The sequence below is a fragment of the Typopeltis vanoorti genome, chromosome 17 (assembly GCF_054136105.1).
Source record: "Typopeltis vanoorti isolate ZY-2024b chromosome 17, IOZ_Tvanoo_1.0, whole genome shotgun sequence".
NCBI lineage: Eukaryota > Metazoa > Arthropoda > Arachnida > Uropygi > Thelyphonidae > Typopeltis > Typopeltis vanoorti.
In genome coordinates this window covers 95,565,248-95,687,143 of record NC_143565.1, presented here as the reverse complement: position 1 = coordinate 95,687,143, position 121,896 = coordinate 95,565,248, and the positions used below count along the sequence as shown (strand labels likewise).

Here is a 121,896-nt window from a genome sequence, read left to right as displayed (position 1 = left end):
CCTCAGTTCAACAGTGCAGATTATTCCAAGGAGCTGATATTGATTGGACCACAGCTTAGGGATTGCGAATATAAGACTAAAACTGAAACAGAAGTAAAAAGAAAAGTTCCAGAAAAGTAGTGACATGTCAAAACTAAATGTGGACAGGCTAAGAACAGCATATCAGAACCTATTGGAAACTAAGCTTAAGACCCCAAAGTGAAAAACAAAATATAACTACAAGAGCAGAACGACTGACTACAGTGCTAAAAAAGCAGTAGATGAAGTAATTCTTGAAAGAGAAAAGATCAACAAGAAATGGATTACTCAGGAAACCCTAAAATTGGTACAAGAGAAAAGAGAACTGAAATTTAAAAGCGATAATTCGGAGGCAGCAGATGAGTTATACCGTCAAAAATGCAATGAAGTAAGGAAATCAGCAAGATCTGATAAAGCCAAATGGTTGGAGGACCAGTTCAAAGACATTGAACAGTATTATGGAGAACACAAAACTAGAGAGGTCTACAAACTTATAAGATATGTCAATTGGAAGTGGCAAACAAGGTCAGTAGCAGTCAAAGATGGAAATGGCAAAGTATTGATGGACAAGACAGAAATCATACACAGATGGACAAGATATTGCAGCGAACTATATAAAAATCAACTAAATGATACTGCAACAGAAGTAATCAAAGAACTAAAAGCAATCTCTCCACCAGCAAAGATCTTTGAAAATGACTTCTTGAAAGAGGAGGTGAATAAGGCTATAAAACATCGCAAGAATAACAAGAGTCCTGGAAATGACAACATAATAGGCGAGATGCTAAAATATGGAGGAGAATCAGTTTCAAAAGAAATACCTAAGCCATGTAATGAAATATGGAGATCAGGATATGCCCCCAAAGAGTGGAAAAAAATCGATCTTGGTTGTTCTTCATAAGAAAGGCAGTGCTTTAGAATGCACCAATTACATAACTATTGCATTAATGAGCAAAGTATATATCATGAAAATGATATATATACTTTGAATGAGCAATATCGTTTTCAAATTTCAAATATACATGAAAACGAGCAAAGTAAATAATCTTGGCAAAGTGCTGATGAAAATACCAACAGAATACCTGAAGGGGGCATATTTTCTGGATGAGCAAGCCGGATTTCGACAAGATCGAAGTACAGTGCAACAAATACTCGCACTAAGACTAATATCAGAGAAAGCTCGAAGAAAGAACCAAAAGATATATTGCTATTTCGTGGACTTCTAAAAGGCATTTGATAATATTGACCAAAATATAACATGGGCTGTCTTGGAATCCTATGGTATGGACAATAAATTGATCCACCTGCTGAAAGATATAAACAGCCAAGCACAAGCAAAATTCAGAATAGCAGGTGAGACTGGAGATTGGTTTGCCATTAGTCAAGGCACAAGACAAGGGAACCCAATATCACCAATCATCTTCATCACACATTTGGGAAGAATACTAGATACGATTAAAGAACGTGGAGGCATTTCAATAAATCTCATGAGAATAAACTGCCTCTGCTTTGCAGATGACATCGTCCTGATTGAAGAAGATGCAGCAAGACTGGAACAGACATAGCAAACACTATATGCAGAAAGAAAAGATATGGACTAAATGTCAATTTTGAAAAAACCAAAACAATGATATTTGGACAACAGGAGTTACTGAACAAAGTTACTATAGTAGGACTTCAACTGGAAAATGTAGAACACTCCAAATATCTTGGATGCCACATAACGCATGACCTGGACCCCAAAATAGAGATAAAAATTAGAATTGCCAGAGCAACAACTATTTTAAAAGCCTTGGACAAAATATGGAACAGCTAAGCTATAAAGATGCAAACTAAAGTGAGCATTGCAGAAACCTGTATCTTCAGCAGCATGCTCTATGGATGCCAGGCCTGGGTACTCCTGAAAGAATCTGGAAGGAGGATATTGGCATTTGAGAGGAAGTGCTATAGAAAGATCTTGAGAATGAGCTGGATACAGAAAGTGAACAATGAGGAAATCTACAGACGAATACAACCAAAGAAAACCTAATCCAGAAAATAATCAAAAGGAAACTACGTCTATTTGGCCATATATGTAGAATGAATGATGGGAGAAAATTAAAAACGTTGCTGTTTGGAATGATTGAAGGAAAGAACAAAAGAGGAAGACCAACAGAGAATGGGTCGTTGAAATCGTCAAATGGTGCAGAAACTCTATGCACAAATTGAGTCATCTTACACAAAACAGAATGCAATGGAAGAATCATATCAAGATGGCAGCAGACACCTACGGGCATTGGACCCATGGTAGTTGATGATGATGATATCTATTAGTGAAAAGAAGTCAAAGAAAAAATTTGCCAAATATATGCTGTTGCTAATGCGTCATATACACTCAATACCAAATAAATAAATACCAGATAAATATTTTTCGTTGCTTATTTCGTTGGTTAAAATAAAATTAAATTCGCCAGTAGAATTTCAAGTTGAACTGGAATTTGCAGCGATTTATCCTCCTCTGTCCCATGTAGGATCGTTTCTGATAATATAATGCTGGCGACACCTCCAGAAGGACGAGCATTATGGAAACAATTCACTCAGCCTACATGAACTTTTATGTATTTTATTTTAGCCACGTCTGTAGTTAATTGATCATTAGAACAGGCAAATGCGTCTTTTCTCCCGCAACGTTTCCTGCAACTAAACTCCGCTTCTCAGAAAAATCGACCTTAAAGAAATTATACTGATTGAGACAACAATACGACTGTTCTGGTGTGCGATCACGAGATGATATCAACTGTTTGCTGTTTGCAATGCCATATTGCTATAAATTCACGGATAGGCCAGGGATTCCCATTCGGTGATTGCTAAGTGTGAATACAGTTACAAAGGGAATTAGAAAAATTTGGTAAAAAAATAAATTTAGCGAGTTACCACAGATGAGTGTCTATTATAGCTTTTATTGCAGCCTAAAAGCATATCTTCTTTAGTTGGAGGAAATACCAATTAAATCTCCACTTATTAGATGTCTTTTCTCGCCTGGTTAAATATCTCTGCTTATCCTTTTTGGAATTCTGAATTTTGAAAATGTTTCTTCTTTGGAGTAGAGCCACCCCTCTCAATCTATTCTGTCATTTCTTCCTTTTTCCTTGCAGCGCTGGTGATGGTCTTGCTAAAAACTCCCAGGACACTGTAATTATTGAACTAGGGATCTAGTATCCTCCATCTGAGTATACCGCAGTACACAGTTTTTGGTAGGATGGCCATCCATCCCAATGGAAAGGGATGTGTTGAAAGTTGCTTATTTACTCATGGTAAAGGACACCTTTACCACGAGTTGCCCCAGTCCTGAAGATATTTAAGGCGCAAACTTTGTTTGCTTACACTTGGATAAAGGATTAAACCCAGTATATAATTTCTTGATATCTTTAGTTGATAGTATAACCAAGTGGAAAAACTTTCAACAACTAACTATCTATAATCTAGAGTATTATAATAATAAAGTGAGATACCTATTGGCAACTCGTATATACAAATATGACTTCTGCATTACTTCAACCTTGGTATCACCTCACCTCTGAATCTAGCTCCACTGATGAGACCTCAATAAAGGTTGAAACTGGTCTGGGTAGTGAACCATATATAATGAATGGCATTAAAGATGTTTACAAGATAATGCAAAGCACATCTTGTGCTTTGCATTATTTACGACGAGTTGCCCCAGTCCTCAAGATACTTCAGGTGAAACGTTGTTTGCTTACACTTGGATAAAGGATCAGCTAAAATCAGCTAACGCCTTTTTATTCCCGTATATACGGGAGTAGGCGAGGCCATTTAGCCCTATCTAACTTTTGGAGACTGAGTGGGCAGTTCAATCTCCACTGGTACCCAATCAGAGACAGATGGCCCAAGGCTATCACTAATTAAGCGGTACGCAGTGAAGAGAGACGGCTCAAATGTGCCGCCATCTCGTGGTCTCTAACCCTAACACAATATATTTAATGTCTGAAATAATGTGGGTTCTACGGTCGATTTTCTTGAGTTTACAGGACGAAAAACCCGAGTTTCCGGGAGGAAAAACCTGCTTGCCCGTGCCAGAGATCGACTAACTCGGGAACCGGTCGAAAAAAGGCTTAGAAAAATTTCCTCTAGTCGCCGACTAGACTCGAAACCAAGACTTCCTTCGTGCGGCCTAGCGCGATGGTGTGCAAACGCCACATCCACTGAGCTACACAGGCTCTGGATAAAGGATTAAACCAAATATATAATTTCTTGGTATCTTTAGGAAAGAGGACTATTGGAGGAATCTCGATAAGCTGGCGAATTATCATGCTGGCGTTTATTCTACCATGCCTTGCGTGAAGGAAGAACTAGTTAGTGGCATGCAGCAGCAACCGTCCAAAGTCACACTTAGAAGGGTGTCTGAGTTCTCCTTTGGTGAATGAAAGAAACTGATGTAAATACTAGCAATTGAACTGCGAATATATATATATATAAAAAAAAATATCCAATAAAAATAACAAAATATATGAATAATATAAGTAAAAATATTTAATAATACAAAAAATATCCTGTGGAAGTGGAGTTTGCAGAAATAGAGATAGGCCGCCCGAACTAATGACAAGTTATTCAATCTCTGGCTAACAGAGAAACGGGTTTTGTTTTTCAATTCGCAGCTGTTTTTTCGTCCCTCAAACTGAAGAAAATCTACCGTTTCTAGTGGTCGTTAACCCTACCTCAGTATATTATTGTGTGAAAGGGTTAGGGACCACTAGATAGCTGTGGCACTTCTGTACCATTTCTTCAACAGATATGTTTGGAAGTGGTTATACACAACCATCCTTAGCCAATCAGATATAGCCGATGTTGGTGTTTGGCTTCCAGTCAGGCTTAAAAATAAGACAAAACTAAAATTCCCTTGGAGCCTGTGTAGCTCAGCGGATGTGGCGTTTGCATACCGCCGCGCTTGGCCGCACGAAGGAAGACTTGGTTTCGAGTCTAGTCGGCGACTAGAGGAAATTTTTCTAAGCCTTTTTTCGACGGGTTTCCGATCGAAAAAAGTCGATCTCTGGCACGGGCAAGCAGGTTTTTCCTCCCGGAAACTCGGGTTTTTCGTCCTGTAAACTCAAGAAAATCGACCGTAGAACCCACATTATTTCAGACATTAAATATATTGTGTTAGGGTTAGGGACCACGAGATGGCGGCACATTTGAGCCGTCTCTCTTCACTGCGTACCGCTTAATTAGTGATAGCCTTGGGCCATCTGTCTCTGATTGGGTACCAGTGGAGATTGAACTGCCCACTCAGTCTCCAAAAGTTAGATAGGGCTAAATGGCCTCGCCTACTCCCGTATATGGGAATAAAAGGCGTTAGCTGATTTTTTTTTTTTATTTTAAATTCCCTTCTCAAGCCCTAAGAAAACGAATGATGTTTGTAAATTTTACAAATAAAATATAATCTAACACCTTTTTATTCCCTTATAGGGAGTAGGCAAGGCCTTTTAACCCTATCTAGTTTTTTTTGGAGACTGAGTGGGCAGTTTAATCTCCACCGGTGGCCAATCAGAAATAGCTGGCACGTGACTATCACTAATTATAAGCCGCCACCGACGAAGATCCCGGCAATCAAGTGCTGCCACCTCTTGGTACCTACCCTAACAGAATATCTTACTGTCTGAATGGATTCTAAGGTCGATTTTCCTGAGTTCACAGGATGAAAAACCCGAGTTTCTAGGAGAAAAAAACCTCTTTCGCATGGCAGAGATTGACTAACTCGGGAACTGATCGAAGATAGGCTTAGAAAAAGTTCCTCCATTCGGCGACTAGACTTGAGCTGAAGTCTATCTTCAGGTGGCCTACTGCTGAAGATGCAATAGTCACCTCCACTGAGCTACACAGTACTCTGAATTTTACAATAAATCCTAAAATAATTAAAATATATAAAAATTCGAAATATTATCAAACTTTCTTCCAATATTAAATATTTCCATATCTATTTCACGAACATTTGAGGCAACAATTCCGGACATCAAAATGGGATGTACTTTTCATCATGTAATCCCAAGTGGTTTCTTTCATGACTCAGCTCACTTTAACTATATCTCGCATGACACATTCCACAAAAGGAGAAGAATAAGTACTTTAATCGAATGTTATATTCCTTTCCAAAAGCGATCTAACCTATAATTCCTACTTTTTTTTTGGTGTAGACCAGCTCTAATATTTCTTCATCTCAGTTTGTAGGCTTCACTATATCTCGCATGACACATTCCACAAAAGGAGAAGAATAAGTACTTTAATCGAATATTATATTCCTTTCCAAAAGCGATCTAACCTATAATCCCTACTTTTTTGGTGTAGACCAGCTCTAATATTTCTTCATCTCAGTTTGTAGGCTTCATTTACTATCTTTATCGCTAACCTAACTCGGATAACTATGCTTCCCACTTTTTTTTATTACTTTGGATACTTAAAAAATACTTTATTAACAGTTCGTTCATCTTCAAGGTTATCTCATCTTATGCCAGAATGTATTACTATTGAGCTTAATTGGATACAACTCTGGAATTTTTTTTGCTTCTTTCTATGGCCAGATTACTGTTTTCCCTCTCCGATATCAAACATCGCCACTAACGTAATTACTAAATTACTTGTCAATAGAAGATGAGCTTTCATTTTCCTACTCTACAGCAAGCCTCAAACCCTTATGCAAGTCTCGTTTCTCGAAGAAATGTGCCTCAACGAATCATGATAAAAATGAAGCATATCTCCTGTGGATTTATTCAAAATTTTCTGCTTCTCTTACTGCTCACAAGGAAACACGAAATAAACATAAAATATTATCAACGATTGGGTGTAACTTCTCCAACACCTTGTTCCCACTTCTCTGACATCGTGATGGTACCATCGAACCTGATCCAAAGATAAAGCAGATCTCTTGGTCTCAGTATTTTCCCTCAAGTTTTGTATAAACGACATGGGAAATTTTATTTTCGCACTACCACAAGCTGTCCATTTCTTACTTCTAGTTATTTGCTAGAAGGATGTCATCAAAATTCTGATTAAATTTTATAAGAATAAAACTTCTAGTCTATATGATATTCCTTCAGTTGTGATGAAACTTGAACGTAGAATTAACACCCATCTTTTATTGCCTCTCTAAGCTACCATATTCATATGGAATCTACCCAAGAGCATGGAAGCCTGAATCCAGCCAATAGCTAAAAAAAGAGACAAATGATGCCTATCAAATAATAGTTCCAGTGCTCATTACACTCAAAAGTTATGTATAAGGATATCAGCAACCAGTGTTTCATTATCTGGAGACCCATCTACTAACTAGCAATTGCTATTATGGATTCTGCCATTATTATTCTTCCGTAGACCCTCCTCTCTAACCTTACCCACCTTTGGACATACGCAATAGAAAGATTTATAAAAACCCATGTGGTTAGACTCCATATTTCAAAGGCATCAGATCGTGTCCAGAACTGAGGCCACCTGAACAATTTATCATTTGGTCTCCATCCTGCACTTTTCATTTCCAGCATCGTCACTGGTCGTTCATTTGGTGTGGTGTTAGATTGCTTCTTCTCATAAGAATTATTTATCAATGCTAGTGTAAAGTAGGCGTGTGTACTCTTACCCGAGAGGTTACATTAATAACCTCTCTCTCTCTCTCTCTCTCTCTCTGACTTGAAATCCTATTCGTGCTTTTGAACATGATAGTACTCTTTATTCTTTATTGAAATGTTGAAGCCGTTGTTCTCTCATAACGAGTGGCCTAAGCACTGATCTCCTCGCCATTTTTAAATATGGTATGATAACTTGGTGAATTTGTAGGCTATAGAAATTCAGGGCTGTCTTATTACCTGCAAGGAAGCTTCTATTTCACTGTAACTTACTTTTGATAATTTTTCCAATATCATTTCTTAATCAGCTCTGTCTTCTCGGACTACATCCAAATGAAGGTTATCTTGGCACAAAATTATTACATCGAAAGCTTCCTCTTCGTCTAACAAAACTTGATTTTTTTCGTTCAAAATTATTCATCTCTTCTTCTGAACTCCTAATACGTTAAGTCTCACATCCTACCAACCTAGTAATATCGTTCAGACATTTGGTGTAGTGCACCTAATCCTCCCGAGAAATTCGTGAATACGAAAGAGTGATCTGTTTAATAGATAACCCCTCTCTGTTAGATTCCCTGCAGTCACTTTCCCATAGGCACTATGTTTCTTCATTACGCTATTTCTATAGATACCATCAAGGGCATTACTGCAATGAACTGGCCACTACGATGCCTTCAATTTCTTTTAATGTAAAAACTGGAGCAGCCGCTGACCAACACCCGTACACTCTCCAGCTCCAAACATACCGAATGAATTTATTTCTTCCTTCATTCAATTTCATATCTGTTCTTTGGGACAATCTCTGTCATCCTGTTTTTCCCAATGAGTACAACCTACAAAACTGTTTACGAACATATTGATAGATTGCTTCATTCTCCTAAATCACTTATCCATTCATGCCACTGTTGTGTTATAAGCCGCGTGACCTTTCATGTATAGGCTTATTTAAAAAAAATGGTATCCTTAGCTAGATTTATAACACTAGATATGAAAGTTACATTTATTATTTCTATAAATGATATGCTCTTTTGATAATATTTTCATGTACTGTAGATAACATAATTTCTTAAAATTTAGGATAAACTCCATAAAATAATTCAAGTGTTAGGAACCATACAATGACGACGCTTTAAAATAAATAGTGGTTTTTCTTTGGATCAGTACACAATGGTATGGCATACTGGCACCTTTATTAACAGTCATGTGTGACATACAGATGCAATACTTTTAGAAATTTGTAATATTCAGTAATTTTTACACTTTTACCTAGTATGCAAATAAACGGTTATTTAATGAAAGTTATTATATTTTCACTATGCCTTTTTTAAGATATTTACTATTTAAAGCTTTTTTTATATTTGCTTACATAAATCCTTCCTCTGCCTTAAACAAAAAACAAATGCAGTTGATAATCTGTGAAGGACATAGCATCAAAGGCCAAAATAGGCATGTTATCTTGAATATGAAATTTACTTCTGAGACTGAGGAAATTAACTCAAACGCTAATGGGAGGTCCTTTCTGGATAGTATATCTGTGAAGAATATCCCGACAAGAATACTAAACATTTGTTCTTATAATGTCAGAACTTTGAAAGAAGAAAAAATAGAAATATGTAAAGCACTGATTAAAATGAATTGCGATATTGTTGATTTTCTGAAACAAGAATAGAAGAAATGATCACTGAAACAAGCAATAATATTTTACATACTGCTGGGCGGATCATGGTCAAGGACAAATTGTAATTATGGTCCATAAAACATGAAAATAATAACATTCTTGAATGTAAACCAGTCTCCCACCGAATTACAACATTTGATTGAAAATCAATAAGCGGTGTGATATAAGTATAATACAGATACATGCACTCACCTGCAGTCATTCAGATGAAGAAATAAACAATTTCTATGAGGATCTCTCCAACACTCAGAGGTAATACATATCATTGGAAAAATTGTAATCTATCTTTCTCAATGACTTTGACAGGCCTTTAAGGCCCACAACCTTCCAAGTGCTTGGATTTCGTAACCGAAATACGAGGATAGAATTGTCACCCCCCCTATGCCTCGAGGTATTCCTGGCTGTATCCTGTGTGTTCAGGGGCCAGATTGCCTGCCTGCGGGATGAAAAAACCCCAGATAAACTGGTGGAAAAACCCTGCTGTCCACATCAGAGCGGTTAACTTGGCTATGGCTGAGGAAGATCCTAAAGCTCCTCACGTCGTCGACGGGAATCGAACCTAGGACACTCCTTCCCCAGGCATATAGTTTCTAAGCGCAAAGCCACTAGGCTAACCGTGTGGACTGGAAAAATTTTAATGAGCGACTTTAATTGTAAACTAGGCAAGAAACAGCAAGGTGAAAGTGCTTTATATGTGTAAGGGTACGGGCGAAGCTAATGAGAGAGGACAAAGACTTGTTGAATTTGAAGATAGCTAAGGATTGTATATAGCAAATTCTTTTTTAAAAAAGTGAACTAAATATAAATGGACCTGAAAGTCACCAAATGTTGACATTCTTAATGAAATTGATTATATTATGGTGAACAACATGGAAATTCTGGAATATCTGTTGTCAACCAGTTTAATTATGGTAGTGATCATAGGCTAGATAGACAAAGAATAAAGATAAATATCAAGAGGGAGCGATTGCAATTGTTAAATAAAAAAAGAACGGAGCAGAAGTCATAAAGAAAAATTTGAAGACCTAATTCAAAGAACGGTGAAGGGAAAAAGCATTGGTGAATAAGTCTTATCCGAAAGAAAGGTGGAAACGGCTTCAACAGTAGCAGAAGTTACTTAAAGTTTAAAGATGCCATTACCAGCAAATAGACCATCTAGAGAAAATTTTGCTTTACCTACTTGATCTAATAAAAAAAAAAAAAAGAAAGAATTAAGGAAAGGAGACACAGTCGTTGCAAACACAATATAGAATTTGTTAATATTCGAAAATTAGTTAGAAAAGAAATCAAAAACAACAACAGAAAACATAATTTAAGAACAATTCACAATATAATAGAAAACAAAATATCTCTGAAAATAATCAATGGATTGCAAGGAATAAAAAAAAAAATGGATTCGAAAAGTGAAAACTAAGCAAGGAATAGTACAATGTAATAGAGAAAAATAATGAAAATATATAGTTTTACAGGGACCTATACACAGGCGAGGAAATAGTTACAAATCCTCTACTGCAGGTCTGTCCAAAACATTGCCCGCGGGTAGGATGCGGCCCGCGATGCGATTTTACGATGCCCCCTGTGGGTTTTGATTTTTACGAGCGAAAAAACCAAATAACAATTTGAATCGAATTCGTATTATATATTTTAATTCTATCACTAATCGATAATCTCGATATTGGTAAGTTTATATGGTGTTTTTGCATCACTATATATCACGTGTTTTTCAAATATTAAATGTGTCAAAGAAGCATTCTTACACTGTTTTGTTCAAACGCCATGCTCCCTGGCGTTAACGGGGAACGTGAGCGCGCAATTAGTGTTGTTCGTTTGTTCAGCTATCGAGGATTTAACTGCTGCTCACCAAATTACTGTACTAGATACGCATTGTGATGCGGCCCTCGGATAAACTTTTTTTTTTTTTAATCCGGCCCTCGGATTGCCTAAGGTTGGACAGCTCTGCTCTACTATAATTAGATGAGGGCTGATGTTGATACAGATCTACATATTTTGATTGAAGAATTATGAAATACCCTCATGTCAGCAACGAATAATAAAAGACGTGGATAACTCATATCAGCAGAACACAAAATCATGAGGTTCATAGATATATATTGTCATATTGGATATGTTTAATGATATTTTTTCTACAGAAAAAAAAGATTATTTACTGAATGAACTGGCATAAATCCTTGATTATTTCATTACATAAAAAGGGCAACAGAGATTATATCAATAACTATAGGTAAATCAGTTATTATATGGTAATTGTACAAAATGTTTATATCCATTATGTAAAAGAGGATTACAAGATTTTTTGATGATCCACAAACATATGCCGGCAAATGTTGGTCAATTGGTAGAGCCTCTGCTACTAATGGCTCAGTTAAGTAAGTTTGAGCGCGGTTACTAGTTGGAAGGGGTACCAATCGCTCGATGCTGTTGGCACACTCTCCCTCGATGAGTCTTTGGACTCCCTAGAGGTGTCAAATAATAATAATAATATGAACTAGCAGGATTCCGAGCAAGGTTCTTTACAATATATTACATCCACACTATTAACCAAGTAATAGAAAAAAATTGATATTTTTTATGTGGTTCCTACAGATGAAAGATTATTTGTCAACCTATAATACATTTTTAATGTGGGTGGGCAAAGAATTTTTATCAGTTTTATATATTTTTTGCGTTAAAATATTTTTACGCTGTCCAGAAACTCTGCTCTAGAGATTAAACATGGAACATTTTCAAACTATTTCAGGTATCCGATAAGCAGGTCAGCCGAAACGGGTGACACAAAATTGACCGAAATGAAATATAATGTTTCCTGCATATTTAATGTTTGTAGATTTTGAAAAATACTTTGATTCTCTATGTCACTCAGAAATAATAAACAGCTTATAACAACAAATCATACAAGATTATTATAAATTGTGTATTAAGACTTATACACAAGATCCTATATCATCCAAATTATTTTTTGTTATATTACAAGAAATCTTTGAGAATATCTCATGGGAAAACCGGAGTTAGCATTAATGGAAAAAAATCTCAGTCACATACATTTTGCAGATGGCATTGTTCTTTTAGCAAAAAATAAAGAAGTAGCTCAGAAATGCTAAATAACCTTGACATAGAAAGCAGGAAAAAAGGTTTAAAGATTAATATAACTCAAACCAAACGGATGATGAATTCATATCGAATTGAAATGAGCAGATAATCATATTGAAATTGTGGAAGCTATATTAACCTTTGTCACTTAGTTAGCTTTAAGGAAAAACAAGATAAAGAAATAAGTAGAACAATCACACAAGGAAACAAAGCATTTTAGTTGTGTAATCGTTATTTGTTAGGTGATTTACCTGTATGTCTATTAAGAAAGCTCTTCAATATATGCAATATTCCAGTGTTTACTTATGGAGGTGATTCATGGAAAATGAGTAAAAAAACAGGAAGACAGGTTGTTTGTGGTCAAAGCATCTTGGAGAGAAGAAAGCCCTATATAACAAAAATGGATAGAATAAGAAATGTTAGAATTAGAGAGATGACAAGAGTAAAAGATGTCATGAAGTGTTGTTAAAGCATGTAAATGGAGATGAGCTGGCCATATTGCGACATGAAAGGCATACAAAATTTGGCACTAATTGGATACCAAGAGAAGTAAAGAGAGGAAAAAAAATCGCAAAAGATTTTGGTTATTGGCTAATGACCACAAATTTTGGCGATTTTTTCGTTGACCACAATCTTTGGCGCTTTTAAAGTTAAACGGGATGTTTTTATTATTATTAGTATGGCACCTCCAGGGAGTCCAAAGACTCATTGAGGGGGGGGGCACCCACTCCACAACTCTCTGTCTCCACCACTCAACCACCAACTTCAACTAACCGGAACTACAGCAACGCCATCTACCACCGACCACCAGTACTAGTATTTCCACAGACAATCACAAACATCCATGCCCACAGCGGGATTCGAACTTTTTGGCTGGAGAGCGGATACGCTAACCACTCGGCCAATCAGGCCGGCAGTGAACAGAAAGAAACTAAAAGAAGAAGCAGATATTTGCTATATAAAACCTTTTAAATATTTGCTATATAACATAATTATTAAAAAAAACATCGTATACATTTTGCTTATTTTTATATACTTTTACTATGTGTTATGTTCTTATTTCAAAATCGTTATCATTATATGATATAAAAATCAGTAAATAATTTTAGCTTACTTTTTACATTTTTTTAATTTTCAATAGAGTTAAAACGGTCTAACTTACTCCCTATAGGGGAATGAAAGGCGTTACTGATTATTTTTTTTTCCCATGCTGGCAAGAAATGAGTATCGGCACCTATTGTTTTACAAATAATAATAATAATAATAATAATAATAATAATAATAATAATAATAATAATAATAATAATAAAATCAGCTAACGCCTTTTTATTCCCGTATACGGGGAGTAGGCGAGGCCGTTTAGCCTTATCTAACTTTTGGAGACTGAGTGGGCAGTTCAATCTCTACTGGTACCAATCAGAGATAGATGGCCCAAGGCTATCACTAATTAAGCGGTACACAGTGAAGAGAGAGGGCTCAAATGTGCCGCCATCTCGTGGTCCCTAACCCTAACACAATATATTTAATGTCTGAAATAATGTGGGTTCTACGGTCGATTTTCTTGAGTTTACAGGACGAAAAACCCGAGTTTCCGGGAGGAAAAACCTGCTTGCCCGTGCCAGAGATCGTCTAACTCAGGAACCGGTCGAAAACAGGCTTAGAAAAATTCCTCTAGTCGCCGAACTAGACTCGAAACCAAGTCTTCCTTCGTGCGGCCAAGCGCCGTAATAATAATAATAATAATAATAATAATATAGTCTTGTGGCAGTTAACTTTATTGGATGCTGTGGAGATTGACTCTTCCTCAGTCCTCAAAATTTAAATAGGGCTAAAATCGTCACCTACTCCCTATGGGGAATAGAAGTCGTTAACGGCTTTTGTCTAAATATGTAAGTTAGAATTTTTAAGAAGCTCTTACTGAAGCTTATGTTGTATACCACAAGGTGGCCTTGCAGTTTGATTCACTACAATTTGATTATACTGTATATAATTGTGGTATATTGCTTTGTGTTAGCAGTTGTTATATTGTTCGAATCAAAACGTTTGTGTTTTAAATTAGGATAACTTAAATTATAGAGGCTGCATCATTAACGTCTTCAGTCTTTTGTCACGGATGGCTAAAACTGAAAAAAAAAAAAATACAGCCATGTGTACTGAATAAAAGGTACAAATGGTTATTTAAACAATATCTTATACAATTAAATATATCCGTTGCATATAGCTATAATTTGATAAGATTTAACTATCAATAGAAAAATTTTTTTCGTATAGGTACTATATGCGACTCCTTCCGCTTTTTTTTTTTTTTTTGAATATTCTGTACACAGTCATGCGTATTTCAAGTTTTAGGCGTCATCACCTAACTCCTCTCGCTTATTGCCATGGGAACGATGCGGTCCATCTCTACACTCAGAATAGTAACCGCCTGGGTTTCAGATAATGCAGCCTTCACAGTCTCAGAAACACCTGCAGTGGGTACTTTGTGAGACTGTTAGACGCTTCTCCTCTCTAGAATACGTAGTGATGCGCTGATTTCTAATCGAACACTTTGCGTGTATATCAGGAATAATTAAACATATATTTCTAATCCAGTTCTACCGTAATGCCGGTAACGAATATAATCCCATCTGCTAGTATGTACTGAGTTTATTAGGCTTGCACCAGGAGTTTCGAATTGGATTTGTTAAACGAAGCACATGGTTTTAGTGGTACCTCGACCTAGTATTTTGTTTATTTGCGGCTCTCGAGCAGGAATATTAAAGTGAATGTCCGATTTTCATGATACTCATCTAAATTGGTGAGTTCTTATTGTATTATATTTGATTAATACTGTAAGTATGACAGAAATCACATCATTGCAATCAATAGCTAGTCAACCATGGACATCACGCATTCCCCAAACACATTACCTGTAGCAAAAGGAAATAAATAGCAAAAATCGATATAGAAGCTATTTTTAATGTACATAACTCATGCACTGAAATATTTAGTATTAATATGGCTGAAATCTTTGAAAAACATTGTTATCAATTTAAAATATCAGATTATATCAGTTTACTGTTTCGATGAAAATGAATCTTAAGAAGAAATGAAATGTGATGTATATCTATTTTGCCTCAGCTTTGAAGTAATCGAAAATACTATTAATAGTAGTGTTAAGTGGTCGTTGGTAATACGTGTTTGTATTACGCTTTTTTTTTTAAGTGACCGTAGATGGTTAATTAATTTTTTTTATTGCTACTATTATAAATTTTAATACTGAATGTAGTCACACTTCTACAGAACAATACCTACTGTATCATTAAATTCCATGAAGAATTGCAATGTTCAGCTTTACATATATACATATCGCAGAAAATCTGACATAGTGATTATAGCTGTTAGCCGATTACTGTAGCCATTTTACATGTTTTTGAATGGTCATTTGATCTAGTCTGTAGATCAGCTATTATGGATTAAAGTGGCATGTGAGAGAGAGATTGAAATTTTGTTTATGCCTTCTGCTGGCAACTGGAATTAATAAAGGCCAATTTGTTACAATATTGTTAGAATGTGTTCTTCACATACATATTATCTGCATATATCTGCTGTTTCCTATGTTTGCAGCGATAGGAAGAGAGAGATATAGTGAGGATGATATTCTAATGATTTGAACATCCTGGTTGAATTTTTTAAATGAATATCCTGATATTGTGGGCTAGAAAATATGGTTTCAGCATGTGTGTGAGTATAAAGTTTGGTCATAACTTCAGGGTTCTCATATAAATGAAATTTGAGTGTAGGTGGATAAATTTCATTTGGGAGTGCTGATGGATAGTGGATTACAATATGGGTAGGTGCATTATTTCTTCCGCATTATTAGTGGGATGCTCTACATTTTGATATCTTTTCTGTAGTTAAACTTCCTCTCTCTAATTGACATTTCAAATGTATAAAGATTTGATTTGATACACCTGAATATTATTCAAATGTACAATAACCTGTAGTAGGATGAGAGTTACTGCAAAAGGAAGCTAATGTGAAGGCCACTCTTTGACAAGGTTGTTAACGTTGGAGGGTTTGTTTATAATAATCTGTTATATAATACTGCTACATGAATAGTGGTATTATATAACAGATACTTTATTATTGATGAATTTCTCTCACATTTAACAGCTATGGAAGAGGATATTTCTTTATGTAATACCAGTGTGTGAATAGTGATTAATGATTTGAATATCCTAGTTGTAGTTATTTCAGTATAGTACACCTGAATCAAACCAGCCTTTATACATCTGCCACACAAAAGTCTGCAATATTATAAACAGCTCTCATTATTTTAGTACTGCTTAGTTTTGAGGTGATAAGATGATGAATAGTAGTATTATAAAACAGATACTTTAATATTGATGAATTTCTCTTGTATTTAACTGCTGTATAAGAGGACATTTTTTTTCTTTTTTCACTGTTTGCTGAAAACCAAGCAAGTTGTAAGTTGAATGTTGTTATTTTTTTCTTTTGAATTTTAGCTGTTTGGTAAATGTTTTAAATTTAGCAAAAGAAGAAAATAAACGTAGTTTCATAGTAAACAAAGTAAATGTTAATATCAAGTAGGTTTGCTTCTCTTATATTGATTATACCTTTTTGGTTGTTGAATTGAATTAACTTTACCATTCTTGATTAGTACAGAAATAATCATATGCATATAAAAATACCAAAGAAATTTTCATTATTACTATTTTTATATTCCTGGACCTCCATGGAGTCATTAGACATTGGGGGAGGTTCTGTTCTACTCACAACACTACTTGCCATACTTCACACCAAATTCTTGCAATGTCACTGCACTCATTGTTTACTCTAGTGTTACATTCCACTTATGTACTTCTGTCCATGAAGAGAATCTAATTTTTACTCTTTTATAGCACCCTTATACAACTTCCAAGGATGACTCACTGTTCTCCATCACTCACTGCCTTGCACAAAAGTTCCCCATATCCATTTGTGTGGAGACTGGAAAAAGTGTTGCTGAATGAAGTGAAAGTGGATGTGCAGAATCAGGGAAACTAGAGCTATTGGGGGGGTGGAAGCTGTTGAGTGGATATGCAGACATCAGTGAGATAGTTGTGTAAGAATATGTATAATACACCTGAGCTAGTAGGAAGGAAAACAAACCAGAATGAGATAGTTAGTATAAGACATCGAGATAGGGATAGGACTAATGGGCTTCTGTACTTTATGTATACTAATGCCAGAAGTATTAGGAACAAGGAGGAATTTTTGGCTTTGATTGGCTCTTCCTGGCCACAGGTTATTGTCATTAGTGAGACATGGCTGATAGAAGATGATATAGTTATTGGGATAGAATGTGAAGGGTATAGTATGTTCAGGAGGGACAGAGAGAAAGAATGGGAGGGAGGAGTGTTATTGGTGATAGCTGATGAACTGCAGCCAAAGAACATAGTGGTTAGCATATCTGCTCTCCAGCCAAAAGGCCACAGGTTCGAATCCTGCCATGGGCATGGATGTTTATGATTGTCTGTGGAAAAACTAGTGGTGGTAGTGGTGGCGGTCAGCGATAGATGGAATTGGTGTAGTTGCGGTCAGTTGGTAGATTGAGTGGTGGAGACAGAGTTGTAGAGCAGGAGCCCTCCCTCGATGAGTCTTTGAACTCCCTGGAGGTGTCAAATAATAATAATAAAAATAATTAAAAAAAAAAAAAACGTTCAGCTGCAGGATAGTGAAAATAGCACACGTGAGTCTATTTGGCGTGAGATTGAGGCCAGTAGAACAAAATATACAGTTGGGTGCTGCTATAGACCAGGCGATGGAATAAACGATGGAGATAGCATGCATAGGCAAATAGACTCAATGAGTGGAGGATAGGTAATTATTATGGGGGATTTCAACTATGATAACATTGATTGGAAGGAGGAGAGGACACATGGGGGGGGATAGATTTTATGCAGTTACTAAGGGATAACTACCTGCGACAGCATGGAATATACTAGGGGTTCAAGAATGCTTGACCTAGTAATTGCATCTGAGAATTTGGATGTAATGAATATGACCACATTGCCACCAATTGGTGAGAGTGATCATAAAGTCTTGACCTGGGAGGTGGCTAAATGTGTGGAATTTTCAATTAAGACAGGGTATGTGTGGAATTATCAGGCTGGTAAGTATGACAAGCTTAGGAGATTGCTTGGTTCAGTGCCATGGCATGTAAAAGTGCAAGGGCTGGATATTATCTGTATTAATCCATTATGAAAGAAAGTGGCATTAAACCTGACATCAAAAGTGGAGATGTGTATCTCATCTTTTTACTTTAGGCTGATGATGTTACTGTTATTATTAACATAAAATTTCTGTGAAGGGAAAAGACTAATTTCAGGAGGTTGACACACTCATGCAAAGAGATCATCTAACTGTTCCTTAAATTCATTCACAGTTTTTTCTGCACTCACCATTCTTTCAGGCAATGCATTCCACTCACATCCTCTTCTAAATGAATCCAGTACAAATGACTAAATTGAATAACTGAGTTAAGAGCCTCATAACCATGTGGCCAAATGCAGAACACATCATTTACATAGCAAAGCCAAATGATAGGTCTATGTTTGATAGAGGTTAAGGCTTTTCTTCCCCCACTGAACTACTTCATGGAGACCTTTTTAAGGAAAAGTCTTAACATCTGCTCTCCACATAGACCTATAGTTTGGCTTCACTATGTAAATGATGTGTTCTCCATTTGGCTGCATGTTCTAAGGCTCTTAACACCTTCCTAACGTATCTTAATAACTAGCACTACACCATCGGATCCAGTTCACCTCGGAAAAACAAAAACAAAACAGGTCTCCCCTTCGAGACACCCTGATTACATCCCAACCTCATGCATTCTTGGCATTGCCAGTTTACAAAAAATCCACACACACACACAGGCAAATATGTTATATATATTCACCCCCCCCCCCCAACAGTATGGAATTATTAAAATCACGTACAGTGCCCTCACTACTGAACTTGAACACATTCACAACACCTTCTTAGCCATTGGCTACAATCCTCATCAAGTAATTCTGGTGTTAAAGTTTATACATTGATTCTTATGCATTGTGTTATTTCAGGAAATCGACAAAGTTTTAATATTATTACTATGGCCAAACAGGCAGGACAGCTAACATCCGTATATCAGAGCACTAGGACCACATATATTTCTACCACTATGGCCTAGGAGACCATGCCTTAGATATCCACCACAGTTTCTGTAAGAAAAAAAGCCACTTGACTCCACTGAAGCAAATTTAAATCTGAGCGGATGCTGCAGCTCTTACCAACTAAACCCAACCTAAACAAATGTGGTTGTATCAAGTTGCCTCTCATATGGGAAAACCCTCATCAGCAGACAATCAACCCAATGGACAAGAACATTCAACTAAAAACATTCAACTTTGTCCATGCAGGAATTCGATTTCAGTCATTTTGAAATGTAAGATGTGCTATTGATTATATAGATAAATTGTGGATATTTAAGGTACAAATGATGGAAGGAGGGGTGTGTGTGCAAAGTGTGAGCTGAATGAAGACTAGACGAGTGCGAATATATTGATAACTGAAAGTGTTAGTAGCGAGAATGCTGCAAGGAGAATTAGTCTCGTCTGATAGAAATGGACGGTGTAAATGAGCAGCAAGAACTGTTAAAAAGTTTTTAAAAAGAGAACAAGTATGGTAAGAAAGACGAAAGTGATGTGAATGTGGTGGGAAGTTAAAAAATAAAGTGCAGTTCAAGATAAGGTGACGAGCAGCGTTGACTGCAAACAAGTGTGTGATACAAGGTTCGAAAATTTGAAAGAATGAATGACATTGAAAATGTGACGCAAGATTCAAAAGTTGAGTTGGTTAAGATGAAGCAAGAGCTGAAATCGATGCTGAATGAAGTTAAGAGAATTCAAGGTATGTATGGAAGAGTGGAAATGATGAAAACAAATAATGTTGGTATAAAAGAGGTAAAGAAAGACTTGCGAGTGGCGTATGGTGATTCAGTTATTAAAGGTGTGCCAGGATGAGAGTATGCATAAAGTATGTTTTACTGGAGGTAGAATGAGTAGAGTGATTAAGACATTAGATATGAGAAGTAAACGAGCAAAAGAGTTGGTAATTCTATAGGTACAGATGACTTGATTGCAAACAAAGAACACATCAGATTGGATATCAAGAGGTTGTTGAGACGGATAAAAGAGAATAGTGTGATAGGAAAGTTAGTGAGCTTGTTGCCCAGGTATGACAGTGGTGAGATGAGGCAGAGAGCAAGGACTATGAATGATATGTTAGCAGAAATGTGTGAGGAGAAAGGAGTGCAGCTTGTTAATGTGTAGAATGAGTTTGAAGGATGAAGTGAACTGTATAGGAGCAATAGACTACATTTAAGTGTTTTTGGTGTGAGTCACTTAGAGAGACTGCTGCTGGAAGGTAGAGAAGTGAGTGCAGAGAATTAATCTGATCAAGTGGTAAGTGATGTGGAAGAACGGGAAAGTAAGACAGGAGAGATTGAAGAGGTGATTGTGAATGAAGAAATGAGGAGCATGAGTATAGACAATGAGAGAACAGGTGTGCAAGACACAGGGGAACAGAGAGGCTCAGGATAGTCAGAGGAACACAATGTGAGAAAAGGTGATGCTCCAAGAAGAAGTGAATGCATGTGTAGACAAAAAGGGAAGGGGATGACCTGGAATCAAGAGTAAATGAACTTGAATAAAGAGAAAATGAACTTGCTCAAGTTAAGCATGAAGAAGTTACATCAAGAAAGTGGTGTCAGTGGAACTAGCTATAAATCCAGGAATAAGTTACTGTGTTTGTATACAAATGCTAGAAGTATAAGAAGGCAAATGAAATGGTTACATTAATCGAGTCTGTTCACCCAAAAATTGCTGGAATAAGTGAGACATGGGTTGATGAGGACAACATCCTGACAGCAATAGAGATATTAGGGTATGATGTGTTTTGTGAAGCTAGAAAGGGTAAAAAGGGAGGGGGAGTGCTATTAATAATAGAGAAAGAGTTAAGTCCATTCAAAGTATAGATGCAAGAGGGAAATAGTGCTAGTGGTTTTAAGGCAGTATGGTGTGAGACAGAGATGAACAGAATGAAATACTTAGTTGGATGTTGTTATAGACCTGGTAATGTAGGTGGTAGTGACTATGAAATGTATAATCAAATTAGTCAAGCAAATAAGAAAAGGGTGATTATTATGGGTGATTTTAACTATGAGAGTATAGACTGGGATGATGAGATAGCAACTATAAGTAAAGAAAATGAGTTTTTGAGGGACAACTACTTCACACAGTATGTAACAGAGGGCACACAAGGATTGAGGGTCTTGGATTTGATCATCTCATCGGAGGATGTAATTATAAACGAGGTGTAAAATCGCCCTCCAGTTGGTGAGAGTTCCCATGAAGTAATTACCTGGATGGTTGCGTGTGAGGACCTCTTTGCTAAAAGGGTATATATGGAACCATAAGACTGGTGATTATGAAGAGCTCAGGAGGCAGCTTGCAGATGTAGCATGGAATGAGGAGTTAGCTAGAAAAGAGATCACTGCATCTTAGACAATATTCAAGAACTATCTAGTAGAAGCAATGTTTAAATGTATTCCAAGGGTCAGAAGATTAAATGAGATAAGCATGAAATGGATGAATAAAGAGATTAAGCATGCAATACAGAGAAAAAAGGCATTATGGAGACAGCATAAGAGAATTCTTGTAGATTAACTTATGCGTTGGTAATACATAACTGTCAGATTTTAGGGAAAGACATATACTAGAATTTCCTTAAAATCTGACAGTTAAGCAAGTGGTAATAACCACTTCCATGAGGCAAGGAGGGTGACATGGTTGGTAAGGATAGCAAAAGTGAAGTATCTAGTATAGTATGGAGAAACTGGTATAAGGACAACTACTGCGGAGGATATAGTGGAGATACTTAATGAGCAGTTCATAAAGGTCTTTCATTCTTGTGAATGTGACATCATTGAGAGATTGAGAGCAGTTGATGATGGGGAGGAGAGACTAACTGTAAGTGAAAGAATGTGTCAGGGAGTTGACATCTACCTTGACATATTTTTTTAATATGAGTCTTGCACTAGGTCAAGTTCCCAAGTAGTGGAAGGAGGGCAAGATCGTGCTGCTTCATAAGGGAAGTGATAGAACTCAGGCATCAAATTATAGGCCTATCTGTTTATTAGGTGTTGTGCTTAAGTTGTTAGAGAAGCTGGTGAGAACTAGGATCCAGAATTGGGTTGATAACAATGGCATTATCTATGATTTACAACATGTTTTTGCTGAAAGGGGGGGCGGGAGTCATGTTTTAGTAATCAACTTACTTATTACAATAAGGTGACGGCTTCCTTGAACAGAGGAGAGGGATACACAGTAGTATACTTAGATTTTGCAAAGGCTTTTGATAGATTACCACATGATAAGTTGATAGTCAAACTAGAGTGGATGGGGTTGGATATTAGATTAGTGCATTGGATCGGAGACTGGATATTTGATAGGTATCAGCAGGTTGTGTATGGGGGGGGCAATATCCAGGAAGAGGAAAGTCACTAGTGGTGCTTCAGGGATCTGTTTTAGGGCCATTGTTGTTTAACTTGTGTGTTAATGGTATTGGCAAAGATTTGGATGGGGATATTCAGTTGTTTGCAGGTGATGCAAAGTTGGGACGAACTATGAAGAGTAGAGAAGATGCTGTGGCCTTACAAGAAGACTGGAATAAATTTAGTGAATTGGCATGGAATTGGGAATGCAAGTTCAATGTTGCAAAATGTAAGGTTTTAAAATTTGGGAAACAAAGATGGGATATAGAGTTTATGCTTAGTAGGAATATATTGTTGTAGGTGGAGGAAATAAGAGATCTGGGGGTGATAGTGGATAAGGATCTGAAATTTAGGGGACACAGCCAAAATTGCAAAGACAACATAAAGGCTTGTGGGAATGATGTGGAGGACACTGACATCTAGAAGTAGGGAGATTCTTGTTCCATTGTATAAGGCTTTGATTAGGCCACACATGGACTATTGTGCCCAGATTTGGTCACCTGGTTTTCAAAATGACAAAGAGATGTTGGAAAGGGTCCAGAGGTGACTTACTAAGATAGTTTTTGATCTCTGGAATGGGGAATATGAGGAAAGGTTGAGAAGATGCAGTTTACAGAGTCTAGTGGATATGAGGAAGAGAGTGATATGATAGCAACCTACAAATTAATAAGGGGTTTGTTATAGGATCAGTGTTTGAAAAGGTTTTACAGCAAATGGTGTGAAATCATGGTAGAACCATAGGTCATCCCTGGAAGCTGTATAAGGAGGGTGTGAGTAGGGGAGTGAGAAGCAGGTTTTTTGTATGCAGAGTTGTGAATGATTGGAATGCCTTGCCTGAGAGTGTGGTGTCTGCAGAGAATTTGAGTGTGTTTAAGGTGTGGTATGATGAGCTGCATGTATGACAAAGGGACCTCCTAGATCAGTCATTGACTGCATGGGGTCTTGGGATAATAATAATGCCAATAGGTGAAGTAATTATAGGACTTTAGGTCATGTTCCAATTTTGTTACTGAAATGTTCCTTCATGCACTGGTTTTATAACAGTGTATTAATCTCTGAAGATGCCATAGCTTTGGCAAAATATAGGAAGTAATAATTAAAATAATTTAGTTATTATCTAATCTACATTGTCGATTTCCTGAAACAACACAATGGAATCCTTATCGAATCCAAAATATATTAAAACCCCAATCACACTCTTTCTTCCCCCCCCCTCCAGAATAGAGACTACATCTATTACCATCCCATATATCGGAGGTACTTCAGAAAAAGTAGCAAAAATCCTCAAAAGATACATCCTTCTAATCATTTATAGACCATATAAAATTTGCATCCCTTATCAGCTCTCCCAAAGACTAGCCACAGTCCCTTAACCTGCCAGGTCCCATGCAGTTGTAAACTGTCTTTACTATGGCCAACAGGCAGGACAGCAAATGTAAGAATTGCTGAACACAAGCTACATCCACCTCCACCACTACAGCCACTCAGAACTTGCTGATCATGCCTTGAACATCCACCATAAGTGATGGATGTTCAAGGATAAAGGCTACCTTTTTCAATCATATTTATTACACAGGAGAAAATTTAAATATGAAAGTTTTTTTATTTTTTAAGAATCTGCCTCAGCCTTAAGGCATCACCCAAACCTAAACAAATTTGATTATATGAAGCTATCTGAAATCTAGGAAGCACTCATCCTTAGAACTTCAGCCAAAACACCCTTTCAGCCCACTAGAGGCACTGTTTAGGACTTCAGACTTGCCTTTAATGTGCTTTAGTCATTTTTGCTTATATACTGCCTGCATACACATATCATTTTATTCATTGTTCCCTGATGATGACAGTTTGACTCAGTCAAAATATTGGAAATATTCATTAAAAGTTATTCTAATTATTGTATAGTACAATTGTAACTTGCTTAAATAATATCATTATTGAAAATGCAAGTTGCTAATTTACTCCTATTTTTACTCCCTCCAGTTCTTCCATACTTTCAAAAATTTCTTAAAGATTTCTTATCTGTAGAGATTGAACAGAAGAGAAGAAAACACAAAACTCTGTTTAATACCTTTTTTTTTTTTTTTTTTTTCATTTGGAAAGTTGCTGGCAGTTCACTTGATTTTCATGTTTGCAGTTTGGTTCTAATGTGCATAGGGCATTTGCTGTTTTTGGTTTTATTCTTTCAAATATAATGTGAGTCAGATGTTGCTATAGGCCTTGGAATGTGGAGGGTAGTTGGTGATGAAGAAATGTACAAACAAGTTGTTTAACCTGGTTAGTGAACAAGGGAAGGATGATCAATGTGGATGATTTTAATTATGTTAATATTGATTGGCATTTGGGAATGAGGAAAATTTATTTCTGGAGAAACAGCCATCTTAGGCAGTACGTAAAGGAAAACATGCAAAATCAAGAGTCTTAGATCTGATCCTTTCATCAGAGTATGTGATTGTGAGTAGTGTGTTTGCATTTCCCTCCAATTGGTGAGAATGGTCATTAAGTGATTACCCGGGTGGTGGTGGTAAACCACATGAAGACTTCTGTGGACAAAGGGATATGTGAAACTACAAGGCTGGTGATCATGAGAAGCTTAGGCGACAACTTGGAGCTATAGCATGGAATGAGGAGTTAAGTGGGAATGCGATAAATGCTGCTTGTGTACTCACAAGAGATATTCATTATCCATCTGTCTGTGTATTCAGAAGGTCAACAGGCTGAATAAAGTAGATAAATGAAGAGATTAAGCATTAATCTGAAAGAAGAAGGCACTGTGGAAGGCACAAGATGAATAATTGTAATATTCAGTTACACAGAGAGTATAAAGAGCATGTCAAGAAGGTGACTCAGTCGGTAAGGCCAGGAAAAGTGTAGTTTGAGCAGAAATTAACAAATCAGACCAAGAAAAATCCTGTAGAGTTTTTTTTTATATGTAGCAAATAAAATGAGTATAGTAAAATGATTTTAATTCATTAGATTGTTTCATTGTCAGTGTGAAATCATAAGAAGCTCTGGCATAGAGGGAGTAGAAGATGTCTTACTGGTGAATGAACAAGAGATATATGTGGAGCTTGATGTCAGTAAGGCAATATGATTTGACATATAATTGCATGTCTTAAGAATATGTTCCAGGGAGATCAGCCTTGGCATACCTGGTTAACAAGTCTTGAAACAGCACAAGCCTCCAAAGAAGTGGAAGGAAGGAAAAATTATTCCATTTCATAAAAGGGTGATACGGCCAAGGGGCTACAAATTATAGGCCAATCTATATATCTGGAGGTTTTTTAATATCACTTCTACACACAAGAGGCCACAAGGCCTGTAGCAAATAAATGCTGTGTGTGTGGACAGGACTGGGGTCAAGAGTAAAGTAATCTGTTGATATTCTTTTTGTGAACAGCTAGTCCTAAGGACTAGCTGTTCACAAAAGTTTCCATTACAAAAAGACATTCAGCAAGGTGATATTATATGAGGGTGGTGTGAAAAGTTCTTAGCTTCGACCATAGATGCTAACACTATCGGTAAGATTTTTATTTTTCTAAGTTGGTACATCTGTCATAAGCATCCATGTGAAATTGCAAGTCATTCTATCAAGTAGTTTGTTTTATGCATCTGTCTGAAGCAAAAGTGTTGTCTATATCCCTTGAAATGGATAAAATTGAGTATTTTGCAGTTATAAAATTCTTTGTAAAAGAAAGTTTAACACCAAAAGAAATTCATTCAAAATTCATAAAACTTTATGGTTACTCTTCTCCTTAATTTTCGACAATTAAGAAATGGGCTGCCAAGTTTAACATGGCTATACCAGCCTTGAAGACGATCCATGTGATGGACATCCAAAAAGTGTAACAATACTAGAAATCATTGATCAAGTGCATGATATGGTATTGGATGACCGGCGTGTCAAAGTGCGTGAAATTGCTGAGACTATAGGCATTTGAAAAGAATGTGTAGGATATGCTAGTCGACAATTTTCTGAGTCATTAGCAGCCTCTGCTACTAATGGCTCAGAAAAAAGTTAAGCAGATTTGAGCATGGTTAGTAGTTGGAAAGGGTTCAATCGTTCGCTGCTGTTGGCACACTTTCCCTCGATGAGTCTTTGGACTCCCTGGAGGTGTCACATAATAATAATAATATATTTTGCATGAAGAATTGCAAATAAAAAAAGCTTTGTGCAAGATGGGTGTCGTGCTTGCTCACAGCAGATCAAAAACGTACTCGCATGAAAATCTCTGAACAGTGCTTGGAGCATTTTAACAAGAATAAAACTGATTTTGTGCATCCATTTATTACTATGGATGAGACTTGGATTCACCATTACACACCGGAATCCAAACAGCAGTCAAAACAATGGACAGAAGCTGGTTGTTCATCACCAAAGAAGACAAAGTCAGTTCCATCAGCAGGAAAGGTCATGGCATTGGTATTTTGGGATGCTAAAGGCATTTTGTATATTAATTATCTTGAAAAGGGTAAAACAGTAACCGGGGAATATTATTCCGATCTTTTAACCAGACTAGACGGAAAAATTTGTGAGAAAAGACCCGGTTTGCAGAAGAAAAAATCATCTTTCATGAGGACAATGTATCTGCCCACAAAGGTATTTAGGCAATTGGAAAATTAAGGGATCTGCACTATGAATTGTTGGAACGTCAACCCTATTCCCCAGATTTGGCTCCCTCTGACTTCTATCTCTTCCCAAAACTAAAACTCTTCCTCGCTGGTCAGTGTTTTACTTCGAATCAAGAGGTGATTGCAGCTATAGAGGGATATTTTGCAGATCTTACTGAGAACTATTACATGGAGGGGATAATGGCACTGGAGCATCACTGGAAAAAAATGTATTAGATTTAAGGGAGATTATGTTGAAAAATAAAAATAATTTTGAAATTATAAATTCATTTTTTCATTCTTAGGCCTAGAACTTTTCAGATCACCCTCGTATCTCCAAAACTGTTTACAGCTGCATTAGAAGAACTCTTTAGAAGCCTTGATTGGGAAACAAAAAGGAATAAACATAAATGAAGAACAGCTGCATCATCCGAAATTTGCATATGATGTTGTCCTAATAGCAGATAATCTTAAAGATCTGGAAGAAAGGCTAAATCAGCTAAATGAAGCCTCCAGAGTAATTGGATTAAAAATATAGAAAAAACAAAAATAATGATGAATAAATACATAAATCAAAGAACTGTCAAAGTTGAAAACCATGAAATAGAACAAGTTACCTCATATGTATATTTGGGCCGATTGTTATCCTTTGAGAATTGCCAAAGAAAAGAGATTGAATGAAGAATTCACCTTGAATTGGATGGCTTATGTGAAAATGAGAGACATATTCAGAAGTGACATCCCTATGAGTCTAAAAAGGAATGCTTTCAACCAGTGCATACTTCCTGTCCTAACATATGGGGTAGAAACATGGACTTTAACAGAAGCCCTAAACAAAAAGCTGAAAACAACATAACATCACATGGAGAGAAATATGCTAAAAATAACATTAAGAGATAGGAAGACAAATACCTGGATAAGATCTCAAACAGGTGTCACGGATATTGTAAAATATATTAAACAGGCTAAGTGGAGATGGGCTGGCCATATTGCTAGATGCAATGACAGGAGATGGACTAGAAAAACAGCAGAGTGGAGACCAATGGATGGAATAAAACAAAGAGGAAGACTGAGAAGAAGGTGGAGAGATGAACTGGAACAAGTTGCAAGGGTGAGATGGATGGGAGGGGCAGAAAACCGAGTGGTCTGGAAAACTATGGGGGAGACCTTCATCCAGCAGTGGATAGAACCAAAAGGTTGAAGTCCTTGGGAAATATTTCATGGGGAAGACTGTTCCAGAGAACTGTGGTAGATAGAATAAAATGCAAATAGAAGTAACAGATTCAGTTAGTGTGCAGTTTAACTGTAAAAAGGATGTTGGACAATTTCTGCTTATGTCCCTATAAGCTTAACAGGAATAAAGGTGCATAATAGTTCATAGTTCTGCCGAACAGTGACCATGGAAATATTTGTAGATGAGACACAATGTCGAAACTGACCATCTGTGAGATACAGTAGCCGAAGATGATCTAGCAAGAGAGGGGTTATCAATCAACCAAACTGCTCTCTTCTGGATTGCATCAAGAATTTTCAGAGAAGTCATATTTTCTGTGAAAATATGATAGCAGTATTCCAGAGTTTGACAGAATTGAGATTTGTATGGAGTAAACAACTGCTAAGAGAAGTAATGTAGTAATGTCTTGAGTGAAAAGGTATACCAAGTTTTTTGGAATCTGGAGATGCTATACCCAGTGTGTCCATTAAGTAGTGAGACAATAATTATTATATCAAAACAAAGAACTATATTTGGAATTGTCAATTAAATAGATTCAAAATAATCCCCCTCCAACTCCACACAACGTTTACATCTGTCATACAGGTGTTCGAAGGCACGTTGGAAATCTTGAACAGGAACCTCCTTTAGTCTCTGGGTCACACCGTGTTGGATGTCCTCAATGTCGCACTCCCCTTTCAAGGTACACTTCATCTTTGGAAAGAGGAAAACATTTGTGGGAGCCAAATCTGGTGAATACGGGAGATGTTTGATCACACAGATTGACTTCAAAACTACAAACTGCTTCACAGGCAGTATACAGTGTGTAGGCACATTGTTGTTGTGGAACATCTGACTGTCTCCTTACTGATGCCAAGCTGTACAGCGAGTAGCCTAATGGTTATTCACCTATTATGGGCAACAGTTTCTTTCCCTAGCTTTCACCACATTTTCATTTGTCAGTACAGAAACTGACATCCACAGCATAGTTTATCATCCAGGCATTCCTTCTCCTCTTTAAACATTGAAAACTACAGAACACCTGTGCACAGCTCAGACAGTAATCGCTGTAAACTTTTTTTTAGGTCTTGGTACACTTCTGTAGCAGTTTTTCCTAATTTAAAGTAAAATTTTATCACAGCTCTTTGCTCCATGACACAACTTCTGACACTCTTACTTCAATGGGTACCACATGAAAACTGCTGCATCACCTAACTCAAAAGTTGCACCTGTAATTACAACACACTCTAGTGGTCAAAGGGCTGTCCTGTAAAATATTAATCTCATTACTTAACAGGCACGCTGTGTAGAAGTAATGTGATTATGCCAGATAAGACTAGGAGTAAGAGAGATCTGGTTTTGACTGTTAGATGGAGCATTATTGAAAGTAAGAGGAGAAAAATTAATTTTGTGTGTGTGTGTGTGAGAGAGAGAGAGAGAAAAAAAGCTAAAACTTTATTTTGGAAGTATTGAAGGCGACTAGTTTGTTGTTGTTGTTGCCTCATTTCTGGATAGCATGAATATCAGTGTTTGGAGTACTTATCCTAGATACTCTTGAAGCTTGATCTGTTTAAGCATTGCAAGGTTTATTTGTATGAATAAGAGGAGTGGAGAGTGCTATAATCATTAAAACCATGAATAGACTTTGAGGTCAGTGAGAGCAGATCATTTATATATATAAAGAAGATGGCTGGTGTAATAGCAGAGCATTGGATTGCCAGTAATCTCTCTAGTCATGCACTATGTGCAACAGTGAAATTCTTCTTTCTTCAGATTATCATGTTACTGCTGGTGTTCCTCAAACTTCTGCTACAAAGGGAGAAGAGCAGACCATACAATGGCAATTTGCTGAGAAGTCATTGATGGCAGACTATCAAATGCCTTGGAAATGTCAAATGCATCAGCATGGGTTTCTTCAAACTTTCCATGGTGCCTGTCCAGGGGTGGGTGATGTACGCCAGGAGATCTTCGTATCTTGTTTGGCAAAATCCATATTGATAGTGTCTGATTAGTTGACATTTCTTCACATGTCAAAGAAGTTAACTGTCGATGATCTTCTCCATTACTTTGGACAAAATTGAGCGAGAGCAATAGGTCAATAGTTAGACAGTAGATACTTATCACATTTTTTTGGAATAGGCCATATGTTCACTTGCTTATCTACTGTAGGGAAGATGCCAGCTGAGTATAATATGGTTTATAGGTGATAAACTTCTATATAGTTTATAGATGATAAAGTTCAGGAGCATATCTCTTGAACAGTTGGGATTCCACCAGACCTAGAAGCTTTTTGGTATCTAGGTTGTTTATATTCTTCTGATTTCTTTCTGGTGGAAGGCTGCAGGAGATATGTGGTGCAGTGTTCTAGATGAAAAAAGGAGGTAATTTGTCTTTATTATCTGTATTGGATGAGACGAATGATGGCAGGAGTCTGCCTTATCTTTAGGTGATGATGCAGTGCAGCCATTTGGATGAGAAAGAGGTGGAAGCACAGATGGATGAAAGTTGCACCCAGTGGCTTTAGTGAGGGATCAGAAGGCTCAACCACCATTGGTGCAGGTGGCAAGTTTTCAACATTTAGCCCTATCAAAGTCAGACTTAGCTTTTTTTCAATGATGGTTTTTCAGTGTAGGCTGTGAATGAAGCTGGAGATTTTGTCTCAAACCACTCTTCGCCAACTGTTTTCTTTAGTTAGACTGCTATGGTACACTTTTTGGAAGACTATGGCTGGATTGTTGTACTGCCAAACTACATGAAGTTGTGAATGGCTGAGAGGAGGAAGTTCCACTATAGATGTCACTCGGATGAGATAGTGATCCAAATTACCAAGAGGAGCAATCACCTGAATAATGTACCTAGAAGGAGAAATGGTTAAGAAAAGATTTTTTTTAGAGTGTTGGGTGTGTGGAGATGAATGATTTCTTAAATCATTACTTAAAGCAGATATCTTTGCTTCTATTCCATCTTGCTCAGCGGAAATTAACAAAGGAGACACAATTGTGGAGATACAATTAAACTCACCAAGGAAAGATAACTTTGCTGTTAGGGAATTTGGATTGTATGAAATCCAACTTCACAGTAAGAAGTTAGAGGTCAGAATGATTTTCAGAACTGGGGGCAATGGGGGAGAGAGAGAGAGTAGATGAATAAGACATGAAGCAGGAAAATCTTAAGCCACACTCCTCCATGTGGAGCACCTGTTCGTGGTGGAGGGGACCTCCCAGTGATGGTACTGGCCCTTTTCATTCTTCCTCTTTTTCTTTGCTTTTCTTCCCGTATTCTTTGCTCTACTTCTCCTGAGTCTTTTTCGCTATCCTTTTTCCAGACCACCATCACTGGGATCCAACGCCCTGCTGCCGTGTTTGCTATGCGGTGCGACCCGTGGACATCCGGAAAGGGGGATCCTGGTAACCTGGCACTACTTTGGCTCCTGCTTCGGCAAGACAGGTGGTCCTGGATAGCCCAGCAAGGATCAATCGGTTAAGTGGGCTTGCCTGCCAGGGTCAACGGTGTTGCAGTAAGTCTCTCACCCCATGATCTGGGGTCAGGATCCTGGACCTGCTGCAGTGCCGTTATAGCATCCAGGGTAGCCTTGGCATTCCACTCCTGAGCGCAGTCTTTGCTTGCTGGGTAGTGGGCATCCATGTATGGCTCTGTGGTGGGTGGGGAGCGCTGGCACCGAATCAAAAATTCCTTAAATATGAATTCTTTATCCTCAAATGTTTTAGGGACCCTAACAAAGTTCCAACCAAGTACTGATAATATAGACACAGCATATATGGAAACAGAAGTAAGAAACAAAAGATATTGGATACTAACATTAATGTATCAACCTTTTTAATCATTCATGCAACAGGTGAAAAACCAATTGGGAAAATGTCACCCTTCTTTATCCAAAAAGGTTTAGAAGGACTGACAGGACCTCCCAAAACTGTCAAGAAATTGCATTCTGGTGATATCCTTGTGGAAACAATGTGCAAACAACATTCCGAGAAACTACTGAGAGCAACGACAATGGATGGAATACAAATTGCATTAACACCTCACAGAACACTCAATTCCAGTAGAGGAGTGATATCAGAATGGGATCTCCTTGATGTTCCTGATGAGGAGATATTTTCAGAGCTTAAAGATCAAGGAGTGACGGGTGTGAGGTGAATCCTGATACGCAGGGATGGTCACTTGGTCTCAACCAAGAACATCATCCTTACTTTTGATACACCTAGGCCTCCAACATCTGTAAAAGCAGGGTATCTCAGCTGTCCTGTTAGAATGTACATCCCTAACCTGCTGAGATGCTTTAAATGTCAAAGATATGGACATGCCCGAACTGCCTGTTGTGGTTCTACTACCTGTGCCCAATGTGGTAGTAAAGAACATGATAATAAATCTTGCTGTGAAAAAAAAGCTAAATGTTCTGACATACTCTCGTCCAAGTCAGAAATGGAAAGATGAAAAAGAGATACAAAAAATTAAAACAAAACAGAACAAAACATAACATATCAGGATGCAAAAAGAAAGCTAGCCACCATTACACCTGTTCTACGATCCTCTTATGCTGAAAAAGTAACAATTAAAAAAGTGCCAACAGCAACTCAAACATGTATGTCTATTCCACCATTTGATAATTTCACCATACCTGAACTTTACAATCGCAAGTGCTTCTCTGTTGAGCGTATTAATCACAAGACCTATAGCCTTACTCTAGAGACAACTTCAAAATGGTCCCATCCGATGAAAACTCATCTGTCAAAAAATTATGGTGGAGACTTCACTCAAAGATAAACCACCATACACTCGCACAGAAAAAATGGATACCTCGATACCCACTGAAAGCAAACTAAGCATACCAACTGACCCTAACACATTTGATATTTTGAACACTCTACCAGAGGAAGAGATGGACACTGGCCGTCCATACTTCCCTAAAACAGTGGATAAATATAAATCTGATAAAAGTAAGCCCTCAACCTCTCGAAAACCAGACAAGTCAATAAAATCAAAACAATAGGAAAATGTTTACTGTTGTGGGATCCACCAGAATTGACAATATCAAGATGTTGTTGCAGAAACACAAACCTTTCTGTTTCTGTCTACAGGAAACTTATTTAAGACCCAATGAGGACCTGTACCTTTAGGAATTTCACTATTATACGCAAGGATAGAACTGGAGATGGTCCTGCTCATGGAGGAGTAGCTATCCTAGTGGACAGTCATACTCCTTTCCATCAGGTCCAACTTAATACTTCTCTGGAAGCGGTAGTCATTCGCTTCTCTGTGGGATTTCTTATTACAGTATGTTCAATTTATTGCCACCAAATGCTGAATTAAATGAAATTGATCTTGATAACCTTATCTCGCAACTGCCTGAACCCATACTTTCGATGGGTGACTTTAACGGTCACAATACTCTATGGGATGGTGCCAACACTAATAGACGAGGTCGAATCATTGAAAAAATTCTTGATAATAATAACCTTTCCCTTCTAAATAATAAACTCAGTACTTTCTTCCATATGCCTACCTGCTCATATTCTGCAATTGATCTTACAATATGTTTCCCTTCCATTCTTCCACTGCTCATGTGGGACGTTGAAGAGAACATATATCTAAGTGATCACTTTCTGTTCTTTCTACAATGTCTTCACAGGAACCATGTTCACCCACACGGATACCTATATGGAAAATGGACCAGGCTGACTGGAACACTTTCTATCATCTTGCAAAATTTAATGCTGATGCCATCAGTCAAACACCTATCAATGAAGCTGTAAAATATATAACAGAATGGATTGTCCAGTCAGCAACAACCTCCATCCCAAAAACATCATCTCGATTTCCAGTCTATCCAAAGCCTTGGTGGAACCCAGAATGTCAGGCAGCCAAAAAAGATCAACACAGAACATGGAGCATATTACATAGATACCCCCACAACATCACATTTATTAACCTTCAAGCGTGCTCGAGCCAAAGCATGTTAGACGTCAGGGTCAAAAACAATCATGGATCCAATTTACTACATCAATTAATTAAATGACCAGTCCAAAAATTGTATGGGATAAAATCCCGAAAATGAAAGGCAGATATAGTACACATTGTTTGTCCACCTTAGACTATAATGGAAGTGTTCTTGCTGATCCGAAAGCTATTGCAGATACTTTGGGAAGACCTTTTGCTAAAATCTCAGCAACAGCTTCATATTCTCCGGAATTTTTAATACTGAAAGAGCAGCAAGAGAAACAAAGGCTTAATTTTTCTACCAACATTCTTCAGCCATTTGTTAAGGAGGAACTAAAAAGAGCTCTCCTACAATCTCACCCTAGTGCAGTAGGACCTGATGACATCCATTATGAAATGATAAAACATCTACCATCATCTTCTATGGATCTTCTTCTCTTATTATACAGTAGAATACTTGCAGAGGAAGAGTTTCCAAATTTTTGGCATAAGTCGATTGTCATTGCTATTCCAAAACCAGGAAAAGATCCAACACAAGCAAATAATTAACGACCCATTGCTCTGACCAGCTGTCTTTGTAAGATACTAGAGAAAATGGTTAATGCCAGACTTCTCTGGTATTTAGAAAGCAACAGTCTTCTTTCCAATACACAATGTGGTTTCCATAGACATCGATCAACTTTAGACCATTTAGTTCGGTTAGAAACTTGTATAAGAGGTGCATTTCTGAAGCGAGAACATTTTTTGACATTGGAAAAGCTTATGACACAACCTGGAGATATGGCATATTAAAAGCCCTCTATAACCTAAGTTTCAAAGGACACCTCCCTATATTTATTAAAAACTTTCTGTCCAGGCAAACTTACTTACTACTTATTGTAATAAGTAGTAAGTAGATTACTAAAACATGACCTCCCTTTAGCAAATCCATGCTGTCCATCAAAGATAATACCATTGTTATCACCCCAACTCTGGATCCTAGTTCTTACAAACTTCTCCAACAACTTAACCACAACACCTGACACAGAGATAGGCCTATAGTTTGATGCTTGAGTTCGATCACCTCCTTTATGAAGTGATCGAACTTGACCAAGTGCAAGACTTGTATTAAAAAAATATGTCAAGGCAGGTGTCAACTCTCTGGCACATTCCTTCAGAATACGCAGTGATATATTATCAAGTCCCATAGCCTTATTTACATCTAGTTTACTGAACTCCCCAAACACCTCTTGCTCACTTACAGTCAGTCTCTCCTCCCCATCATCAACTGCTCTCAATCTCTCCATGAAGTCACATTCACAAGATTGAAAGATCTTTATGAACTGCTCATTAAGTATCTCCACCACACATTCTGCAACAGCTGTCTTTATACCATTTCCTCCAATCAATGTCATCCTTCCATAATCATTCTTTCTTTTGCTGGCTACATATCGAAAGAACTCCCTAGGATTCTTTTTGGCTTCATTAGCTAACTGCTGTTCATACCTCTCTTTAGCTACTCTCACCAACCAAGTCACCCTCCTTGCCTGGTCTTTGTAGACCTCATGAAATTGGTTACTTCCACTTCTCTTATGCTGCCTCCACAATGTCCTTTTTCTCTGTATCGCATGCTTAATCTCTTTATTCATCCATCTCACACCTACCTTATTTAATCTTCTCACCCTTGGAATACATTTAGTATTAATATTAATAATTAATAATATTAGTATTAACTTATATTGTTAACTATTTTTACACTACTGTAATAACCTCTGACCTTGTGTGTTGCTGTGCCCTCTGGCAATTCTGTTTACTTAGAGATGCTGTTTTGTGAAACTAGATTCTTGTACAGACATATTGTTTACAATTTTCTGTAAATGCTAATGTTGTAACCTTTAGTATGGCACAGTATGACCTTTGTAGTTTTTGTGCCAAATAAACTATAAACCAACCAATCAATCTTAAGCCACAAAAGGTCAAAGGGGTGATTCAAGAGTATCCTCTGGCAAGGAATATTGGATCTCGCAAGAGTATAGGTACTATTCTTGTGACAGTGGGAATCATAAAGGAGTAGTTGGGACAGTTAAGATAGGCTGTGGTTGTTTGACAGAGATTTGGGATTCAGTCAAAAACAGAAGATTAGATTTGAATGTCTACAAAAATATGGGAAGTAAATGTCGAATACATTTTTTTTTGTAAGTTTTTATTTATTTTTTTGTTTTTCAATTTTTTTGGGAGAAGGTTTTTTTTTGTTTAATTTAATAACAGTAACACTACATTTATTTAGATTTACTTTCATACGTATGAGAAAAGTGAAGACAAAAAGAGCAGGGGGAAACATACAGCGAGAGGAGATACTATTAATCATGTCACCCATTCAGAGAGCATCCAGACTCCATGATATCAAGTGGCCTTAACAGTGCCCCTTGAAGTACAGTTTCATCAATGTGGTACACAGCTGGTAATCTTTTTCCAAAATTCATAACCTTATACTTTGCTACATTAAACTGAAATCCATTCTCCTTTTCTCAGACTGCCAGTCTATCCAAATCATTCTGCAAAATTTTAACATCATCTGTGTTAACTATTGCTCTACCTAGTTTTGCATCATTGGCAAGCAACTGAATAGCTCCTCTCAGATCCTTGACTATATTGTTAATGTATAAAGGTGGTCTGAAAAATTCTCAGCCTAACAATGAAAAAACAAATTTATAATTTCAAAATTATTTTTATTTTTCAACATAATCTCCCTTAAGACTAATACATTTATTTCAGCGATGCTCCAGTGCCATTATCCCCTCCATGTAGTGGTTCTCAGTAAAATCTGCAAAATACCCCTCTACAGCTGCAATCACCTCTTGATTCGAAGTAAAACACTGACCACCGAGGAAGAGTTTTAGTTTTGGTAAGAGATAGAAGTCAGAGAGAGCCAAATCTGGGGAATATGGTGGATGTTCCAACAATTCATAGTGCAGATCCCTTAATTTTCCAATTGTCTAAACACCTTTGTAGGCAGATGCATTGTCCTGATGAAAGATGATTTTTTTCTTCTGCTAACCAAGTCTTTTCTCGCAAATTTTTTTGTCTAGTCTGGTTAAAAGATCAGAATAATATTCCCTGGTTATTGTTTTACCCTTTTCAAGATAATTAATAAACAAAATTGGTGTTTTGGGATGCTTTTAGTATCCCAAAACACCAATACCATGATCTTTCCTACTGATGGAACTTTTGTCTTCTTTGGCACTGAACAACCAGCTTCCGTCCACTGTTTTGACTGCTGTTTAGATTCTGGTGTGTAATGGTGAATCCAAGTCTCATCCATAGTAATAAATCGATGCACAAAATCAGTTTTATTGTTGTTAAAATGCTCCAAGCACTATTGAGAGATTTTCATCTAGTGTGTTTTTGATCTGCTGTGAGCATGGCAACCATCTTGCGCAAAGCTTTTTCATTTGTAATTTTTCATGCAAAATATATCTTGCATGTTCTTTTGATGCCTATAGTCTCAGCAATTTCATACACTTTGACTTGCCGGTCATCCAATTCCATATGCACTTGATCAATGATTTCTGGTGTTGTTACACTTTTTGGACGTCCTTCATGTGGATCATCAGGCTGGTACGGCCATGTTTAAACTCGGCAGCTTATTTCTTAATTGTTGAAAACTAAGGAGAAGAGCGCCCATAAACTTTTATGAACTTTGAATGAATTTCTTTTGGTGTTAAACCTTCTTTTACAAAGAATTTTATAACCGCACGATACTCAATTTTATCCATTTCAAGGGATACAGACAACACTTCTGCTTCAGACAGCTGTATAAAACAAACTGCTTGATAGAATTGCAATTTCACATGGATGCTTATGACAGATGTACCAACGTAGAAAAAATAAAATCTTGCCGATAGTGTTGCCGTCTATGGTCGAGGCCCAGAACTTTTCAGATCACCCTCGTATACAAATTAAAGAGTAGTGTTCCTAGTAGAGAGTCCTGGGCCACTCCACTAGTCATCCTCATTCACCTTGATTGCACTCAACCATACACCACCCTTTGATGTGTGTGTGCCTGTTTATCTGCTCTATTCTTACCAGTCTTCCCATAACTTTTGTTTAACTACTTTTATACAGTCATCCCTCGACTTACGTCCGTGATCCCTTAATGGGATAAATAAAACTTTCGATTATACTTTCGAAAGATGCCAGCAAGTGTAAAGTAAAAAGATTTCTATTTAGCAACAATGCAACATGCGCAGTGAGAACAGCACATTCAGTGGCAAGTTCAGTCTGCATTCGGTATGTGTCTTCAACAGTTCCTCTGTTGATTTTGTGTTTGAGAAATAGGTTATTTGTGTGTTTGTTGTTAAATATTTCATGATATTTTGAGCAACATGGCTGCCTACACACCTATTAAAAAAACCTAGTAAAGAATCACAGAAAAAGAGGCGAGCAATTGATCTTGAAATGAAGTTGCAAGTTATAAAGCAACATGAAGCTAGTAATCCTGTCAATGTGATCCACATGATTTTGGATGGTTTCATTCTACAGTGATGGCCATTTTGAAAAAATAAGGATAAAATCATAGGCTGTGAAAGGATCTGCTTTCATTAAATCGACGATAGTGACGACTCAACAACAAGGTCCTATCATTGATATGGAAAAGCTACTTATATCATGGATAGAGGACCTGAACCAAAAGTGCATTCCCCCCTTAGCACTATGTCCATAACCACTAAGGCTCTAAGTCTCTTCAAAATGTTGAAGGAGAAAGCAGGGCCTTATTACGACTACAAATTCAAAGCTTCTTCTGGTTGATTCATGAGATTCAAGCAGAGTTTTGTGCTGCATAATGTGAAAATGTGTGGTGAATCTGCAAGTGCTGATGAGAAGCCTGCCAAGGAGGTTGTGGAGAAATTGGATAAAATTATTACGGGGGAAAATTATTTGCCACAGCAAATAAGGATGAGACTCCTTGTTTTGGAAAAAAAAAAAATGTCCAAGCAGACATTCATCCACTAAAAGCTAAAATCTATGCGTGGTTTCAAAGCTCTTAAAGACCGTATTACGATTCTGTTAGGGAATAATGTGGCTGTATATAAACTGAAACCATTTGCGATATGGCACAGTGAGAATCTATGAGCCTTCAAAAACATTAGGAGCTGCAGCCTGGTCCTCAACATAGGGAAGATAATGAAGATGTGATTGTGGAGGAAGATTCGGATGATTATTCTCCTGTTTTATAGTGGCAGTAACACACAGCACAGTTTTATAAGGTTTAAAAATTAAAATGACAGTATACTTATTACGGTTAAGTCTCTAATCCCTATATCTGTTGATTTAATGTATCGACTTACGTCCTGCCGGATGGAACGGAACTCCGACGTAAGTCAAGGGATGACTGTACTTTTCTAAGGTTTAATTCTTGCTTTCATTTTTTTAGCCATTAATGTTTGTATATTTTGTCTCATTTTGTCTCAACCAAAGATGAGTAACTCTGAAAGTTACTCATCTTTGGTTGTTTTTTTAAAACTTTTGTACATACTTTTCTTAGGCCTGCAGTATTAATTTTTATCCTGCTAAAATGTATAATATCACTCACTATCTAAAATCCATATATTTTGTATCTTGAGACTAGTGTGAAAATATCACTAATAACAATTATGTAGGCAAGATGGTTTTTATTTCTTGTGTTCTCTTCATTGAGAGAACACATCTTTATTACATACACAGACATGGTATATGTCCGTGTATGTAATAGCTGGTCCTTATATCAGAAATCCCAGATCAGTGTGTCTGGGACTCTACTACTTTTGTGTTTAGGTCTCCAACAAGCACCAGCTTGTTCTTTTCTGTGTCTCTTCATTCCAATCTTTACTACTGTAATTAAACTCGTCCATAATGATCACCATTGTCATATTAGCCACATCAATTTGACAATACATTTCTGTTTCACTGCTCTCCAGATTAGTGGGTCTATAGCAACACCAAACTATATATTTCACCTTGTCCACCTCTACCTCATGCCGTACTGCTTCAAAACTACTGTTGATCATCTCTACCTCAGATGGACATAACTCCTCTGTTACCATTAACTTCACTTCTCATCCTTCTCTACTTTCTCTTCATAAAAGACATTGTATCCCCTCATCTGTATTCCTGTCAGGATGTCATCTTCATCCAACCACATCACTTATTTCAACAATTTTTGGATGAAATAAACTTGATCAATGCAACAATTTACCTCTCCTTATTTCAGATACCCTCTGGAATAAAAACGTAATATGTGGTTCTGCAAAAGTTCCACCTGCACTGCTTCTTGGATGTGACTTTTCCACATTCCTTTCTGTCACTACCAAACCTCAACCCTGCCCATACCCAAAATGTCTCCACATCCCTTGTCATCTCAATCCTTTTTTGTTTGCTAACACACTCACTTCCGCATCCAGCATTCACACTTTTTATACAGTGTCTTCCTGTCCACTCTGACCCCCCCCTCCTCCATTTTCCTTCACAAGCTCTTCTACAATGACCTCTTACTTCCTCAGATCTTCTATTTGCTGCAGTTATTACTCACAATTCCATCAACAGTCTTTCCAGCTGGCTCACAACACCATAACCATTTGAATGTAGCCCATCTCTTGCTTATAAAATTCCTTCTATCCCTCTCATTCATTCCACACATTCAAATGGTTATGGTGTGAGCCAGCTGGAAAGACTGTTGATGGAAGTGTGAGTTTTCACACAGTTCTGCTAGTATACTATTTATGATCTTCATTCACCATCTCAACTCATCACTATCATCACTCATCACTATACCTGGTCATCATGGTGGAGGTTTAATGAAATATTTACAGCACCAGGAATGGATTAAAACTAATTTTAATGCTTCCCAATATTTCATTTCAGTCACTAAGACAACATCAGGGATTAAAAATAACTCTTGTAACACACAGACACACACACACACACACAAAGACAACACAATACTAAATGAAACACGTAGATGACTCTAAAGTCTTATATATGGGCTTTTAGGCAGTCTAGGATGTAAAGTGGGATCTCTGACAATCATTGTTTGCCAAATTTTGGGAAGTTTTATGCATCTGTATTTATTTAAATTCAGTTGATTTCTGAGTGCTGCAGATTCTAAAAACAGTCTTTCCTTTTTGAATTTACTATGATGGAGCATGGTGATTTTCTTCCAGGAGATCCTGTAGGTTGTATCCAATACATGGTCTGCAATGCCAGATTGACCATAGTCGTGATTGCAGATGTATGATTTATGTTCTTTTAAACAGATGATTGCTGATCTACCTGTCTGTCTGAAGTAAGCCAGCTTGTAGGAACAATATACTCCAGGCACCGAGAGAGGAGGGAATCGATCTTTGGCAGAACGGATAAGAATAGCAAGTTTCTGGTGAGGCTTAAAAGCTGTGTAGAGGTTTTTTTTATTTTTTTTAAATTTTTTTTTTTATTTTTTATTTTTAAGACCTGGCTATTTTTTCTGATGTGCCACAGATATAGGAGATGGTTATGGCATTTCTGAAATCCTTCTGCAGGGATGGCCGAGGAATAGGGGAAGAACTGATTATGTTTGTAATTCTGTAATCACTGTAGCCATTGGATAGGAAGGAGTTGTGTATATGGTTGAGTTCAATTGAAAGAGAGATTTCACTAGAACAAAGATTATAGGTTCCATATGTAAGAGTTTTAATGATGCCATATTGTTGAGAGGGGTGGTGGGAAAGTTTTTGAATGTATCTGCATGTATGAATGAGTTTTCTATATAGCAAAACCCACTGTAGTGGGTCTTACTTTAGCAAACCCATGCTATCCATCAAAGAGAGTGTTGTTGTTGTCAACCCAATTCTGAATCCTGGTCCTCAGTAGCCTCTCTAACACTTTACCACAACTCCAGACAAACAGATTGGCCTATAATTTGAAGCCTTAGTCTTATTGACCCCCTCTCCTCATTATGAAGCAGGACAATTTTGCCCTCATTCCACTACACTTGGAACAAATCTATGACTTATGTTAAAGCTGTTATTAACTCCTTGGAACATTTCCTCAAGATGTAATATACTATCAAGTCTCTGCTGCCTCATTGACATGAAGTTTGCTCAGTTTCTCATCTACCTTCTGCTCGCACACCATCAATGACTCCACTTCCTTTGCCACCTCTCAAGTTCTGCATGATTTTACTTTCATGAGGATGAGATATCTTTATGAATTACTCATTTAATATCTCTACCATATCCTCCTCAGTGATTATCACTCTACTATTTTTTACAACCAGTATCATCCTTCCATAATCATTCTTTCTTCTACTGGTCACATATCAAAAAACTTTCAGATTTCTCTTGGTCTCATTAGCCAACTGCTTTTCATACTGCACTTAGACTACCTTTACCAAGTGAATTACTTTTCTTGCTTGTCCTTTGTACTCCTTATGCAACTGACTAATTACTATTCATCTTGTGTATAATGCCTTCTAAATTGCATGCTACACCCCTTTATTCATCCATTTCACACTTACCTTATTTAACCTCCTGACATTGGGAATGCTTTCAGACATTGCCTTTGCCAGACAGTTCCTGAATGGGTTCCAAGCAGCACTTGCCTTTCCATCCAATTCTCCATTCCATGATATAGCTGCAGTCTGTCTCCTGAGTTTGTCATAATCAACAGCCTTAGATTTCCACATACATCCCTTTGCCTTATGGAAATCATCATATGGCTGGCCACCAGCCAATCACAGTCAATGACTTCACAGTCACTTTCACCAACTGGAGGGAGGTTTAACATCTCATTTACAATAATGCCCTCTGATGAGTTAATGAAATCCAAGACTTGATCCCTCTTTGTTGTGTACTGTGTAAAGTAGTTGTTCCTCAAAAACTCAAGAAACGCATTCTCTTTGCCTGCAGATGCCATCTTTTCATTATAATCTATATTACCATAATGAAATCGCTGGAGGCCGCTGATGTGTAGAAGTAGGGAGATTCTTGTTCCGTTGTATAAGGCTTTGATTAGGCCACATGGACTGTTGTGCCCAGATTTGGTCACCTGGTTTTCAGAAGGATGAAGAGATGTTGGAAAGGGTCCAAAGACAATTGACTAAGGTAGTTTCTGACCTCTAGAATGCCAAGTATGAGGAAAGATTGAGAAGATGTAATTTGCAGAGGCTGGTGGACAGGAGGAAGAGGGGAGATGTGATAGAGACCTACAAGTTGGTAACGGGTTGTTATAGGATCAATGCTGGAGAAGTTCTACAGAAAATAGTGGGAGATCGGGGGAGAACCAGAGGTCGTCGCTGGAAACTGTATAAAGAGGGTGTGAGTAGGGGAGTGAGAGGCAGGTTTTTTTCTTGCTGAGTTGTAAATGATTGGAATGCCTTGCCTGAGAGTGTGGTGTTTCAAGGAGTTTGAATGTGTTCAAGGCATGGTATGATGAGCTGTGTGTGTGTGTGATAATAGGACCTCCCAGATGAGTCTTTGACTCCATGAGATCTTGGGGTAATAATAATAATGATTACCCTTTTCTTATTAGCCAGACCAATTTGCATATATATTTCCTTCTCACGCCCTCCACATTACCAGGTTTATAGCATCACCTAACTAGATGTTTCATTCTGTTTACTACCACCTTACACCATACTTCTTCAAAATCAATGCCACTATTTGATCCTTTCATCTCCACCTTAGATGGGGATAATGCCTCTGCTACCATGTTTCACTTATTCCAATATTTTTTGGGTGAATATACTCTATTAATGCGCTACAGTTTCATTTTCCTTTATTTCGAATACATCTGGCATTTGTAAACCTTGACTTATTTCGGGTTCTATAAAAGTCTCACCAACCCTACTTCTCAGATATGACTCCTCCATACCTCTTGGCTATTCTTCTCTATCATCACTGATCTTACACCTCCCCTTAAACTTGTTTGTTTTCCCATACCTCTGGTCATTCCAATCCTTTCTTATACTCGCATATCCACTCCTGTATCCATTATCCACATCCCACACAGTAGCTCCCTGTTTTCTCCTACCCTCCAATTTCTCTGTTTGTCTTGTGTTCCTTCACTCTTTCTTTTCACTTATGCCACTCACCTCTTCATTAACAAGCTCCATTATCCTGCTTTCCTGCTCTTTTACATCACCTCTGTCTTTCTCAGGTCTTCCATTCACTTCAGTCATTCTCTCTCTTACTCTCTTAGCAACAGTTTCTCTAGTTGACTCATATTAAATCCATTTAAATGTAGGCCATCTCTACAGCTCCATCTATTCTCCAGTATTTTCGTCTACACATTCACAAAATGAATTCCTTTTTCCTCGCACAACTCCCTCCTCTAGCATCCCATTCATAATCTTTGCTTGCAGTCTCAACTCATCACGATCGTATCTGGGAAACACTCTGACTACCTTTCTCAACCACATTGTTATCTTTTATTATCCTTAGCAACCTCCTAATATCTGCTCATTACATTCTTTTGTTGCTATCCATATCATCTGTGCCTACTATCATTACCAAGTCTTTTGCTGGCTTCTTTTTCATATCCAGTGCCTCTATATCACTCCCTCTATCCACTGAAAAGCAAATCTTATGTACCTTCTCAGTAACCACATCTCTAATGATCGAAATCCCCATACATTGCTAGTCTCGAATCATTAGACATCTCTTTCACATTGCCATCTTTTATTCCATACATATGTTATTCTTCTCAATTTCACTCTGCAATTCCTTCATCTCTTTCCTCATTTTCACCAACTCTGCTTTAACATCCTGAATTACTTTCTCACTGCTTTTGGCTATTTCTACCTGGTTGGTTGCATGTTTGTCCTTGCTACTATTACACTTGCTATCTTATAGTAGTCTATTTGCCAACTTTCATGTACATCACCTTACCACTACTTTCAGCCATCTCTCATTTACACTCTCTTTCACGTTTCTTCCACTATCATTTAATCGTGTAACTCCATTCACTACTACACTTACAGCATTCAGCATTACCTTCTGTTACTTAATTTTCCCACTTCTGACAAGTCTGACATTTCTGGCTCATAAAACATTTACTTTAAGTTGATGAAAGAAAGTGTTGCACTAATGAGAAAAATTTGAAGCATGTGTCGGATTGAGTGTGCAGGAATGTTGTCACAGTGATGTTTCTGCTCTTGATGTTCATTTTTCCGGCAGTTTCTGATAATGCATGAAGATGCTACAGAATTTCAGAAAACTAATGATGGTTAATGTTTTAGCATTTTGAAATGTACTTTTGTAATGACAAGTTTTCTTCAGACACCTCCATGTTTGAAGAATGTCAATTTGGTGTTTGTGTACTGCACTCTTGGATGAATTTTTTGATCAGCACTAAAAATAATTCCCATTCTGTTGACTGATGTTAATTAATTCACTCCATACTGAAAGTGTCTTATGTTTCATTTGCTCTCTGTCTTACTGATTTGTAACAAAATGTGCTATGCTCACATGCTACTTCTGATCTCAGACATTGTAAGGAGATGTGAAGTTATAGCACTTAATTTTGTTGGAACATATATCCTAGTTTCGAATCCGCCATTTTGTTGTAACGTACTCTTATTAATAAAATCTATTAATTGCCAATTGATCACTAATACAAATATAGAGAAATTTATATTTATACTGCACCACCCTATATTTAGATTAGTCTATATAAAATAGTAGAATCAATTTTCAATTAAATTAGCAGTCTCCTTACTCATTCAGGCCGAATTCAATATATATTCAATTCAATAGTTCCATTTTTCATTTGAGGCTCCCGCTAGATTCGAATTATTTATGAACGGTGCAATAAAAAAGAATCAGGCAAACACAGTATTGAAATTAATAAAACAAAACATTTAATATAAGGTTATATGATAAATACATGAATTCCAGTTCTAAAATGAGACATTACAATTAAGTTAGTACATCGGGTCAAATCATTCATATTAATTCAGTCTTCAAAATCTTCACATACAAGTTTGACAATTTTCTCAATTACAAGATTCCTTACTCAGATTAATACAACAGAATTTCTTGTTTAATTAGTTTGCTCATATTTCTCAGTTATACTCCACACTTAACTCTCAGCTGGCACTTATCATATTATTAAACACGGCAGATATTATTTCAAGGCAAATTATTTTTTTAACTTCTAACTTCGGCGATATGCCACAGCAAATGTTAGAATGAGCAAAATGGAACTATCACTCAAGTCTTCATACACAGAAACAAATAAAATATGACTGTCCTTACCAGAATTAATCTTCAGCACGTCAGATTTAATGTGAGTACATCTTCAAATTATATTTATTACACCTATGGAACACATTTAAAAAGAATTCTTCAAGGTCATAACTAGACTATTATTTGTCGCGCTTCACAATTCTCGACAGCAACTATAGGGCAGATTGATATCCTTGTTTACTACTTCACAACAAATTAAGCTCCGTACAATTCTTCCTAAAAGCAATATAGAAATAAGTAGTAATTCTAAGCTAAATGGATCTATTCTGAATCCTTCATTAACCTTCCAGTCCTTTAATTATCCAAATACGGCACCAAATCCCTATTAATGCCACTGCTGACTTTACTTTCAGCTATCTATAAGTTTTCACTTCGTCTTAGCACACTTTTAAATACTACTCTCTTGAATTCCTGCCCTTCAGTCCTTTTTATTTACTTTCACCCCCTTGCTTATATCCTTCCTTCTTCCCGCTTCAAAACCTTCTCCCTCTTTATATTACCACTCATATATTTTTCTTCTCTCCTCATTATCGAAGCTCACGGTCTACCCACGCGCGTTCCATTTTATTTCTCTCTCCATGGCAACGAACAAAACGTAAACATTCGCGTTAATGTTACATAAGGCTATACTTTTACATTGAGTAATGAAAAACATTAATAAAATATTACAATTACTTAATTTTCTCTTTCATTTCATTTACAATTAACAATAATAAAATATATGTTACAGTATATATATATAAGGGACATTAAATTATATACATATAATTTCTCATAATATTATTGAAGGAATAAAGTAAATAAGATAAATGATATTTATCACTGGGTCCTTCCAATAGTAAAATATACATTAAAATTATTTGATCAAATAATAGCTGATGAAATTCAGGAATAATACATGAAAAATAATTCTTAAGCAAGGGATTAACAAATAATTTTTAAACAAGTCATGCTTAATATATGATAGGTTATGTTAAATGTGAATGAAGAACAAAATATACATAAAAATTTCATTCACGGTTTAACAATTTCAATGGTGAGTGCACTTCACTGACATAATACAGTGACATAGTGTAAAAATATTTATGTAGCTCCAAAAAGTCTAAATATTTTTACATAAATTTTACCAAGGTCAAGTCCAGTAAGAATTGTAACTTGTACATAGATGTTTGTTTAAATGTAAATAATCCCAATGGGAACTGTATCTGCTCTCTGCCAAATAAGGGAATATTCTAGAAGGTGTAGTATTAAGGAAATACCTTGCCACTGGTAAACAGTATATTTTTAGCTCTTTGTAAAGATGTCAAATTTTGTATGTATTCTACATGGAAACGCTCAAGGTCAGTGCTAGGTGGACTGGCAAAAGCTTCAAACGAATGTCCACTGCCAGAACGAATAGGATTTAGGGAGTGTTGGAGAAAAAAACAAAGGAAGGGTCAGTCTGAGAAAAGGATCAAGAGGGATTTCACCGAAATGTTTTGGGGTCACATATCTCCGTGCAAGGATTTGCAAGTGACCGAATAAAAGGCGTTGGCGAAAAGATCACAACATCGGTTCCAGAAATTTTCATCAGTGATCCAGAGGTCATCGGTCAGTTGTCAAGAAGTCGTCGGCAGTTATCTGTCAGATGTATGTCATCGGGAACTTGACTTCAGGAGAAATGATGCCAGTGATCTAAAAGAAAGATGACGAGGAGCCGATCCGCCAGGCAAAGCAGATATTTGATGACGAATTGACGAGTCTTTACCGGGATCTGTCAATCAGAGGGAAGAAATTGCTCCGTTAGTCCAATGCGCATGCAAGCATTCCACAAGCCGATAATCTTCGTCCGAAGTGCGGCGAGTACAGCGTCCCAGAAGTGTCAGTAAATCTTTCGCGGCATAAAGAAGTTCAAAGCCAAGTGCACAGTGGGTAGCAGCTATAAAGTGAGTTGACCCGTTTGTTCAATTTTCTTGAGCTTTTAAGAGAACTTTTATTAGTGGCCTGTAAAGCAGATGCTAATCTAAATAGGCATATTTAACAGTTGAAGATTATAAAATAATTAATTGTCAGGAATTTGTAGTTGAAATTAGTCATATTGTAACTGTTTGCTGAATTGGTGAAACTTACCTATAGAATATTCCCAACATAGAAAGGAAGGAGCAATTGTGTGTAAAAGATATTGTCTATGTGTTCGATGAATAAGAGTTAACAATTAAGTAATAAGTACCATTGCTTAGTATAAATGATTTATGTTATATTAAGAAAATTTGTTAAATATGTGATATGATTTGTGTGATTAAAATGCAGGAACTTAACTAATTTATTTATGCAGATTTGAATTAAGATGTTTATTTTCTATTACTGCAAATGCAGTGTAAACTTGTCTTATGTGAATTAAATTTTGTTGTTCAAATATTAAATAAGTGTCACCTGATTCTTAATTATTTGATGCACTGTTCCAAAAAAATATTAGAGCCTATTAGCAGGAACCCAGGAGAAAGGATAGTAAAGGAAAGATAGTAGACCACGACTGCAGATACTAATTAAATTAGGGATATTCTGAGGGTAAATGGAAAACTACTGGACACATTTTTACACTTCTTGTTAATAGAAAACGAACATCAGTGGCGCAGCTTTTAAGCAAATAAATTTTCTGGTGTTCGAAGAATAAGAAGGCAAGTGCGGAAGGCAGTTTAGCGTAAGGAGATATTAAAGATATACCAAAGAGTGATAAGGAAGAATAGTTAGAAGTACATAACAAAAGTAGCATTAAAAATAAATATATACAGAGATAATAAGACATAAAGAGAAATTAAAGAGATATATATATAATAAAGTATATAAAATAGAATAATACCCCCCCCCATTTATAATGCCGCAATTCCGACAGGATTAAACCCAACATATATATTACAATGGCGCAGTTCTGACAGGATTAAACCCTCTCAATGATATTACAATGGCACAGCTGGTAGGATAAAATCCACCACAGTAATTAAATTAGATACAAGTGGATTGGAACAGTTTCAAAAAATTAAAATCAGGCAGTTAATAATTATAATTATAGAGAGTATTTATAAAGTGTAAAAGAAAATCTTTTAGCCATGAATGTGAATAATACCGATTCAGGAGTTACCAGTACTGAAAGAATGGGGGATAGAGAATTCTTCAGAACGGTGAATCCTCACCTTTTAATCCCTCAGTTCTCTGGTGAAAACAACGACAATGTCTTATCTTTCTTTAGGTTCGTAGAAGAACTAAGGAACGTTGGAAACTGGTCGGATTTTCAACTTCTTGTCATATTAAGAAACAAACTGATTGGCAAGGCGAAAAACCTTTTGTACTCCTCTCCTATACTGAGAGACTGAGAGACACTTTTGAGTACAATCAGTTCAAAAATACCTTGATATCCCAGTTTTCCAAGACTAGAAGCATGGGTCCGAAACCTGTGGAGGCTGCAAAAGTGCAAGCAGGAAAATAAAGAGACTATCACAGACTTTTACAATAGACTGCTCACCTTAGCAAATAACTTGAATGTGCCAGATGAGGAAAAGAGCCATTTAGATTGGGCAGTCTTTAACCAGTTCAGACTAGGAGTGAGAGAGGAATATAAAGAAACAGCATATAAGAGGAAGATAAGTAAATTAGAAGACTGCTATCAGGCAATAAAGGATGGGGAAGAAAGATTAGGTGATTTACATCCAGCATCTAGAGCCAGTCAAATATGCAACATTACAGAGGTGTCTGAACACAAGAATGAGACTAAAAAAGAGAAAAATGATAATCATAAAGAAAAGGGAATGAATAAACAGAAGGTAGAAAAAGGGGGAGATAGGATCAAAGAAATAAACAATGTAGACCACAACAGACTGACAGCCTCTGATCCTGTCGACAGGGTTGAACTACAAGCATTTATTAAAAATGAGGTAGAAAAGCTACAGCAGCCACTGATGGAGAAGCTTAATTCAATTCTTGATCGATTAGGGGAGCTCAAAACGAAACCCTCATTGGGGAACTTAGGCTCTGAGCAAACACGCAGTGAAAAAGAAATAGGAGAGAACCACCCCAGTGCTACAGGTGCAACAAATTTGGGCACATTGCCAGAAACTGCTTTTATAACAGAGGGAACTATGATAGAAATAGAAGATTTGAGGCCAATATGGTAATTACTCACCATCATCCTACACGGAGGATTAAGAGATGGCCAAGAAACATAAATAGTCAGCAGGAAAATTCGATGATGGTAATAAGGGGGAAAATAAGAGGGGTAAAATGCAGAGTTTTGCTGGACACTGGTTCACAAGTTTCAGTGATAACCAGATCTCTATTCAGGAAGTTACAATCCCGAGTATCCGATGGCATCACTAAACTTAAACCACCTGTCATATTAAAGGGAATAACAGACCCCACTGTCTATGCTTCAAGCATAGACAGTGGGGTCTGTTAAAATTACATTAATTTTACAAGCACATTAAAAGTAAACATGTCGATGCCAGACTTCAAAATGAATGTTTCACCAGAGTTATTGATTCTCCTGGAATCCTCTCATACTACTGCAAAGGTAGTACTTGGGATTGACTTCCTAAAGAAACACAAGTTCACATGTGATTTCTCAAAAGGGGAGATCTCTATATCGGGATCCAATCAGGGTGCCCGGATGAGGGATAGTCAAAGACGTTGCGCTAGCAAAATTAATGATGAGGTCAACACAAAAAACGACCATTCCCAGCAAGAAAAAGGGGGGGGGGAGCGCTAAAAAATAAAAATTGATCAAATAGATAATGTAAATTATTTGTCTGAAACCCCAGCTATGAGAGATACTGAACAGGTCAAGGGGGTGAGATATTTCACATCGCGAGTATCAAGGTGGCAGCAGATAAAAAGGAAGATACAAAGGCCACAGTGAAAAATATAATAAGAAATGTAACAGAAATAAACATTACCGAGATATGCAAAAGCCGAAGCCACTGCCCTGACAGTAGTAAATCTGGAAGAAGAAGAAGAACACGGTATCAGGAAAGAAAAAGATACCTGAAGGAAAACATTAAGTCACAGCACCAGTCGCGAAAAGAGGAGCCCACAGAACAGGCTGATGGCGTTCCCTGCTGTAAGATAACTGACGAATCTGAGTGTAGTTCAATCCAGAGAATTTATGACTCACGACACAGAAACACAGTATAAAAATTTTTCATCCATTTTCATGGTTTAAACTTTTTCATGAAGGGGTGGGCCTTTGTAAAAATATTTATGTAGCTCCAAAAAGTCTAAATATTTTTACATAAATTTTACCAAGGTCAAGCCCAGTAAGAATTGTAACTTGTACATAGATGTTTGTTTAAATGTAAATAATCCCAATGGGAACTGTATCTGCTCTCTGCCAAATAAGGGAATATTCTAGAAGGTACTATTAAGGAAATACCTTGCCACTGGTAAACAGTATATTTTTAGCTCTTTGTAAAGATGTCAAATTTTGTGTGTGTTCTACATGGAAACGCTCAAGGTCAGTGCTAGGTGGACCGACAAAAGCTTCAAACGAATGTCCGCTGCCAGAACGAATAGGATTTAGGAAGTGTTGGAGAAAAACAAAGGAAGGGTCAGTCTGAGAAAAGAATCAAGGAATTTCACCAAAATGTTCGGGGGGGGGGGGGGGGTCACTTATCTCCATGCAAGGATTTGCAAGTGACCGAATAAAAGGCGTTGGCGAAAAGATCGCAACATCGGTTCCAGAAATTTTCATCAGTGATCCAGAGGTCATCGGTCAGTCGTCAAGAAGTTGTCGGCAGTTATCCGTCAGATGTACGTCATCAGGAACGCGACTTCAGGAGAAATGATGCCAGTGATCTAAAAGAAAGATGACGAGGAGCCGATCCGCCAGGCAAAGCAGATATTTGATGACAAATTGATGAGTCTTTGCCGGGATCTGTCAACCAGAGGGAAGAAATTGATCCGTTAGTCCAATGCGCATGCAAGCATTCCACAAGCCGATAATCTTCGTCCGAAGTGCAGCAAGTACAGCATCCCAGAAGTGTCAGTAAATCTTTCGCGGCATAAAGAAGTTCAAAGCCAAGTGCACAGTGGGTAGCAGCTATAAAGTGAGTTGACCCGTTTGTTCAATTTTCTTGAGCTTTTAAGAGAATATTAGTGGACTGTAAAGCAGAGGCTAATCTAAATAGGCATATTTAACAGTTGAAGATTATAAAATAATTAATTGTCAGGAATTTGTAGTTGAAATAAGTCATATTGTAACTGTTTGCTGAATTGGTGAAACTTACCTATAGATTATTCCCAGCATATAAAGGAAGGAGCAATTGTGTATAAAAGATATTGTCTATGTGTTCAATGAATAAGAGTTAACAATTAAGTAATAAGTACCATTGCTCAGTATAAATGATTTATGTTATATTAAGAAAATTTGTTAAATATGTGATATGATTTGTGTGAGTAAAATGCAGGAACTTAACTAATTTATTTATGCAGATTTGAATTAAGATGTTTTTTTTTCTATTACTGCAAATGCAGTGTAAACTTGTCTTATGTGAATTAAATTTTGTTGTTTAAATATTAAATAAGTGTCACCTGATTCTTAATTATTTGATGCACTGTTCCGAAAAAATATTAGAGCCTATTAGCGGGAACCCAGGAGAAAGGATAGTAAAGGAAAGATAGTAGATCATGACTGCAGATACTAATTAAATTAGGGATATTCTGAGGGTAAATGGAAAACTACTGGACACATTTTTACACTTCTTGTTAATAGAAAACGAACATCAGTGGCGCAGCTTTTAAGCAAATAAATTTTCTGGTATTAGTAGAATAAGAAGGCAAGTGCGGAAGGCAGTTTAGCGTAAGGAGATATTAAAGATATACCAAAGAGTGATAAGGAAGAATAATTAGAAGTACATAACAAATGTAGCATTAAAAATAAATATATACAGAGATAATAAGACATTAAGAGAAATTAAAGAGATATATATATATAATAAAGTATATAAGATAGAATAATAACCCCCCCCCCTCCTGTTTACAATGGCGCAATTCCGACAGGATTAAACCCAACATATATATATTACAGTGCCGTAGTTCTGACAGGATTGAACCCTCTCAATGATATTACAATGGCACAGCCGGTAGGATAAAATCCACCACAGTAATTAAATTAGATACAAGTCGATTGGAACAGTTTCAAAAAATTAAAATCAGGCAATTAATAAAGAATAAGAAGGCACGTACGGAAGGCAGTTTAGCGTAAGGAGATATTAAAGATATACCAAAGAGTGATAAGGAAGAATAGTTAGAAGTACATAACAAAAGTAGCATTAAACATAATTCAGAGATACAAAGAGATAAGATAGAGATAAGAATAATAAAGTATATTAATAAGTAAAATAATCTCCCCCCCCCTTTACAATAGCAGTAATTTTTCGAGCTGTCACTCCTTTGTACATCACTGTGAACTTTGTATGACATACATGGCTAAGCTTTAGGATAATGATACTATTATTTTGAAATTAATTTTCTTCCAGTAAACTAGTTGTTTTCATCAAACTCAACTGGTTCATTGCAGGTGCTGTTGAACAGTAAATAGATATTGTATTGGATAGCTTATAATATACCATTTAAAAATGTCCATGGAAGTTGATCCAGCAGCAAACAATTTTGACGACTTCCTTCAAACTGGAAGGACTGGCCGCCGAAATGCTGTTCCAGATATTAGAGATAAAAATGCATCTGTTAGCACAGCATCACTTCCTGAAAGTATGGAAAAACTTTCCTGCTCAGGTAATTCTTTATAAGTCTATTGTTTTTTGGATGTTAAAACATTATTAGCTGAGAAATGTTTTAATGGTATAGTCCAGAGGTTCTTCCTAAACATTGGTTCATGACACCCTAGGCTTTTTACACTTTGCAGCTCTATATGCTATCCTTTAGTATGCTAACAAAGCATTGCATGGTACTGATGCTTGTATTTCCAGAGTGATGGTACTTTGTGGGAGAGGCGTTCAGTGGGCTACTACACAGCTTTGTGAAGGAAAAATACTGTATTAATTACTCACCCTCTATAATAAACTGACAGTTTGAGCGTTTTGACTACATAGCAGTCCTGAAGTTGAAGAATATGAAGTTTGTGACATGCAAAGATATTAGACATTAATTACCGTATTTTTCGATAGATAACGCACACGTTAGCTATACAAAAAAGTCTAAATTCGTTGAAAACGAATGTGCGCGTTATACATTTGAAAGGTATGAGAGGTAAATCAAATGTAATAACAAAACTAAGGTAGAAGTATTACTTAATATTTATTGAACATTACACTATTCAAATTCAAAAAATTCTTCATCAGACTCAATATTGAAAGAATCAATTGCGTTAAAAATTTCGTTTGGTATTTCTTCAGCTACCAAACGAAATTTTTAAGGGGTGCTTAAGGGTCAAAGCTGTATAACTGAGAGGAGACCTTCACATAGCCTTTAAAGGAATGCGGAGAACCGACCAGGGCTTCTGACCTAATGTCCAATCCTCACCTTCTCGTGGTGCACCCTGTTGGGTATCTACTTGGATACTGAACGGACGAGGATGGGCTGGCAATTTGGGATTTAGCCGACCAAATTGTATTCTTATTGGTTAAACCAAAATATAAAATATAGAATGATGGTACAACATGACAAAATTTCATGCCGGCTGGGGCGTCGCCCGGTTAAACAAGGCCCACGTTGTTTTCGCCAGGGAACCAGGGCGAACAGCGAAAAGTCAGCTACTGGAACAAATCTGAAAATAAACCCCAACTCAACATCACCAGAGTTAAAGATCGGTACTATCAACGTAAGAAGCCTGAATGGCAAAGAAATGGAGCTAGCTGAGGAATTAGATAAGTACCAGATCGACATAATAGGGGTGACTGAAACAAAAAAGACCAAAACTGGTGAGCTCTTTCTGAGCAATAAATACAAAATGTTATATTCAGGCAATGACAATCAAGGAAAAGAAGGAGTAGCCATAGTATTCAACACAAAATACGAGGCTAATCTTCTTGAATGGCAGGCAGTCTCAAGTAGAGTAATGTGGGCAAATATGAGAATGGGGAACTGGACAATGAGACTTATTTGTGCCTATGGTCCCACAGAAGGTTCTACTAAGGTAGAAGTGGAGGAATTTTTTGAGGCTTTAGAAAAAGCAACTGACACAATGAAAAATGAAAAGTTGGTCCTTGTTGGGGATCTGAATAGCAGAGTAGGAAATGATTGTCAGACATACAAAAATATTTTGGGAAAATTTGGAGAAAAGAGCAAAGCTAATAATAATGGCAAATATCTGTTGGATTTCTGCTCAGGACATGGACTGGTCATTACTAACACCATGTTCCAACATAAAAATGTGCACAAATTCACATGGAGAGAAGAGGCTAGGAATAAGAAAAGTCTCATTGACTATGTTATTGTTGATAGTGATGTTTTCTTCCTGGTGCAGGACACCAGAGTGTACAGAGGATTTGAAATTGGAAGTGATCACTATTTAGTCTTGAGCAGGATAAAATTGAATTTCATATTGAAAAGAATAACATGTAAGAAAGTTTTAAAGCGAATAAAAGTTGAGCAGCTCTCAGATGTGAACTGTAGACTAAAATACACAAAGATTATTGAAGAAAAAATGAAAGAGTTTGAGAACAGGAACCAAACCTTGGAGATTCAGTGGCAAACTCTGAAGAAAACATTGATTGATTCTGCCAGAGAGGCATGTGGTGAGGTTGTTTGTAAGGATAAAAAAATCAGAACTCCCTGGTGGACACAGGAAGTTAAAGAGGCAGTGAAGGAAAAGAAGAAAGCATACCAAAAGTTCCTGGCAAATAAGTCAGCTTTTACTCTTAGAGAATATAGAGACAAATGCAAGAATGCTAAACACTGTGTAAAACTGGCTAAACAAAAGTCATGGGAGGACTTTGGCAAGAATATAGAAAATAAATATCAAGAAGGTGGCAAAATATTCTGGAGGTTGTTGAAGAAACTTAAGAATGGAGGAAAGAGTGCTGTAAAAGGAATTAGAGATGATAAAGGTGACATGAAAACGGGAGAAAAAGATATCCTTGAAGTATGGAGTAATTACTTTGAAAAACTGCTAAATGAAACAAGCAGTGATGACAGCACAGTGGTAAAAAACACTGACCAGGCATGCAGTCAGGAATACATATCCATACTTGAAGTAGAAAAAGCCATCAAAGGCTTGAAATGTGGAAAGGCAGCAGGAGTAGATGATATTCGACCTGAAATGCTGAAGTATGGTGGTATAAGAGTATTACAGTGGCTGCACTGCATAGTTCAGAAAGCCTGGACAGAGGGACGAATTCCCGATGATTGGAGTAGAGCTCTCATAGTACCCATATATAAAAAGGGAAATAAAACTGAATGTGAGAATTACAGAGGTATTTCTCTACTGAGTGTTCCTGGCAAGATCTATGCAAGTATACTTGAGAAACGGTTGAGAAGAATTGTGGAAGAAAAGCTTGGTGAAGAACAAGCTGGATTCAGGCCAAATAGAGGCTGTCAGGATCAGATCTTCACTTTACGACAAATAGTCGAGAAAGCATGGGAATATAACAAAGATCTGTATTTAAGTTTTGTCGATCTGGAAAAGGCATATGACAAGGTGCCAAGAGAGAAGCTATTCAATATGCTGCAGTTATATGGTGTGAATGGGGCATTATACCAAGCAATACTTAGTCTTTATTTGAGTTGTAAGTCAGCAGTCAGAATTGAAGGAAGTACAGGAAGATGGTTTAATGTTAAATCTGGTGTGAGACAAGGATGTACATTATCCCCTCTGTTATTCATTATCTATATGGATCACATTATGAAGGAAAGTGGTATTAAACATGATATCAAAATTGGAGATGTTAATGTCAGCTCTTTGCTTTATGCAGATGATGTTATACTTCTAAATAAATCTGCTACAAGTCTGCAAGATTCTCTGACTAAATTGAATAGCTGTTGTAATAGATATGGTATGAAGGTCAGCAATAAAAAGACAAAGACAATGAAAATAGGCAGAATCATTGAAAATGTCAACTGTGTTGTGAATGGAGAACCTGTGGAACAAGTAAAACATTTCAGCTATTTAGGCACGATTTTTACTGAAGATGGTAAATTAAATATAGAAATAGACAACAGAATCAGCAAAGCTGGTATGGTGGGAAGTCAATTGAATAAATTCATATGGAATAAGAGAGAAATTAGTCGGAACACTAAATTAGCTGTATACAAGACAGTGTTCAAACCAGTTTTAACTTATGGATCTGAGAGCTGGGTCAGAAGTAAAACACTTGACCAAAGACTAGAGACCACAGATATGAGAGTCCTGAGAAAGATTATAGGCGTGAACAGATGGCAACAATGGCAATATCATATTAAAAACGAGGATATTAGGAAAGAACTTGACATTGTCAGCATCCAGGAATGCGTTAGCAGAGCTAATCTCAGGTGGTATGGTCACTTAAATAGAATGGGCGAGGAAAGATTAGCAAAACAAGTGTTCTCTGCCAGGGTGGCAGCAAAACGACCCAGAGGAAGGCCAAGATATAGGTGGATTGATACGATACAAAGTGCTTTAGACGATAGAAATATAAGATCTGATAATGTTGGAGTCTTGACAAGTAACAGACTGATTTGGAGGAAAATTGTAGATAGGAAATTAATAATGATGTAATTTTTTTCATGTAGTACTATCATATCCTGTACACCCCTTGAGGGTACATGGCAGGAATTTGATGATGATGATGATGATGATTTCTTCAGCTACATAATCATTGTCACCAGACACCAATGCTCCCTTGTGCTTTAATGAAACCATTTCTAACACAGGTTTCACTTACAGCAGCCCAACTTTCTACAATCCATGTAACTATATCTTTATATGACGTTCGTTAGTGGAAGAGTGCACACTTAAATTGTTTCTCTTCATGAATTCAAAAACCCCAAGATGGATAGGCCTTGAAATCCTTTATATTATCATTTTGCACAATTCTTTTTGATTCTCATACCTTTAGCCTCAAACAGTTTTTTTTTCCCTATGGTTTGCCACAAGCACCTTCTAAACCTCATAGCACGTTTCCTCATATGTAAACATTTCAGGACTGTTTCAGCCTTTTGCCGTTCACAGACACTACTTTCTCCAACAATGAACAATCTACCAGCTTCACGATTCCCTTTTTCCTCTGCTACTTCTACCACTTCAAGCTTGAACTGTGCTGTGTAGGATTTTCTCCGAGAAGTACATCTGTCTTCCATGGGTAATTCACATCTAATAACAAAATATAAACAAATAATTATTACTATTATTATTACTATTATTACGGGCAACTCCAGGGAGTCATTGGACTCATCGAGGGAGGCCCCAAATCATATTCATCACAACTATTTGACATTCATACAGTATCTATCATACCTCGCCTTAAACTCATTCACTGTCACAGCATCCACCACAGACTCAGGGAGCGCATTCCACTCATTCACTACTCTAAAAGTAAAGAACCCAGCTCTAACACCTTTACTAACCACACTTTTGCCCAGTTTCCATGGATGTCCCCTAGTCCTCCCACAACCAGCCCTGTTCTCAAAAATATCTTCTGAATCAATTTTATAGAAACCCTTCAGTAATTTGAATGTCTCAATCATATCTCCCCTCCTCTGCCTATCAACCAATTTTTGCAACCCACAAATCCTCAACCTGTTCTCATACGGTTCATTCCACAGACCTGCTATCATCTTGGTCACTCGCCTCTGGATCCTCTCCACCTCCTCCCCATCAAGAAGAAACCTAGGTGACCAAATCTGAGCACAGTAGTCTAGATGGGGTCTTATCAAGGCTCGATACAGAGGAACAATAACCTGCTTGTCTCTGCTTGTCATCGTATTCTTCAGCAACCAAGTGATTTGATGAGCTGTTTTGGTCACTTTTGCAATGTGTCCCCTAAATTTCAATTCCTTATCTACCAACACTCCTAAATCTCGTGCCTCATCAATTTCCTGGAGCACGGTTCCACCAATGCAGTAAACTGCCGCCAATCTTTTCACCCCAAAATGCATAACCTTACATTTTGCCACATTAAACTGACATCCATTCTCCTTAGCCCAGACCTCCAATCTATCCAAATCATCCTGCAAAATTTTGACGTCATCTGCATTCACTATTGCCCTACCCTACTTCGCATCATCCGCAAACAAATGAACTGTTCCTCTCAGATCATTTCCTATATCATTTATGAACAAATTAAACAGCAGTGGTCCAAGAACAGATCCTTGTGGCACACCACTAGTCACAGGCCGTCTTGTGGACTCTACTCCCGAGTAAACCACTCTCTGATATCTCTCCGTCAACCACCCTCCTACCCATCTCACCAACCCTATGTCCATTCCCATATGCTGCAATTTACTGATTAGAATTCCATGTGGAATCCTGTCAAAGGCCTTGGCAAGGTCCAGTAGAATCACCGTAAACCCATTACCCTTATCCAGTTCAGCCGTCACTGTGTTATAATACGTGAGCAAGTTACTGAGGCATGACCTACCCTTCACAAAACCATGCTGTCCCCGATACAGTATCCCATTTTCTTCTATCCAATCTTGTATTTTCCTCTTGACTATTTTCTCTAAAACCTTGACAATGATTCCTGATATGCTAATCGGTCGGTAATTTACTACAGCAGTCTTGGAACCACCTTTATGCAGTGGAACTATTTTCCCCTCTTTCCACCCGCTCGGGACTAACCCAGACCCGAGACTCAAATTAAACAAAATGGTCAAGGGTACTGACAATTCTTTAGCTGCTTCTCGTACAACACGAGCTGGTATACCATCCAATCCCACAGATGTATTGACATTGAGGTTATGCAATAGACTACTCACCTCCACTTCATTAACCACAATTCCCGTATAATCTACTGGTTTATTCGTTTCTGCAATGTCACCACCTGGATGATATACTTTTGCAAAGTGCTCACTCAGTAACTCAACTATCTCAACTGATTCAGTTACCTCCCTACCATCGGCATTCTTTAAAATCAATCTGCCATGTACATTTTTCCTTTTACTTGCTACATATCTAAAAAACTGTTTAGGATTCTCTTTAGCCTGCATGGCCAATGTTCTTTCATAATCCTTTTTTGCTTTTCTTACCACACTCGTCACCCTTCTGGCCTGTGCTTTATACCGTTCATGCGCCTGCCGGTCACCCTTCTCCTTAAATTCCCTCCATAGTTGTTTCTTTTTTTGCAACTCAAGCTTAATGGTGTTATTCATCCATTTAACCCCTACTTGATTTATTATTCGGACTCTAGGTATACAGTCAGCCATTGCTTCTTGCAAGCACTTCTTAACTACCTCCCATGCACTATCAACTTCTAGTCCTTGCAGTTGTACATGCCATGGCACTGAACCAATCAAACTCCTAAGCTTGTCATACTTTCCAGCCCGATAATTCCACATGTACCCTGTCTTAATTGAAAATTCTACACCTTTAGCCACCTCCCAAGTTAAGACCCTATGATCACTCTCACCGATTGGTGGCAATGTGGTCATATTTGTTACAGCCAAATCCTCAGATGTAATTACTAGGTCAAGTACTCTCTGACCCCTAGTATTTTCCATTACATGCTGTCGCAGATAGTTATCCCTTAATAACCGCATAAAATCCAGTTCCTTCCTCCCATGTGTCCTCTCCTCACTCCAATCAATGCGACCATAGTTGAAATCTCCCATAATAATCACCCTCCTTCCACCCATTTCTTCTATTTGCTTGTGCATACTGTCACCACCATCTTTTCCATCACCTGGTCTATAGCAGCACCCAATTGTATATTTAGTTCTGCTAGCCACAATCTCACACCAAATGGCCTCAAATGTGCTCTTTTCTCTATCCTGCAATTCAACTTCTATTCTCCTTGGCTGGAGCTCATCAGCTATCATCAACAATACTCCTCCCCCCATTTTATTCTCTCTGTCATTTCTGAACACACTATACCCATCACATTCAATCCCACTAGTTATATCATCTACAGTCAGCCATGTTTCACTAATACCTATAACCTGTGGTCTGGAAGTGCCAACCATGGCCAAAAACTCTTCCTTCTTGTTCCTAATACTCCTAGTATTAGTGTACATGAATTTAAGACCCCCATTAGCCCCAACCCTACCTTGATGCCTTATATTAACTATCCCACTCAGATTTGTTGTCCTTATTTGCTCTGGCATATTATATTCATTCTTACATTCAACTGCCTCCATAAGGACTGTATCTCTACTCCCCCCCCCCCCCTAACAAATCTAGTTTCCCTGAATTTGCACATCCACTACATTCAGCAACACTTTCTCGAGTCTTCTTACACCGTAACCATTCAAATGCAAGCCATCCATCTTATATAGATCCTTTCGCCCATCAAACTCACTCCACACATCCACAAATTCCACACCACTCGTCATACATAACCCACGCATAAAGTCATTTGCAATTATAGCCCTCCTTTTAAACATTTCACTGTCATACCGTGGCAAAAGACTAATCATTCTAACTCTCTCACTCTTTTCTTTTGCTACCTCAAACAATTCATTCAGGTCTTCTATCATTTCCATTTTATCTCCTTTCAAATCATTCGTACCTGATTTACTTTATGAAATATTTTAAAACAGGATATAAGGAATAATCAACCACTGCTACTAGCAATGCATGTGCTTTTAAAGAATTCCTCCGCCCTCTGTCTGTACTTCCTAATTCTACTGCTAGTTGGCGTACGCGCATTATCTATACATCAAAAGGAGTGATGAAAATGTTGACGTGCATGTTATACATTAGGTGTGCATTATCTATCGAAAAATACGGTAGTACGTGGTAGAGCAGAATCTATGAGTAGGCAAGTGGCCATCAAATTTTTAGGGATGATAATGAGGAAGAATATCCATTTGTTTGTTAATTATGCTGAGAAAGGCAGCAGTAAATAAAGGTGTTTTGTAGAAATCATACAGGAGAATTTAAGTAAACTGATATTGGTTGCTACTGCAGTGATGCAGTGTGTAAGATTATGCATTTTGGATTGAGTCGATTACAAACTGTATTACATTGATGATATGCCATTCGATTTGAATAAATATAGATAAGTAGTTGAAGTTCAGAGGAGAATTTATTGTAGAAGTGAGCAGAATAGCCCAAAGGGTTACTTGGATTTAGAAATATACTGATGAATAAGAAGGATAAGGAAGTTATTACCTTTCTTGATGAGATTTTAAATGACCACTTGTGCTCAGAGTTCCCACACTCACCCACTTGAAATTTAAATTCTTGAATTTAAATTTCAAGTGGGTGAGTGTGGAAATTATGTTTGTATAATAATAGTAATAATAGCAGGATTTTGTTGGGATAGAGAAGTGGCAGAGAGGTGTAGAGTATCTGACAATTGTTATTCAGATATCTTACATAATCTGTTTTGATGGCTAACTTGCTTTCAGGATTTTAAATTGGAAGGAGATTATAGAGATGTAATTTCATTGTATTAACCATTTTTATTTTTTTTTTGTTTACAGTAACATAACATTTTAAATTTCATTTTTTACTTATAATCTGCCAATGAAATGTATTTAGTTTCTTGTATTGGATGAAAGCAATTTGCTTATCTTTTTTTATAAAAATAAGAAAAAATGAAACGAATAATACTATTTGAAATTTAATTCTAGCATATTTTATGTCAACCTTCACTAAATATGAAGTTCTTATAACTTCATATGAGGTTTAAACTTGACAGATCTCCTAGTTGTAAATGAAAAAAAAAATTATGTTAATAAAATATTTTTCTCATATATATATATTTTTAAGATTAAGAATTGCATTTATTGTTGTTATTTTTGTTATTATTGTTAAGCAACTTTTGTTTCCTTAGTTTGTATTATGAAGTTGCTGAAATTGATATATTTTTTTCTAAATTCAAGAAGTTAATTCAGTACAGCTCAGCAGATGTCAAGAAACTTGTCATCCTTTTTTCTTTAATAGAGTGAACTGTATAATGAAACTGTTTTTCTGAGAGTTTATTTTATATATTATTTATCTTCTCCATAAAAGGAGAACCTGGCAGTTTTAATCACCAGCTTGTAGCAAGTATGCATATGTACACATTCCCACAAAATAACACATTGCGAATTTAGATTAAATTTGTTTATATTGAAGTCAGATCAGTTATCCATTTTGTCTTGATTGCTGATCTGTGTTTACCTGCACTTACTTATAACTCTGTATATAGGTTTAATTTACAGGTTATATTAATAGGTTATATATGCTAGGTTTGTACCATGAGTATCATTTCAGGATCTCTAGTTTCTTTCCAATATATCCATCTATCCTGAAAACAATTCTAGTTTTCCTCAAACTATTGAAACTTATATATTACATTCACTTATCTTTATCTCTGAAATAAGACAAGAGAAATTGTAATAAAAGAGAAACAATGTTTCATTAAATAACTATACAAACATAATTCCCACACCCACTTGAAATTTAAATTCAAGAATTTAAAAAAATTCCAACAAGCAAAACAAAGGAAACAAATTTCTTTACTAATCCTCTTTAGGATTAAAACAACTATAGCCTATTAATATAATCCATTCCAATCAAGGAATTTTTCACACTGGTTCGAAGTTAACACTCATTACAAAATAAGGAACACATCCTACCTCTGTACTTTGAGTACAAATTATCTTCAGGAATATTTACCTCACTCTGGAAAGTTAAACATGAAGACTCTTATTTGTATATAAGAGAAAAATCTAGTCCTCACACCCATGCTCTTACTTAATTTCCATGGATGATCTCTTGTTCTTCCACCACTAGCCCACTGCTGAAATATTTCCCCTGCATCAACCTATAAAACCCTTTAAGTAACTTAAATGTTTGTCATATTCCCTCTTCTCCAACTATCAACCAACTTCTGTAACCCACAAACTCTCAATTTATCAATGTAGGGAGAATTCCTTACACCACCCACCAACTTGGACACTCGCCTCTACTACTTCCTCATCTCCAAGGAATCCAGGTGACCAGACTTAAGCACAGTAATCCAGATGTGGATGTATCAATGCCTTAAAAAGAAGAAGAATAACTTTTTTATCTCTGTATGTTAGTGTGTTCTTCAATAACCAAGTAATCCCTGGCTACTTTTGCAGTATGCCCTCTAAATTTCAACTCTCTATCCACCAACACTCCCAAGTCCCTAGCCTCATCAATCTCTTGGAGTACAGTTCCATAATAATAATAATAAAGTAAGATTTCCCAATTCTATAATTTTAGCCCACCCGCAGTGCTAATACTTATGTGCTATAGGTGTATGTCCTTTTAGGGATGGATTCACATAAAAAAATGATCCAGAGATTCTTCAAGAGCACTTGTACATAAAGAATAATGGCCCCTAGTTCAAATGTTGTGAACTTATAAGATACTACAAGCTCTGTATTTATACTGATGGGACTACACTACAATACCTTGATGAGGAATGGGAATAATGGAAATGAGGTATAAACCATATGTGATAATGCCACAATAAACCAACTTGTAACCCAGATAGTCTAGTTTGATATATTAATTTGTAATATTCTACAAAGGAAAACCAATACTGTGCTGCATCCAAAACAGTCCAATAAATCAGATACCTAAATTTAATTTCGATAACTTTAACTCGCTACATGGTTATATTTAAACAAAGTTAGATCACATCACTTCCACTCCCCTTTCCACAAAACAATATGTGGAGTATCTGATAAGTTACATTCCATTTATATTTTTTTATGAGGTGACTTACCTTAATAAAAAGAACTGGAAAGAAATAGAATTATATTAAATGTTTATTTCTTTCCTACTCCATCTATTACATCTAGTGCAATAGTTCCATTAACAGTCCATTGCAGAATTTAATTTAACGTTGTAATTAAATTCACTTGTCTTTATCTCCATAAGTAATTAAAGTTATGTAATTCATTTTGTAAAATGTTGTTAAAATGAATTGTAATTTTGGTTCATGTTGTAATGCAATGCAGATTTCAGCAAAGTTATGTAATGGCAATGAAAACAAACATATTGACTTGACAATATGCATAGTTCAAGTATAGTACTACACTTTCAGCCAATAATAGCAAGTTTGAAGTAGGCATGCACATGCATAAGAGAGCAGAGTAGAGAGAGGAAAAAACAATGGCTATGTGTAACACGGTGAAGGCAGCCTCTCTTTTTTTTTTTTTTTTTTTTTTTTTTTAAACAGAAGAAATGGTTATAGGAACGTATTTCAGAGACCAATGGATTTATCTGAAAATATTCATTTCTTTCAATTGGTGTGCGACAACCAGAAATTAATATAGAAGAGGATCTTGAATATAGTTTTGTTGTAAGAATAACAGGAGCTCAATTTTGGAGAAGGCAGTTTTCAACGAGGTATGTCTATTGTTTAATTATTATAATCCTGTGTTTGTTTCCTGTAAATTGATGGAATGAAGATGAACATTTTATCTCAAGTGGAAAGTTGTATTCTTTCTTCTAGATAGTGTTCTTTGTGATAGTGTGTGTATATTACAAAACACTGAAGACAGGAAGAAAAGTGTTATTCAGTTAAGAAGAGGAACTGAATACATGTAAGAAGATTAATTACCCTAATGTATTTGTCTTCATGTTTAACTTTCCGGAGTGAGGTAAATATTCCTGAAGATAATTTTTACTCAAAGTACAGGGATAGGATGTGTTCCTTATTTTGTAATGAGTGTTAACTTTGAACCAGTGTGAAAAATTCCTTGATTGGAATGGATTGTATTAATAGGCTATAGTTGTTTTAATCATAAAAGAGGATTAGTAAAGAAATTTGTTTCCTTTGTTTTGCTTGTTGGAATTTTTTTAAATTCTTGAATTTAAATTTCAAGTGGGTGAGTGTGGGAATTATGTTTGTATAATAATAGCAATTATTATTATTATTTTGGTCTCCCAAGGAGTAACAAGACTCATAGCAGGAGGCCATCTTAGTCTACAAAGTCTCTCATTCTACTCCTTAAACCAACTCACCATCTGCACATTCACCACCCAATCAGGCAATGAATTCCATGGTCCAATCACACTCCATGCAAAAAAAAAAAAAAAAAAGCCACTTTTCATCCTCACCATTTCTCTCATAATTTCCAGGGAAGGCCTCTTGTAATTGTTTCTTCTCCATGTTCTGTTTGAAGGATTGACATTTCCTGGATCAATCCTGTAAATACCCCTCAACAGTTTAAATGTGTCAATCATGTCATCTCTTCTTCTGCCCACTGAACTCTGTAGTTTACATGTCCTCAATCTATTCTCATAAGTAACATAGAGTCCTGATATTTTGGTTATCTGCCTCTGTACCCTTTCCAAGGTTAATTTATCCTTTTCAAATCCAGTGATCAGATCAGGTATTTATTATTATTGATATCTGACTTCCATATTGTCAAAGGACTCATCGCAATAGGTTCGCATTCTCTCATGCAAAAAGATCATTGAACCATGCCTTAAACTCATTCACAATTTCAGCACTTACCACACTTTCAGGTAATGCATTCCACTCACAACCACTTTCCATTCAAAGAACTTGCTTCTCACTCTCCTGCTCACACTCTTTACATATCCTAGAGGGATAGCTTCTTGTTCTACTCTTGTCTCCTTCTATTCTATGAAAAATCTGTTTTACATTAATCTGGTAACAACCCATCACCAACTTATGTCTCAATGATATTTCCCTCTCTACTTCTATTCATTTCAAGCTCTACAAGTTGCATTGCCTCAATCTCTTCTTGTATTTGACATTCCATAGACCCAACACTGACCGAGTAAACCTTTTCCGGACCTTTTCCAATATATCCACATCTCCCTTCAAAATTAGGCAACCAAATCTGCACACAGCAGTCCATATGCAGCCTGATCAAAGACTTATATGGTATGGTAAAAAAAAAAAAAAACATTACTGAATAACATATATTGTTGTAGTTATTCAATATTGCCTCCTCTCCCCTCCTCTCCTGCCACCATACTGTGCAAGGGAACCTTAACCTCTTCTCCATGTCAATATTCTCCTCATTATTGCATAATTCTTTCTTTTCTTTTCTTCCTCCCCCCCCCACACACACACATGAGAAGTACTAGAATCTATAGCACATTAGTGCTGTGTATTAGGTGCAAATAAGGATTGAGAAAGAAGAAATCTATTGGCATTTTTCTTGAAATGCTGTAGGTTGAAATTGTTAGTAAAGACATCATGGGAAAAGTAGATGGAATAAAAGAGAAGAGGAAAAGCAGGTTCAATAAGTTTGCAGCTATACTGAAAGGGATATTGGGCATCTGCTGCTCTGATTTTAACAGGCCTAACAGCAAGTGGAGGAATGATGTTTGCAATTCACTGGAGCAGTGACCATGGAGGCACCTGTAGAAGAGACAAACACAGAGCTGAAACACTGCATCTGTGGGATAGAGGTTGAAGTGGACCTGTGAGGGAAGGGTCATCTATGAGCCAAGATTGTGGTCCAAGTTGCTGATACAAGAGGTAACCTTTATCCGGAAGGAGAACTGGTTAAAAAAAGATCCATTTGGGAAGTTATCAAGAATTAGAATAAATACATGTACAATTTGTGTTAGGCAATATTATAGCAAAGACCTCTACTTCTCATCTAGATTAGTCTGTGGTGTTGGAATAAAGAAGCCAGTTGGAGTAGACATTGAGGTCACTCAGGAAGAGGAGCTTGTCATTCAACTAGCTGGATTGCAGATGATCAAGCTTCATGGAAAGGAATGTGAAGAGGTCTGAGTGGTTATCAGTGGTTAAATTCTAAATTAGCCATTTTCTTCAAGGCTATGTCAGATTTCACAGAGACACAGGTGCCACCCTTGTAGTGAAAATAACCATGAAGTGTGTAGTTTGGGCAATGGAGGTGAACAGTAGTAGATGTATCTGCAATATGGGTTTCTGTTAGGAAAAAGATGTCTGATCTGGAAGACCTCAAGTGATGGTTAACGTCATTTATGTTTTTGTTAATGCCGTGGATGTTAATGAAGTGGATGTGAAAGTGAATTTTTAGTGAAGAGATTTAGTGAAGCTTGGTTTGTATCTTGTGTTTGGTTGTGATGTGACATTTTTGCTAGGATAATTTGAGGAATAGTCATTTTTGCTGTAGTGTTTCTATCATTGTCTGTAGGAGTCTTCATAAGTTTAATCATGATTGGATGGGAAGATATAGTGAGGACATGCAGTGAAAGAAGATACTCTTGGACATGACTTCAATACAGAGAGAGAGAGATCAGTCTCTGTTCCATGATGTGGCCTTGATAGTCCCCCCCCCCCCATACACATACCACTACTCAGACTCCCTCTCCAGGCATTACCTGGCAGAGTATATGGCAGTGGGATTATGCTCCAGTTGATTGGCGAGCCTCCTTACTCATTACTAACAGGTTTAGGCTCGTGCACTAACTGGTAGCCAGGCCTTCAGCATCACCATTTTAACTAATGTAACCTCAAAATGGAGGAGATTATGTGTCTCTAAGTGTGCTAGTCATGGCCTTGATAAACAGAAACTGGAATCCCAGCTCTGGAGATCAAACATGGCATTTGCCACCTCACACCTCCAATAAGCCAGGCAGTGGTATTTCACTGGGTGATGAAGAACATCCACCACCTAGTGTGAAGTTGGCATTTCCTCCAACTGGGAAGGTATCCCTTTGTAGTGGAATATGTAACCATATTTATTAAATTAGGCTGATTTTCAAGAGTAGCTACAGATTCTAAAAACAGTCTTTCTCTTCTAAGTTTACTGCAGTAGAGCATGTGTTTTTCCAATTAATTATCTATGTTGTATCTAAAATATGGCGTGCAAGGCCTGATTAACCATAGTCATGAATGCAGATGTATTTTTTATATTCTTACATGTGGATCTCCCCTCCTGTTCATAGCAGGCCAAAATAGAGTTCCTTGTTTCTGCAAGTTGACCTACTGTGCACAGACAAGATTTAGTGAAGCTTGGTTTGTATCTTGTGTCTGGTTGCGATGTGTCATTTTTGATGGGATAATTTGAGGAATAGTCATTTTTGCTATAGTGTTTCTGTCATTGTCTGTAGGAGTCTTCATAAGTTTAATCATGATTGGATGGGAAGATATAGTGAGGACATGCAGTGAAAGAAGATACTCTTGGACATGACTTCAATACAGAGAGAGAGAGAGAGAGAGAGATCAGTCTCTGTTCCATGATGTGGCCTTGACTGTTCCCCCCCCCCCCCATACACATACCACTACTCAGACTCCCTTTCCAGGCATTACCTGGCAGAGTATATGGCAGTGGGATTATGCTGATCAATTGGATAGATGCATAGAATCAATTGGAAAAAGTCCACTGTGCTCTATTGTGATAAATTTAGACGAGAAAGACTTGTTTTAGAATCTATAGCTGCACTCAGAAATCAGTCTTATTTTAATAAGATTGCATAAAACTTCCCAAAATATTGGAAATGCTAATACTTCAAGATCCAAGTCTCTAGTCTTACGTCCATGTGTGTGTGTGTGTGTGTGTGTGTGTGTGTGTGTGTGTGTGTGTGTGTTACGAGTCTCATATTGTATTCCCTGATGATGCCTTAGTGACTGAGATGAAATATTAATTTGAATCCTTTCTCGGTGCTGTTTTCACTCCATTAACCCTCTAACATGATTGTCAGTGAAACAGAATACCAGAGATTTGATGCTACAGCACTATTAACATGTGATATCCTCAGTGTTTGCATGATGTCTAAAAAGGACACAGAGTTCTTTAGAATACATTGGGAACCATGACAAGACATGGAAAAATATGGGAATCTACTGAGATTGTGTTGCTAACCTGTACTGCACATTGTATGAATCCTATCATTAATCTGTCAGAGTATTTCCAAACTGTGATCTACCTACTAGCAAACAGAAGCACTGAAGTATGCACAATAATAGGCACATGCACACAACTAATTTGAAAAACCATAAAAACTGTATTTGTTAACATACAGTATCATTATTTTATTTTTTGTAAAACTGCTTATTTATGCATTTTCTTTTTCATCTGAAGAAGAGACCTTGCTACCTGTGCTTGTTCTTTTTAAAACAATATAGTATATTACGATATTATCAACAGTCAACTCAGTGGCACATCAATTAATCAGTGATCACCAGTATGTATTCCACCAATCTAGATCCACTGTTGATCTCTTAGCCTATATCATTAACCCTCAAAAACTATAGTATATTTTTTGTTGGTCTTTTTTTTTAATATTTATCCTGTGCATGAGAGGCACAAGAATGCATAGGATAAATATTAAAAAAAAAAAGACCAACAAAAAATATACTATAGTTTTTGAGGGTTAATGATATAGGCTAAGAGATCAACAGTGGATCTAGATTGGTGGAATACATACTGGTGATCACTGATTAATTGATGTGCCACTAAGTTGACACATGGTATTTATGTGTAGGATGCAGCTAAGGATTGAGAACTGGTAATTAATTTACGGAATTCACAACGCATATGAAGTATATTAATTAAAGATACTTTAATGAATCACTTCTATATTTCGGCAATGTGACATTGCCGAAATATAGAAGTGATTCATTAAAGTATCTTTAATTAATATACTTCATATGTGTTGTGAATTCCGTAAATTAATTACCAGTTATGTCTAACCAACGTATAAGTCTTACTACTAGAAGGATTGAGAAAGAAAGAAAGAAATTTACTGACATTTTTCTTGAAGATGTAGATTTTATTTATTTATTTATTCTTATGACAAAAATAATACAATTCAGCTATAGGTCAATATCTAGTCCAGAAAGTCAATCTAGGACTCATCTGTTACCTCGTGGATGTCTTGGAGGTTACCATAAAATTGGCACCTTGGGCAGTTGTTCACAGTGTGAGTGATCGTCTGGGTTATGGGGGAACAGTCACAGTAATTGTGGTCTAAGTTTCCATTTGCATAGTAGGTAGCCACGTCTGCCTGGTTAGTTCTGATTCTGTTGAAAGATGACCAAATCTTCCTAGGAAGAGCAAAAACAGACTGCAGAGTACAGGGATCTTCAACCAGGAAGCCATTTGTTGGGAGATTGTTGGACTGGTGTTAGATGTTGATGGTAAGGCAGCTGAAGAGAGTTCATCCATGGACCAGAAAGGATTTCTTGATTTTAAGTGAAGACTCTTTTTGAGAGTCTGGGGCAGGAGCAGATTGTTCATTACTTTGTTAAATTCCTTATTCAAGGCTTGTCTTTTCCATATATTTGTTGGAGCAATGTTGGATAGGACAGGCAGCCAGGGGAGAGGGGTGCTTCTCAGTGTCCCACTAATTGTGCACATGTTTAGCTGGTTATTTATGATGTTAGTGTTGCACTTCGTTCCCAGATAGGGGCACAGTATTCTGCTGCAGAGAATGTGAGGGCTAGTGCAGATGACCTTAGGACTTCTGCCCCACAACTCCAGGTTATTCCAGCAAGCCTTGAAATAATATTATTTCTCATTTTAATTTTGTTGGTCAGGTTGGTGATACCTTTTATAGGTTAGGCTTCTGTCCAGGCTCACTCCAAGGTATTTCAGGTGAGGCTCATGTTCTACTATCTTGCTGCAGAAAGAGAGAGAGGTTGAGGTGTCAATTTGTCCCTGCATTGTTTAGGTGGAATGTTGTGGACACAGTTTTTGTTGGATTTGGCTTCAGGTACCACTGCTTGCAGTACTCTTCCAGGATGTTTAGGTCTGTGTTCAAGGTTGTTTCCAAGTTGGCAAAGGAGGTAGAATGGTGTAGGATTGCTAGGTCATAGGCATACATGTATTTACTTGAGCTGGTATGTTGAACATGTAAATGTTGAAGAGTAAAGGGGCTAACACAGAGCTCTGTGGAAGACTGTTGTGGAGAAATCTGGGCTTGCTCTTTTTTACACAAATATGGATCTTTCTGTTTAAGAGAATGAATTCAAAAAGCTGGAAAGTTTTTTGAAACCTTATAATATTGTTTAGTTTTAGGAGGAGGCCCCATGATCCAGACTGTGTCATAAGGTGATGTTTGACTCTGGATTTAAGTTTCTTCTGGAAACCTGCTTCAATCTGTGTTGTCAGGGCCAGTACCTGGTGTTAAATATAAAGTTTATTTTTATATTTTACTTAAAAATGGTACTTCAATATTCAATACTTTTTCTTATCTTCTTTAACTTATTTACTTAACAACAGTCGTAACTCCAAGTTGTGTAATCTTGCTATAAATTTCACATCTAGGAAAGTCCTAAACAAAAGTCTTACTTGTTGCTTTGTCATCCAGTTCATTACACAAGATCCTAGAGATCGTTGACACCTTCTTCTACTCTCCGGTAAATTTCACAAACGGACACTTTTTACGATATCGATGATACTTCACACGCGGAGATCGCCAAGGAATTTAGTGGTGGGAACTCTAGAGTATACCGTCACTGCTATTACGAAACTTCTATCATCGTCGGGCATCGGCTAGTGGGATGTAGATCCCTATCCTTGGAATGGCAGGATACATCTGGAAACTCCTCACAGCGAGAGCACGAACAGAAAAACGGAACAGCAAGCCTAGCCTGGAACCGAAAAGTCTAGCGTCTTTTCCTTTGATTCTTCCCCCTTTTATTCTGCTCTCCCAACCTTGGAACTCTTACAGATTTAATCACCCGGATTTTCTTGAAGGGATCTTCTCAGCCACCCAGCAGTTGCTGAGTCAAGTCGGGGAAACCCTGTACTTCGCTTACCTTCACGAGTTGCGATAGCCTCAGGTCTTACATGTTAATCCCCATCTGAGTTAATTCTTTGTCTGCGCAATTTCTTTATTACAGCAAGAATGAGTTAAATATTAATCAAATTACAAGTATATTAATTTAATATTGTTTCTCAAGTAAAATTGGTATAGAAGAAATTTTATTCTAAAATCCTTCTATACAAGATTTTACATCGATCACAACAACTTTTTCCTAGCCTGAAGCCAGCATGTTCATTTGGGAGTGCTCTTTCGATGTGTGGTGAAATTCTTTTAAGGAGCTTAAAGGTGGAGCAAAGCAAGGAGATAAGTTGTAGATTCTTGACATTATTTGGATCTTTCCCTGGTTTGGGCACAGCAATTATTTTGGCTTCCCACCATAGTTTTGGAAGTTCTGTAGTGGTTATGATTTTTGAGAACAGAGCAGCCAGCCATGTTTGACCTTATTGGCTGAGAAGTTTGAGAAACTTGGGGAAGGGATCATCCACTCCTGCAGCCTTGCCATTCTTGGTGAGTTTTAAGGCTTCCTGTTCCTCTCCCAGAGATACTGGGGATACAAGTTCAGAAAGTTCAGTGCCCATCTTCAAGTTTTTTCTGATGGTAGATTGCACGGTTATTTTCCTGGTAGAGCTGGGATATATCTTAGAGGTTTTCAGTAGATAATTAGCCATTTGGTCTGGAGTTATTTCTGGTGGTTTGTATGTTGTTTGTTCCAGATGACAGAGTTAGATGGAATAAATGAAGAAGGGTGGATGTGCATATGGTAAGTAATCTGGGTGAGCAGAAAAGAATGCTAATTTTTTAGAGGCTGAGGAAGCTACTGATGTGAGGTGTTTGTGCCAGGAGAGGCTAAAAGTAAATGTCAGTCCAAGGAGAGAGAGAGAGAGAGGGAGAGATATGACTCTGTCTGGTGATGTGTGTGTGTGCATTACTGAGGATAAGGGAAGGTGTGCTGAAATTCCTTTTGCAAGAGAAAAAGAACTACATTTTGATGGCATTGAAGATGACCAAGTCATCCTTGCCTCACTGATAATAGTATGGAGATTAGTAAGGCACTTGTTGCAGATGATCTTAATGTTTAGGATGTCTGAGAACTATATCTTGAAAGAGTAGGATGAATGGAGTGTGCTATCTTCAGCAAAGCTGTGGATAGAATTAGTGGTGATTGAGAGTAGGTCATTTATGTATAAGAGAAAGAGGGTAGGTGATAGAATGGAGCCCTGAGGCAATCCTGCATTGTGGCAAAACTCAGAGTGGGTGCTATCCACCATGGTACTCAATTAATGATCAAAGAGAAGGCTGGTTATCCAGTTACAGAGGATGACAAGTAGATGAAAGAAGGCAGTTTGCTATGCATGCAGCAATGTCAAACATGATTGGAAACTTTGGAAATGTCAACGGTAACAGCACATTTTGCTCCAAATCTTTTCATGGCACATGTTCAATGGTGAGTGATATAGGCTAAGTGATTGATAGTGGATCTAGATTGGTGGAATACATACGTGATCACCGGTTAATTGATGTGCCACTAAGTTGACTGTTGATAACTTTCTGCATTATTTTAGAGAGGAGTTGAGGTGATGCCGATTTGTCAGTAGCTGGGTGAAAGATGTCTGTCTCCCTTTTTTGGAATAGGTTGGATATATGCTTGCTTTCATGTTGGGATAAGTACCAGCTGAGTATAGAAGATTGAAGAGAAAACATTAGAAAACAGGTATTACTTCTAGAGCGCAATGTTTGAGTATGATTGGAGAGATGCCATAGCAACCAGAGGATTTTTTTTTTACATTTTTTTTATAACGTTGCTCCCACTCACAAAAAAGTTATTTGCAAACTTATAGTACATTTTGTACCATGGGGAGACTACAGATTTTTTTCTCTTTTATTAATTCTATATATTTTTTGTATTTTTAATTTATCTTTTACATAGATCAGAAACTCTGCTCAGAGACCAAACATGGAACTTTTTCAAGCCGCTTCAGGCTTCTGATAAGCAGGGAAGTGGTCTCACACTGGGCAAATAAAATTCATCTTATGCCTATAGACAATCAAACCATTCATGCCTATAGGTTGGAGAGCAGGCATGCTAAATATTTGGCCAACCAGGCTGGCATTCTTTAGTTATTCAGTTTAGTTCAATTCAGTTCAAATTCAATTTTGTATTCTTATGTCTTTCCTACTAAAAAAAACCACAAGGGGCATATTATGCTCAGTCTGACATGGCAAGAAGAGATTTGCCATCTTCTATGCAGGAGTTGGAGGAACAGTGTGATGTTAGCTTTATCTTTGGGTGTTGTGGCAGTCATGCCATCTGGATGAGAAAGAGAGAGGAGGGAAGAAGCACAGATGAGCAGAACACATAGCATCCATTTGGACAGGAGGAAAGTGTTCTTCTGTTTGCCTTCATGAAGTCAGTTGAATTTAGATCTGCTGATGATAATTTTACATTTATTACATACTTCAGTATAGGCTGAGTGTTAAGATAGGGTTCTTGATGCAAGCTGCATATGGTAAGCCGTTGTTTTTTTTTTTTTTTTTTTTTAATCCAGTTCTTTTAGTACACCTTCTGTTGAACGGATTTAGGAAGTGGACAAGAATACAATTGGGAATGAAGGCCTTTGTGCCAATGAGGATAATTTCTGTGACTCTCATTGTGGGTGTCTGGGTCAACAGAGCAGAAGCAATAGGCAGAGACCATAGAAAGGAAGAGAAGTAGTTCTGGAGGTCTTCCCACTTGGTACTTTGTAGTGCCAAAAGACATGTATTCTGTGGGAGCGGAGACTTATTAAATGCCAGATTGTGATCTGAGTTACTGAGAGGAGAGGTGACTGTTGTGGTATATCTGGAAGAACTATTTAAAAAGAGATGAAGATATTGGGAAAGTGAAGAGAATTATCAGAAATTTGGGTAGACAGATGTACAATTTGTGTTGGATCATTACTTATAGCAAAGACTTCTGCATCTCGTCCAGTTTAATCTTTTTTGTTGGAAAAAAGAGAGTCAGTTGGAATTCTGGATGTTATGATCGCCTAGCAAAATGACCTCACTATTTGAATAGCTGGAGTGCAAATAGTTAAGCTTTATGAAATGGAAGGTAAAGAGGTCTGGTTTTTTGAGTTTGGAGATGAGTAAATGCATTATATGAATGTTTACTAAATGGGCAAGGGAACTTTGAGCTATAGGTAGTCAAAAGCAAGGGATTTCTAAATTTGGCATTCTCTTGTAGGCAATGTTGGATTGCACACTGGCACAGGTACCATTCTTGTGGTAAAATGAATCATGAAGAGCGTAATTTGAACATTGAAGATGGATTGTGGTGATGTCATTGCAATTTGGGTTCTGTCAAGAAGGAGGTCTTGTCTAGATGTCTAAGTGGAGTTGGGTATCATTTATGTTGGAATTTATGCCACAGATGTTTATAAATGGATTCAAAAGAAATTTTATTTTTTTTCTTTTGGTTGGAATTCTTGTATGTTATGTTTGGAATATTCTGCTTGGTTTTATTTGTTTGAATGGATTAATTTTTGATGGAGATTTTGATTACAGTATAACTGTCATTTCTCAACAGTGCCTCCCACCCTGGCAGGGTATGTGGCAGTGGGATTATATGCTATCTGACTGGAAGCCTTCTGACTCATTATTGACAGGTTCTGGCCCATATACTATCTGACAGTTGAAGGGTTTTGATCTTATTCAGTTAACATATTGTATTCACTTTTATTCATTCCCAACCCATAAGATAAAGATAAAGCAGAGAGAGGCAAAACTTTAAGTCAAGTCACTTATGGCATTATTAAACTAAGCAGTTTTTTTCAGTGCAGATTTGTTAGATATGCTGCATTATATATTTATAAATCCCAAGAATTTCAATTTATGAACAGTATATGATATAGAAAATGCAATTGTGAAATGAAGTGCAGAAAATCATTATACATTATCAGATATTCTAACATCAACAAATATATAATATATTATAGTCTGTCTATTGCTTATTCAGTATTATTATACAGCTTACACCAAGCACATCCTCGAACAAATCATGGTGTTGTTTGGTTGGAAAAGAGCCATGTTCCATTCTCATAATGATGAAAATGAAACCTTTATATTTACTAAAATAAAGAGCCCAAAGGCTTCAGTTCAGCGATTCAAAATATAAATCAAGTGGATATTATTTCATATGAAATAATAGCAGATTTCGTATGAAATCTTCATAGTTTCTACATTCGGCTTTGAAATAATGCTGGATTTAATATCCACTTGATTTATATAATAATAAAACCTTTATAGTTTTTATTCAAAATTTGTGATTCTTGACCACAAGGATTAATGAGAATAAACTATTATTAAGATAGTAATAAGATAGTCAAGTGTAGGTGAATAACTATTTTAATTACCAACTAGTTTTGCCAGCTTATGCTGTCTGCTTCATCAGGGCACAATCAAGAAAACCAAGAAAATGAAAATCACAAGCTAAACGTTAACTGGCAATTCTATTTCAATAACAAAATAGTGCGTGTGAAACAATACGCGTGTCGTGGATATATGATTTACTTCACATGGTGTATTCCGGTAATTGGATTGTATTTTTTTATAGAATAAGCTATATAAAACACAATGAATTGATAAAAGGCCCGACAAGTTTCGTAAGTCGTTTGACTTACATCTTCCGGGGAAAGAGGTAATTTAAAGTTAAAACACAAAGAAAAGAGAAATTATTAGTAACAGTTCATACTAAACAGTTGTGGCTGTCTGACTATTCATAAAATTTATAATCAGAGTGCAGATTCAAAGTAATGATGAGTTACTTGTTGAGGTGCATTTTGTAGTTTGCACTGAAATTCATTTCTTGTGTGTTTATTGTTCTAATTAAAGTCTTCCAAATGTCTGGTAGGATTAAACCTTGGTTCCTGTTGAGGTTATTTGTGGAACGGGCAACTGTAGCAGCTTCTTTGAAGATTCTGGAATGGTAGTTTTCTTTATATGGCATATATAGAAGAAAAGTTTTTTTTTTTTTTCGATGAAATTAACACTTAAAAATAAATTATAAGGTGGAATGGAACAAAGCTAAGTGGATTATGTTGTGTCATATAGAGAGGGGTTCTTGCAGTGAGTTAAGACTCCAGGGTGACATGAAATAATAATAATTTATGTAAAATTAATATAAATTTAGGTGACGAATGTTCATCACAGGATCAAGATAACTGCTTGCTGAATAAGCTCAGTGCATGAGATATTATGGTATCTTATTTTTAGTCTTGTATTTATGCATAGGGTTATAGACCTGACTTACATCAATTGATGAAAGGTTTCAAATATCTATTTATATTAAAGTAACATATTTTACTGGAACTTTTGATAATTGCAATTATTAAATTCGTCAGTGAGAAACAAGCTATCTGAAAAATATGCTAAAAAATTACAATTTAACTCTCTTTGTTTAGAACAAATTGATTTTTTGTATAAAACTACAGTATATATAGCTACTCGCTCCCCCCCCCAAATATCTGAATGATATAGTGAATAGATGGTATTATTATAAAGAATTTGTTAAAAAATTATTTTTGTGACATGTCCTTTCATAAGAAAATATTTGCTAAAATAAATACATCGTAAATTACAGTGCGAGTAAAAAAAAAAAAAAAAAAAAAAAAATATATATATATAAAAATTGTAAATGAAAAATGTTTTTGAAAACTTGCTCAAAAAACATATAAACTCAACTACTTATTGCATTTTTATAAATTAAAAAAAAAATTATAACTGAAATTTTAAATGAAAAGTTTTCTCTGCCCATCTGTTCTAAAACAAAACACAACCCCCATCTATGGAATCGCAGTTGTTAACTTGATAAACAGTGCTGTATCCTCAGTGAAACAGTGACAGATATTCCTTGTAAGATAGTTCAAGCAATAGCTGAATGAAGTTAGGATAAAGTCAATTTTTGTATTTGCTTGGGGTCATAGTCACTTCTGCTTATTTTTGGAAGCAGAAAGCCAGGAAACTTTCCAGTTCTCCTAATGTTGCTGTTGGTATGCAGCAAACAGAAAACAATTTTTTGATACTTGATGTGGATGGGATAGATTTTTGGTATTCTTCTGAGGGTAAGGAGTGAGTCAGATACTTCTTAAAGAAATAATCATTTTTTGCCTGTTTAAGTTTTCATATTACTGGATAAACATACGTGGTTCAATATGAGCCACATGTGTTTATCCTGAACAAGGCTTGAATTCCACTTGTGTCATGGTCAGAATCATATGTAGACAATAACGACTTCAATTTATTGTGCCGTCAACAGTTTCCTTTGATTTTGCATCTTAAGTTCTTTTGTAGTTTCTGTATATTCAGATCCTGACAACTTCTACTGCTGTCTGCAAGGATAGAAAAATCAGAACTCCATGGTGGACATAAGAAGTTAAAGAGGCAGTGAAGGAAAAGAATAAAGCATATCAAAAGTTCCTGGCAAATAAGTCGGCTTTTGCTCTTAGAGAATACAGAGACAAATGTAAGAAAGTGAAACACTGTGTAAAACTAGCTAAACAAAAGTCGTGGGAGGACTTTGGCAAGAACATACAAAATAAATATCAAGAAGGTGGTAAGATATTCTGGAGGTTGTTGAAGAAGCTTAGAAATGGAGGAAAGAGTGCTGTAAAAGGAGTTAGAGATGATAAAGGTGACATGAAAACAGGAAAAAAAGATATCCTTCAAGTATGGAGTAATTACTTCGAAAATGCTAAATGAAACAAGCAGTGGTAAAAAAACACTCAACAGGCATACAGTCAGGAATACATATCCATACTTGAAGTAGAAAAAAAATATCAAAGGCTTAAAATGTAGAAAGGCAGCAGGAGTAGATGATATTCGACCAGAAATGCTGAAGTATGGTGGTATAAAACTCTTACAGTGGCTGCATTGTATAGTTCAGAAAGGCTGAACAGAGGGACAAATTCCTGATGATTGGAGTAGAGCTCAAATAGTACCCATATACAAAAAAGGAAATAAAACTGAATGTGAGAATTACAGAGGTATTTCCCTACTGAGTTTTCCCGGCAATATCTATGCAAGTATACTTGAGAAACGGTTGAGAAGAATTGTGGAAGGAAAGCTTGGTGAAGAACAAGCTTGATTCAGGCCAAATAAAGGCTGTCAGGATCAGATCTTCACTTTATGACAAATAGTTAAGAAAGCATGGAAATATAACAAAAATCTGTATTTAAGTTTTGTCGATCTGGAAAAGGCATATGACAAGGTGCCAAGAGAGAAGCTATTCAATATGCTACAGTTATATGGTGTCAATGGGACATCATATCAAGCAATACTTAGTCTTTATTTGAGTTGTAAGTCAGCAGTTAGAATTGAAGGAAGTACAGGAAGATGGTTTAATGTTAAATCTGGTGTGAGGCAAGGATGTGCATTATCCCCTCTGTTATTCATTATCTATATGGATCACATTATGAAGAAAGTGGTATTAAACATGATATCAGAATTGGAGATGTGAATGTCAGCTCTTTGCTTTATGCTACAAGTCTGCAAGATTCTCTGACTAAATTGAATAGCTGTTGTAATGGATACGGTATGAAGGTCAGCAATAAAAAGACAAAGACAATGAAAATAGGTAGAATCATTGAAAATGTCAACTGTGTTGTGAATGGAGAACCTGTGGAACAAGTAAAACATTTCAGCTACTTAGGCACGATTTTTACTGAAGATGGTAAATTAAATAGGGAAATAGACAACAGAATCAACAAAGCTGGTATGGTAGGAAGTCAATTGAATAAATTCATATGGAATAAGAGAGAAATTAGTCGGAACACTAAATTAGCTGTATACAAGACAGTGTTCAAACCAGTTTTAACTTATGGATCTGAGAGCTGGGTCAGAAGTAAAACACTTGACCAAAGACTAGAGACTGCAGATATGAGAGTCCTGAGAAAGATTAGAGGCGTGAACAGATGGCATCAATGGCAATATCATATTAAAAACGAGGATATTAGGAAAGAACTTGACATTGTCGGCATCCAGAAAAGTGACCATACCACCTGAGGTTAGCAGAGCTAATCTTAGGTGGTATGGTCACTTAAACAGAATAGGCAAGGAAAGATTAGCAAAACAAGTGTTCTCTGCCAGGTTAGCAGGAAAACGACCAGAGGAAGACCAAGATATAGGTGGAATACGTACAAAGTGCCTTAGACGATAGAAATATAAGATCTGATAATGTTGGAGTCTTGACAAGTAACAAACTGATTTGGAGGTAAATTGTAGATAGGAAGTTAGTAATGATGTAAATTTTTCATGTAGTAGTATCATATCCTGTACACCCCCTTGAGGGTACATGTCAGGAATTTGATGATGATGATGATAACTTCTATACCAGTGTTGAGGATTTCTACATTAAACAGACTGGACACATTTTATAATTTCATCTCAAGGTTCAGATTTGCTTCAAGCTTCGCTGATGCTTTATTTCATTCATTTCATTTTATTTGTTTATTTTATTTTGTCATTTGGACTCAAATTCTTCAAAATTGGATGCAGTTTGTGACTACAAATTTTTTTCTTGCTGCTGTTGGTGATTTTTGATTCACATTCACCCACTCTTTGCCAACCAATGTCACATCTGTAATATAACTTTTCCAGAATTTTTTTCGATGTCACTAGCCATCTCCATTATTCATCATAAAAAGTTTTTATTTCATCTTAAAGTTTGTGATGGCATTCTGATCCATTGGTTGAATCATTGAGATAGAGTTCAGAAATAAAAATTTTACTTTTATGAATCTTGGAGAATACTTAAACTCTAAGCTATAAGCTTAGAGTTGAAGTATTCTCAGCAAATTTCAACAAATGAGCTCCATCTTCACTAAGTTAGTTATCAAAGTTATAAGTGAATGTGTGAAAAATTTTACAGTCACCCATAACTTCCATTACTACTGAGAAAAATCACACTAGTAGTCAGTTCCTGATCATATTCTTTAAATACCCTTGAGTTCTCAGCATGGTAGATAAGAATCAGAATGAAGATTTTGAGGTCGCCTGAGGCATTCAATCCCTTGTATTCTGGAAGTTTCTGTTCATCCTTCATAATGTATGCTGTTTTGGGCATTTTTTTCCAGAAGAGACCAGTTTGCCAAAAATTAAAATTTAGGAAAGTAAACCTTGAACAAGTTTTTCAAAATTTCTCATAATCTGTTATCTGATGATGTGCCTCTTTATGCTTTGTAGTTTGTTAGATCTCAGTTTTATTCTTAAAACACATAAACACCCATGCTTTAAATTCAGATGTGCAACTTGGATTTTTTATTTTTATTTTTTTATTTTTTTTCAGATCAGTAAATATAATTTGTGCATTCTCACAAGTCATTTCTGCTGACACACATTAGTATCTTTTTTTTTTTTTTTTCATCTCTGAACTACTCTAGTAGTTTCTTTTTCAGAAGCAATTAAATCACCTCCCTTGGTTTTGCCACTTTTATGGAGCTTGTACATGGTTTGCAGTCTATTTGTCAGTACTGATGATAATGTTCTTTTATATTTGACCATGCAATATCAACCACATGTGTACCCTCTTTCAGCCTTTTGAGTAATATAAAGTTTCATATTCAAACCTATAAACTTTTTAGGTGTACTCTTTTCTTTTGTTTGAAATGTATATTATGCACAGTACACATTTATTCTTGAAGATATGTTAATAATTAATCCTAATATTCAAAAAATATTTTAATAAACTGTAGAAAGCTGTTATGAGAGATTTTAATAAACCACAGAAATCAGTTATCTAATTGTAGTGGTCTGAAAACTGAAAGAGAAGCAAAGGAGAGCTGTTTTAAAACACTCAACATGTTTGTCATCAGTGCCTACATGTTATTTAAAAAAAAAATAAAAATAAATAGAAATTACGAATTCAGAATTACTTTTTTTTTAACCAATAATTCGTTAAACAGAAAAGCTGACTACTGGAAATAGAATTGCTATATAAAATAGTTAATAGAAAAACTTTTCACATATTTATATCAGTAAGTGCATTTATGCATTAACAGAGATTGAAGAAACTAAACAAATCTGATAGTAAATTTAGGTAGCCATGTGGTTCCCATGGCTGTTTGCTATCTTGATGATTTGTCTTGTGACCTCTTAGCAGATTTATTTATAAGTTTGATGCTTTCCAGATTCTTCACCAAGTGGATCTGCTGCAGCATGTTCACAGCATACAGAACCCATGGATACTACCAATCATCCCTCTACATCTAATTCACAGAATACAGGAACTGCATCATAATTAAAAAAAAATATATATATATATATATATATATAAAATTAATAAATAACAGCAGGAAGTAGGAGCTGTTCTGTAGTCCAATAATAAAAGTACAGAAAGGACTCAGAAATTGGTAGTGCCAAAGATATCCTAGTCATAAGATATAAAATTTGTCAAGTATTGCATTTTTTCACTTGTTGGATGTTTTTTCTCATTGTTTTGATGATAAAAACATTTTCTAACATTTAATAGACTTTTTTGTACTAAGATGATAATGCTCATCTAAAAGTGACTTAATTACTAGAAAATGCACAACATGTTAATGATTTTTAAACAAGTGATTGTGTGTCACTAGTATGTGTGGGACAAAATGTAAGCTTTAAAATACAGTTTTTTGATGTGTAGATGAAATATATGCTTTAAAATACAGTTTTTTTATGTGTAGCAAAATATATATGCAAGAAATGAGCTATCTGCATAATAAATTGACATTTGTTAGGTTTAATCTTGAAGTTTTAGGAATATACACAAATAACTTTTGCTGATATATATATTGTTATACAAAACAGGGTATATCTAAAAATACAGTTCAGTATTATATTAATAGTGTTGACTTATTCCAAACCATTGACCAAATAATTTTTTATGGTTATCTTTATACAAGGGAAGGAAGGGATAAAATAAAGTTGGTTAATGCTTTTAAATTATTCTTACATTTGTATATTGCAGTGAATTATATTTATATGTTAATAAATTTCATTTCTTAAAAGTAGAGTGTGAGGATTGTGAATATAATCATTTGATTATTTTATGTAATAAGCAGAAAGTCTTATTTCTATGAGCACTTACACAACAAACAAACAAATAATAGTTCCAGGAAAATTGTTGATAGAAACATTTTCGACAGTGTAGTATATATATATATATATATATATATCATTTACCAGATATTAATAAGTCTAGTACATATAGATGTTAGATAATCATCCCTGTGAATGTTTCTGCTTGATAAGAGTTAATTTGAAAAGGCATCATTAATATTGAAATATTAAATAAAGAATTAAAATCCACTATTCATCAGTCTGTACAATTTTCAGGTCTTAATTTTTTTTTTTCTCCCAGTTTCTTAACCAAAAGTGATAGGAACTTATTCCTTAAAATACATAAGTTATTAGTTTTTAAATAGTACAGGCAGTGATTTTCTTGTATAAAAATTTAAACAACATGCAGTATTACTTATACATTATATCATTGAACAAAAATAATCTACATAAAATGAATGTGCAGCCATATTATATATATATATTTTACTTTTTAATGTTATATATTAAAAGATATATAACACACACACAAATGCATATGATGGTGTACAACATGATGAGATAAATTAAAAGATATATATATACACTCTGCATATATTTGTGAAACTTTTAAAAAATATTAAATTTATATTAGCATACTTGATTTTAATGTTTTTTGTATGCATTTTATTTGTAAGTTACAGAAAGGTAAGGCCTCCTCAGAAGAAAAAAAAGTACCAGAACTGTTAAGTAGTTAAGAAATGATGTACTTTGTTTTTGGAAGTTAATATCTTTTAAAGATGGTTCTTCCATCTGCATGTACTTCTTGCAGTATTCTGTCACTCCTGGCTCACTTTTAATTTGCAATTATCTTTAGCATTAAACGTTTTCTATCAATTTTATTTAGTTGTGTTAAGATTACTGAAATCTTTTTTCTTTTTTTTTTTTTGCCATTCAATATGCTCTCTTAAGTTGAGGAAGCATAAAAAAAAAGTCTGGGAAGTAGAAAGGTGTGTGCTCATGAAATACTGTACTTGAGCAAAGCATACATTGAACTGAATACAAAACATTGTTTTTGTAAAGGTTTCATTTATTGAGTACTTGCCTTTGCAGGAATTTCCCATAATTTGAATTATAAAGATGCTTAGGAATGTTCAAATATAAATGTTAAGTTGGTCTCATGGGATTTAATCATTATTAACAGCAGACCATCATGGAGGTCCCACTCAACTAGTCATGTATGTATCGTATTGTATACCTGTAAGTCATTCATTCTCTGTGCTCATACTGCTCTCTGGCAAAGCAATCATCTCATACACTACCCCCCCCCCCCTTCATGGATAATGAAACATCTCTATATCACCTTCCCTTTGCCTAGCCACCAAGCTCTGCAAATTACATTCCCTCAGCCTCTCCTCATAACTAACTCATAAATTTGCTTCTGTAGTAAATCTGTGCACAGGTCTAATCATTATGATCTTTCACGGCAGTACTCTCCTCCTCCTCATAATAGCAGCAACAGTGTGTCGTGGTCTTTTATGATGCTTGCAGCTTATTATTTTCTTAACCTCCATGAAGTCACAAGATTCACTGTGGGAGGTTAAAGCTAGTCAGTACAAAATCTATCATACCACTCCTTAACCTCATCCATGTTTGCACTTTAACCACCCTTAGGCATTGTATTCCATGCTCCTACCTCTATCTCTCCATGCAAAAAACTTACTTCTTACCCTCTTACTCACTACTTCCATTTGCAACTTCCAGGTCCCTTGTTCCTTCTTTCTTCCCCTCATTCTACCATATTAAAAATCTCCCATGTGTTAATCTGATAATAACCCTTCAACAGCCTAGATGCCTCAATCATATCCCCTGTCCTTATAATCAGCATTGCACAGTCCTGATATCACTTTTTGTTATCAGTCTCTGTATCCTCTCCAAGGTTACTTCATCCTCTTCAAATCCTGGTGGTCAGATCTGAGCACAGAAATCCAGATGTGGTTGGATCAAAGCTCTGTACAATGGAACCACCACCCTTTCATTTCTCATGGTCAATGTTCTCCTCAGTAATGCAGCATTTCTCTGAGATGTTTTCACAACCTTTGAAATATGTCCTCTGAACTTCAAATGTCCATCTACAATCAAACTAAGATTGTATTCCTTCCTTCCTTCACTTCTTCCAGTATAATTCCACCAAGTGACTATAAAACAGCCTGTTGGTGGATCCCAAATTTCAAAACCTTACATTTGATTCCATTAAACTGACATGCCCACTTTTCCAACTTATTCAAATAATCTTGAAGAGCCAAAACTCAGCAGTACTACTAATAACCCTCCCAAGCTTCACATTATCCGTAAACAATTGAATATCTCCCTGTAGTACTGTGACAGCATCATTGATATAAAGATTGAACAGTAATGATCCCAGTACTGAACCCTGTGGTACTCCACTTTAACCTTCCTACTCTCTGATACTATTTCCCATATACAACTATTCCTATCAAAAAGCTAGTTTACCAATCCAAATCACTAACCTGATATCCAAGACCATTATGTTGCAACTTAAAAACTAACTTGTCGTGTGGCATTCTGTCCAAAATACCTTTGAAAAAAAAAAAAAAATGACATGGATATCAGGTTAGTGGTTTGGATTGGTAACTAGCTTTTTGACAAAGAGTCCCTTAAAAAATCCATACTGGTCTGCATAAGTAATATTTCCATCATCTGTCCCCAGTTTTGTATATCAGTCCTTACCAATTTCTCCAAAATCTTAAAAACTACAGAAGAAATAAAAAGAGGCCTATAGTTTAATACTTCTGTTCTACTGCTACCTTTATGCAATGGCACTATCTTACCCTCCTCCTATTCTCCAGGAACATGTCCTGTTGCAAAACTTTCATTAAACAGTAAAGTTAATGGCATGGTCAGTTCCACAGCACATTCCCAACACGTTACCTTAAAACACATGGCAGAATTCACTGACATTTAGCATATCCAGTATTCAAAATACATCGTTCATTCATTTCTAACACTTTGTGGCTCCTTATCCCTCTAGGAATAATGCTTGCTGTATCAGGATGGAATACTCCAATAAAGAGATCATTAAATAGTTCAACTATGTCATCTACGTTAGTCACTTGAGTCCCATCTCCATCCAGCAAAGTAATCCATCTACAATAATTTCCCCTCCTACTTGCCAAATAGTGAAAAAAACTCCTTGGGATTCTCCTTGGATTACAGTGCTAGTCTCCTTTCATATTCTAATTTTTCCTCTCCTTACAATACTAGTCACTTTCTTAGCCTGAGCCTTACATTCCTCAGGCAGCTGTTCTTCATCCCTCTGTTTATATGTCTTCCATAATCTCTTTTTCATGTGTAAATCTTGTTTAATTTCTCTAGTCATCCATTTGACTGCAAATTGCTTTATCTTCTTCACTTGAGGTATACAATCTGCTATTGTGTCAACAATTTTTCTTAAGTATTTCCCATGCACTACTGACTTCTCTTCCTTCAAATTCTTTCATCTATTGTACTGCAACAATGTGGTTTCTAAGTCTATGATAGTTGCCTGCCTTATAATTCCACATAAATTCCTTCTGCCTTAATACTTCTGCATGCCTATTCATCCTCTAAGTCAGGATCACATGATCACTCTCACCAACTTGGAGCAAGTATGACATCTCAGTCACAATCAGATTTTCTGATGCTATGACCAAATCCAAAACTTTTGACCTTTGTGTCCCCCCCCCCCCCCCCCAATATATGCTATTAAAGACAGTTGTCCCTCAAAAAATCCAAAAATTCAGTTTCCTTAGTCAAAATCCTACTTAGTTAATCAAGTTTCAATAATACCAATAGTTTTTTGGAGGGATTGTGCCAATCAATGTCACAAACTCATTCCCTTTATTCATAATGCTTCTAGCCTTTGTATACAGAAAAAGCAGTGCATTGCTAGTGTTCTTACAACCATTATTACTCCCCGCATCTCCGCCTGGCTCAGCTTCAGAAATGAGAGGGTATATACTTGTACACCCTCTCATTTCTTAAGTCACTATCTCCATACAATGCCATCCCTGCTAAATTCCACCCTTGTAATTAAAGTTTCCCTGCCCTAACACACTCACTTGACCAGAAAACAGCAGTCCCTTTCCATATGCCAGCATCCTTCTGCATTCAAATATAATTCATCTCTCTCATACAGCTCTTCTCTCCTCAAATGTACTCCATACATCAACATATTTTGAACCTCTCTTCCTACACATTTTTACTATCATCTCATTTGTCATCATTGCTCTTCTCCTCCACTCCATATTATCATACCAGAACAACACATTCACACAGTCTTCCCTGTGACACATTTCTGCTACACTACTCCTAATATCAATCTCAAATCTCTCGCTACCTGTCATATCATTCATACTAACCATTACTATCATCTCCTCAACATTTTCAGTTCACTTCATTGCCATTGCCACACCCTCTATTATTCCACCTGGTAAGTATTCTTCTGGTACTCTACTCTGCATGCCCCAAATCATCGAATCTCCACATGTCACTCCAAACAGATTCATTCTTCTTTCACTAATATCCCTGATTCTTTCTGCTTCCAGTCCTTCATTCTTTTTCCACACTCTTGACTTTCTCCAATTTTTTCTCTTCCCCTGTTTCTTCTGTTCTCTTGCATTCCTCTCTCTTATGCTCGTCTCTCATATACACACACACTCGCAGTCTTCTAATCTCTTCAGTTACCTCCCTCATCTCACTCTTCATGCCTTCCATCTCTTTTCTCAGCGGTTCTATTTCTTTCCCCCACACATCCTGCTTTATCATTCTTCTAGTATCCACAAATCAGCATGCACCTGTTTCTGAAGCACTATTTCCACTGCTATCATATTCCAGGAGCAAAATAATTGTCTCCCAGTGCTTCCCATTTCTCACCTATCACATTTTTAAGCCATGGGATGTATATATACCACATGCACAAATCAGCATGCACCTGTTTCTGAAGCACTATTTCCACTGCTATCATATTCCAGGAGCAAAATAATTGTCTTCCCAGTGCTTCCCATTTCTCACCTATCACATTTTTAAGCCATGGGATGTATATATACCACATGCACCTGTTTCTGAAGCACTATTTCCACTGCTATCATATTCCAGGAGCAAAATAATTGTCTCCCAGTGCTTCCCATTTCTCACCTATCACATTTTTAAGCCATGGGATGTATATATACCACATGCAAGCTATGCATGTGGTATGTATGAATCCTCAAGTATGCTATGAATAATATAGTCTTTATATTATATATAGACATGGTGGCAGTCTGAGCAACATGTTCAGTGTTAGAATTGGCAGCTACCATGTTGAATGCGATCAATGTAATTCATTACAATACAGAGACAATGATATCTTAACAAAAGACCACATCAATCATACAGCAAACTGTCAATTTCAATAGCATAAACTTAAAAACCAGGGTAATGAAATAAACACAATAAAATTCTTCCTTACTATTAATGTTATCTTTTTTTAACAGCTCACATCAAACAACTACATATATTTTCACATGCTAACACCGCTAGGTCTCCGCCATGTTAATTTCACCTCCATATCTTCTATATCACCCACTCCCTATAATACATCACCATCAACATACATATATATATATATATATATATATATATATATATATAAAAGTATTGTGCTTTGCACTCCCAAGTTCTGAAACTTCCCTCGACAGCACTTCTCACTCATTATTTCCACACATCCAGGCCATCTCAGTCTGCAAGCTCTGATTTCATCAGCTAGAGGTGGGATCTGTAGAGTTCATATAGTTGTTGATTATGTCTTCTCCATTTACTCGTTGTGTTTTCTCTTACAGGTCCTTTGATTTTTCTGAGGATTTTATTTTCAAAAATCTGCAATGCTTTTGCATCTTGGTTTGTTATGCTCCAGGTTTCTGCTTCATATAAAACAATAGGTTTAATGATTGTTTTGTATATTTCTGTTTTAACTCTGCTTTATTGAATTTTGGAAGATCGTAAATTATGTAGTGAATGATAAGATCTACTGGAGACATGTATTCTACCTTTTATTTCTGCACTAATTTTATTATCTTGATTAATCAATGTTCCAAGCTATTTGATGGCATACGGAAGCAGCACTTGTAAATTTCAGGTTTATTAATGATAAACTGGTTATTTCCCCCTTGATTGTGATTTCTGCATACTTTTAAATATTCAGTTTTATTCTGGTTGATTTGTAATCCTAGTTTATCAGCAATTTTGAGTTTTCTAAATGTTATTCTTATGCATTTTCTACAATTAGGCATAAATCATCATCCATCCATTTCATTTGACATCAAAAGATGGCATACGGTCACTCAGATGCTCAGTGATGTGCCATACCAGTCCTCGCCACATGGTCCTGTTGTATGCATTTCTTGAGGCTTGAACTCTCTGAAGATCCATCACTTCAGACACACCATCCATATACCTCATTGACAGTCTACCCTTCCTCTTTTTCTTGGAGCTTTACCTTCTATTGCTGTTTTGAGAAGTCCTCTTTCCATCCTTTCAATGTGTTCAAAGTATTTCTGTCAGTATCCTTAAGGAGCCTTAAAATTCTACTGATCCTTTCTAGCACCCATCCATTTGTTCACCTTTCAATATCTGATATCCTCAACAGCCTTCTGTGACACCACATCTCAAAAGCAGGTATCCTTTTTTTTATCTGGCTTCTTGAAGTGCCAAGTCGCACATCCGTAAGTCACTGTTGGAAAAACAGCTGCATCCAAAATCCTCAGCTTTGTTCCCATGGGATAGATCCACCCTTCCGATTTTAGCAGGTCTCTGACTGTTGTTTTAGCTATCCCTTCTGATGTCTTCTGAACAGCAATTCTTTCTCCATTAAAGTATACTTGTTTCACAGGAGCTTGTCTGTATTTCCTTTGGGAACCATAATGTGTGTCTTGCTAGGATTGAGCTGAAGTCCTCTGTTCTTACTGATCTCATTAACTTTGTCAAGAATATGTCCTAGTTCTTCCTTTTCATTACAGAGGTGTATCATCAGCATACCTCACATTAATGATCAATCTGCCAGCTATCCTAATTCTTGTCTTGAACTCATCCAATTCTGATACTGAACAAGTGAGGAGAAAGTATACATCCTTGCCTAATTCCCTTTCTGATTTGAAGCCAATCAAGTAATTCAACACCTGTTCTTACTGTGGCTTCTTGTTCACTGTACAAGTTAGCTATCAACCAGATAATGTGTTGAGGAAAACCCATTCTTTTCATTATTTCCTGCAATTTCACATGCTGAACACAGCCAGAAGCTTTAAAGTAGTCTATGAAACACATTACCATAGGGGAGTCTAAATTCTTTATACTTTTCTATGATCTCTAAGTCAAAGAATCTGATCTCTGGTGGCCTTACTTTCCTAAAACTTTCTTTCTCTTCAGGCATCTCTGCCTGAACTTTGCCCTCAATCCTATTTAGAATGATCTTTAATAAAATCTTGCTTGCATGAGAGATTAAACTAATAGTTCTATACTTCTTGCAATCCTTCATATCTCTCTTCTTATGTAGTGGTATGAAAACCGACTTCTTCCAGTCTCTGAACCACGATCCTGTTTCCCATATCCTTGTAATCAATCTAGGAAACACTCTTATCCCTCCATCTGCTTATCCTTATATTACTGTTCTGTTTGTGTTATCTTTTTTATGTATCTCAAACATTCTAAAGCTAAATTGAAAAAGATGGGCAAAAGGGCATTTCTTTGATTCAATCTTGTCTTAATATCAAAAAAGTCCAGATCTAATTATATTACCCAATACCATGCTTCGGCTGTCAGTAGTGTAAATTTTGATTAAATATATTATCTTATGAGGTATTCCCAGTTCAACTAATACACCCCAAAGCCCTTCTCTGTGAATGCTATCATATGCTATGAAAACATAGGTGAACATCAAGCAGCATTCTTCAGAATACTGCTTGATGTTCACCTATGTTTTCTTCAGCATAGGGATTCTTTTTTAGTATAATAGATAACATTTTGTAGCCTGCTGACAGGACCTATATACCTCTGTAATTTTTCATTTTTGTTTCCCTTTTTATATATTGGAATGATTAATGTTTCTTTCCATTCTAAGGATATTTCTTCATTTTCTCAAATGAAATTTATAGTTTATGTAAATAATTCACTTCCATCATATTTGATAAGTTCAGCTACTATTCAGCTGGTGAAGGTATAATTATTATTATTACATGTTGTCAAGAACTGTCCAACATTTGCACAGTATCTATCATACTTTGCTTTGAACTCATTCATAGTCATGGCACCCACAACAGACTGGCAACCTATTCCACTCATTCACCATTCTCCAAGCAAAAATCCTAGTTCTAACACCCTTGCTCAGTTCCATGGATAGCCCCTAGTTCTCCCACAAACACATCCATTCTGAAAAATTTCCTCTGAATTAATCATTTAAAACCCCTCAGTAATAATTTGTATGTCTCAATGATATCATCCCTTTTTCTCCTATCAACCAGTTTCTGTAACCCAAAAATCTTCAGCCTGTTCTCGTAAGGTTCATTAAATAGACCTGCTACCTATCTTGGTCACTCACCTCTCGATTCTTTCCACATCCTCCTCATCACCAAGAAACCCTGGCACTCACATCTACATGCAGTAGTCAAGATGGAGTCTTATCAAGGCTCAATAAAGAGGAATAACCTGCTCGTCTCTTCTCTTCAAAATATCCTCAGTAACCAAGTGATCTGATGAGCTTCTTTAGCCACTTTTGCTATGTGCTCCTTAAACTTTAACTCCCTATCCACTAACACTCCCAAGTCTCTGGCTTCATCAATTTCCTGGAACACAGTTCCACCAATGTGTTATTACAGCTGGTTATCTTTTTACCTCAAAATGCATAACCTTACACTTTGCTGCATTAAACTGACATCCATTCTCCTTTGCCCAGTCTGCCAATCTGTCCAAATCATCCTGTAACAAATCTCCATTGCTGCAATTTTGACATCATCTGTATTAACTATTGCTCTACCCAACTTTGCATCATTAGCAAATAACTGATGAACAGTTATTTAATAATAACTGAACAGTGGTATACAGCTGGTAATCTTTTCACTCTGAAATGTATAACCTTACACTTTGCCACATTAAACTGATCTCCATTCTTCTTTGCCCAGTCTGCCAATCTATCCAAATCATTCTGCAAAATTTTGACATCATCTATTAACTATTGCTCTATCCAACTTTGCATCATTGGCAAATAACTGAACAGTTCCTTTCAGATCCTTTCCTATATCATTAATGAACAAATTAAACAGTAGCTGTCCATGAACAGAACCCTGCAGCACACCACTGGTCACAGACCTTTTTTTGGACTCTACTCCTGAATAAACTACTCTCTATCAACCACCCTCCTATTCATCTCACCAATCCTATATCCATCTCCATTGCTGCAATTTACTGATTAGAATTCCATGTGGTATCCTGTTAAAGGCCTTTGCAAAATCCAGCAGTATCACTGCAAACCCATTACTTTATCCAACTCAGCCATCACTGTATTATAAAATGTGTGCAAGTTACTGAGGCATGACCTACTCTTCACAAAACTATGCTACTCCCCATGCAGTATCCCATTTCCGTCTATCCATTCCTGTATTTTGCTCTTGACCAACTTCTCCAATACTTTTACAACTCCTGATATGCTGATCGGTTGGTAATTTGCTACATCAGTCTTAGAGCCTCCTTTATGCAATGGAACAATTCCCCCCCCCCTCTTTCCACCCCTCAGGACTAACCCAGAGGTGAGACTTATATTAAGCAGCATGGTCAAGGGCACTGACAATTCTCTCACCTCTTCATGTAATCAAATATTTATGGGTGACAGCTGTGATAAGTATTCTGTTTAAAAGTCTTAACAAGTTTAGCACAGTTCAGGAGCTTGTTAAAGTACTCTCTCCACATGTTAGCTATTTCACCTCTAGTGGCTAATATATGTCCAATGTTACTGTTGTCTTCTTAATTTCATAGAAAAATTTTGTAGGATTTTTACATAAATAATTCTGGATTTCCTCAATCTGTTCATGTAAAAATTTTCTTTTCTGTTGTCTGATTATTTTGTTGACTTCCTTTCTGCTCTTTTTGAGCGGCATGAATATCAGTTGGGTTGTTAAACCAAATGCTTTTATCTTTTTTCTTTTTCTTTACTGCCAGTTCACATTCTTCATTAAACCATTTTTATGCTGTGTTTTACTTTGAATTCCAATTGAGTTTTCAAATACTATTTTTATGCTATCCTTGATATAATTCCAAATGTTCTCATTATTTTCATCCTCTTCCAGCTGCATATTTTTCAATTTCTGTTTTCATTCACTCTTATATTTTCTACTCTCTTCTGTTTTAACTAATTTGTTAATATTGTATCTATTACATACAATATTGTTAATATTGTATGTAATAATGATTTGTATGTGCTGAAAAATATTTACTGTTTATTTTAACCTTCAGAATGGTACCAATTAAAAATTGGTCATTATCACACTTAGCTGCTCTAAAACTCCAAATACTCCAGACAATTCTGGACTGCATTTGAATGGTTTTGGTGTGAGTCACTTGGAGAGACTGCTACTGGAAGGTAGAGAAGTGAGTGCAAAGAATGAATCTGATCAAGTGGGAAGTGATGTGGAAAAATGGAAGAGTAAGGCAGTAGAGATTCAAGAGGTGATTATGAATGAAAAAGTGAGTGATACGAGTATAGAGAATGAGAGAACAGGTGTACAAGACAGACAGGGAAACAGGAGGCTCAGGTTGGACAGGGGAACACAGCATGAGAACATTGATGCTCCAAGAGGATGTGAATGCATGTATAGACAAAAAGGGGAAGGGATGACCTGGGATCAAGGGAAAACAGTTGGATTTGAAGAAGGTTCTAAGATAAATAAGGAAAAAAAAGAAATGGCTCGAGTTAAGCATTGAAGTTGCATCAAATAAGTGGTATCAATGGAATTAGGTATAGATCCAGGAATGAGCTGCTGTGTTTGTATGCAAATGCTAAACGCATAAGAAACAAGGCAAATGAAATGGTTGCATTAATTGAGTCTGTTCACTTAAGAATTGTTGGAATAAGTGAGACATGGTTGGATGAGGATGACATCCTGACTGGAATAGAGATGGAAGGGGATTCGTGAAGATAGAAAGAGTAAAAAGGGAGGGGGTGCTATTGATGATAGCACCCCCCTCCCTCTATGAAATGTATACTCAAATTAGCCAAGCAAATAAGAAAAGGCTGATCACCACGGGCAGTTTTAATTATGGTAATACAGACTGGGATGATGAGATAGCAACTAAAAGTAAACAGAAGTAAAGAAAATGAGTTTCTTGTGGGACAACTACCTATGTAACAGAGAGTACACAAGGATTGTGAGGGTCTTGGATTTGATCATTTCATCAGAGGATGTAATTATAAATGAGGTGTCAAACCACCCTCCCATTGGTGAGAATGACCATGAAATGATTACCTGAGTGGTTCCCAGTAGTTTTGAGGACCTCTGTGAGAAAAGGATATCTGTGTGGAACTATAAGGCTGATGATTATGAGAAGCTCAGAAGATAGCTTGCAGGTGTAGCATAAAATGAGGAATGGAGACTTGAATAGATTGAGTGAATGGGAATGGGGATCCAAGTTCAATGTTGCAAAATGTAAGGTTTTAAAATCTGTGAAACAAAGGTGGGATGTAGAATTTACAATTGGTGGGGATATATTGCTGGAAGAAATAAGAAATCTTGGGGTGATAGTGGATGAGGATCTGAAATTTAGAGAACACATTGCCAAAATTGTGAGGACAACACGAAGAATTTTGGGAATGATGCAGAGGACACTGACTTTTAGAAGTAAGGAGATTCTTGTTCCATTATAGTACAGTAGGCCACACATGGACTACTGTACACAGATTTGATTCACCTGGTTTTCAAAAGGACAGATGTAGGAAAGGATCCAGAGGTGAGCGACTAAGGTAGTTTCTGAATCTCTGGAATATCAAATATGAGGAAAGGTTGAGAAGATACAATTTACAGAGTCTAGTGAATTGGAGGAAGAGGGGTAATATGATAAAGACCTACAAGTCAGTAAGGGATTGTTATAGGATCAATGTTGAAGAGGTTTTACAGAAAACGGTAGGAGATCAGGGGATAACCAGAGGTCATACCTGGAACTGTATAAGGAGGGTTTGAGCAGGGGAGTGAGAAGCAGGTTTTTTGCATTCTGAGTTGTGAATAATTGGAATGCCTTGCCTGAGAGGGTGGTGACTGCACAGAATTTGCATGTGTTTAAGGCATGGTATGATGAGCTGTGTGTATGACAAAAGGATCTCCCAAATGAGTCTTTTTACTCCATGGAGTGTTATGATAATAATAATATCTTTTAATGATTTTTTTCTATTTGATTAAATGTACATCTATCAGGAGATTTCCATGTTTGTTTATGTATATTCTTTCTCATAAAGATTACTATTATTATTATTATGATTCAGACTTCCATGGAGTCAAAGTGGGAGGACCATCCTAGAAAACACAGTGTATCATACCATTCCTTGAACTCATTGACCGTTCATTCTCATACCACTCTATCAGGCAGTGCATTCGCTGGCTCAACCACCCTCCATGTAAAGAAACCACTCCTCACCCTTGCTCAAAACTTCCTTTTGTAATTTCCTTTCTTCTATTCCAACAAAAGAAAAAAAAAGCAAAAGAACTCCCCATTGTCAACCCTGTAACCACCTATCAACAGTTTAAAAGTCTCAGTCACGTCCTCTCCTTCTAACCAACAAACTCTGTAGTCCACATTCCTTCAGCCTGTAATAACTAAATTGTACAGTTCTGATACCATCTTTATTATCTGCCTCTTCACCCTTTCCAAAGTTAATTTATCCTGTTCAAATCCTGGGGACCAAATTTGAGAACAATAGTCCAAGTGTGGTCTGATCAGGGATTTATATTATGGAATGACAACTCTTTCTTCTCTGCAGGCCAGCGTCCTTCCCAATGTTGCGGCAATCCTCTGGGTTCCTTCACCACCTTTGCAATATGCTCCCTGAATTTCAGTTTTTTATCAATCATCATCCCCCAGATCTCTTGTCTCCCCTACTTCTTCCAGTACAGCACCTCCAATCGAGTATGCAGCCTCCCATCGATGTATCCCAAAATTCAAGATTTTACATTTTGCTGCATTAAACCGACACTCCCATTCATTTGTCCATCTTTCCAGTTTATTCAAATCCTCTTGCATGGCTACAACATCTGCACTGTTACTAATAACCCTTCCAGCTTCACATCATCTGCAAACAACTGAATATCCCCCCTGCAGTCCACTGACAATGTCATTGATATAAAGTTTAAACAATATACGTCCTAGTACTGAGCCCTGTGGGACCCCACTTGTAACCCTCTGCTTCCTTGAAACTGCTCCACCATACACAACTCTCTGATACCTATCAGACAGCCAATCCTGAATCCAGTTGACCAGTCTTAAATAATAGAGGTCCTAGTACTGAGCCTTGTGGAACCCCACTTGTAACCTTCTGCCTCTTGATATTGCTCCCTATACACAACTCTCATACAGATAGCCAATCCTGAATCCAGTTCTCTAACCTGATATCTAAACTCATGTGCTGCAACTTAAATATCAACTTATCATGTAGTACCCTGACAAATGCCTTTGTAAAATCCAAAAATGGCAGAATATGCCTTTCCCTCATCAACTGCTCTTGTCACTTTATCATAAAAGGCAATCATATTACTAAAGTAAGTGCACTCCTTAAGAAATCCATGTTGACTCTCATAGATAACATTACCCTCATCTTCCCAATGCTGTATATGGTCCCTCACTAATTTCTCCAAGATCTTAAACACAAACTGGTGTATGATTTGACACTTCCAGTTTTCTATCTCCCCCCCCCCCACTTATGCAATGGCACTTATCTTACTCCCTTCTGCTCCTTTGGCACCTTTCCCTTGGCCAGACTTTAATTGAAAAGCCAGGTCAACGGAGCTGTCAGTTCTTTAGCACATTCTCTCAAAACCCATGAAGACTAAATTCCATGTATCCCACTGCTTTATTAACATCCAGAGTACTCAGTATTTGAAGCACACTCTCCTTTTGCACTTCTAAACCTCAAACCTACCCTATCCCTCCAGTATTAAAACTTACTTCTCCAGAATGAAATACCCTAATAAAGTGTTCATTGAACAACTCCGCTATGTCCTTTGAATCAGTCACTCTATTCCCATTTTTATCCAACAGTGTCATTCTTCCACAATCATTTCTCGTCCTACTGGCCACATAGCTAAAAAAATTCCAATCTCTTTTCATATTCCAGTTTTGCCTTCCTTACCATACTAGTCACTCTCCTTGCCTGAGTCTTATTTTTCTTGCATCTGCTCTCCATTCCTCTCCTTATATCTTTTCTATAACCTCTTTTTAACCTGTAGTTCTGGTTCGATATTGTTTGTCATCCACTTTACACCAAATTGTGTCCTCTTCTTCACTCGTGGTATACACCTTACTATTGTTCTAATAAATATTCCCAATTTCCCAAGCACTGATATCTTGCCCTTCTAATTTTTTCCTCCATGGAACTGCTTGAACTTGATATTTAAGACTATTATAATCACCTGCCTTATAATTCCACATACATTGCTCTGACTTTGATACTGCTAATTATTATTAAATTCCTAAATGCAGCCAAATTAATCAGTCTTTCTCCATTGATATTTGTCTCTTCATGAATGCTTTGACTTTCAGTAATTTTTTTTTATATATATTTCTTTTCCAATTTTTGCAGTAAAATCTCCAAATAAGATGATTATATCCTGTTGTGGAATTTTTTGAGCATTACTTCCAGTTTTTCATAAAATTCATGTTTTATTTCTTTTGCAATTTCTCTGTATGCATATACATTAATAAAAGTTATCTTGAACAATATTGTGTGTACTCTTAGCTAGCGTATTCTTTCATTGAAAGCTTCAAATTGCATCAGAGATTACCATAATTTTTTTCCTAATGATGAACTTGTTGCAAATTGTTTATCAGAATTGTTTCCACCATAAAGTAGCAAAATGTCTTTTTTTTTTTTTTTTTAAAGTACCTTCCTCCTGTCCAATGTGTCTCTTGTATTGCTACTATATTCTATATTTATTTCTGTTTTTTATATTATACTTATATCCATGATTCCTATTCAGAAGCCATTATTTCTAAGGCTTGGGTCGATATCCATTTAAGTCCACCTGTGAAAATTACTTGGTACTTGTTTCGTGGCCAGTCGATTTTTTTACGAGACGGGGTTGTCATTCCCATTCTCAAATCCTAACTTGGAAGACCATGGTGACTTTCTTCATCTCGCCTCCTCCCCTGTGACCTGTCCACCTTGGGAAGCCCTGCTGGTTGCAATTTTACTTCAGTTCTACTATCGCAGTATATGTCATAGGATCATAGGAATGCACAAGCCTCGTCCCCAAGACAATATGCAGACACCATCAGGGGAAAGAGTATATGGTACCGGCCTATTTAATTTCCTGAAAGGGTAATCTGTTGAATGGATGTTCAAAAATCCCAGATTATCACTATATGTGAATATCACTTTTCAGTGTATTTGTCATAAAATACATTTAACTACTAAAGCAAAATTGTCCCTCAGAGAGACTGATATTTGTTATGACTCACTTTATTATAAACCAGACTAATTACAAGTTCAGTTGCATTTCAACATTTTATGCTCATATCATCAGGATTTTAACAGGGTGTGATCCAGGATCTCTTATAGTATTCACCTATTACAGTCCTCTACATAGCAGAGATGTGTTGATAGCATTCTGATTATCTAACTTTATGATCAGATGCAATTAATAAACATATAACCTTTCTAAATCAGCTTATAAAGTGGAAAGGGAGCAGATTAATGTTCCTTGACACAACAATCAAATCAAATGCTGTTATACTCTGGAAATTTATTGGAAAGGTATTATTATCTGCATGCAACACAATACCATTACCACTCATGTCAAAGGTTGGTGTCATAAAAAAAAAAAATAGCTATGCCACTTAAACAAGATTGGCATAAACAAAATGTTAGACTTAATTTTTTGGACAGCTACTCCAATGGATACATCAAAAATTTCTTAAATAAGATCATGCATAGAATACCCTCAGCCAGACAGGTTTCCTGGAGAAAAACTATGTAGCAAATGTAATGAGGTCATGGCTGCAGGTTAGAATCCTGCCATGGATATGGATGTTTGTGATTGTCTTTAGGATGGGAGATGAATTTCATTACCAGGTAAGACTACCACCCTGCTTATTGGAGGCCTGAAGTGGCTTGAAAAACATTGTATGTTTGGTCTATACAGCAGGATTTCTGGATTATGTAAAAAAATAAGAACAGTCTGTGAATCATTTGGGTAATTATTCTGCTTGCCTAAGATTATGCTTCCAGCATCATGTAGCCTTTCCAGGAATTTGATATCTCCTGTTCATGTGGAACCAGCAAGATGGATGACTCCTGGTGGACTAACTTAGCACAAATCCATTGAAAATGACCATTTAATGGAAGAAAAAATCAAGATTACTCATAATTTTTCTTTTTTTTTTTTTTCAAAGTTGAGTGCATAGATACACTAACCACTTGGCCAACCAGGCTGGCCGAGTGGTTAGCATATCTGCTCTCCAGCCACAAGGCTGTGTGTTCGAATCCCGCCGTGGGCATGGATGTTTATGATTGTCTGTGGAAATACTATTGGTGGTGGTCGGCAGTATATGGCATTGGTGTAGTGTGGTCAGTTGGTGGATTGTGTGGTGGAGACAGAGTTGTAGAGTAGGTGCCCTCTCTCGATGAGTCTTTGGACTCCCTGGAGGTGTCAAATAACAATAATAATAATATTCAAGTTTTAAATTACAAAGACTGTTAGGCTGTTCCTGGAAGTTGACTCAAGTCCTAAAGAACTCTTTAAATGCAACAGAAATTATGGTTTTATTTCAAATAAATTTTGAAATAAAGAATGGAGGTTAAGAGATGCTTTAACCTCCATTAAGCCGAACAATACTAATAACTGAAAATCACTAGAAAACTAACATTCACAATTCACGATTAGGTCAAATCACTTTTTGACATTGGTTAGTTTTGTTGACTAAATATTGCATTCCATTTCCTGTATAGTCCTTTCTCCCAGAAAACTTTAACATGAATGCTACTAATAACTGTGGAAATCTCAATATAACATCAGCTAGAAACCATTATAACATACAAAAATGCATCTTTCATTTGCATATATGTGTGTGTGAGATTAAACTTTATTGCTGAAGTGCTTTAAGAACATCATCTGCGAATCACTGTAAACTATTCCTGAAGCTCTATTACCATGTGCTATCTAGATTATCAAAACCCATCCAGAAAGATCTGTATTCAAGATCCATTGTATAGTACATGTGGGTATGTTGTCACACATAAGCTAAACAGAATTATCTCTAGAGATTCATGCTGATGAACATATGAGAATGTAATCGCGTACATAATGCACATTTGACAACACATGCCTTAAGGCCATGGCATAAAAGGGAAAAACATAACTATGCATGATCAAGTGGAATATTATAAGAGAATTTCAAAGAATCAATGAAGTAATCTTCAGGCACTAAGACTAACATTATGCATGATGTATAGAAATCCCTAGGCATTGCATGTGCTAAAAGATGTGTAATAGCTTTGAAACAATTATTCAACCACCTATGATATGATGTACAAGATGCTTTATTCTTTTCAAGCATTGAAACATCATGTTGATAACTGGAGAGCATTGACTATGTATTGATGTGATATTTCTAATTATTGTCAGTCTTGAAGATGATATCAGTAAAACACATAGATCCTTGTAATTAATTTTGTTTAGAGTGGATCTAATGGAATCAGCTGCTTTGTTGTCACATCGCACAGTTAAAAAAAAAAAAAATACATGACCCCCACATAATGAACTATGCTAATTTTCTCATGGAGAACCTCAGCTTTTCAATCCCGTTTTGTATTCTAATTCTAACCACATTCTCCATTAAGTTAACCACCACTGCAAAATAGTAGTGTCGGGACTGCTTTTGTGCAGCAGCAGCACTTTGAAGAAAGAAGGCAAAACAGTGGATCAATGGCATAGCAATTCCTTAGCATGTTTCATAAAAACATATAGTTGATATAAGATGTTAATAAGACCATATACTTACTAACATCAAGCCTGATATTAGTAAGTATATCCTGTTCCCATTTTTCTCTTTTCCATCCAAGTTACATACATAATCATCTCACTAGTATGAAACTACTTAACAAAATATTTATTAAATAATTTTTCTCTATACCCAAACATGGCACTGATATGCTATAGTTTTGCAACCTTATTTACTTTGGAGTTATTTAAAAAAAAAAAACATTCCTTTGTTTTGTGGTATTGATAAAAGTGACTACTGCAGTAGTCACTTCTTACCATTAATCAGCCGACATCCTTCTTTAAGCAAAAAAAAAAAAAAAAAAAAAAAAATGCTAATCTTTTATTCCCTGTAGGGAGTCAACGAGACTGTTTTAGTCCTCACTAACATTTGGAAACTGAAGGGATGGTTCAGCTCCACTGGTAGCCAGCCAGAGATAGTTGGCTCAAGACTATCACAAATTATAAATGGCATCCAATGAAGAGGTAGACAAGTGCTGCTATCTCATGGTCCATAACTCTAATACAGTATATTATTTGTCCGAAATAGTATGGGTTCTACAGTCTGAGTTTACCAGACAAAAAAAAAAAAAAACGAGTTCTGGGTAGGGAAAAACTTGCTTGTACTTGCCTTAGATCGACTAACTTGGGAACCATTTGAAGAAAGGGTTAGAAAAAGTTCCTCTAATCAGCAACTAGATTTGAAATGAAAATGGCTTTCTTTGGACAGCCTAGTGCTATGGATGCAAATTCCAATTCTTCCTCTTCTTTCTCAAATGTCAAAGAACTCCCTTGGATTTCCATTGTTGAATGGTCAGTTTGATTTCATACTGTCCTGTTTTTTCATTATTTACCTGCTTATGCATCTTAAATACTTTTGAATATAGCCTGTTTAATTTTATTCTTTGTCATCTCACTGTTACCTTACTTATTATCTTAATAATGGGTGTATCATTTTAGATGGTAGATGAATTTCATTGTCTGATACACACATACACACTTTTTTTTATGACTGCAATAGATTATAAACCTATAGCACTAGTACTGTGGATGGGCTAGGGATTTTTTTTTTTGTTTTCAATTTTATTTATATTTACTTATATTATTTTTTTTATTTATACTAATATTTATTATTATTTTTTATTACTAATCCAGAAACCCTATTCTGGAAACTTTTATAAACATGGAACTTTCATAAGCTACTTCAGGTCTACAGTAAACAGAACACTACTACACCAGGTAATGAAATTCATTTCCCTTGTCTTCAGGATTTGAATGCATAGCCTATTGGTTAGAGAGGGGTACATTAACCCTTTGGCCACCCAGACAGCTGAAATGATATGACATCATCGTCATCCTGTGTATTGGTTTGTCTTTTGAAGAAAAAAAAAAAAGTTCAATTTTTGGTTTCTAGAGCATGGTTTCTGGATTATCTAACCCTTAGCCCACCCACAACTAATGTGTGATTTGAGTGATTGTGTGTAGGATCACACGGGGCAAGAACAGTTGTTAGTTGATTGTGTTTTTAACCAGTCCTGTGTACAGTCAATTTTTTTGTCTCCCTTTTATCTTCTTTAAACCCACATGCAAAAGATTGGAAACCTATATAGTAATACCACACTTTATGATGATCCACTCATATGACACTTTTGATTTATGACCAATGTCCATTTATATGACTGCATTCATTCATACAGTGAATGCCATGGTTAGTGACATGATTTTCCTGTGAATCAACTGATATGCAGTTTTTGTGAACTGTTTGTTTATAATGTTGTTGCTCGCTACGTCTCTCTGTGCTTTGATGTTTTGTTGTGAATAATAAACTATAAGTATTATTTTATTTTGTTGTTAATAATGACAGTTAAAATTCAAAGTAAAGGGTGCTGCTGTTTCCAGTGAAAAGAAGACTCACATAAACCTATTACATTACATACTAAGATTGATAGTTTGATATACCATTCATCTAATGGTATATACAATCCCCCCAAATTTACAAGTTTGTAAATTTAGCCTGCAGCTTATCTCAAATATTGAGATAAGCTGCAGAACTTTTCCCGTCATTTGGTTCGATGTCATCTATTAATTGTACCAGTTTTTTTTCTTTCCCCACCAATTAATTCGCTAATTTCGTTTTCAACCATATCGTAAAAGCCCTCTAAGCGGCTGTTACTATAGAAATATTTTTTTACAGAAAAAAAAAGCATTACATATTGTATGTAACTCATCAGAAAATAAAGTGCTCAGCTTGAGATTAACACACTTATGATTTTTAATGCATTTTCCCAGCAGGAAACGACAACTTTCAACAATAATTAACACTTTTACACAGTAAACAATTGATGTACATGCGTGCTAAAGGGTATTTCCTCTAAAATTCGCTACTTATAACTACATGCGCGATACGGGCAGACACAAATTTAATGAAGATAGAATTTGATTTTTAAGTCAAACGGTGAAAAATATATGAAAAGATAAAGGATTACTGCAATTTGTAGACCGCGCTATAGCAAAACCGCGTTGTATAAGTACTGTGTTATACGAGGGTTACCTGTATTTATATACACTTTTATAATTTTTAGTGTTTGTGTGCACTGGGATGGAGTACGGTCATGACTTTCAGAAGTGTGAAAAGTGAATACATATGTAAATGCACAAAAATTGATCTTCAGATAAATTATAAAGAAAAAAAAATTATCTGATAATTATCTTTTAAAAAATTCTGTACTAGGTGCAGAATGTGCCCTGCTGCATATTTAGAAGTTTTCAAAGTGGATTTTTTTGTATTACAGCAGGTTAAAAAAGTGTACATAACTGTAAGACTCATGAATGCGATGCTTTTTCATGACAAAAATTTCTGAATAAAGCTGTTACGGAGATGTTAATATCAATGTGAAGATGGGCAAAGCAATTGAGAGATAGATTCTAATTAGATGCCTCATGGTCTTAAAAAGTCCAAAGAAAAATAGATAATACTTTTAGCCTGTTATTGAGAGCTTTATAAAGAGAAGAAAGATGTCACTGGGCAGTCATCTCTTGATAAATTTCATATGGATGATTGAATGGCAAAATTAAACATTTTTGTTTCTATTTTCTGATACTGTTTATACTTTATTATATTACTTTGCATTAATAATTACATACATACTGAAATCTAATTTGTGCATGTGTCCTGTGAATGAAACAGTAAAAATAACCTTTAAAACCTGTTAATGTACTACCGCATATATGTACAGTAAATACATAAGCCATGGGGTTGGATTACTGGGTTAGGGGATTAAATTTGACTTATGTAAAGTTTGCAGAATGTAACTCTTATGTAAGTTGAGAACTGTATGTATATACCAGATACTTGCATGGGCCGGACCTTTGAACTTCAGCTTTGCCTGAGGATTGTATTCAGGCCAAAAAGAAACATGCATTCTTGAGCTCAAGTTGCAATTTTAATAATTATGGGTGGACTTTTTACAGTAAGCATCTCCATAGTAGTCTGGGTGTGGTTGTATCAACGCCTTATAAAGAGGCAGAATGACTTCCTCATCCTTACATGTCAATGTTCGTTTAAACATCACAGCTTGGGGGATTTTCAAAAACTGTTTAGTAGATGGAATGTCTAAATGTATTCCAAGGGTGAGAAGGTTAAACAAGGTGGGTGTGAGATGGATGAATAAAGAGATTAAGCATGCGATACAGAGAAAAAGGGCATTGTGGAGGCAGCATAAGAGAAGTGGAAATAACCAATTCCATGAGGTCTACAAAGACTAAGCAAGGAGGGTGACTTGGTTAGTGAGGGTAGCTAAAGAGAGGTATGAACAGCAGTTAGCTAATGAAGCCAAAAAGAATACTAGGGAGTTCTTTCGATATGTAGCCATCAAAAGAAAGAATAATTATGGAAGGATGACATTGATTAGAGAAAATGGTATAAAGACAGCCGTTGCAGAATGTGTGGTGGAGATACTTAATGAGCAGTTCATACAGGTCTTTCTATCTTGTGAATGTGACTTCATGGAGAGATTAAGAGCAGTAGATGATGGGGAGGAGAGACTGACTGTAAGTGAGCAATAGGTGTAGGGGGAGTTGAGTAAACTAGATGTTAATAAGGCTATGGGACTTGATAATATATCACTGCGTATTCTGAAGGAATGTGCCAGGGAGTTGACACCTGCCTTGACATATTTTTTTAATATGAGTCTTGCACTTGGTCAAGTTCCTAAGGAGTGGAAGGAGGGCAAGATTGTGCCACTTCATAAAGGAGGTGATTGAACTCGAGCATCAAACTATAGGCCTATCTGTGTGTCAGGTGTTGTGGTTAAATTGTTGGAGAAGCTTGTGAGAACTAGGATCCAGAGTTGGGTTGACAACAATGGTATAATCTTTGATGGACAGCATGGATTTGCTAAAGGGAGGTCATGTTTTAGTAATCTACTTACTTACTTATAATAAAGTGACTGCTTCCTTGGATAGAGGAAAAGGATACACAGTAATATACTTGGATTTCACAAAGGCTTTTGATAGAGTACCTCGTGATAGGTTGACAGTCAAACTAGAGCGGATGGGGTTGGATATTAGATTGGCGCATTGGATTGGAGACTGGCTATCTGATAGGTATCAACAAGTTGTGTATGGGGGAGTGATATCCCGGAAAAGGAAAGTCACTAGTGGAGTGCCTTTCTGAATTTAGGTCCATTACTGTTTAATTTGTATATTAATGACATAGGTGAAGATTTAGATGGAGATATTCAGTTGTTTGCAGATGATGCAAAGTTGGGACAAACCATGAAGTGTAGTGAAGATGTTGTGGCCTTACAGGAAGACTTGAATAGATTGAGTGATTGGGTACGGAAATGGAGATGTGAGTTCAATGTTGCAAAATGTAAGGTTTTAAAATTTGGAAAACAAAGATGGGATGCAGAAGTTATGCTTGGTGAGAATATATTGTTGGAGGTATAGGAAATAAGAGATCTGGGGGTGATAGTGGATAAGGATCTAAAATTTAGGGGACACATTGCCAAAGTTGTGAAGACAACACAAAGGCTTCTGGGAATGATGCGGAGAATACTGACGTGTAGAAGTAGGGAGATTCTTGTTCCATTGTATAAGGCTTTGATTAGGCCACACATGGACTATTCTGCCCAGATTTGGTCACTGAGTTTTTCAGAAGGATGAAGAGATGTTGGAAAGGGTCCAAAGATGACTAAGTAGTTTCTGACCTCTGGAATGTGGAGTATGAGGAAAGATTGAGAAGATGTAATTTGCAGAGTCTGGTGGACAGGAGGAAGAGGGGAGATATGATAAAAACTTATAAGTTGGTAAGGGGTTGTTATAGGATCAATGCTGGAGAAGTTTTACAGAGAATAGTGGGAGATCAGGGGAGAACCAGAGGGCATCTCTGGAAACTGTATAAAGAGGGTGTGAGTAGGGGAGTGAGAGGCAGGTTTTTTCGTGCAGAGTTGTGAATGATCGGAATGCCTTGCCTGAGAATGTGGTGTCTGCAAAGAGTTTGAAACACGGTTTAAAACACGTGTTTTAAACCGTGTTTTAAAACAAATCACAAACACAGCTCATCATACCGTGTGTTTAAAACACGGTATGATGAGCTGTGTTTGTGATAAAAGGACCTCCCACATGAGTCTTTGACTCCATGAGGTCTTGGGATGGTAATAATAATAATTATCCTCTGAGTTGTATTTGCAATTTTTGTAATGGGACCTTTGAACTTCAGTTTCCTATACACCATTGGTGGTGATAATGGTATTAATGGTAGTGGTGTCATTGTGTATAGGTGGGGAATTAAGTATTAGGAGAGATGTATGTGTAGCAGAGTTGAGTGGAGTGTGCTCCCATGATGAGTCATTAGACTCCTTGGAGGTGTAATGCAATAATAATAATATCCAAGATTCTTGTAACATAATCCCACCAATATAATATGCCATTGGAAATCTCATCATGCCAGATTGCATAACTTTACATTTACTAACATTGAATTAATAGCCATTATCCTTTTCCTACTATTCTAGCTTATTAGATCATTCTGTTATAGATAATATACATCTTACGATGTATATCAGTTTCATCCCTGATTGATATGCCTATCTTTGCATCATTGGCAAACAGTTGAACATCTATCAGGTCCTTCCCAGTATCATTAATGTGTAGATTAAACAACAGTGGTCTGAGGATGATCCCTTGGGTTCACATTCACCATATAGCACTTTCAGCCACTCACTTATCCAAGTCAATAGTTTATCATCTAATTCCATATTCTCCAGTTTATGCAATACCCTACCAAATGCCTTCTAACAGTATAAAAGTGTATCCATTCCCTTTTTCCAACTCAGCCATAATATGTTATAAAATATGATCTTCCTTTAGTAAAACCATGCTATTCTTTGAAAAATGTAGCCTGTCTGTCAATCCATTTCTGTATGCATGTTTTTACCATCTTCTCTAAAATCATCACCACTACTCGAGGGATACTGATAGATCAATAGTTAGACAGATTGGTTTTTCCATTACCCTATACAGCTGAGCTGTCATACATTCTTTTCATTTCTGTGAGATCTTTCATTGAGCTGAGACTCAAGTTAAACAGATTAAGGGCCAAGCCATTTCAGCTGAACACATGCTGATATTCTATCTGGTTCTGTAGCTGAATTCATATCCAGGTTATGCATCAGCTCTTGAACTTCATTCTTATATACCTCTATCTCTTCATGCATTGTGCAGCATGTTGCATACACCTGGTTGATACTTCTTAATCAAGATGAGTGCTTTGTGTTATTTACAGCATAGTGATAAAATTCTTTTGGGTTGCCTTGTCTCAAAAATCAGAGTATGAAAAGAAATTGCCTGCATAAGCAATTTCTTTTCAAACTCTGATTTAGCTTTCTGTATAATACTGAATTTTCACCACTTTACATAATTCATAACTTCTCTTACTATTATTTTCACAGTATTTCTTCCAGATCATTTTCTTATGGATTCTTTTACTTAATAAGGTTACACATCCATTTCACTCCTATCTTATTGTTCTTAGAATTGAACTAAACATAGTATTCTCCTGAGTGTGTCATAATTTTCAGATTTGTAGTTCAGTATGTAACCTGTCCTAATTGGAACATCCATAGAGTTAACTACTTCCCAAAACAGTATGGCAGGATAATTGTCACTACTTACTTAGTACCCATCAGGATAATATGGCAATGCATTGCAGCGTTTCCAGCAGCTGAACCACCAGGTGTTTAGGATCACTTTACTATATACAAGTATTTCATCCTGTTAGCCTTGACTTCACACCAGATAACCTCAAATTCATTGCTACATGGGATATCATTACTATTATTGCTTTCATGAGTTTATGCCCTAACTGGACTCAAATTATTTGATATCATTAATAGTACCCCCATCCCATCTTTTCTTCCTAAAAATACTCTAAACTTTGCACTTAATTCCATTTACTACATCTGACTTTGAAAGCCAGGTTTCACTAATACTAATAATCTTAGATCAAAACATATTCACCAAGGCAACAAACTCCACACTTTTGTTTCTGATGCTCTTGGTATTTGTGTATAAACATTATTATTATTATTGCAGACTACTCCATGGAGTCCTTAGACTCATCAAGGGAGACCCTAAACATCATGCCAAGCACTATCTAGCATTTGTGCAGTATCTATCATACTTTATCTTGAAGTCATTCACAGTCATGGCACCTACAATTGACTCTGGTAACCCATTCCATTCATTCACCACTCTCCAAGCAAAAAATATAGTTCTAACACCCCTGCTAACTACACTCTTGCTCAGTTTCTAAGGATGGTCCTAGACCTCCCACCATCAGACCTGTTCTGAAAAATTTTCTCTGTATTAATCTTGTAAAAACTCTTCAGCACTTTGTATGTCTCAATCATATTACCCCTTTTCCACCTGTCAACCAATTTCTTTAACCCACAAATCTTTCAACCTGTTCTTGTAAGGTTTATTCCATAGACCTACTACCATCTTGTTCACTGCCTCTGGATTCTCTTCACTTCTTCCTCATCGCAAAGAAGCTCAGGTAACCAGATCTGCATACAGTAATCATGATGGGGTCTTATCAAGGCTTGATAAAGAGGAATAATAATCTGTCTCTGCTCATCAAAGCATTCTTCATTAACCAAATAGTCTAATGAACCGCTTTTGCTATGTACCCTCTAAACTTCAATTCCTATCCACCAATCCCAAATCTCTGGCTTCGACAGTTTCCTGGAGTGCAGTTCCATCAATGTGGTATACAGCTGATAATGTTTTCACCCCAAAATGCATAACCCTACGCTTTGCCACATTAAACTGACATCCATTCTCCTTTGCCAGACTGTCAGTCTATCTAACTCATCCTGCTAAATTTAACAGTATCTGTATTAACTATTGCTCTACCCAATTTTGCATCATTGGTAAACAACTGAACAGTTCCTCTCAGATCCTTTCTTGTATCGTTTAGTGTACAAATTAAACAACTGTGACCCAAGAATAGAGCCCTGTGGCATGCCACTAGTCACAGGCCTTCTTCTGCATTCTACTCCTGAATAAACTACTCTATCTCTCCATCAACCACCCTCTTATCTACCTACCTCACCAACCCTATATCCATCCCCATGTGCTGCAGTTTATTGATTAGAATTCCATGTGGTATCCTGTCAAAGGCTTATGCAAAGTCCAGCAGTATCACTGCAAACCCATTACCTTTATCCAGCTCAACTGTCACTGTATTATAAAGCGTGAGCAAGTTCAGTACTGAGGCACGACCTACCCTTCACAAAACCATGTCCCCCCCCCCCATACAGTATTCCATTTTCCATCTATCCATGCCTGTATTTTGCTCTTGACCAACATCTCCTGATATGCTGATTGGTTGCTAATTTTCTGCATCAGCCTTGGAGCCTCCTTAATAACAAGTAACCTCTTGGCTTTATTCTGTATTTCAGTAGTTTTTTTGACCCAGTTGGACAACAATATTTTCTGTTCACAGATACATTCAAAAAATCCTGAAAACTTGAAACAGCAATTTCCACTCTTTCAGTATATTCATAACCATGCTCAATGACATTCAGATCATTGTCATGTTTGCATACCATTACTGAACTTACATTCTCACTGTTCCTCTCATGATGATCTAGTTTCCTTGGCCTCCAGCATTAGATCTCACTCTAATAAATAATTACCGTAGTTACCTGATGCCAAATCCATTCATGTGCTGGCCATCCCTCTTATACAAATACATATGGAAAAACTTAAGTACTGTTGATTATTTATAGCAGAGCTTCACTGTATAAACATCACCGCAAGGAAAAAATGCATTTATTAAACTAACTAATATTTCTCTGGTTTTCTAACTAGCATCTTCAGAGCACAAATTATAAATGTGACAAGCACACAGTACTAAACTAAATAAATGAATTTTTTTCCTCTTTTGGTGTTGTTTATACTGTGAAGCTCTATTATGAACTTCATATACAGATCTTTTCTATCAACAGATCTCCCTCCACTCATCCAAAATCTCGCAACCATTTCTTCTACACAGCCTGCACATTGATCATTTGCTATGATAGACCTCCTTCTTAACTCATTTCCATCATATCTTGGTAATAAGTTAACAGTTTTTACTCTTTTGCTTTTCTTTTTCACTTCCTCCAGCGATCTTTTCATATCTTCTCCCTTTTACTATATTTATCACTGCTTAAATCATTAGTTCCAACATACGCTACCATCTCCTTTTCTTTTCTGTTTCTTTATTACATTTGTCCTGTCTTTAATTTTTGCTCCTAGGAAGTTCAAAGTAGTGACTCCATTGGCTCAAATTTCATGATCAAATCACTATACCATATACTATACTACTTCTAAACTTATATTCTAAATAATTTACCTTATTGTTATTATAATTATTCTCTATTATCTTACCTACTTCAATAATAAACAAAAAGACAAAATAAGCAGGAACATTGTACTGAATGGGAAACCTATAGAACAATAATTATTATTACAAAGGCAGAGTCCAACAATAGTACGGTGACTAGTCTGTCGTACTTAATATTTTATGTTCATGTGTTTTAATACATTTCAGCATTTTTATGTAACTAGACGTTCTCTATTTTAACTAAATGCTTTAATTTTATTTGAAGAGTTGTGAAATTTTTCACAACTCTCTAGTAAGCAATTGGTGGTATTGCACTGGGCAGTGAAACTCATCTGCTGCTAGGTAACTAGTACAATAAATATAAGCACAATAACACCTCAACTGCTGCCTACATTAATTCAGTTTCCTTTAATTCAGACTATTAAAACTAAAGGAAACTAGATAATTTTCTTCAGTGTGATGGTCTAATTCCTGTTGCTGCCACTGCATTCTTATAAACATCTTTTAATATGGTTATTAGTTTTCTGTAAATTGTTACAGTGGCATCTGAAATGATAATTCTACTTATTTTCTAAATTTTGAGATTACTCAAATGGGAACTCTGGTCACTGATCATAATCCTTTCATGAAACAATAGGAAAAGCTTCTCTTATGGTAGTGTCATATGAAAATTCAAGATATTGAGAAGGGACCTGACATTATTAACATTCAACACTGTGCAAAGCTAATCTAAATGATATGGCCACTGAAACTGACAGGAGAGACAAGGTTAGCAAAACTGCTGTTTGGTACTAGGATGGCAGAAAATATACCCAGAAAAATCGCGACATAAGTCCTAAGATGCATTGTGGGAGACCCAAACTATCGACAGATTATCTATCATGCCTCTCCTAGACACCATTAACAGACAAAGCACTCACAGCTGACTGGCAACTCATTCCATTAATTCACCACTCTCTAAACAAAAAATCTAGTTCTCTCACCCTTGCTAACCACACTCTTACCCAGCTTCCAGAAATGACCTCTTATCCTGTCCCATCACTCTTATCAAGTGCTAAAATATTTCTTTTATATTAATCCTATAAAATCCTTTAAGTAACTGAAATGTTTCTATCATATCCCCACCCCTTTTTTTTTTACACTTATCGACTAATTTTTTACAACTCACAAACCCTCAATCTATCTTTATAGGGAGCATTCCACCCTCTTGGTCACTCACCTCTGGATTGTCTCCACAACTTCCTCATCCTGAAGAAACTCAGATTACCAGACCTGAAGAGAGTAATTCACATATGGTCGTATCAAGGCATAACAAGGTTCTATGTGGTATTCTGTCAAACACCTTTGCAAAATCTAGCAGAATCATCGTGTAGCCATTCCCTTTATTCAGCTCAGTTGTCACTCTATTATAAAAAGTTGGTAAATTATTAAAACATAACTAACCCTTTAGAAAGCCATGTTGTAAAGAGGAATGGTAATTTCTTTATCTCTGCTTGTTAGTATGTTTTTCAATAACCAGGTAATCCTGTGACCTACCCTGACTACTTTTGCAGTATGCCCTCTAAACTTCAACTCTCTCTACTACTACCCCCAAATCCATGGCTTCATCAATTTCCTGGAGCACAGTTTCCTCACTGAGGTACATAGCTTGTAATCTTTGTATCCCAAAATGCATAACCTTACATTTTCCACATTAAATCGACATCCATTAGGTTTTTACCATACTGTCAGCTTATTTAAATCATCCTGCAAGCTCTACATCACCTTGATTAACTATTACTCTGCCCAACTTTGCATCATCATCAGTAAACAATTGAATATCTCCCTTCAGATTATTTCCTATATCATTTACGTACAAATTAAACAGCAGTGGCTGGCCCAAGCACAGAGCCCTGTGGAACACCACTAGTCACCTGGATTCTGCTCCTCCATCCTCCACATACTACTTTTTGGTATCTTCTCATCAGCCACCTTCTTATTCACATAACCAGTGTCATACCCATACTCATTTGTTCCGATTTGCTTAACAAAGTTCTATGTGGTCTGTCAAATGCCTTTGCAAAATCTAGCAGAATCATCATGTAGCCATTCCCTTTATTCAACTCACTTGTCGCTCTATTATAAAAAGTTAGTAAATTATTAAAGCATGACTGACTCTTCAGAACACCATGCTGTCCCTCACCAAGTATCATTTTCTTATCTACCCATTCTTGAATTCTCTTTTTGACCAACTTTTTGCATACTTTTATCACCACTCCTGAGATACCAATTGGTCTATAATTTGCTACCATAGACTTAGATCCTCCTTAATGCAAAGGAGTTATTTTGCCCTTCTTCCGCTTCTTTGGGACTTTGCAGAGCCAAGACTTAAATTAAACAGTATACTCAAAGGTATTCTCCTGCACATTTTCATAAAACACAAGCTAATATGCCATCCAGTCCCACAGCTGTATTTGCATTGAGATTCTGCAATATCCTAAGTATTTATCCAATTTATCAACCTCTGTTCTTACATCAGTCCCTATCACATCTGCCATAACAGTATCTTCACTTGGATGATATGTCCTTGCAAAATGGTCACTCAGAAGCTCAACAGTTTCATCTGTGTCTCTCACCTATCTACTATTAGCACTCATTAAAGTTATCATTTCATAGTCATTCTTCTTCCTACTTGCCCCAAAACACAAGAACTCTTTGGGATTTCCTTTTGCCTGCATGGCTAATTTCTTCTCATAATCTGATTTTGCCTTCCTTGCTATGCTGTTCACCTCTCTTGCCTTACCCTTGTACTTCATGAATTTGCTGGTCACATTTCTCTTTATATAGCATCTACAACATTTTCGTTTTTTGCAGCTCATACTTAATGATACTACTCATCCATCGAACTCCTAGCTGATTTCCCCTCCTGACCTTGGGTAGTATACATTGTGATATTGTTTCCTCAAGACATCTGTTGACTATCCCCCATGCACTGTGAATATCTTTCCCTTGCAGATCTTTATGCCAACAAATAAAATAGTTCAGCTATTTAAGCACAATTTTTAGTTAAGATAGCAAATTAAATATTGAAATAGACAACAGAATAAACAAAGTTGATATAGTGGGGAGTCAATAAATTTATACTAAATAAGGAAGAAATTAGTCAGAATGCTAAAAACTAACTGTAAGACAGTGTTCAAATCAGTATTAACTTTTTAATTTTACTTATGGATCTGAGAGTTGGGTTAGAAATAAAGAGATTGATCAGAGACTAGAGACCACAATATGAGCATTCTGAGAAAAATTAGGAGAGCGAACAGATGGCAATAGTGGCAGAATTGTATTAAAAATGATGGTACTAAGAACGAATTTGACATTGTTAGCATTCAGGAATGTGTTAGCACATTCCTGCATTAGCACATTGTTTTTTGCCAGGATGGCAGGAAAAACACTCAGCTCTATAAGATCTGACAGTATTGGAGTCCTGACTGATGTTTTTAATTTGGAGAAAAATTGTTGATGTGACATTAATAATAATAATGTAAATTTTTCATATAGTATTATCATCATATCCTGTACATTCCTTTAGGGTACATATCTGGAATCTGATGTATGAATGAATTTTCTACAGTTTTGTTCAAAATACAAAAGGAGAGAGAGAGAGAAAAAAACTTTTAAAAGCAATCAATGAGTATTAAATATTACAAGTCTGTTTCACTTTAAGCTATTCAACAGAAGTGTGTGTTTTGCATTAAAAAAAAAAGTACTAGTATGCAAATTTGGGAGTACTAATGAGAAGTAATTCTTTAAATTCCTAGAAAATATCATAACAGATCTGTTTTCTCAGAAAAATGAATAGCAAGAATGAATATTATTATTATTAATATGTGACACCTCCAGGGAGTCCAAAGATTCATTGAGGGAGAGTGTGCCAACAGCATCGAACGATTGAACTCCTCCCAACTACTAATCACGCTCAAACTTGCTTAACTTTTTGCGTGAGCCATTAATAGCAGAGGCGCTACCAATCGACCAACCTTTGCTGGCTATACATAAAAAAATATTATTGTATTAACTAAATTGTTCAAATTATTGATTTGTATCTTATGAGATGTGTGTGTGTGGGGGGGGATTCACACCATAATTACATACTTAAAATACCAGAAAGAATGACTGTCGCATTCTCTAAATTAAACGCATTAACGTTACTAATTATATGAAGTGCCAAAGGCTTGAATTCAGCGACATGAACTTATTTAAGTTAAGGGATATTATATCCCATATTGTTTCTTAGCTGAATAAGAAACTCAAAGAGTTTCATGCCAAATATAGAAACTAGATAAAGTTCGACAATTCCAAGCGTAAGCAAATACCTGGATAATGCAGCACCTGATCCCTTAGGTAGTGCAAGCTGAGGCAACTCATAGAAAGGGTGGAGCAAGCTCCGATCACTATTTTTGATATTTACCCATAATGTGAACTTAGCTCCCAGGAGCTGTATTATTGTTCAACATTATGAGAGAAGGTCACTACCCAGACCGGTTTCGACCTTTTTTGAGGTCTCATCAGTGAGTAGGTAGACCTAGTTAATACCAAGTTTGTAGCGAACAGAACTTACATCCCTTTTATGAGAGTTACCAAGAAGGTGTCCTAATAAATTACTAATTATATGAAGAGCCAAAGGCTTCAATTCAGCGACATGAACTTATTTAAATTAAGGGATATTATATCCCATATTGTTTCTTAGCCGAATATAGAAACTATATAAAGTTTGGCGATTCTAAGCGTAAGCAAATACCTGGATAGTGCAGCACCTGATTCCTTAGGTAGTGCAAGCTGAGGCAACTCGTAGAAAGGGTGGAGCAAGCTCTGATCACTATTCTTGATATTTTCCCATAATGTGAACTTAGCTCGGCATGAAACTCTTTGAGTTTCTTATTCGGCTAAGAAACAATATGGGATATAATATCCCTTAACTTAAATAAATGCATTAACATTAGATATATAGATATATCTACCACACAAGCACAAAAAATTTTTTTTTGAATGGAATCTTCTACGTGATATAGGTTTAGTCTTGTAAAGGAAAGTGGAAGGAAATAATTTTGTAATATGATACAGCTTTGAATTAAAAGTAAATGATTGCCAGCCTGACTGGCCGAGTGGTTAGCGTATCCGCTCTCCAGCCAAAATGCTGCAGGTTCGAATCTCACCGTGAGCATGGATGTTTGTGATTGTCTGTGAAAATACTAGTGATGGTGGTCGGCGGTAGATGGCGTTGGTGTAGATGATGAACGTAGTTGTAGTTTGGTTGTGGAGTAGGTGTCCTCCCTTGATGAGTCTTTGGACTCCCTGGAGGTGTTATATAATAATAATAATTATTATTATTATTAGCACTGCAGAATCTCATCTATAACTTTCAGAATTTCAATATGATTGAAACATAAAAGTTGTTGAGAAGTTATTACCAAATGGACTGGGAAACATACTTGGAATTTTTGCATGGAGGGTGTGGAGATGCGAAAGACTTTTACTTGAGAGAGTGGTGAGTGATTTTAAGATGGGGTATGATAGCCTTCATCAGACCTAGAACAAACCTCCTATGATGAGTCTCTTGACTCCATGGAGCTCCAATTATAATAATAACATTGTATTTGAATTAAAAAATTTATTTTCAACCTAATCCACTGAAAAAGTGTATAACATTCTGTTTGGTTGATTAACAGGAAAGTAGGATCTGGTTTCAGTTATAGAGTTTATCAAATTATTTATTACTGAATTAACCATTTCTCATCATAATGAATGCATTTTACTTTCTAAAAAATGTTAGTTGCTGGACAATAAAAAATAGTTTTTGGCCCTCATTTAGAAAATTATGTGTTTGCATGTCAACAAAGTCATTCTATTAGTTAAGAAAAGGTGATTACCTGAAATGTCACTGAATTAAAAAAATATATATATTAATAAATGAATTCAACTTGATCAAAATCTCTTCAATCCTTAAGTATGTAAACAAGATTCCCTTAATTAAACATATTAGATGCTTTGGAGACATAATACAAAAATGACATTAAGCAAAATATATTGATGTTAAAAATGAGGATTGTTATTCATTATTTGAGCATGATGTGAAATCACTCTAAAAAAATACACATTAAAAAACAAATTTTATTAAATGCTATGTGTATGTGTAAGAAAAATAGCTTTTATAACATACTACTAAGCAGTTGTCTATACATAAATATACCATTATAAATATACTGGTTTTCTCACGTATTGTTTTATTTAAAGCTGACAGTTTCTGTATTAAAAATAGCATGTATTTTTTGATGTTTGAGGTAACATCAAAGATGATAACAACACAGTGACTACTGGCTCTGCAAGCAGTAGAGTTTACAAACCCACACCACTGAGCAGTTGGTTGAGTATTTGCAGATCATATCTTGTAGGTATAATTTTTTTTTTTTTAAATTATCTCTCTCCCTCATATTCAAAAATTTGTAAAGGAATTGCTCAAGGGAAGTAGCAATGCTAAATTTTAAGTTCGTATTGTTTTAGCATATATATTTTTTTATGCAGAAACTGTTTGACACAGCTAGCCAGATTCTAAGCCAAAAGAAATCTTGCCATTTCCAAGAAAAATCTAGGATCATACCTCAACTAAGATGCAAGGAATCTTTATAATGACTTTTGTACTAAATGCGACTTAGTACCATCTCACACGAGTTTCCATTATAAAAAACTTTGCTGCCTTGTGCAGAAGTGAGATGGCAAAGTTTTTTCTAATGGAAACTTGGATTTTCCATGTGTAAAGCACTTAAACAACCCACAGAACACTTATAGTTGGTAGATATGATATTTGAAGCAACCAAGAACACTTGATTGTTTCAGATGTAATTTCAACCAGTTTTTAAAAATCTGAAATCGCCTGTCCCTGACATTTTTGTAATAGATTTCACAGTTTGATATGAACACAGATGATTAAGAAAATAACTATTAACTTAAAAGCTAATATTTTGCTGGTATTATATCCAGCATCTTCAGAGCACACAACACAAAGTTTGTTACAAATGCAAAACAACCACAATCCGGTGTAACAGTGGGGATAGTAAAAGTAATTGCAGCGTGCAACACAAAACTAAAGTCCTAATATAGCGCCATCTAGGTTTTAAAAAAAAAAAAAAAATTCAAAGTTTTTGTCCCTGACATTTTCTTTCCTTTTTTTTTTAATCATAATTTTAAATGAAAAACTGTGTTCCCTGTTCACACTTGGAGTTCATTTGATTCATAAAATTGAAACTAAAGTAAGCAAACCAAAAAAAAAAAACCAGTAGAAACACTGTCATCATCATCATTAATTGCCCAATTCAAAAAAATTGCAAGTGGTATCCCACACTGACTACAGCCATAAAAAAGTTTGGAAAAACTTGTTTGCTTATGATATTTCTAAGACATTTGATTTTGGTCCTGGCATATAAGCTTGCTTTACTGAGCTCCCAAACTTATAGTCTATGCTATGAAACCAGTTTGCCAGTTTCCTCTCTGGTCATTTACTGCATACCATACTTCCTCTCTTGAAGTCTCCCATTTCTAGAATACCCCAAGGTCCTGTACTTTCACGTTGTTGATAAAAAATGATAGAAACGATTTTCTATCGTTTTCTATCTGTCAACAGAAAACGATATTTTCTGTCAACAGAAAATATCGTCGACGTATCTGAGCCAAATTTTGGGCTTTAGACATGCTGTCTCTAGAGCACGTTGCTCAAAGTCTTCCATATAAAAGTTAGCTATTGGGGGGGGGGAGTGGTGAGCCCATGGCTGTACCTTCTTTTTGAAGGTAAAAATTGTTTTGCCACACGAAATTATATCAGACTACAACACCTGCCAAATGGTAAACTACAACCCCACAAAACGTAACAAAAAGAAAACAACTGAATTAATCAAATCCGTCCACACATGGCCCGAAGAAACAACAAAAAAATTAATACCTCATTATGCCCGTGCGCCCAGAATTTATGGTCTGCCAAAAATACACAAACCAGGCACACCTCTACGTCCGATTGTTGAAGGAATTGACAGCCCAAATTATCACTTATCCAAAAAATTAGCGGCCACACTCAAGGAATTGGTAGGTCAGTCCCTTTCCTACATAAAAAATACACAACATTTCATTAATAAAATTAAAAACATTACACTGAACGACCAAGATTTATTAGTCAGCTTTGACATAACTTCCCTTTTCACCAGTGTCCCAATCAATGACACTATCTTGCTCCTACAGAACATATTTCCACACGACATCACGGCCCTCTTTGTCCACATACTCCGCTCTGGATATTTCGTGTGGCAAAACAATTTTTACCTTCAAAAAGAAGGTACAGACATGGGCTCACCACTTTCCCCCCCAATAGCTAACTTTTATATGGAAGACTCTGAGCAACGTGCTCGAGAGACAGCATGTCTAAAGCCCAAAATTTGGCTCAGATACGTCGACGATATTTTTGCCATTTGGCCCCACCGCCGTGAAGCTCTAAATACATTCCTTAGCCACCTAGACAAACAACACAAACGTATCCAATTCACCATTGAAATGGAAAAAAACAACTCTCTTCCTTTCGTAGACACACTTGTCACACATCTTCCCTCTGGCGGTCTCTCCTTCTCAGTTTACTGCAAACCTACGCACACAGGCCAATACATACACAAAAATTCTTACCACCACCCAACACAAAAACTAGGTGTCATAAGCACCCTTAAACACAGAGTTCTATTTGTTCCAATGAACAGGCTCTAAATCAGGAATACAAGATCATCAACCAAACATTTATAAAAAATGGATACAGTAAAAAAACTATTCACAAGATCCTCCATAAAGATACCAGTAAGAACAAAAAAGATTTCAGGAATGCTATTGCCATTCCTTATGT

General features: G+C 36.4%; 1 protein-coding gene across 2 annotated transcripts; it reads left to right on the top strand.

Annotated features, from left to right (window-relative positions):
* The first annotated feature begins 14,447 nt into the window (after positions 1-14,447).
* On the top strand, positions 14,448-84,802 carry LOC150097661 (uncharacterized). Of its 2 annotated transcripts, none has more exons than XM_090407414.1 (3): positions 14,448-14,578; positions 54,555-54,769; positions 83,942-84,802. In XM_090407414.1, exons 2-3 carry the CDS (start codon positions 54,613-54,615, stop codon positions 84,049-84,051), a joined length of 267 nt encoding a protein of 88 aa, XP_090263540.1. In that variant the 5' UTR covers positions 14,448-14,578; positions 54,555-54,612; the 3' UTR covers positions 84,052-84,802. The 2 variants fall into 2 exon arrangements, with proteins under 2 accessions (XP_090263540.1, XP_090263539.1); XM_090407413.1 differs by lacking the exon at positions 14,448-14,578 and adding an exon at positions 14,791-15,211.
* The last annotated feature ends 37,094 nt before the right edge of the window (positions 84,803-121,896 follow it).

Excerpts from the sequence above, each read along its gene's own strand:
- LOC150097661 (XM_090407414.1), top strand. The coding sequence starts at position 54,613 with ATGTCCATGGAAGTTGATCCAGCAGCAAACAATTTTGACGACTTCCTT. Across the intron at positions 54,770-83,941 it reads GGAAAAACTTTCCTGCTCAG|ATTCTTCACCAAGTGGATCT; the intron begins GTAATTCTTTAT and ends GATGCTTTCCAG.